The sequence below is a fragment of the Mytilus californianus genome, unplaced genomic scaffold (genome assembly GCF_021869535.1).
Source record: "Mytilus californianus isolate M0D057914Y unplaced genomic scaffold, xbMytCali1.0.p SCAF_1, whole genome shotgun sequence".
Lineage (NCBI taxonomy): Eukaryota > Metazoa > Mollusca > Bivalvia > Mytilida > Mytilidae > Mytilus > Mytilus californianus.
In genome coordinates this window covers 103728672-103872850 of record NW_026262581.1, presented here as the reverse complement: position 1 = coordinate 103872850, position 144179 = coordinate 103728672, and the positions used below count along the sequence as shown (strand labels likewise).

Sequence of the window (144179 nt, the reverse complement as noted above, 5' to 3'; positions counted from 1 at the left end):
TAAAAAAATTTGGGTGCTGAATCTTTATGTTAAGTAGTGATTTGGTCCAGTTAAAAAAGGTCAAAAATTAGAATGTCTGAAGCTGTCAAACTGAATTTTAGCCCCCCTTAACACAGAATTGTCAATATTTTGAGTTAGAGCTGGTAGAAGTTTCTATAATTTTGATATTATTTGTATCAATAGTAGTACACTACACTGTAAAAATCTTTTTGAGATAGAGCAGGTGCGATTTTTTTAATTTGAATTTATTGTCTAAAAGAAATGCACTACGAAATAACTGTGTTCTCGGGCCTAAGAGATGAATTCCGTAAATGTAGATTCTGTGCTTTGGCAACTTTCCTGAATGGTTTGCTGGTTTCAATTTGTCAAACTCAATAAAATTAAAGGATTTACATCTTTGTTTGACAGAAATTCTGTTAAAATGTCCCATTTTGGCATTATAGGCTAAAATAAGCATTTTAAAGCAGTTTCCATTTTATGCCTAAGAGCCATGCTGACTTTCTATCTGACAGCTTTTTATGTTCCTGATATTTGTGTTTCTATGCTTAAATCAAATTTAATTAACCATTTGTGAACTCGGAATCTAGAGAAAAGTAGATTATCACAGAAAAAATGTGCAGAATATTTGTATTTATGTCCCTGGTTAAACGGCCTGTTTGATGTATGTGAAATGTGAAGAGCTTTGTACATAAAATCTGTAGTCCATCACAAATATTTCACTAAATCTGTAAAAAAAAACACTTTACAATGATCAGTACACCCTATTCATTTCATATGCTACCATAATTTTCTTCTTTAGGATAGTAAGTGGTTCAAATATATGCCAAATGAGACTAAAACTACATGCAAGTTTTCCATTGAAAAGTGAAAAACTGGTCATCAGACCATACTGTCTGCAAAAAAAAGTTGAATTCAAGAGTCCTTTTGCAATTAGACTTCTTGTATCATGACATTTTAGCATAGAAATGAGCAAAAAGTAACAAATTTCAATTTCTTATAGCCTCTGTGTGCATTTTTATATGTAAATATGGGCTACGGCCTAAATCGACTCTAAATAATTCTCAGTCTTACATGGCCTAAGACCATTTTATACTCATGTGGTATGCTTTTTGTAACTTTTCTTTATATTCAAAGTACATTTAATATATATGGAAGAATAATGCATGGTTAAAAAACTTCAAAAACTTCAAATTGGTTGAAAAAAATGCATGTTTATGTAAGGCTTCCCTTAATTCGAAAATCTCTATTTTCAGGCACAGGCTCATATAAATTTGACTTTTGAATAACTGTAATAAATCTGATAAATCAAATGAGTGTTCCGTTGCTTTTAATACTTATTTTATTAAATTCAAGAGTATATAAAAAGCAAATTTTTGCAATATTTAAATTTTTTAGGCCAAAATCTTGACAGCTGAAAATATTTGATTTAAACGTCAAAAATAAACATCCAAATTTCAATATTAAAATGGCCCTAGTTTCTATGATATATATCCTATGGCCATGAAACCTGGCCAACTATCTTATAATTGCCTAAGCTTAGGTCATGCTAAGTTTTATTAAAATTGGTCAAGTCTTTCTATCCTATTAGGTCCAAGGACACAGTTATCGTCCTTTGGTTTTCGTTGTCTACAAATATAGTCCCTAGTGTGAACAGTGTATAACTTGCATTTTTTTTTGATACACTTTCCCAATTTATTTCTTGATATTTTATGCATGAAATATTGAGTAAGGGGATGAAATTACATGTTAAAAAAATTTGGGTGCTGAATCTTTATGTTAAGTAGTGATTTGGTCCAGTTAAAAAAGGTCAAAAATTAGAATGTCTGAAGCTGTCAAACTGAATTTTAGCCCCCCTTAACACAGAATTGTCAATATTTTGAGTTAGAGCTGGTAGAAGTTTCTATAATTTTGATATTATTTGTATCAATAGTAGTACACTACACTGTAAAAATCTTTTTGAGATAGAGCAGGTGCGATTTTTTTAATTTGAATTTATTGTCTAAAAGAAATGCACTACGAAATAACTGTGTTCTCGGGCCTAAGAGATGAATTCCGTAAATGTAGATTCTGTGCTTTGGCAACTTTCCTGAATGGTTTGCTGGTTTCAATTTGTCAAACTCAATAAAATTAAAGGATTTACATCTTTGTTTGACAGAAATTCTGTTAAAATGTCCCATTTTGGCATTATAGGCTAAAATAAGCATTTTAAAGCAGTTTCCATTTTATGCCTAAGAGCCATGCTGACTTTCTATCTGACAGCTTTTTATGTTCCTGATATTTGTGTTTCTATGCTTAAATCAAATTTAATTAACCATTTGTGAACTCGGAATCTAGAGAAAAGTAGATTATCACAGAAAAAATGTGCAGAATATTTGTATTTATGTCCCTGGTTAAACGGCCTGTTTGATGTATGTGAAATGTGAAGAGCTTTGTACATAAAATCTGTAGTCCATCACAAATATTTCACTAAATCTGTAAAAAAAAACACTTTACAATGATCAGTACACCCTATTCATTTCATATGCTACCATAATTTTCTTCTTTAGGATAGTAAGTGGTTCAAATATATGCCAAATGAGACTAAAACTACATGCAAGTTTTCCATTGAAAAGTGAAAAACTGGTCATCAGACCATACTGTCTGCAAAAAAAAGTTGAATTCAAGAGTCCTTTTGCAATTAGACTTCTTGTATCATGACATTTTAGCATAGAAATGAGCAAAAAGTAACAAATTTCAATTTCTTATAGCCTCTGTGTGCATTTTTATATGTAAATATGGGCTACGGCCTAAATCGACTCTAAATAATTCTCAGTCTTACATGGCCTAAGACCATTTTATACTCATGTGGTATGCTTTTTGTAACTTTTCTTTATATTCAAAGTACATTTAATATATATGGAAGAATAATGCATGGTTAAAAAACTTCAAAAACTTCAAATTGGTTGAAAAAAATGCATGTTTATGTAAGGCTTCCCTTAATTCGAAAATCTCTATTTTCAGGCACAGGCTCATATAAATTTGACTTTTGAATAACTGTAATAAATCTGATAAATCAAATGAGTGTTCCGTTGCTTTTAATACTTATTTTATTAAATTCAAGAGTATATAAAAAGCAAATTTTTGCAATATTTAAATTTTTTAGGCCAAAATCTTGACAGCTGAAAATATTTGATTTAAACGTCAAAAATAAACATCCAAATTTCAATATTAAAATGGCCCTAGTTTCTATGATATATATCCTATGGCCATGAAACTTGGCCAACTATCTTATAATTGCCTAAGCTTAGGTCATGCTAAGTTTTATTAAAATTGGTCAAGTCTTTCTATCCTATTAGGTCCAAGGACACAGTTATCGTCCTTTGGTTTTCGTTGTCTACAAATATAGTCCCTAGTGTGAACAGTGTATAACTTGCATTTTTTTTTGATACACTTTCCCAATTTATTTCTTGATATTTTATGCATGAAATATTGAGTAAGGGGATGAAATTACATGTTAAAAAAATTTGGGTGCTGAATCTTTATGTTAAGTAGTGATTTGGTCCAGTTAAAAAAGGTCAAAAATTAGAATGTCTGAAGCTGTCAAACTGAATTTTAGCCCCCCTTAACACAGAATTGTCAATATTTTGAGTTAGAGCTGGTAGAAGTTTCTATAATTTTGATATTATTTGTATCAATAGTAGTACACTACACTGTAAAAATCTTTTTGAGATAGAGCAGGTGCGATTTTTTTAATTTGAATTTATTGTCTAAAAGAAATGCACTACGAAATAACTGTGTTCTCGGGCCTAAGAGATGAATTCCGTAAATGTAGATTCTGTGCTTTGGCAACTTTCCTGAATGGTTTGCTGGTTTCAATTTGTCAAACTCAATAAAATTAAAGGATTTACATCTTTGTTTGACAGAAATTCTGTTAAAATGTCCCATTTTGGCATTATAGGCTAAAATAAGCATTTTAAAGCAGTTTCCATTTTATGCCTAAGAGCCATGCTGACTTTCTATCTGACAGCTTTTTATGTTCCTGATATTTGTGTTTCTATGCTTAAATCAAATTTAATTAACCATTTGTGAACTCGGAATCTAGAGAAAAGTAGATTATCACAGAAAAAATGTGCAGAATATTTGTATTTATGTCCCTGGTTAAACGGCCTGTTTGATGTATGTGAAATGTGAAGAGCTTTGTACATAAAATCTGTAGTCCATCACAAATATTTCACTAAATCTGTAAAAAAAAACACTTTACAATGATCAGTACACCCTATTCATTTCATATGCTACCATAATTTTCTTCTTTAGGATAGTAAGTGGTTCAAATATATGCCAAATGAGACTAAAACTACATGCAAGTTTTCCATTGAAAAGTGAAAAACTGGTCATCAGACCATACTGTCTGCAAAAAAAAGTTGAATTCAAGAGTCCTTTTGCAATTAGACTTCTTGTATCATGACATTTTAGCATAGAAATGAGCAAAAAGTAACAAATTTCAATTTCTTATAGCCTCTGTGTGCATTTTTATATGTAAATATGGGCTACGGCCTAAATCGACTCTAAATAATTCTCAGTCTTACATGGCCTAAGACCATTTTATACTCATGTGGTATGCTTTTTGTAACTTTTCTTTATATTCAAAGTACATTTAATATATATGGAAGAATAATGCATGGTTAAAAAACTTCAAAAACTTCAAATTGGTTGAAAAAAATGCATGTTTATGTAAGGCTTCCCTTAATTCGAAAATCTCTATTTTCAGGCACAGGCTCATATAAATTTGACTTTTGAATAACTGTAATAAATCTGATAAATCAAATGAGTGTTCCGTTGCTTTTAATACTTATTTTATTAAATTCAAGAGTATATAAAAAGCAAATTTTTGCAATATTTAAATTTTTTAGGCCAAAATCTTGACAGCTGAAAATATTTGATTTAAACGTCAAAAATAAACATCCAAATTTCAATATTAAAATGGCCCTAGTTTCTATGATATATATCCTATGGCCATGAAACTTGGCCAACTATCTTATAATTGCCTAAGCTTAGGTCATGCTAAGTTTTATTAAAATTGGTCAAGTCTTTCTATCCTAAGAGATGAATTCCGTAAATGTAGATTCTGTGCTTTGGCAACTTTCCTGAATGGTTTGCTGGTTTCAATTTGTCAAACTCAATAAAATTAAAGGATTTACATCTTTGTTTGACAGAAATTCTGTTAAAATGTCCCATTTTGGCATTATAGGCTAAAATAAGCATTTTAAAGCAGTTTCCATTTTATGCCTAAGAGCCATGCTGACTTTCTATCTGACAGCTTTTTATGTTCCTGATATTTGTGTTTCTATGCTTAAATCAAATTTAATTAACCATTTGTGAACTCGGAATCTAGAGAAAAGTAGATTATCACAGAAAAAATGTGCAGAATATTTGTATTTATGTCCCTGGTTAAACGGCCTGTTTGATGTATGTGAAATGTGAAGAGCTTTGTACATAAAATCTGTAGTCCATCACAAATATTTCACTAAATCTGTAAAAAAAAACACTTTACAATGATCAGTACACCCTATTCATTTCATATGCTACCATAATTTTCTTCTTTAGGATAGTAAGTGGTTCAAATATATGCCAAATGAGACTAAAACTACATGCAAGTTTTCCATTGAAAAGTGAAAAACTGGTCATCAGACCATACTGTCTGCAAAAAAAAGTTGAATTCAAGAGTCCTTTTGCAATTAGACTTCTTGTATCATGACATTTTAGCATAGAAATGAGCAAAAAGTAACAAATTTCAATTTCTTATAGCCTCTGTGTGCATTTTTATATGTAAATATGGGCTACGGCCTAAATCGACTCTAAATAATTCTCAGTCTTACATGGCCTAAGACCATTTTATACTCATGTGGTATGCTTTTTGTAACTTTTCTTTATATTCAAAGTACATTTAATATATATGGAAGAATAATGCATGGTTAAAAAACTTCAAAAACTTCAAATTGGTTGAAAAAAATGCATGTTTATGTAAGGCTTCCCTTAATTCGAAAATCTCTATTTTCAGGCACAGGCTCATATAAATTTGACTTTTGAATAACTGTAATAAATCTGATAAATCAAATGAGTGTTCCGTTGCTTTTAATACTTATTTTATTAAATTCAAGAGTATATAAAAAGCAAATTTTTGCAATATTTAAATTTTTTAGGCCAAAATCTTGACAGCTGAAAATATTTGATTTAAACGTCAAAAATAAACATCCAAATTTCAATATTAAAATGGCCCTAGTTTCTATGATATATATCCTATGGCCATGAAACTTGGCCAACTATCTTATAATTGCCTAAGCTTAGGTCATGCTAAGTTTTATTAAAATTGGTCAAGTCTTTCTATCCTATTAGGTCCAAGGACACAGTTATCGTCCTTTGGTTTTCGTTGTCTACAAATATAGTCCCTAGTGTGAACAGTGTATAACTTGCATTTTTTTTTGATACACTTTCCCAATTTATTTCTTGATATTTTATGCATGAAATATTGAGTAAGGGGATGAAATTACATGTTAAAAAAATTTGGGTGCTGAATCTTTATGTTAAGTAGTGATTTGGTCCAGTTAAAAAAGGTCAAAAATTAGAATGTCTGAAGCTGTCAAACTGAATTTTAGCCCCCCTTAACACAGAATTGTCAATATTTTGAGTTAGAGCTGGTAGAAGTTTCTATAATTTTGATATTATTTGTATCAATAGTAGTACACTACACTGTAAAAATCTTTTTGAGATAGAGCAGGTGCGATTTTTTTAATTTGAATTTATTGTCTAAAAGAAATGCACTACGAAATAACTGTGTTCTCGGGCCTAAGAGATGAATTCCGTAAATGTAGATTCTGTGCTTTGGCAACTTTCCTGAATGGTTTGCTGGTTTCAATTTGTCAAACTCAATAAAATTAAAGGATTTACATCTTTGTTTGACAGAAATTCTGTTAAAATGTCCCATTTTGGCATTATAGGCTAAAATAAGCATTTTAAAGCAGTTTCCATTTTATGCCTAAGAGCCATGCTGACTTTCTATCTGACAGCTTTTTATGTTCCTGATATTTGTGTTTCTATGCTTAAATCAAATTTAATTAACCATTTGTGAACTCGGAATCTAGAGAAAAGTAGATTATCACAGAAAAAATGTGCAGAATATTTGTATTTATGTCCCTGGTTAAACGGCCTGTTTGATGTATGTGAAATGTGAAGAGCTTTGTACATAAAATCTGTAGTCCATCACAAATATTTCACTAAATCTGTAAAAAAAAACACTTTACAATGATCAGTACACCCTATTCATTTCATATGCTACCATAATTTTCTTCTTTAGGATAGTAAGTGGTTCAAATATATGCCAAATGAGACTAAAACTACATGCAAGTTTTCCATTGAAAAGTGAAAAACTGGTCATCAGACCATACTGTCTGCAAAAAAAAGTTGAATTCAAGAGTCCTTTTGCAATTAGACTTCTTGTATCATGACATTTTAGCATAGAAATGAGCAAAAAGTAACAAATTTCAATTTCTTATAGCCTCTGTGTGCATTTTTATATGTAAATATGGGCTACGGCCTAAATCGACTCTAAATAATTCTCAGTCTTACATGGCCTAAGACCATTTTATACTCATGTGGTATGCTTTTTGTAACTTTTCTTTATATTCAAAGTACATTTAATATATATGGAAGAATAATGCATGGTTAAAAAACTTCAAAAACTTCAAATTGGTTGAAAAAAATGCATGTTTATGTAAGGCTTCCCTTAATTCGAAAATCTCTATTTTCAGGCACAGGCTCATATAAATTTGACTTTTGAATAACTGTAATAAATCTGATAAATCAAATGAGTGTTCCGTTGCTTTTAATACTTATTTTATTAAATTCAAGAGTATATAAAAAGCAAATTTTTGCAATATTTAAATTTTTTAGGCCAAAATCTTGACAGCTGAAAATATTTGATTTAAACGTCAAAAATAAACATCCAAATTTCAATATTAAAATGGCCCTAGTTTCTATGATATATATCCTATGGCCATGAAACTTGGCCAACTATCTTATAATTGCCTAAGCTTAGGTCATGCTAAGTTTTATTAAAATTGGTCAAGTCTTTCTATCCTATTAGGTCCAAGGACACAGTTATCGTCCTTTGGTTTTCGTTGTCTACAAATATAGTCCCTAGTGTGAACAGTGTATAACTTGCATTTTTTTTTGATACACTTTCCCAATTTATTTCTTGATATTTTATGCATGAAATATTGAGTAAGGGGATGAAATTACATGTTAAAAAAATTTGGGTGCTGAATCTTTATGTTAAGTAGTGATTTGGTCCAGTTAAAAAAGGTCAAAAATTAGAATGTCTGAAGCTGTCAAACTGAATTTTAGCCCCCCTTAACACAGAATTGTCAATATTTTGAGTTAGAGCTGGTAGAAGTTTCTATAATTTTGATATTATTTGTATCAATAGTAGTACACTACACTGTAAAAATCTTTTTGAGATAGAGCAGGTGCGATTTTTTTAATTTGAATTTATTGTCTAAAAGAAATGCACTACGAAATAACTGTGTTCTCGGGCCTAAGAGATGAATTCCGTAAATGTAGATTCTGTGCTTTGGCAACTTTCCTGAATGGTTTGCTGGTTTCAATTTGTCAAACTCAATAAAATTAAAGGATTTACATCTTTGTTTGACAGAAATTCTGTTAAAATGTCCCATTTTGGCATTATAGGCTAAAATAAGCATTTTAAAGCAGTTTCCATTTTATGCCTAAGAGCCATGCTGACTTTCTATCTGACAGCTTTTTATGTTCCTGATATTTGTGTTTCTATGCTTAAATCAAATTTAATTAACCATTTGTGAACTCGGAATCTAGAGAAAAGTAGATTATCACAGAAAAAATGTGCAGAATATTTGTATTTATGTCCCTGGTTAAACGGCCTGTTTGATGTATGTGAAATGTGAAGAGCTTTGTACATAAAATCTGTAGTCCATCACAAATATTTCACTAAATCTGTAAAAAAAAACACTTTACAATGATCAGTACACCCTATTCATTTCATATGCTACCATAATTTTCTTCTTTAGGATAGTAAGTGGTTCAAATATATGCCAAATGAGACTAAAACTACATGCAAGTTTTCCATTGAAAAGTGAAAAACTGGTCATCAGACCATACTGTCTGCAAAAAAAAGTTGAATTCAAGAGTCCTTTTGCAATTAGACTTCTTGTATCATGACATTTTAGCATAGAAATGAGCAAAAAGTAACAAATTTCAATTTCTTATAGCCTCTGTGTGCATTTTTATATGTAAATATGGGCTACGGCCTAAATCGACTCTAAATAATTCTCAGTCTTACATGGCCTAAGACCATTTTATACTCATGTGGTATGCTTTTTGTAACTTTTCTTTATATTCAAAGTACATTTAATATATATGGAAGAATAATGCATGGTTAAAAAACTTCAAAAACTTCAAATTGGTTGAAAAAAATGCATGTTTATGTAAGGCTTCCCTTAATTCGAAAATCTCTATTTTCAGGCACAGGCTCATATAAATTTGACTTTTGAATAACTGTAATAAATCTGATAAATCAAATGAGTGTTCCGTTGCTTTTAATACTTATTTTATTAAATTCAAGAGTATATAAAAAGCAAATTTTTGCAATATTTAAATTTTTTAGGCCAAAATCTTGACAGCTGAAAATATTTGATTTAAACGTCAAAAATAAACATCCAAATTTCAATATTAAATGGCCCTAGTTTCTATGATATATATCCTATGGCCATGAAACTTGGCCAACTATCTTATAATTGCCTAAGCTTAGGTCATGCTAAGTTTTATTAAAATTGGTCAAGTCTTTCTATCCTATTAGGTCCAAGGACACAGTTATCGTCCTTTGGTTTTCGTTGTCTACAAATATAGTCCCTAGTGTGAACAGTGTATAACTTGCATTTTTTTTTTATACACTTTCCCAATTTATTTCTTGATATTTTATGCATGAAATATTGAGTAAGGGGATGAAATTACATGTTAAAAAAATTTGGGTGCTGAATCTTTATGTTAAGTAGTGATTTGGTCCAGTTAAAAAAGGTCAAAAATTAGAATGTCTGAAGCTGTCAAACTGAATTTTAGCCCCCCTTAACACAGAATTGTCAATATTTTGAGTTAGAGCTGGTAGAAGTTTCTATAATTTTGATATTATTTGTATCAATAGTAGTACACTACACTGTAAAAATCTTTTTGAGATAGAGCAGGTGCGATTTTTTTAATTTGAATTTATTGTCTAAAAGAAATGCACTACGAAATAACTGTGTTCTCGGGCCTAAGAGATGAATTCCGTAAATGTAGATTCTGTGCTTTGGCAACTTTCCTGAATGGTTTGCTGGTTTCAATTTGTCAAACTCAATAAAATTAAAGGATTTACATCTTTGTTTGACAGAAATTCTGTTAAAATGTCCCATTTTGGCATTATAGGCTAAAATAAGCATTTTAAAGCAGTTTCCATTTTATGCCTAAGAGCCATGCTGACTTTCTATCTGACAGCTTTTTATGTTCCTGATATTTGTGTTTCTATGCTTAAATCAAATTTAATTAACCATTTGTGAACTCGGAATCTAGAGAAAAGTAGATTATCACAGAAAAAATGTGCAGAATATTTGTATTTATGTCCCTGGTTAAACGGCCTGTTTGATGTATGTGAAATGTGAAGAGCTTTGTACATAAAATCTGTAGTCCATCACAAATATTTCACTAAATCTGTAAAAAAAAACACTTTACAATGATCAGTACACCCTATTCATTTCATATGCTACCATAATTTTCTTCTTTAGGATAGTAAGTGGTTCAAATATATGCCAAATGAGACTAAAACTACATGCAAGTTTTCCATTGAAAAGTGAAAAACTGGTCATCAGACCATACTGTCTGCAAAAAAAAGTTGAATTCAAGAGTCCTTTTGCAATTAGACTTCTTGTATCATGACATTTTAGCATAGAAATGAGCAAAAAGTAACAAATTTCAATTTCTTATAGCCTCTGTGTGCATTTTTATATGTAAATATGGGCTACGGCCTAAATCGACTCTAAATAATTCTCAGTCTTACATGGCCTAAGACCATTTTATACTCATGTGGTATGCTTTTTGTAACTTTTCTTTATATTCAAAGTACATTTAATATATATGGAAGAATAATGCATGGTTAAAAAACTTCAAAAACTTCAAATTGGTTGAAAAAAATGCATGTTTATGTAAGGCTTCCCTTAATTCGAAAATCTCTATTTTCAGGCACAGGCTCATATAAATTTGACTTTTGAATAACTGTAATAAATCTGATAAATCAAATGAGTGTTCCGTTGCTTTTAATACTTATTTTATTAAATTCAAGAGTATATAAAAAGCAAATTTTTGCAATATTTAAATTTTTTAGGCCAAAATCTTGACAGCTGAAAATATTTGATTTAAACGTCAAAAATAAACATCCAAATTTCAATATTAAAATGGCCCTAGTTTCTATGATATATATCCTATGGCCATGAAACTTGGCCAACTATCTTATAATTGCCTAAGCTTAGGTCATGCTAAGTTTTATTAAAATTGGTCAAGTCTTTCTATCCTATTAGGTCCAAGGACACAGTTATCGTCCTTTGGTTTTCGTTGTCTACAAATATAGTCCCTAGTGTGAACAGTGTATAACTTGCATTTTTTTTTGATACACTTTCCCAATTTATTTCTTGATATTTTATGCATGAAATATTGAGTAAGGGGATGAAATTACATGTTAAAAAAATTTGGGTGCTGAATCTTTATGTTAAGTAGTGATTTGGTCCAGTTAAAAAAGGTCAAAAATTAGAATGTCTGAAGCTGTCAAACTGAATTTTAGCCCCCCTTAACACAGAATTGTCAATATTTTGAGTTAGAGCTGGTAGAAGTTTCTATAATTTTGATATTATTTGTATCAATAGTAGTACACTACACTGTAAAAATCTTTTTGAGATAGAGCAGGTGCGATTTTTTTAATTTGAATTTATTGTCTAAAAGAAATGCACTACGAAATAACTGTGTTCTCGGGCCTAAGAGATGAATTCCGTAAATGTAGATTCTGTGCTTTGGCAACTTTCCTGAATGGTTTGCTGGTTTCAATTTGTCAAACTCAATAAAATTAAAGGATTTACATCTTTGTTTGACAGAAATTCTGTTAAAATGTCCCATTTTGGCATTATAGGCTAAAATAAGCATTTTAAAGCAGTTTCCATTTTATGCCTAAGAGCCATGCTGACTTTCTATCTGACAGCTTTTTATGTTCCTGATATTTGTGTTTCTATGCTTAAATCAAATTTAATTAACCATTTGTGAACTCGGAATCTAGAGAAAAGTAGATTATCACAGAAAAAATGTGCAGAATATTTGTATTTATGTCCCTGGTTAAACGGCCTGTTTGATGTATGTGAAATGTGAAGAGCTTTGTACATAAAATCTGTAGTCCATCACAAATATTTCACTAAATCTGTAAAAAAAAACACTTTACAATGATCAGTACACCCTATTCATTTCATATGCTACCATAATTTTCTTCTTTAGGATAGTAAGTGGTTCAAATATATGCCAAATGAGACTAAAACTACATGCAAGTTTTCCATTGAAAAGTGAAAAACTGGTCATCAGACCATACTGTCTGCAAAAAAAAGTTGAATTCAAGAGTCCTTTTGCAATTAGACTTCTTGTATCATGACATTTTAGCATAGAAATGAGCAAAAAGTAACAAATTTCAATTTCTTATAGCCTCTGTGTGCATTTTTATATGTAAATATGGGCTACGGCCTAAATCGACTCTAAATAATTCTCAGTCTTACATGGCCTAAGACCATTTTATACTCATGTGGTATGCTTTTTGTAACTTTTCTTTATATTCAAAGTACATTTAATATATATGGAAGAATAATGCATGGTTAAAAAACTTCAAAAACTTCAAATTGGTTGAAAAAAATGCATGTTTATGTAAGGCTTCCCTTAATTCGAAAATCTCTATTTTCAGGCACAGGCTCATATAAATTTGACTTTTGAATAACTGTAATAAATCTGATAAATCAAATGAGTGTTCCGTTGCTTTTAATACTTATTTTATTAAATTCAAGAGTATATAAAAAGCAAATTTTTGCAATATTTAAATTTTTTAGGCCAAAATCTTGACAGCTGAAAATATTTGATTTAAACGTCAAAAATAAACATCCAAATTTCAATATTAAAATGGCCCTAGTTTCTATGATATATATCCTATGGCCATGAAACTTGGCCAACTATCTTATAATTGCCTAAGCTTAGGTCATGCTAAGTTTTATTAAAATTGGTCAAGTCTTTCTATCCTATTAGGTCCAAGGACACAGTTATCGTCCTTTGGTTTTCGTTGTCTACAAATATAGTCCCTAGTGTGAACAGTGTATAACTTGCATTTTTTTTTGATACACTTTCCCAATTTATTTCTTGATATTTTATGCATGAAATATTGAGTAAGGGGATGAAATTACATGTTAAAAAAATTTGGGTGCTGAATCTTTATGTTAAGTAGTGATTTGGTCCAGTTAAAAAAGGTCAAAAATTAGAATGTCTGAAGCTGTCAAACTGAATTTTAGCCCCCCTTAACACAGAATTGTCAATATTTTGAGTTAGAGCTGGTAGAAGTTTCTATAATTTTGATATTATTTGTATCAATAGTAGTACACTACACTGTAAAAATCTTTTTGAGATAGAGCAGGTGCGATTTTTTTAATTTGAATTTATTGTCTAAAAGAAATGCACTACGAAATAACTGTGTTCTCGGGCCTAAGAGATGAATTCCGTAAATGTAGATTCTGTGCTTTGGCAACTTTCCTGAATGGTTTGCTGGTTTCAATTTGTCAAACTCAATAAAATTAAAGGATTTACATCTTTGTTTGACAGAAATTCTGTTAAAATGTCCCATTTTGGCATTATAGGCTAAAATAAGCATTTTAAAGCAGTTTCCATTTTATGCCTAAGAGCCATGCTGACTTTCTATCTGACAGCTTTTTATGTTCCTGATATTTGTGTTTCTATGCTTAAATCAAATTTAATTAACCATTTGTGAACTCGGAATCTAGAGAAAAGTAGATTATCACAGAAAAAATGTGCAGAATATTTGTATTTATGTCCCTGGTTAAACGGCCTGTTTGATGTATGTGAAATGTGAAGAGCTTTGTACATAAAATCTGTAGTCCATCACAAATATTTCACTAAATCTGTAAAAAAAAACACTTTACAATGATCAGTACACCCTATTCATTTCATATGCTACCATAATTTTCTTCTTTAGGATAGTAAGTGGTTCAAATATATGCCAAATGAGACTAAAACTACATGCAAGTTTTCCATTGAAAAGTGAAAAACTGGTCATCAGACCATACTGTCTGCAAAAAAAAGTTGAATTCAAGAGTCCTTTTGCAATTAGACTTCTTGTATCATGACATTTTAGCATAGAAATGAGCAAAAAGTAACAAATTTCAATTTCTTATAGCCTCTGTGTGCATTTTTATATGTAAATATGGGCTACGGCCTAAATCGACTCTAAATAATTCTCAGTCTTACATGGCCTAAGACCATTTTATACTCATGTGGTATGCTTTTTGTAACTTTTCTTTATATTCAAAGTACATTTAATATATATGGAAGAATAATGCATGGTTAAAAAACTTCAAAAACTTCAAATTGGTTGAAAAAAATGCATGTTTATGTAAGGCTTCCCTTAATTCGAAAATCTCTATTTTCAGGCACAGGCTCATATAAATTTGACTTTTGAATAACTGTAATAAATCTGATAAATCAAATGAGTGTTCCGTTGCTTTTAATACTTATTTTATTAAATTCAAGAGTATATAAAAAGCAAATTTTTGCAATATTTAAATTTTTTAGGCCAAAATCTTGACAGCTGAAAATATTTGATTTAAACGTCAAAAATAAACATCCAAATTTCAATATTAAAATGGCCCTAGTTTCTATGATATATATCCTATGGCCATGAAACTTGGCCAACTATCTTATAATTGCCTAAGCTTAGGTCATGCTAAGTTTTATTAAAATTGGTCAAGTCTTTCTATCCTATTAGGTCCAAGGACACAGTTATCGTCCTTTGGTTTTCGTTGTCTACAAATATAGTCCCTAGTGTGAACAGTGTATAACTTGCATTTTTTTTTGATACACTTTCCCAATTTATTTCTTGATATTTTATGCATGAAATATTGAGTAAGGGGATGAAATTACATGTTAAAAAAATTTGGGTGCTGAATCTTTATGTTAAGTAGTGATTTGGTCCAGTTAAAAAAGGTCAAAAATTAGAATGTCTGAAGCTGTCAAACTGAATTTTAGCCCCCCTTAACACAGAATTGTCAATATTTTGAGTTAGAGCTGGTAGAAGTTTCTATAATTTTGATATTATTTGTATCAATAGTAGTACACTACACTGTAAAAATCTTTTTGAGATAGAGCAGGTGCGATTTTTTTAATTTGAATTTATTGTCTAAAAGAAATGCACTACGAAATAACTGTGTTCTCGGGCCTAAGAGATGAATTCCGTAAATGTAGATTCTGTGCTTTGGCAACTTTCCTGAATGGTTTGCTGGTTTCAATTTGTCAAACTCAATAAAATTAAAGGATTTACATCTTTGTTTGACAGAAATTCTGTTAAAATGTCCCATTTTGGCATTATAGGCTAAAATAAGCATTTTAAAGCAGTTTCCATTTTATGCCTAAGAGCCATGCTGACTTTCTATCTGACAGCTTTTTATGTTCCTGATATTTGTGTTTCTATGCTTAAATCAAATTTAATTAACCATTTGTGAACTCGGAATCTAGAGAAAAGTAGATTATCACAGAAAAAATGTGCAGAATATTTGTATTTATGTCCCTGGTTAAACGGCCTGTTTGATGTATGTGAAATGTGAAGAGCTTTGTACATAAAATCTGTAGTCCATCACAAATATTTCACTAAATCTGTAAAAAAAAACACTTTACAATGATCAGTACACCCTATTCATTTCATATGCTACCATAATTTTCTTCTTTAGGATAGTAAGTGGTTCAAATATATGCCAAATGAGACTAAAACTACATGCAAGTTTTCCATTGAAAAGTGAAAAACTGGTCATCAGACCATACTGTCTGCAAAAAAAAGTTGAATTCAAGAGTCCTTTTGCAATTAGACTTCTTGTATCATGACATTTTAGCATAGAAATGAGCAAAAAGTAACAAATTTCAATTTCTTATAGCCTCTGTGTGCATTTTTATATGTAAATATGGGCTACGGCCTAAATCGACTCTAAATAATTCTCAGTCTTACATGGCCTAAGACCATTTTATACTCATGTGGTATGCTTTTTGTAACTTTTCTTTATATTCAAAGTACATTTAATATATATGGAAGAATAATGCATGGTTAAAAAACTTCAAAAACTTCAAATTGGTTGAAAAAAATGCATGTTTATGTAAGGCTTCCCTTAATTCGAAAATCTCTATTTTCAGGCACAGGCTCATATAAATTTGACTTTTGAATAACTGTAATAAATCTGATAAATCAAATGAGTGTTCCGTTGCTTTTAATACTTATTTTATTAAATTCAAGAGTATATAAAAAGCAAATTTTTGCAATATTTAAATTTTTTAGGCCAAAATCTTGACAGCTGAAAATATTTGATTTAAACGTCAAAAATAAACATCCAAATTTCAATATTAAAATGGCCCTAGTTTCTATGATATATATCCTATGGCCATGAAACTTGGCCAACTATCTTATAATTGCCTAAGCTTAGGTCATGCTAAGTTTTATTAAAATTGGTCAAGTCTTTCTATCCTATTAGGTCCAAGGACACAGTTATCGTCCTTTGGTTTTCGTTGTCTACAAATATAGTCCCTAGTGTGAACAGTGTATAACTTGCATTTTTTTTTGATACACTTTCCCAATTTATTTCTTGATATTTTATGCATGAAATATTGAGTAAGGGGATGAAATTACATGTTAAAAAAATTTGGGTGCTGAATCTTTATGTTAAGTAGTGATTTGGTCCAGTTAAAAAAGGTCAAAAATTAGAATGTCTGAAGCTGTCAAACTGAATTTTAGCCCCCCTTAACACAGAATTGTCAATATTTTGAGTTAGAGCTGGTAGAAGTTTCTATAATTTTGATATTATTTGTATCAATAGTAGTACACTACACTGTAAAAATCTTTTTGAGATAGAGCAGGTGCGATTTTTTTAATTTGAATTTATTGTCTAAAAGAAATGCACTACGAAATAACTGTGTTCTCGGGCCTAAGAGATGAATTCCGTAAATGTAGATTCTGTGCTTTGGCAACTTTCCTGAATGGTTTGCTGGTTTCAATTTGTCAAACTCAATAAAATTAAAGGATTTACATCTTTGTTTGACAGAAATTCTGTTAAAATGTCCCATTTTGGCATTATAGGCTAAAATAAGCATTTTAAAGCAGTTTCCATTTTATGCCTAAGAGCCATGCTGACTTTCTATCTGACAGCATTTTATGTTCCTGATATTTGTGTTTCTATGCTTAAATCAAATTTAATTAACCATTTGTGAACTCGGAATCTAGAGAAAAGTAGATTATCACAGAAAAAATGTGCAGAATATTTGTATTTATGTCCCTGGTTAAACGGCCTGTTTGATGTATGTGAAATGTGAAGAGCTTTGTACATAAAATCTGTAGTCCATCACAAATATTTCACTAAATCTGTAAAAAAAAACACTTTACAATGATCAGTACACCCTATTCATTTCATATGCTACCATAATTTTCTTCTTTAGGATAGTAAGTGGTTCAAATATATGCCAAATGAGACTAAAACTACATGCAAGTTTTCCATTGAAAAGTGAAAAACTGGTCATCAGACCATACTGTCTGCAAAAAAAAGTTGAATTCAAGAGTCCTTTTGCAATTAGACTTCTTGTATCATGACATTTTAGCATAGAAATGAGCAAAAAGTAACAAATTTCAATTTCTTATAGCCTCTGTGTGCATTTTTATATGTAAATATGGGCTACGGCCTAAATCGACTCTAAATAATTCTCAGTCTTACATGGCCTAAGACCATTTTATACTCATGTGGTATGCTTTTTGTAACTTTTCTTTATATTCAAAGTACATTTAATATATATGGAAGAATAATGCATGGTTAAAAAACTTCAAAAACTTCAAATTGGTTGAAAAAAATGCATGTTTATGTAAGGCTTCCCTTAATTCGAAAATCTCTATTTTCAGGCACAGGCTCATATAAATTTGACTTTTGAATAACTGTAATAAATCTGATAAATCAAATGAGTGTTCCGTTGCTTTTAATACTTATTTTATTAAATTCAAGAGTATATAAAAAGCAAATTTTTGCAATATTTAAATTTTTTAGGCCAAAATCTTGACAGCTGAAAATATTTGATTTAAACGTCAAAAATAAACATCCAAATTTCAATATTAAAATGGCCCTAGTTTCTATGATATATATCCTATGGCCATGAAACTTGGCCAACTATCTTATAATTGCCTAAGCTTAGGTCATGCTAAGTTTTATTAAAATTGGTCAAGTCTTTCTATCCTATTAGGTCCAAGGACACAGTTATCGTCCTTTGGTTTTCGTTGTCTACAAATATAGTCCCTAGTGTGAACAGTGTATAACTTGCATTTTTTTTTGATACACTTTCCCAATTTATTTCTTGATATTTTATGCATGAAATATTGAGTAAGGGGATGAAATTACATGTTAAAAAAATTTGGGTGCTGAATCTTTATGTTAAGTAGTGATTTGGTCCAGTTAAAAAAGGTCAAAAATTAGAATGTCTGAAGCTGTCAAACTGAATTTTAGCCCCCCTTAACACAGAATTGTCAATATTTTGAGTTAGAGCTGGTAGAAGTTTCTATAATTTTGATATTATTTGTATCAATAGTAGTACACTACACTGTAAAAATCTTTTTGAGATAGAGCAGGTGCGATTTTTTTAATTTGAATTTATTGTCTAAAAGAAATGCACTACGAAATAACTGTGTTCTCGGGCCATATGACGTGTCTCTGTGTTTTAAACATCCCGCCATTGTGTTATTGTTCTATTATAATTTTTGCATACTTCGAACGACAAAATTATTTTATATCTCTACCTGTGTGACGTTTACATTCTAACTTCAAACACGCGATTCTACGCCAGAGTTAATGTTAAAATTACGATTCGCTCCCAGTGCTTGAAATCCCTCGATCCTTTATGGGTTGATTTGGCATACATAAATAAAATACAAAAATAAGTAAGCAATGAACGAGGTTGTTAAATGTGACATATGCTTTTATGTGCTTCTTTGTTAAATATTTGTTTGTTTTTGTTGTGATTAAGATTGTGACACGGTGTTGACTGCTGTACCCCTATTTTAACATTTTTACCTATTATGTCTGTTTGTTTTATTCACGCATCGTTGTCAATATAATGGAATTTGATGCGACTGTCATACAAGTGAGAGGTTTAGCGCTATAAAACCAGGTTCAATCCACCATTTTCTACATAAGAAAATGCCTGTACCAAGTCAGGAATATGACAGTTGTTGTCCATTCGTTTGATGTGTTTGTGCTTTTGATTTTGCCATTTGATATGGGGCTTTCCGTTTTGAATTTTCCTCGGAGTTCAGTATTTTTGTGATTTAACTTTTTTTTTTCAAAGAACGTCTTGTCCTTTTTCTAAAAAAAATGTGCTCACAACATTATACGCAGTGGTCCAAACATTATATGCAGTTGTCGGGACATTATATGCAGTGTTCACAACATTATGTGCAGTGGTCACAACATTATATGCAGTGGTCACAACATTATACGTTTTTTGTTGATGAAGGTGATGATCAGTGATGGTAATGATGATGTTTGATGTATGTGAGTGATGGTGGTGGTTCAGATTCGGTAAACTTCGGGATTTTTTAGCGGAAATTACCGAATCCATAATTATTAATGCCGAGCAAACAAAATTAAAACAGTTATTAAAGTCATGTTATCAGTAAGGCAGTATACAATATTTAAAACTGATTGAAATAAGGAAATTAAGGAGTATGATCAATTTACCACACATTTATTCCACACCAGGGCATTTTTAACTTATTTTGATGATCAGTTTCATCATATTCACAACTTAATATGTATATACTTTAAGTATTTAATAAATTGCTTCGCCGAGCGCAGCTGGATACGACCGCAGAGGTCCAACCCTGAACCGTTGGGACAAAAATGGACACAATATTCACGCTTGATACAGGTCTGAATTTGGATTGTAATTAAATATTTGACACATAATAGGTTTCTGACACAGAATAACTGTAGTCGAAGAACTTAGAATTGGTTATATAATTTGAATTTATACTTAATTTTTTGCGTTTGCACTACGCTGTTGCGAATTGCCCCACCCCCCTCCCAAAAATTAAAAAAAATACCCTCCCTTTTTTTTTATTTTGTGCAATACACTATGCTGTTGCATATTGATCCCAACCCGAGAAAGAAAAGAAAAATGTATCCCCCACTTTTTTTTCCAAAAAATAAATATATGAAGAAATTTTCTTTTTAATATCTGAAATCTGATATGAGAAATATAGATTCTACCACTGCATCGAGTGTGATACGATATTTATCCACTCGAGACAGTTAAATTTTCAAATTTAAAACGCGAGGCTCGCCGAGCGTTTTAAATATTTAAAATTTAACTGTCGAGAGTGGATAAATATCGTATTACACGAGATTTGGTGGTGGAATCTGTTTCTCTAATGATTTTCTAACAATATGCAGGCAAAGTTATTCCTTCTTTTCGAATGATCTGCAAAAAGATGTGTTCTTTCTATGTGACGTCATCAGACATGGTCGCCTTTTTTCATGCCGTCACAATAGGAACTTCAGAGGAAAGCAAGAAAATTCGACGTCATAATCGGATTTTAACCAATGATGAACTGAGATCAAACGAACCACACGTTGATTAATTTTTTTTTATACAATGGGTGCAGAAAGGGATAAATTGACGAAGAATTAGAAAAATATAGATTCTCACACTGGTCAGGAAATGTGAAAATAGCACAAAAATTAGAGAAAAAAAATTCTTTACACATAATTTTAAAGTAGTGTAAGGAAGGTAATCAAACATTATGTTTGGATTACCTCAATATATTTGGATTACCTTCCTTACACTGGTTTCAAATTGTCTTAATTGGCCATTAACCAAGAAACCCTTGTTTTCCCTCTTTTTTGCCTCTAATTCCTAAACGGTTTGAGTCATAACCCCTCCCCCCAAGCCAATCCTAACCATCCCGTTGTGGTATGGAAACTTGTGGTATAATTTCAGAGAGATCCATACACTTAAACACAAGTTAATGTCTGGAAACTACAAAAATGTTTATTTTGGCCCTCCTTTTTTTGGCCCCTAATTCCTAAACAGTTGAGACCATAACCCCCAAAATCACTCCCAACCTTTCTTTAGTGGTTATGAACCTTGTGTTAAAATTTTATTGATTTACTTATACAAAAGTTATTATCCGGAAACCATCTGTCTTCGGATGACGTTGACGACGACGACGACGACGACGACAACGTGATAGCAATATACGACCATTTTTTTTTTTAATTTTTGCGGTCGTATTAAAACATATATATTTATACAAATATATAATTGTGCATTTCTGATCATTTAACTCTTAATAAATATCTTCAGATTACTCGGGACTGCAATTTAGATATGTTATGACCCAGTATTTTTCAAGGAGAACCAAATATCTGTCAGAAGTATACTGTTCATTGTATTTTTTTTTTTTTTCTTTTTTATTAATTTTGGTCAGCGATGTTATTCGAAATAGATTTTTACTTAAACATATGCGATTTTCAATCTTATTTTAAAAGGCATGGCACAGCAATTTATTGTACAGAATAACTATTGTGAATTTTAATCCTTTAAAGTATATAATTCGGACTATGCTATACATAATAACATAAAAGTCAAATAAGTTTCGAAAATTTTCCAATTTTACCCCGTGAGTGATCCATATACAGGAGAAAGAAGCCCCACAGAAACAATCAAGATCCATCGTCAAAAGTAACTTTCCAGATAACGAAAAATATTCAGATATGAAATTTTCAACCTCTTACATTGATCCTAACATGGGATATGGAAAAAAAATTGTTAGCAAAAATAACAGAAATCCCCAGACTATAGACAAGCTTTTATGTGAGAAGAATTAGAACGCCAATAACAACAACGAGAAGAATTCACAGTAAAACAAAACTAGTAGTTCTCCATTAATATAATTGTATTACAATTATATATTGACATAATAACGAGTGTCGTTTTTTTTTTGTGCTTCTGATATGGTTACAAAAATTTTGTGCGGACCTTCAATAAAATCAAAGAAGTGCTCAGTAACAAATAGCATTCCTCTTTTATGTGTTGTTGCTATCATCTGGACCTTAACACAAATTGTAATCAGAATTAACCAATCGTGCGTAAAATATAGGTCGAGGCGACCAACTTTTTTCAAGGTCCATTGTTATCAAAGAAGTGCGATCTAAAAGATATCATTCTTCTATGACTTAATGTATCTTAACCAGAATTAATTAGGTCAAGATTACTCTTTTTTCATGGACAATCGTTACTATCCAATAATAGTAAATCATTCTTTTTTAATCACAGTTTGTTTCAATCTTTACCTAAATGCAAAACTTAGATGCATGATATTTTTTATTAGTTGTTAGTGGCTTTGAACTAGCTGTCAGTAACTGCGAGTACTCTCAGATCAGTACTTAGTGTCTTTTTGTTGTTGGGATATACAAGTACCCGGCCACGTCACAATTTTTGTTAGATGTATTTATATTTGTATCCATCTGATGAGTTAAGTCTTTTTCAACTGATTTTCATAGTTCGTTCTTATGTTGTTCTGTTACACCACTGTCCCAGGTTAGAGGGAGGGTTGGGATCCCGCTAACATGTTAAAACCCGCCACATTCTGTATGTATATGTCTGTCCCAAGTCAGGAGCCTGTATTTCAGTGGTTGTCGTTTGTTGATGTGTTACATGTTTGTTTTTCGTTCGTTTGTTTGCACATAAATAAGGCCGTTAGTTTTCTCGTTTGGAATGTTTTACGTTTATCATTTCAGGGCCTTCTATAGCTGACTATGCGGTATGGGCTTTGCTCATTGAAGGCCGTACTGTGACCTATAGTTGTTGATTTCTGTGTCATTTGGTCTCTTGTGGAAAGTTGTTTCATTGGCAAGCATACCACTTTTTTCATATATTAACCGTGGAGACTGACGAACAAACGTAGTAAACGTTTTATTCACCCCCACAAACTCAGTTTTCATAAGAGATGATAACTATAAATGAAAATGTTAAACTGGGTCTTGAAAGGGTAAATTTTTTTTATGAAAGTTTATATTTCTATATAAGGCTGCAGCTTATATTTAGAAGACAAACTGCTTGACGTGCTAAAAAGCTTGTAAAAAAATTGGAATAATTGATGTAAAGTTTTGTTAAACACCTACAATGAAATGCTTTAAACTGCATTTTCCATATCTGTTAGATACTTATTCATGTAAAAATGCCAAATTCTGAAAATCGATGCCAAATAATGACTCTATCAAGACATATATAAGCTAGCGTAATATGGCACGTAGGTCTTATAGAAAGCTGACTATTTTGTTTAAAATGTAATTAAGCTTTTTAAAACTGAGTACTGACTATAAAAAATTGAAAACAACACGTTTAATAATTTCAATGCGTCCGCACTGTAAAGTGGCACCTTGCTAAAGTTCTTCAGTAAGAAATGAACTCGAGGCATTTATCATACAAATTTTCCTTCGAATATTTCATTAACTAAAATTTTCATTATTTAACTTACATTATGCCATGCGTATTTCTTACGACGAATAGAACTAGTTCATTCGTTCACCTCTTAGTTTCATTTTTTCCTCAGAATGAAGTTCCAATAAATTAATAAAATTATGTCTGTCCAATTGCAGACAATAGCAGGCGTTATTTTTTTTTCTGATATAGTTTTCAGTCGAATTGCCTTGATAACATGACTTCAACAACTGTTTCAATTTGTTTGCGGGGCACTATCAATTATGACTGTATTCGGTAATTTCCGATAAAAAATTCCGAAGTTTACCGAATGAACCACCACCATCACATACATCAATCATCATCATCACCATCACTGATCATCACCTTCATCAACGAAAAACGTATAATGTTGTGACCACTTCACATAATGTTGTGACCACTGCATATAATGTCCCGACACCTGCATATAATGTTTGGACCACTGCGTATAATGTTGTGACCACTTCATATAATGTTGTGAGCACTGCATATAATGTTGTGAGCACTGCATATAATGTTGTGAGCACTGCATATAATGGTGTGACAACTGCATATAATGGTGTGAGCACTGCATATAATGTTGTGACCACTGCATATAATGCTGATCATCAACATAAGGCAGTCATGGCGTTCCATGATTTTCTACATAAGAAAATGCCTGTACCAAGTCAGGAATATGACAGTTGTTGTCCATTCGTTTGATGTGTTTGTGCTTTTGATTTTGCCATTTGATTAGGGACTTTCTGCTTTGAATTTTCCTCGGAGTTCAGTATTTTTGTGATTTAACTTTTTTTCAGTACAAATCAAACATCGAATGGATTTAGTGTAAAGACGTCATTAACAGTCAGAGAAAAAAATGACCTTGTGCAATGCCAAAATATAGGTATCGACAACTTGTAGTACCGTGAAATTGCATATTTGTATAACAATAATATTTAGTATGGTTCTAACTTACTGATAACAAAATCAATATGTATACTAATAAAAATAATATTCAAAGACCTAATTACAGTGTTGAATTGGTAACCTTTTAGAATAAGTTTATTTAAAGGATTGATAATAATTTGAAGTTCTATTTTGACCGTTATTACATATCAACCATTTTGATCGAAACAAATCAAATGTTAGCGAGATCATTTCAGTTTTTTTTTTAATTAGAATTTACTGGCCAAAACATGAAAATAATTAATATATTAACTGAGTCGAGTGAATATCTCCAGAAACACATGCAATTCGCAGGATAATGTGTTGGATTAAATTAGATTTTATCAAGGTAAACCTCCTAATTTTTGTTATAGGTAAACGGCAAATTAGACAGTCACAATTATTTTCTTCATTTAAATTTCAGAGAAAAGAGTGCTTTTACCATTAACATCGACTGCTAGTAGTGTTGCGTTCAGCGCTTCTTTGATAAATCACCAAGAAAATCTAAGCGTTTATCAGAAAATTCGCTTCGATTACGTTATTACGAACGTCGGGTCTGGATACGACCCTGCTGCTGGAGTTTTCAAAGCAACAGTTCCTGGCCTTTATTTTTTCACTGTGGTTATAATGAGTCATGCTACCGAAGATATAGAAACCCAAATCGTGAAAAATGGTATTCAGATTGTAAACACTTACTCTGGTGATTCGACTACATGGAACCAAGGTTCCCAGTCTGTCGTACTTCAACTAAATGCAGGAGATACCGTGTACATACAAATTCAAGACAACAAAGGCGTTAATGATGGAAACATTAGAATTTTCGGACAAAGTTGGTCTTCATTCTCGGGTTTTCTTATCGCAAAAACGCAATAAAAATTTCTATGCAAAAGCATGCATTTTTCAAACTCATAGACGACAGGTTTTGTGATAGATGTACATGATACTACATAACATGAAAATTATCCCCATCTTTTGGTTTGATTTTTTTTTATAAAGATCATTATTTTACATTTGCTAATATATGTAGTTAAAAGTAAATTTTCAAGAAATATTTACTGAATCGGTACTGACATGATTTTTAACAAACATATCTAAATTTCATCTTGATAATAAAAGAAATTATTTTAAAACTTAGGTTCCAACTCCCTCAGGCAAAGTTGTCCATAGTTGAATTTCGCTAATCTCTTTATGTCTCTTTTGACGTGTCTACGTATTTTAACATCTCTTGCTTTCAAAGGTTCTGGTTTTAGCGTCCTGGTGAAGGTAAATCCGGAAAGGTGTTAAATTTCCATTCACAAGTTATAATATTCTTAAAAAACGATGGAATGATTACAGGTGCATTATATTGCACGATACAAAACACAAACTAGCTATCTCAGACTGACAAAATCATGACGAAACCCACAGAAGGCAAACACCAGTCTACAAAACACTTCAGAAAAAAACCAAAAAAAAACCACATTTTTTTAATAATACCCAAAGTTTTGAGACGTCCCTTTCTATGTAAAAAAAGCAGACTTTTCCTATGAAAAAAAAATTACGGTGTATTAGGCCATTACAAAAAAATATCTACACGCATTCGGAAAACCAAAAGTCAGCTATAATTGATGTTCTTCATCTTAAAGTGGAAATGTGATATTCAACATGGAGCAAATCTCACATTCCACTGTAAACTCAAGATGCCTCATATCATCAGTTAAGAGCAAAATCCTTCTTTCCTAAATGTCAATAACTCTACACGTATGCATTGAATACTTATACTAATGCAGGATGTTATCAACACATTGTAAAATATAACGGGTAAACACTGTAATAATTCCGAAATATTGTGCCAAATAATGCTAAGGCAAATTGTGCCTGGTGGTAGAAAAACGGTAAATTTGAAGACAATTAACATATCAATGATGTTTTATGTCGGCACAAAAGTGCTGACTACTGGACTTGTTGTACTCTCGGGAACGATGCGTCCACCAGCAGTGGCATCGATCCAGTTGATGTAAAAACGCATCAAAGATATCAGGTTTATAATTTGGTACGCCAGACGCACGTGTCGTCTACATAAGACTCATAAGAAAACTGGGTTATATGTTTGAAAATAAAAGTATGGTTTTACATTGTAGTGTTTATTCTGTTTAGTATTGTCAGGTTTTTTTAAAATGAATACAACAAATCAAGAAAGAGAACATAAATCATCACAATATTTTATTAAATAGTTTACCAAAACATTGTCCCTAGAGAAAAACATTTCAAAATTTAAGACTATTTAATTTTTGTTCATAGTGTTCATTTTTAAAAAGACTGAAATAGTTAGATATCATGATATACGTATAACAGAGAAATTCTTGTAATGAATACAAATTCTTGTATTTTTTTACCAGTCAAACTTCTGGCAAATGCAAAAGTCATTGGTTTTTGTTTTTGTTTTGGGGAATTTTCAATACATTAAGTTTTAAGAGTCGGAACAAATAGAAATAAATGTGATTTTTTAAAAGTATGTTTTAACTTTTATGCGAACAATCCATGGTTCTGGAAGACGCAATAGAGTGCATGTAAGTTTCCTTCATGTTTACATACTCTGAACGTTATCATGTTTTTGTATTTGTTTATAAATAGATTATCATACATTTCTTCTCGAGTTTTTAACAGTTGAACATTTGCCTGTTCACTACGTCTTTTTGGGGTTTATACAATTTCAGAAAATGGCAATGTTCTTCTCGGTTTTTTATCTTTCTATCTAATTTTTAACGTTATGTTGTAAAAAAAGAATTACCAACAAGTAGCTACAAAACCAATAAAACCTATAAAAATTTCAATATGGTTGACTTGCTATGGTTCAAGTACTAGTTATTAGTTAACCTAGGTACGGGGTATCCCTTGCTTTATTATAAGAAAATAATACACCATTTTTTTTGAAAAAACAGACACAAGATCTGAAACTGCATATTGAAGTACATACTAAAACCAGTTTTTTTCTATATCAACTTTTGTCGGTCCTTTTTTGTAACGGATGCCATTTTCGTTGATTGGATATTGTTTTGACGTTATATTATATTATATTGGTGACATTTTTCTCGTGTAACTTCGCCATCTATACTCTATTTTTAAAAATCTAAATGATGGAGGAAAGCTTTAAGTAGCTGGACATCTACTTTGAAAAATAATAGCAGATTCAATAGTTTATTAAAGTCTCACCACATACATACAAGTATAATTTATAATTTAGCGAATTCATAGTTAAAACTTCGTGTAATAGATAGAGATAAAATGCAACATAACTTATAGTTTATTCAAAGATCTGATTTTTCTTAGGGGACGACCTTTTGATATTGTGGAAGAGGGGAATTTTAAGCGATTGACTATTTATTTTCATCTGTACATTTGTACACAATTGTGTCCTGCCTTTTGTGTTGCAAAATTTTCAGCACCTACCAGGCCAGGCTATTCATTTACAAAATCCTCCTGCCCCACCCCCTCCCACCCCCTAGAAAATCAATTGGTCGCCCCCTTACATATATGTACTGCATTTAGAAAGTTTTTACATTTCATTGCGATTTCCCCAACCCCCACCCCAAGCATAAGAAACTTTGTTTTTTTTTTTGTGATTTTCGAAAGATTTCATTTAGATCTATAACATCTTTCAAAATCATAACAATGACAATAGAATGGAAAACTGTATTGACTCCTATCAATTTAGAACTACGTGACCGTAAGTTCTTCATACTTTGATAGTGGGGAAATATGTATCTTCCTTGTAAATCTGGTCAAAAGTTATCGACTTTAACACTCATTGTTATCAATACATCCTAAAGGGCTTGAATGAAGATTAAATTATCTGTTGTTTCATCTTGTACTTTATACTTTGTATAATGGCGGTCAATCCTAACTGTGATGTATGTATATCTTTCAACTTAAATATTGTCGATATTGGTGAATCTAAGGAATTTTTTATTTTAATTTCAATCTTAAAAAAAAGGTTGTTTTTTCATTACTGATAATAAAATCTGTTTACGGAAATAATGAAAACCGTTTTATAAAAATTACTTAATCGCTGATAAAAAGGACATGCTTTCCACTAAAAGGTAGGTTGTTGTTTACAGCTATCTTATAAGTTTCAATACGAGTGATTTATTTTTCTGACAGATTAGGCTGCATATGGGAAATTCCAGCATATTCTTTACTTATTTGATAGGTTTGACTCGAATGAAAGGGTTATTTAAAATATCTAATTATTTTGTTCTTTCGGAATGTTTTTTTCTTAATTTAGAACAATGCATATATAGCACACGTAAAATGGTATTTCATACATTTTCATACACATGTTTTCGATATATTATAATATTTTCAGTTGGGAGAAACACCATGCTGATACTTTCATTTGCCTTTGCTTTTATCTATGACGTAAACTGAATGTACTTACCTGTACTTACATGGCAAAAGTCCAGTTGATTTGGTGGGCTTGCTTTATCGTTCTTATCCGACATGAAGTATTAGGAGACCGAGAATCAAGCAAAAACCTTGGTATGTGTAAAAATATGCAGATTACGGAAAATTCCCAATTTTTTATATTTAACAAACTAATTGTTCTTACGATTAAAAAATTAGAAGACCGTGATTACAGTTCTGTACATTTTCTTGTTATATTAAAGGAATGAATGTAATATTTTTTCTGTCTATAAAGTCTTAGAAATAACATCAAAAACGTGGTGCACACTGAATAACACGCGTACTGAGCAGGTTATCTAAAAGTGTGCACCACATTTTTGAGGTTATCTCGAATAGACAGAAAAAATATTAGCCATTCCTTATAAACTAATTCTAAATTCTATTTTTAAGGAGTAAATCATGAAAAGAACGTTGATGACGTCATGGTCACATGACAAAATTAAGTCTATGAGCTGATAGACAAAAAACTTTCAGCCAATCAGAAGACATGTTACATCCAAAATTAAATTATAAAGAAATAATCTTCGGTTCTTGGTATATGTATCAAATATTAATAGTGTAAGGAAAGTGCCACGCTCCTAGCACGAGAAAGAGCCCTCCAGAATCAATGGTTAACAGTTGGGTTCATTTTAGGGGCTAAATTTCCAACATTTTCAAACTCTTCGAGATGTGTTTTTTTTTTTTTCAATGTATCCTTTGACAGTCAAATTCGTTCCCTTTTTTTCTTGTCCTTTTTCATTTCGTGTTCATTTTTATATCACCATTTTCATGGCCATTTAATATCACCATTTCCATGTCCATCTCCTAAATATATATCCCCAATTGTGCTTGTGCGTAAAGGTGTCTTCCTGGAATGCTACATTTTTTTTCAAAATCTCTTCCTCGAATGCCTATCTACAAAACTATTAGAATATATGTTGTTTTAGTATAAATATGTGTTGTTTTAGAACAAAGGTTAACCTAACATGATTAGGAAAAAGAGAAGTTTAAAGGTAAAAATTATTTTTCACCTTAAGAATTTCATTTTTTTTCAATAAAAATTACATCTTAATTAAATGGAATGACAATATTAAAAAATCTTATGTAAAAATAGTATTAAAATTCAAAGTAAAAATTCAAAATTAAAACAAATAAATGAAAAAAACGACTGTTTAAAGTACATTTATAAATAAAAAATCATTTAAACTTTAAAATATTATTCATAGAAATATTTAATGTATGAGCAAACCCATTATTGGTACGACGTGCTGCTGTATTGAAATTGGTGCCAGTAGAAGAAGTCAAAGAGGTCTGGTTTAATTGTTTACAAGATCTTTAAAGGCCCTTTCAAGAAGCCAACAACTACAGTATGCAGCAGGTGGAAAGCGTGTTGTTTTACGAAAGAGAAAATACAGGGAAATTGAAGATAGACTCTCAATCCTAAAGATCAGAAACCAGAACGGAGTGATTTCGACAGTTCAGTTTGCAGATGCTGCTTCATACCTCCTTCACTTGAACTAAATTTACAATATAGTGTATAATTGTGATGATACTATGTGACTATTCATGTTGTAAATTTCAAAAACATGACATTGTACGCTTAATTTATTTGTGATTGTTACAAGTGCTTTGATATTTATGTTGACCGTTATCCATATGCTTGTTTACATGATCAATTGAACATGAATAAATATATATTCCTTATTTTAGTTATATTTCGTTTACATTCACAGAGCTGTCCAAGAAGATTTTAATATCATTCCTTAAAAAGGTCTTTTTAAACATACAGAAAAAAATACAAAATATTAATTCATTGCAAACAAACAGGACAATAAAAATATTAACTGGAATTTTAATTAGGAAACTCAGCTTACCTGCACAGATTATATTTACTGTTTTTTTTTTTTTACTACACTTAATTGTAATAAGACACTATTTCTTGAACGGCGTGGGACGTTTGCGCTTTTTCATAGGACATTTGCGCTTTTTTTTATGGACATTAGCACTTTTTCATAGGACTTTGCGTCTTATGACTTGCCCTCCTATTTTGACCCGGCAGAGTTAAAGTCAAAGTTTCTTTATGGTTCAAAGTTTAATAGTCATTTCATAGCACGTTCTTTTCATAGCACATTCATTTCATAGCACATTCGTGTTTAAAAGTCATTTCATAGCACTTTGATATATAGTTATATACAGCTAAAAGTAAGCATTCTAAAGACTTAGAAGACACGTATAGTCATCACAGGTCAGCTTGATATCTGAATCCCAAGGAATGAACAAATTTTGCTCTTTTAATCTGTCCTGACTGGTATTTCGCCCACATTTCAAATTACAGGTTGACGACTTTAGGTAAAAAGCGCAAATGTCCGGTCAATTCAAGACAGGTGTATCAAAATTTAAGGCGCAAATGTCCATAGTGTTTAGAGCTCAAATGTCCTATCGTGTCACTGGTAAAAAAGCGCAAACGTCCTGTTCCCTCCTTGAATAAAATTGAGAATGGAAATGGGGAATATGTTAAAGAGACAACAACCCGACCAAAGAGCAGATAACAGCCGAAGGCCACCAATGGGTCTTCAACGCAGCGAGAAACTCCCGCACCTACATTTTTTTAACCTGTACTTTTGTCGGCTGATCAAATGGTGTAGACATTCAAGGAATAAACCGTGCGTAAAACACCAACGCAATTAATCTATCAATCAATTAATGTGTCAACTCCACATAAAAAAGTTACATTTTTTTATCTAATTCCCAATCTTGAGCCATAGTATAAACAATATTTTGCCTCTCTACCTTTTGCACAAGCATGCCTCTTTTTAACTTAAAGGCAGATTGGGAAAAAGTCGATTTTTTAAAAATAAAAAACAAATCTTATCTTATTTAAATAAAGTTCTCTGAAAATGACATTATCAAGATGCTTGATATTTTTGTTGAAAAGATATTTATTACTTTTGGTGTACGTATCATTCAACAGACAATCGACATTCCTGTGGGAACCAACTGAGCTCCTCGTCTTGTAGACTTGTACCTGTATTCGTATAAGGCTGGCTCTATACAGCAGCTTCTCATGAAGAAGGAAAAAAAGTTAGCATTAACCTTTTACTACACACTCTGCTTTATATAGGATGTCCTAACACTGAATAATTCAAGATTAGGGGTCTCTGTTGGGTGCAACTAGACTGTTGAACTTGAGATACAGGTTACCACAGATACAGATAAGTCTGCTGTATATCTTAACTTACATTAAGCAATTGACAATCATGGTCGATAAACAAATTTTACGAAAAATGGGATGATAAACTTTTCACATTGTGAACATTCCCTTTCTCCTTTTCTATCTAAATCTGCAAGTTGATTCGATACTCATGGCTTGTTTTCTTATGATTTCCTTGACAGCGTGTTGCTTGCTGTTTACGTGGCTTCTATATTATCTCATAGTAAAGTTGAAGTCCATCCCTTCGAAATTTTTTTACGGATATCATCATGAATTGGTTGACTGTTATGGGATATCTGTGTCGCAGATGACCCCGATATGTTTCACTTATCGAAGCTACAATCCTGTCCTTTTTCTCGATAGTAACATTACCGAATGCGACTTTTTGCGTGTCAAAAGCATCACAACGGATGCCACTAAAAAGACTGCTTACTGTTCCGGGGTACCAGAGTTCAGCTTCGGTGTTTGTGGGTTTTGTGAGACTTTTGCTTTCGTTTTTGTCGAGTCTGCGACTTTTGTCGCAGAAAGCTCGACATAGGGATAGTGATCCGGCGGCGGCGGCGTTAGCTAACTTCTTAAAAGCTTTATATTTTAGAAGGTGGAAGACCTGGATGCTTCATACTTTGTATATGGATGCCTCATGTTACGAAGTTTCAGTCAGTCACATGTCCAATGTCCTTGACCTCATTTTCATGGTTCAGTGACTACTTGAAAAAAAAAATTAACGTTTTTTGTAATGTTAAATTCTCTCTTATTATAAGTAGTAGGATAACTATATTTGGTATGTGCGTACCTTGCAAGGTCCTCATGCCCGTCAGACAGTTTTCACTTGACCTCAACTTCATTTCATGGATCAGTGAACAAGGTTAAGTTTTCGTGGTCAAGTCCATATCTCAGATACTATAAGCAATAGGTCAAGTATATTCGATGTATGGAAGGACTGTAAGGTGTACATGTCCAACTGGCAGGTGTCATCTGACCTTGACCTCATTTTCATGGTTCAGTGGTTATAGTTAAGTTTTTGTGTTTTGGTCTGTTTTTCTTATACTGTATGCAATAGGTCTACTATATTTGGTGTATGGAATGATTGTAAGGTGTACATGTCTAGCTGGCAGGTGTCATTTGACCTTGACCTCATTTTCATGGTTCAGTGGTCAAAGTTAAGATTTTGAGTTTTGGTCTTTTTTTCTAATACTATATGCAATAGGTCAACTATATTTGGTGTATGGAAATATTTTTTGATCTATATGTGAGTCGCACAGGTTTCATTTGACCTTGACCTCATTTTCACAGTTCATTGCTCAGTGTTAAGTTTTTGTGTTTTGGTCTGTTTTTCTTAAACTATAAGCAATAGGTCAACTATATTTGTTGTATGGAAGAATTGTTAGCTGAACATGCCTGCCTGGCATGGTTCATCTGACCTTGACCCCATTTTCGTGGTTCATATGTCAATGTTTAGTTTTCTTGGTTAATGTTAAGTTTATGTGACAGTTGTAATAAAGCTTTATATTTAGGACTATCAACATAATATCAGTGATTAGTAAAGAAGGCGACACATTTCAGCGTGTGCACTCTTGTTTAGTGTAGCCATTAGGACACTTGTTTGTCTTTTACTGTTGAGCTATTGCCATAAGTTTGGGTCTGTCGTCCGTTAGCTCTTATTCAAAATTCTTCTCTGAAAGCGCTCAATGGATTGAAACCAAATTTTGCGTTTCAACTGTACATTTGTAGAATGTCTACTATGAAGTTTGTGATATTCGTCCAGGTCTACCAACCATCATGTCCATCGTGGTTTAAATAGAACATATGGCTTACTGTTGATTTTTGTTCGTGGTAATATCTCAAAAACTGTAGCAATAGGAGGAAAAACTGTAAGATCAAGATTGATCTACACAGGAAGATTTATTTACGCCAAAAAAGTACACAAAAATATGTCTGTCCGTTCTGTTATTGTCCTTGAAATGTTGATTTTATCATCTTTTTTTGGCAATTCTTTGCTATTGTCTCAAAAACTACAGAAGCTATTTCCATAGTGCAAATTGCCAAAACGATCAGAAAGGGATGTTCTAATACCCGAAATGTTTCAAATGATTATAACGACCTTATTGGGAGTTATTACACCTAGAAGGTGAGATTTTACCAATTTACGTTGTTTTTTTTTTCTCAATGGTATCTTTATAGGAGCTATGTCAAAATTTGAATTGAAAAAAATATCATCATATCAAGATTTATCAAACCTGAAAATTTCAGAAAAAGTTAACGACGTGTTTCGGAGTTGTTGCCCCTGAAATATTAATTCTTACCGATTTTTTACGTGTTTTTGCCTCTTCTTCTTCTTTCGTAGATCCCTTCAATATGCTCGAAAATGAAGTATCTAAAGTAAAAGTGTAAAATGTAATAGTTATCAGCATAACAAGATCTATCTACCAACAAGATTTCAGAAAAATCCAGCTACCTCTTTTGGCGTAGTTGCTCCTGACATATTCATTTTTACCGATTTGGTAAATTGTAATAAAAAATAAATATCTAAAGGTCCTTACAAGCAGATTTGTATTTGATACAGGTGAACCTCTTGTTTTGTTCGGCCTTGGGTTTTACTTCGACTTAGAATGTTTGGGATACCCGATAACTTCTCTCTTTTTTTTTTTTAAATATATCACAGATAAATAGGAGTTGAATACGAATCTTAAATTGACGTTCTTTCAAAAAACATTTGAGGGAAATAATAGATACAATATAAAACTTAAAATTATTTAATAGACAAATGAAAATCTAACAAATTAATTGAATATGAAAATTTTCAATGTAATGAAACTTTATATGTTGTTTTTTTTTTATTTTCTAATTACTAGATTCTTTCCATTGTGTTTACCTTTACCGTGAGAAGATTGCTTGTGGATGGCAGGCCAGTTCGACATGTTCCAGTTGGACATTTACTTACAATCTAGAGTATGTTGTTCAATATTTCATTAAGTAATTGCATGATGTTTTTTACGCAAATGACGAAATATGTTTAAACATTTATATTTTAATTTCAAGGATTTGCTGTTCAACATAAAAAACAACACTAAAGTGTTTTAACAACATTGTCAACTAAGGCGAAGCCAAAGTTGACAATGTCTTTTCGAGGGGTAACAATCTGCTCTATCACCCTCTCAGATATGTGTTGTTTAATTTATTATACTAAATGCTCTGTTATTACTGTCTATTAAATTTCAAATTCAAATTACAAAACTATGACGTCTTGTACATAACAACCATTCGTATTTAATAAAGCGCACACTTGATCAAGCGTCTCCGTGAAGGGTAATAGAGTATTTACCATAGGATAGAGTAAATTGTCTCCCTCGTATTAACCAATCAAAATCTGGCATTTTGACATGAAGTATAATAAAGTATAATGTAAAAGGCTTGGTATGTGATCCAAGTCGTTTCGATTGCTGTATGCTGTTGCGTTTCTCCAAATCTGTAATTTCCATAAGGAAATTGTGTTAAATTGTACAGTGACTTCAATGGTTTAGAGAAATTTAGAATATAGCAAAGTGCTCTCGACCAATGAAATTGTAGGATTTGATGTCTCTTAATTGTGAAGAATGAATGTAAATCATGTTCTTAGTAAAAGAGGGACGAAAGATACCAGAGGGACAGTCAAACTCATAGATCGAAAACAAACTGACAACGCCATGGCCAAAAATAAAAAGACAAACAGACAAATAATAGTACAGATGACAGAACATAGAAAACTAAAGACTAAGCAACACGAACCCCACCAAAAACTGGGGGTGATCTCAGGTGTTCCGGAAGGGTGAGCAGATCCTGCTCCACATGTGGCACCCGTCGTGTTGCTTATGTTATTAAAAATCCGGTAAATAGTCTTATTCGGTAGGTCACATTTGTGAAAAGGGAAGGGTCTTGTAGTTACGACATAAGGAACATATCCGATATCATCTGTGAAACGGTTATTCCATAACGGTCAACCAACTCGTGATGGCGTCCGTAAAATTTACGAAGGGATGATTTCAACTTCACCATTTGGAACTCTTGGTTTAATAGCTTCCTTGTGAGCAGCAATCCTCTATCAAGGAAATCATGATAGGAAATACAAGCCCGGGAATATCGTATCAATTGGGGAATATATACTCCGTATGCAGGCGCTGCTGGAATGTTGCTACATAGAAATGGAAAGTTCACAATTGGGAAGCTGAACTCATTTCTTTTGTCGTAAAGTTTTGTTTTCAACCGACCCTCATTGTCAATTTCTAGATGTAAGTCAAGAAAGGGATACTCCTATCATCCGGGTCTGTTTACAGTTCAAAACAAAGAGTTTCTATAAATGAGTTACAACTGCCACGAAGCACATTTATCAGATTGAAAGGAGTTATCACACAGTGATTGAAACTGACTAAAAGTTGAATTGTGAAACAAACAACAACTCAAAATAAGTTGAAGTTTACTGTGCAGTAAAATAGCTACCGTGAATGTTATTATGAAAATATTAATAACTTCAAATTACTACATAATTAAACAATATCAAAGCATTTGCAAAAAAAGAAGAAAAAAAATACCTTAATCTTTAGCTTTCCAAAACTTTGATCACTGGATCAGCGGTTGGGAAGAATAGTTATTTCCAATATTCCGATAAAATAAAAAAAAAACAGGAATTTAATTTAAGTCTTGAACATATTAAAAACTTTTAAAGGCATTTTATTTGAACATTTCCCTGACATAATGAAATAGTATTTGATGTAAAAAGCCGGACCAAATTATTGGCTGTTAAATATAATTTAGTTGTAACTCAAATGTATCAATTGATTTAAACTGTAAATTAAAAAAAGGATAATTCCTCACTAAAATATTACATGATTTACATTCATACTCACAATCAGGAAACCTATACAATTCCTACATTTTCTTTGTTCTGTTGTGTCAGCTAATATGTATAACGCATTTTTTTTTAAATATTTCCCAAATCAAAAGAAAGTCCTTACATCACTAAAACTAATCCATAAATGAAATGCCTAAAAAATAAGTCATGCATAAATTATAAACATTGCACTGACAATAAAACTAATTCTTAAATACATCCAATTTAGAGATCATTTGAGCCTTGAGCACTTTACAATATTCTAAGTTTGTAAGAGAATGATAATCCTTTACTTCATAATAAGTACTCGCTAACGCTCGTACTTAATCATGAAGACAGGGATTGTCATTCTCTTACATATACTAACTCTTCTCATATTGTACAGTGACTTCGATGGTTTAGAGAAATTTAGGGTCCTCATATTCATTGCCTATAATGATCAGAAATAATGTTTATTACGTGAGGTTTGCGATAAGGTTTAAAGGCATCAATAAGTTGGAGAACATGATTTATATATTAGATGTAATTATTGGCTATGAACTTGATTTCAGTAACTGCGAGTTCTTTTAGATCGGTAATTTGTGTCTTTTGTGTTACTGATGGAGGTTGAGCGCTCACAAACATGTTAAATCCAGCCAATTCTTTATGTGCCTGGACAAAGGCAAGAGCCTGAAATCCAATGGTTGTCATTGGTTGCTGTCTTTAATGTTAGTTTTTCGTTTATATTGTTTTGTCAAAAATTAGGCCGTTGGTTTTCTTGTTTGAATTGTTTCAAATTTTATCTTGTAGCTGACTTACAATATAGTTTTGTTCATTGACGATGGCCGTACGGTGACCAATAGTTAGTTAAATCTATTTCATTTGGACTCTGTTGGATAGTTATCTCATAATGACTTTGGCAATCATATCACGTCTTATGTTTATTCACGGTACTAAAATCTGTCGCTACCTATAATTTGGCATTGCACAAGGTCATGTTTTTCTCTGACTGTTTATGACGTCTTTACACTAAATCAATTGGATGTTGGATGTGTACGGATTCATATTTTAGTCTTAGATACATGATTTTTTTATTAGTTGTTATTTGTTATGAACTAGCTGTCAGTAACTGCGAGTACTCTCATATCTTTACTTAGTGTCTTTTTTGTTGTGGAATATATATACGCTACTACGTCCGGTCTGTGTTTTCGTTAGATGTTTTTTGCTTTGTATCGATCTGATACATCTGATTGTTATAGCTTGTTCTTATGTTATACTGTTACACCACTGTCCTAGGCTAGGGGGAGGGTTTGGCGCCAGCAAATTAGTTTAACCCCGCCACATTCTATATGTGCCTATCCCAAGTCAGGAGCCTGTAATTTAGTGGTCATCTGTAATATTTGTTTTTCGTAAATTGTTTTGTTATAAATTAGGCCGTTAGTTTTCTCAATTGAATTGTTTCATATTTTTCATGTCGGGGCCTTTTATAGCCGACTACACGAAATGGGTTTTTTTCTCATTGTTGATGGTCGTACGGTTCCCTAAAAATTGCTTACATCCACTTCATTTGAACTTTGGTGAATAGTTGTCTCATTGGCATGCAATCATACCACATCTCCTTGTTTCTATACGCATACACAATTACCGTGTTAATTATGTGGCATGGATTTCATTATGGCTTTTTAGTTGAAAATTAACTGCAAGTTATGTATATATTTCATACACGCTTACACACGAATATTACAAACTGAAAAAGATGTAGAAAAGCATCCCAGTACGCTTCTCATCTTCTCTTAATTAAAGGACGGGATTCAAACAGCTTTCAACGATGCGGGTTTTTTTTTTGTTTTTTTTTTTGTTATTTTGTTTTGTTTTGTTTGTTTTGTTTGTTAGGTTTGGTTTTTTTTTTTTTTTTTTGTGGTTCCAAATTTGAGTATCAAATAGGCAAAGTAACTAAAAAGGTGTTAGATTGCACAGACATTTTATTAATTAAAATTCTACTTTATTTTTTTATTTTTCATCAGTCACTAAAACATTCTAAATAACAATTGTGAGTACTTTAGTTAATTTCATAACAGAGAGAAACAATTTTCTGTTACAGGAATTCCGTAGGTCACAATACTTCAAGACCTATCCACAATTACAACTGTAAAGAATTGATACCATTAGCTTACTGTACACAGATAGTAGACACTACAAACTGTTTGAATGGTGGTGATCTTTGTCTAGATGATTACAAATCTTATGAATTCAGATTGTTGGGGAAGTGCGAGAATAACACATGGGCTACAGGAAAGTTTGTTGTTCCTCTCAACGATACCTACGGTAAGAATATCATATGCTATACGTATTGGCGTAATAAATCATTTTTGGCGTGGCTTCATTTTTGCTTACTATGTACTTTGTCTATAGAGTGTCTATATGCCATTGTGTTTTTCTTTGTTGAAATAGTCATTTGTTTTTATAGTGATTAAGATTATAACACAATGATGACTGCTGTACCCCAATTGTTAACATGTTTACCTATTATGTCTGTTTGTTTTGCTCACATAGTGTTGTCAATATAATGGAATTCTATATGACTGTCATACAAATGAGCTATAAAACAAGGTTTAATCCAACATTTTCCACATAAGGAAATACGTGTACCAAGTCAAGAAAATGACAGTTGTTTTCCGTTCGTTTGATGTGTATGAGCTTTTGATTTTGTCATTTGATAAAGGACTTTCCGTTTTGAATTTTCCTGGGAGTTCGGTATTTTTGTTATTCTACTTTTTACTTAATTTTCTTATGTATAAAAAAAATAGTTCAAGTATATAAATAAGGAGATGATTGACAATGAGACAACTATTCATCAGAGTCCAAATGATGTGGATATAAGAAACTATAGGACATCGAGATAATGACAAAACAATGAGCAAAACTAAAAAAAATGCCGTTTAGTCAGCTTTAAATTTTATTAGTAATTTCATTACCATATTATATTGCATAGAAGATCTCAAATTCAAAAATGCCATTAATTACTTGTATTACAATCACTTTTTTGTAAACACATTTTATGCCTATGGTACAAAAGAGGGGCGAAAGATACAAGAGGGACATTCAAACTCATAAATCGAAAATAAACTGAAAACGCCATGGCTAAAAAAGAAAAAGACAAACAGACACACAATAGTACACAAAACACAACATAGAAAACTAAAGACTAAGCAACACGAACCCCACCAAAAACTGGGGGTGATCTCAGGTCCTCCGGAAGGGTAAGCAGATCCTGCTTCACATGTGGCACCCGTCGTGTTGTTCATGTTAGTACAAACCCGGTAAATAGTCTAATTCGGTAGGTCACATTCGTGAAAAGGGAACGAGATTGTAGTCACGATACTAGGAACATATCCGCAATCATCTGTGAAACGGATATTCCATAACGGTCAACCAACTCGTGATGGCGTCCGTAAAATTTATAAACGTGTCTTATATGATACAAAGTGTTAGAATCTTTTCTGTATTGCTACTACGGGACAAAGAAAATATCCTCTTAAAAAGTGTTTTCATACAATCATGTATGTCGTGTTTATCAAATGTGTTAGTATTTACGCAACTATATCGATATAGACTATTAATTGTTTCATCAATTTTCTTATTTCTTACAAATTTAATGAAGTAACACTTTATGTGAACTGATTGGGCACATCGTTCTGTTTTCAGCCAAAATGGAACCGGTTGAAGACATCATCGTTTCTCCAACATCGAACACATTTGGGATTAGATGGAAGTTCAACAAACCACTCTTTATGTACGACAGTCCTGAATACATTTGTCAGTTGGCTGTAGAGTCTCAAGCTCAGGCCTATAACGTAAGTTTTTGTGTGTATTTTATTTCCATATTTCTGCTGCTTTTTATTGAAAATTACCTTTTGAAAGATACAAGTCGAATGAATCTTGTCCAAAGTTCGCAAGGCGTGTAATACATGCATAACAGGAGACTCTTACCTGGTCGACGTACCTGGTCGATGGTCGACGTACCTGGTCGACTTACCTGGTCGACGTACCTGGTCTCACAGTATTCCCTCAGTGTTTGATTTGTATCTTCTTCATGATATTTTGAGATTTGAACGTCGGTAAACTAGTATTGCCTATCTACCTATCAAATGATGAATTATGAAATTATTTCAAAACAGCTTAATTCTATTTGACCAATTTATGACAACCTTTGTATCTTAAGTGTTTTTCATTTGTTTTTTTACTACACACGTTATGAGGTTGGTTTTTGATTGTTTCATATTTTGTCATGTTGGGGCTTTTTATAGCTTGCTATTATGAGGCGCCGTTTTACTATTTATTCCTTATTTTCTGATATCAAAAAATATTTCTTGATATCAAAAAATGTAATTCCTGATATCAAAAAATGAATATATGATATCAGGAAATATTTCTTGATATCAAAAAATATTTCTTGATATCAGGAATTCAATTTTTTGATATCAAAAATTGCCTTTTTTGATATCAAGAATTCGATTTCTTGATATCAGAAAATAATCTTTATTTCTTGATATCAGAAATTCGATTTTTTTATATCAAAAAATCATTTTTTGATGTCAAGAAATACATTTTCTGATATCAAAAAATGATTTTTTGATATCAAAAATTCGAATTCCTGATATCAAAAAATGATTTTTTGATATCAGAAAATAAGAAAAATATCAACGATTGCTCCCTGTGTGTCAATAAAAGCATCAACGTTCAGCAATGAGCCCTTACATTAAGTCTGGTGTTTCGGTCGTGTAATATACACGAAAGCATATATCAGAGTTCGGCTTCATCAGTCTCAATATAAGAAGTTTTGTGTTTTTTGTGTTTCACATATTTATTATTTTAAGGTTTATAGTCAACAATTGTAAGTTCTCACTTCTTTTATAAGCAGTTATTGGTTTCCTCTGAAACAGATTTGTGCAGTCAGGTTTTTGCAAATATCAAGCCCCAGTGTTTTGTTCATCTTGTTTTTATATTTTTTTCCCGTTGTTTATGTTGAGGATTTAGTAAGTAAGTTAGTTCTGTTAAGTTTAAAAATAAGGAGATGTGGTATGATAGCCCATGAGACAACTAGCCACCAAAGTTCAAATGAAGTTGATGTAAGCAATTATAAGCAACCGTACGGCCTTCAACAATGAGAAAACCCCATACCATATAGTCTCCTATAAAAGGCCCCAATATGAAAAAGAAATAAACAACTCAATTTAGAAAGCTAAAGGCCTATATGATTTATAAAAAAACAATTTACGTAAAACATATACGGCAGACATCATTCGTAAATATAAATCAACATTCAGACTTCTTATACGTTCAGGTATTTCACATCCAATATTTTATGGAAATATTCTTTACAAAGAACAAAAATGTCGGCATTCACCTCAAAGTTTAACCAAACCTTTAAAAAGACTTATTCGGAAAGGATATACCGGTAGTTACGATACTGTTGTCAATTAGTCATTAATGATTGAATATTTTGGTATTAATATTGATTCACTCATAGGGTCTTTGCATCGGAAATAAACACATTTATTCTAAAACCATTTGTTGGCATGATACGGTTTATGTTCTTCTCATGTATTCTATGATGGTATGATACTAAACTCCTAACGGGAGGGATTGTACTTGATTTTCTTATGATGAAGACATAATCTTTCAATCAGTTTAATTGAGGTCTGGAGCTGGCATGTCAGTAACTGCTAGTAGTCCTTTGTTCATTTATGCTTAGTTTATTTTATTACCTATTCTGACATCGGACTCGTACTTCTTTTAAACTGAGTTTTACTGTGCGTATTGCTATGTTTTTCTTTATTCTACATTGGGTAGAGGTATAGGGGGAGGGTTGAGATTTCACAAAAAATGTCTAACCCCGCCGCATTTTTCCGCCTGTCCCAAGTCAGGAGCCTCTGGCCTTTGTTGGTCTTGTATGTTTTTTAATTTTACTTCATTGATATGTTTTGGAGTTTAGTGTGACGTCCATTTTCACTGAACTAGTACACAATTTTATTTAGGGGCCAGCTGAGGACCACCTCCGGGTGCGGGATTTTCTCGCTGCGTTGAAGACCCATTGGTGGCCTTCGGCTGTTGTCTGCTCTTTGATCGGGTTGTTTTCTCTTTGACATATCCCCCCCACCATTTCCATTCTCAATTCTATGAACCAAGACAATGCACTAAACTGCAGGCTCCGGACTTGGAACAGACACATAAAGAATGTGGCGGGATGAAACATGTTTGAGCGCTCAACTCTCCCCCTAACCTGGGACACTGGTGTTACATTACAACATAGTGTAAGAACAAACGTGGCAGGGTAACAACAACAAAAAGACACAAATTACAGATGCGATAGTGACAACTAGTTCAAAGCCAACAACAACATAAAAAAAATGCATGTCTTGTATTTTCGAAAGATTTGTCTATTTCGTCTTTTTACGAGACTGCTAGTATTTCTTATGAACCGCGTCGTCCATAAACATTTTAGATACATATGAGCTTTTTCTGTGAAGTAATGAAACGTTTCAGTAGGTTGGATGTACGTTTTCATCTCTAAAATACCTTCATTTTGGAAAAGTTTGTCTTTATATTGAAAGGATTGTCAAGAAATTTTCACTTCATTTTGAGAAAAGTGGTATAAGTACAATTTAGTAGGGTATATATTTCGACTCTTCAAAATTCAAGAGTCTATCCTAAACTGAGGTAAACTATATGGTCTTCCAAATACCGTTTCGATTCCTAACATCACTGAAGAGATATTAATTGTCGAAATCCGGATATGGTGTACAAATTTTTGCACCTCATGTTTGCGGTATACCATCTTTTCCGCAAGTTTATTGTTTTCTGTTTGGTATTAAATTAATAATATAGATCAATTTTGTTACATCTTGTGATCCGTTTATTTGGCAATCGCCAATGGCAGTCAGCAGGGTTTAAGAACATCAGTTGTTCGACCTGTTAGCCAAATGCGTTTTGTTAAAATATTCTTTTTCACTTTTTTGATCTTTTGGAAAATGTTGTTTGTGCTGTATTTAGACCCCTCTCTACCAAGAAATTTGTTTTGCTTGCACACGTATAAAAATTTTATCCAACGCAATCATAGGTTAGAACGTTGTTTTCAATTTAGACTTGTTTATGCATTGTATTAGATATATAAGGCGAAAAGATCGTGTATATCGCCAGTTGAACCTGAATATATTATCGAGCCATCGTATCTAAATCTTGAAAACATTTTCCAGTATGTAATAAATTCTTAGGTCGACATATCCCGCCCATTCGGATTGTATGACACAAGAGTAAATATGTTTTATTTAGGAATAATTTTAAAAAATCTTCCATATATTGTCTTGTAGTGCATGGGTCTTAAATTTCGTAATAAGTTTGATCAAACTGGAGATTAGTGTAAATATTTTTTTTACTTCAAATATTGTTATTAAATAGCAGTTTTCCGGAGACTTTGAAGTCTTATTCATGTTTATAAAACTTGAAGTGTATAAGCATTTTGTTTTTGTAACAAGGGACACAATGTCATCAATATAATGACCAATACCGTGTATAGTGGTACTCCACACTATAAAACAATTGGTCTACCGGGAACATTATTTCAGATAATTCCTGATGTTTGGCCTCATTGGTGAGCCTGAATGTTTTAAATGACACACAGGGAGCCATCATTCATTTATTTCTTATTTTCTGATATCAAAAAATCATTTTTTGATATCAGGAATTCGAATTCTTGATATCACAAAATCATTTTTTGATATCACAAAATCTATTTCTTGATATCAAAAAATCAAAAATATTTTCTGATATCAAAAATTCGAATTTCTGATATCAAAAAATCTATTTCCTGATATCAAAAAATGAATTTTTGATATCAGGAATTCGAATTTTTGATATCAGAAAATATTCTTTATTTCTTGATATCAAGAAATCGATTTTCTGATATCAAAAAATAGAATTTTTGATATCAGAAAATCATTTTTTGATATCAGAAAATAGGTAATAAATAGTAAAACGGCGCCTCATATGCTATACGGTATGTGTTTTACTCATTATTGAAAGCCGTACGGTGACCCATAGTTGCTAACATCTACGTCATTTTGGTTTATGGAAGAAAGGAGTCTCATACATCTCCTTATTTTCAACTAATAAGTGCTACAACAGAATATTATTCTTATTAGATAACACTTAACACATCACAAACAACAGTGGCTACTAATATATCTGGTGTGATGCCTGGAACATCTTATACATTTAGAATTAAATGTCGCCCAGAGAAGTCTATTATTTGGAGCGAGGAATCTGAAATTCAAGCTACCACTGAATATACAGGTATTCACAATCAAGGAAATTAACATAATATATTATTTCAAGTTTATTCAATATTTACACATCAAAAGCATATACAAAATGAAAATAATTGATTCAGTAATTCAACTGGACTGAAATACACTGTTTATTTAACTAACATACTGATTGTGTTCACTCACTCATTATCTTTGGGAATACACTGTGTTTGTTGTCTCTCTTTTCCTGTATAGTTTTAGTTTTATTGTAATTTTTCAATAAAAAAAAGTCATCACAATTATTTGTACACTTTAATTTAAACTGTAAATGTTCTGCTCCTCGGGGCGTCTTGACTGGCAAATAAAATTGTTATTGTTGTTGTTGTTGTTGTTATTATGAGACTTCAGACCAGTATTATTCAAACACCACATTAATGTTGCACTTTATGGAATATGTAATAATGAATTAACAATACGTATTCATGAGTTGTATATCGTTTATAGTTCCCCTAACTGGGCCATCGCTAATTTCCGGTGGATTTGTCACGAAGAAAGGAAATTTATACATTTATTTCAAGGTAAAGTAATTAACAGATAAATTTTTATTTTTTAATATTATTTTACTCCATTCTTCTTAAAATAAAATAAAATCGTACAAATGAAATATTTTTGCATCATTCTATTTTTGTGATTATATTGAAATGTTATTTCGTATTAATATCAAGTCTGATATATCCTAGGAACCAGACAACTATAATGCACAGGGAAATATTTCAAATGTACAATTGACCTTACAAAGTTTAAACTCGAATGATACCATGACAACAACTGTCCATGATACAAACACAGCGGATATAAAGACTTGTTGGGCATCTGGAAATGCTGGATTTAGACTAAATGCAGCTGTAAAGAATCAAATAGGATGGTCTCACACTGTTACAGAAATCATATTCTATCCAGATAATGGTAACTAAAATATTCTAATTAAAAAATAATGCATTTTACTAATTGGTGAAGTATACTTGCTGACATATTTTCCTCTTTTTATTTTTATTTTCAAGGGAATTACGTGTTACCCTTGACCTCCGTCCTTCCGTCTGTCCCATTTCCGTTTCCGCACTCTAACTTTAGTGTTACTCATCCAAATCTTATCAAACTCATACACAATGCTAAAAACTAAAACTGGCAGACATAGTTCGAATTTGGTCAGTGAGTCACTTACCGTTCTAAAGTTATGCCCCTTTTTAACTTAGAAAGTTGCCATTTTTTTTTTTCGTTTCCGCACTCTAACTTAAGTTTTCCTCATCCAAATTTTATGAAACTCATGCACAATGCTAAGAACATATTTGAAAACTCGAAAGTTCGAATTTGGGTAGTGAGTCACTTACCGTAAATTAATTTTTCTTCATCCACATTTTATGAAACTAATACACAATGCTAAGAACCACACCACGCAGACAGAGTTCGAATTTGGACAGTGAGTCATTTAGAGTTATACCCCTTCTTAACTTGGATAATTGCAAAGCTTTAGCGAATGCAATGTGTCCTCAGACACATTTTCTTTTATTTTTCATTTTATTTGTCAAAACATATAATATTATATGGAAACTGTTAAAGTCTTTATTGCGCCACCTTAGTTGCAAATATTGTTGCAAGCTAGAATAATGTGTTTACGACTATTTTTAAATGTTTTTTTTTCTGTATTACAATTCTATAGATGTAAACAGACCATCGTATGTCATTGTGGAGGTCAGCAAAACAATAAACTCTTTCACCATTAGTTATGAGGGGGATATCAGTCCTTCAAATATAACATATATTTGGTGCCGTGGACGTATGGAACAGGAGTCTGGAATTGTTTTATGTGAGGTAAGAACAAATTCAAATGGATGACGAAATACAAGAACATAATCAAATGCATAATACAATAAATCATTTTTTTCATCCCTAAATAAAAAAACAAAACCAAAACAGAACAAAAAAAAATGAAATAAAAATATAAAAACGTACGCCTCATAGTTCTTCTTAACTTATTTGCACAGATTGATGCCAAAATACATGAAAGAGTGTATACGGATTTTAGTTAATGTATCACATCGAGGTTCATAAGCACGGGAGTATTCCTTGGAATTTGTATGAATTTTAGATAGGGTGACATATTTTTTTTAATCAAAACTGTGATGAGCTCAGGTGTCCAAAAAGAAAACGAACAGTCCATGTCAGTCGACTGCCTATGGTCAATTTCATATCCTTAAAATTTTGGATATATCAAAGAAACAACACTTCCACAAAATAGATTTGTTGTTTTGTATGTGACAATTTTTATTAACTATCTTTTAGAATTCGTTAATGCAATGTAGCGGAAAATGTCAGCAAAAAGAAATAAATACCAGCTTCTCAAATATGTGTCCACGGTGTGGATTTGGTGGCTACAGTGCTGAAGGTCCTGGGTTCGATTCTGACTCGGGGTGCTGGAAATTTCAGCACACCAGGAGGTTGATTTTCACCCTACAACACACCTAGCACTCTCTTTGTGTTGGGTTGGGGATTGTCCTTGTAAATATTGTTAGTGACACATCTCCATTAATCCCGATAGGTAGTGTCCATGCATTCCACTGTACCCTCGCATCTTTCGAGGGATGCTCCGAATAACGGAAGAATCTACCAGTACATTCATACATACATACATACGAAGCCTTTGAATAAGGAACATTCACATTTTAAAGAAATAAGTAATTAGAAGTTAACCGATTTCTGAGGTATTGAAAGTTTATTTGCTAATTGTATTTTAGGAAGATGTTGACTGGAAATATTCTACAAATGTAACGTTTACTGGAATACTCGATAGTCAGTTCAGTGAAAGTTGGCATTTTGGAATGTCTGTTTCAATGGGTAAAAATGATTCTGGCATCGTATGGGAAGATTGTATATTTCATCAGACAGAAAGGGGTATGTCTTTATTTGTTGCATGAATTTATATTATCTTTATTCTAAATAATTTTCCATGTACCTTGTTAAAATCAGCTTTACCCGTCACTGCATTTTTATTTCTCAATGAATCACGGGGGCCAATTTCAGAATAAATTTTACGTTTCAAGGAAAAAGTTTTGATGCCAATAAATCACTTCTTGTCCATCAATTCCGATATCTATGAGTTTTTCCAATGTTACTAGCTTTAGTTGGGTCTGAGGGTTATCAAACTGTTTGATACCTAAACATACAATGAGGACTAAAACTGAGTATACGTTTCACCCAATCTAGTTTTTTTAACACGTTCAGAAGGAAAATTAATTTGTCATAATGTCTTTTTTTTTTCAAGACTGCAGATTGAATTTTTATTTCAAATTCAATGTTTTATTGATTATCCAAAACTATTCCAAATTAAATTAAGAAGTATAACCAACCCAGTAAAATGCAGAGCTTATGGACTTTATTAAAATACGATATCACCGTAGATTTATAGTTTATAACTATGACAAAAATTGGTGAGAGAGAAAAAGAACATGACAATAGAGAGTGTATGACTAAAAAGTAAAATAACAAAAATATTGAACTCCAAGGGAAATTCAAAACGGAAAGTCCTTTATAAAATGGCAAAATCAAAATCCCAAACACATCAAACGAATGGAAAACAACTATCATATTCCTGACTTGGTATAGGCATTTCCAGATGTAGAAAATGGTGGATTAAACATGGTTTTATAGCTAGCTAAACCTCTCACTTGTAAGGGAGGAAAATGACATAAACATTTTTTTATGGTGAACAATCTGGTAAATTTGAGAATAGTTAAAAAAACAATTAATGCAGCAGGAATAAATGCCAATCAATTAATCATTTTGGAATAGAAATAAGGAAGAAATAATAAGTAGAAATTACCGAAGTACTGCCTGGCTACTGGGATGGTGATATCCTCGGAGAATAACAGTTCACCAGCAGAAGTATCGACCCAGTGGTAGTAATAACATTAACGGTACTAATGTTTCTTCTCCAGATCCGTATTTTGACAATTAATGTCTATTCAGCAACTAACATTTCTACGTACTTATACATCCCTGGCTTTCAAATATTTGGAAAAGCGCTTCGGACGCACAAAATCTATTTATGTATTATTTAAATTTTTAGCACTGGGTCGATACTACTACTGGTGGACTGTTTGTTCTCGAGGGTATCGCCAGCTCAGTAATTAGTGCTGCGGTATTAACATGGTTTCTAAAAATTGATAAATAAAGAAAATGCTAAAAAAAATTAAGGTTCCAATTACCTCAGGCAAAGTTTACCTTAGATGAATTTGAATGTGTAGATCAATTTTGGTCATACGGCTCTTACGTTTCTACGCATTTATACATCACTGGCTTTCAAATGTTTGGGGTTGAGTGTCCATGATGAAGGCAATCTGATTAACATACAGATCATGTGTCCAATCTTTGCTTACAAGGATCTGACAACACTCTGTTATACCTACTTATCTGATAAATAATGATCAGCCAATGAACTTGCAGCCTTCAAATATTTGAAAGTGTGTATTAATCCGACCAATCCATAGGATTCCGAAGCAAAGTCTAAATTTCTTTAGGGAAACCCTAAAAAAAATTAATTCTAACAAAAATTATTAACACTTGCATTATATGATTAAGATTCTGAGAAAGTTTTAATAAATTCCATTTAGTGGTTTAAGAATTACGGACACAGAATGAGTATCCCGTAGATTTAACAATGGCATAGTCCATGATTTGCTAGGAAACCTAAAAAAAATAAGAAAAATATGAGATGCACATTGACATCACATGAAGACAACGTTTCATTAGATGGTTTAGATACAAATGTGACTCTAGTTTGCATATCTGACAGTCTACTAGTATGCCATGCAAAAGTCTTTTGGCTGAAGAATTAAAGTAGATGATAAAATTCATTATGTGAGTAAGATGTAATGTAAATTCTGCAAAATTCTGTCTAACGGTTTAGGGGTAGTAGCGTATATCAACAGACGGACGAGGAAAGAAATGACGGACACTATATACCTCCTAATTAAAAAAAATGGGTATAACTAATGTTTTCTGTGCAATTAACTATGTTTACTTGTAATAAAACCCTGAATGAGTTTGAATATTGAAAGTACTATTTTAAGTGTTGTAACTTTAGAAAAAAAATGATTTAAGTTCCAACGTCATGATAAGATTTACATAAGAAATTGGCATTAATAGTTAACACCGATGGATTATATAAATATCTTTGGTCTATGAAATTTACAGTCCTATTTATGCCCCACCTAGGGGGATTATGTTTTTCGGTCTGTGCGTCCATCCGTTCGTCCTTCTGTCCTCGCTTCAGGTTAAAGTTTTTGTCAAGATAGTTTTTGATGAAGTTGAAATCCTATCAACTTGAAACTTAGTACACATGTTCCCTATGATATGATTTTTCTAATTTGAATGCCAAATTAGAGTTTGACCCCAATTTTACGGTCCACTGAACATAGAAAATGATAGTGCGAGTGAGGCATTCGTGTACTATGGACACATTCTTGGTATCATGAGTAATGATTGTGCGTCTGTATTTAACTAATATCGCTTTAACTGAGTTCGTTGCAAGCGGTACTTATTTTTTTTTAAGAAAAGAGAGAGACAGGAGATACCAAAGGGATATTCAAACTCAGAAGTTGATAACAAATTTACAACGCCAAGGATGAAAACGAAAAAAGACCTAAACACAACCAACAATATACAAAACACAACAAAGAAAACTAAAGACTGAGCAAAATAAACCCCACCAAAACAAATAAACAATTGTCTATACGAGGAAAATAGTTTTCAACCACGAGTTATTGTGATAAACTATTGATCAATGTTTGAATATACAAAACAAACAAAAAGCATTGTTACAACAAATTGTGTTTTTGAGCAATTTTATTATTGAGGATTTAACACATTTGAAGTAGAAAAACTGAACTTTTTTTGTTTGTTTATTTTTTGCTTTTTTTTTTTTTGCTTTTTTGTTTTTGTTTTTTATTATCGTTTACAAATATTGTCTTATATTCATTTTATTGTTTGTTTAAATCTAAGGCAAGACTTCCTTTTGACCCCCCCCCCCCTTTTCATGTATATCTACTCTAATTCCGTAAATAAGAGGGGTTCAAATGGAGTCTTTCCAAATCATTATTTATAATTTCAGATAATGAAAAGGTAATGCCGGCAATTAACAAAATTGGTACCACCTTTATCGTGTTAATAATTCCAAGAAGCTTCTGTCAGCCAAATGGATACAGACCATTACAGCACTTTGTTCAATACGGACCTTTAAATGGTTAGTATTTCATATTCATTAACCCTCCTTAAACGAAGGAAAGACATTGATTATACATCAGTGGATAATTATATTTTTATGGAATTCTATCAAGTACTTTTGCTTACAAGGGAAGTGCCAGGAATGCCTAAATTTAGAATGGGAAATTTGAAAATCTAGACTTCGAAAATTTTATAGTCGTCGTCACTATATACTTAATGCATCTGTCTTATATGTAACCAGAACGTCTTCTGTTACAGGACCATAGTTCTCATTCGTGAATGAAAAACTTATATGAGTAACCCGATAAGTCACATGCTTTCAAATTTGCTTCTAGAGTGACTGGGAAGTCACGCCATAAAAGATGTTTAAGAACTGTTTCATGTAATATTCTTGAGAAATACATTTTCGTGAGCTTGAATAATTAAAATAGCATATGTAATGTTAATTTCATTAACCGGAACAAACATTAACGATTACTACTAACATTAACGATACCAATTTATCTGTACCAGATGCGCATTTCGACAATAAATGTCTCTTCGTTGATGCTCGAGGCCAACATATTTGAAAATCCAGAACTTATTAAAAAATGTAAAGCTTTCAGACCAAAAAGGAAAAACAGTTTAGCCAAAGCCGGGCAAGGAATCAGAGCTTTGCATGAGGAAGATATATTCCTTTATTTAAGATAATTTCCAAAATGAACAGCAAATTTTAATATTATATTATCCATATTGTCATGCCAGAACCGGAGTACTGGCTACTGGGCTACTAAATTTGCTAATATTATTTTAGTATAAAAAATGATATATATATGTTTTTGTAGAATAATTGTTTATATACCGAAAATATACCTCTGATCATTATTTTGGTTTCTTCCTATCAAGTTTTCACAAAACTATTAGTTGTCTAAATTGGTCAACTTTGATGCAACTTTTTAAATAGCATACATGGTGAGTGAATCTTAATTCTCGAACAATTTTCAATTTTGAACAATATAATTTTGTAGAACAGTACAGCAAAGATGTTCATATGGGTAAATGTTTTATTGTTCAACAGTTTTCCATATTTATCTCATACAAGGGCATTGCATGCATCTTACAGAATAATTGTGTCGTCTAACAAAATCTCTCGTATATCTTAAAAGTATCTGTTTTTCGGGGAAAGGGAGTATTCATCAGTCTAAGTATATGATATAATTTAAAACCAAGCATGGAATCGTCAGAGGGCAAGTCAATCTCTAATTCTGGTTATCAAATGAAGACTTTTCCATCAAATTAAGAGAGAGGCGAAAGATACCAAAGGGGCATTCAAACTTCTAAGTCGAAAATATACTGACAATGTAGGACAGCGGGAATTGCTACTGCGGGAACTATCATGTGGACAGTTAGGAATATGTCAGCGATCGATCAATGACAAGATATGCAAGATTTTGATTAAATCAATTATATATGAAATCTAGTACAAAGAGTATAAACAAGTAGTTTTTTTCAAATTTTGCCAATTTAATTTATTTGATATACTACTAAACTTACCTTTTCCTTTCTAGACCATGTGACAAATAAAACAACATGGAAAGCTTCCAGTACAAGAAACAAGATAACAATTGATGGACTGACGTCAAATACTGTCTATAAACTAGTCTACACTACACAATATACCTACGGAACAAATCTTCCAGTTTCTTTCAAAGTGACAACATTAACAGGTACATAAATACAAATAACATAATTCATTACTTGCCTGCTGTTTACGCTGGAATGGAAACATGCTGAATAGTATATATAAATATATCATAGGGTCAGCTGTTTTGAAAAATCAAATAAGTACATCTACCGAATTTGAAATAAGGAAATTGAATAAATTGCATTATATACGTATAACACTACATACTGAAAGAACGAGAAGTATGGATGGATGGGTGGATGGATTGGGGAATCGATCGATCGATAAATTGATAGATGAAGAGATACAAACAGATAAGATTTATATATAAATGAGAGAGAATGAGATTGGAGTTGAAATATAAAAAAAAATATTTACGTGTTACATTCTACAAGTAAAATTATTGTAAATAATTCAGATAATTATATTTTATTTTATATTTTGTTTGTATAGAACCAAAGGACTCTGTAGTATCGAATAGCGTTGTTATCTTGGTGACCTGTTTAGCTGTCGGGTTAGTGGGATGTGTACTTTTAGCGATCAGGTATAATGATCTACTCTAATTGTTATAAATGTATAGAAATATGAAGTTTTATTAAGGCATTAACACACTGTTTTGCAAATTTGTTGAAAGAAAAGAGACTTCTCAGTATAATTTAAAGTTGACATGTAAAGAAATGGTTGAACATCAATGAGATAGCCACTGAACAACACGTGTTAACCAAAAACAAAGACCATTTTGAGTTTTAAATTATGTGAAATTGTTTAAACCATACGAGAAACATATATCAGCACAAGTCTAAACAAGTCAAAAATGAAAATTTTATAAGCAACGAACACGAAATTTTGTGTTGTTTGTAAAAAGAAATTGCATAAAAATCTATGAAAGTTGCTTCCGATATTTTGAATAACTACTTTAATTATATAATAACATATGAAAGGAAATACTTATAATATATATGACAAAAACAAGAAGATAACATCGGGAAAACCCAAACGCCATAGAACGACGGAAATTATCATGGCCAACAGGTTAGTAAGATTGAAAGAGATTCAATCAAACGATAAGCAGAATATAATTTGTAGATATTGGAGCCTTTTGCCTTAAGGTTGTGGATGATAGCCTTTTCAATACATATTTCTTAGTTTTATTTCAAAATAAGTTAGTTTATCATTATTTAGTAATGAAATGCTCCTATTTTAGATTTAAAGATAAATTAAAAGACATCTGCAAATGTTTGTGTTATAAACCAGACATAGAAGCGCCAATCATACCCATCAATACTATCTCCAGACAGGTGAGATTTACTGCTGGTGAACTGTTAGTCCCCAAGGGTATCACCAGACTAGTAGCAGGTTATGGATACTGTGTTTTTAAAATTTGCAGTTACTTGATTTTGGAAATTACTTTAAGGAATATAAATCACAGTCTGATTCCTTACTCGGCTTTTGTTATACTGTTTGTTCTTTTTGATTTTATCAGCCATTCAATTTTTTAATAAAGTTTGGATTTTCAAATATTTTGACCTCGAGCATCATTGAAGAGACGTTTATTGTGGAAATGGAAATCTGGTGCAGAAAATTGTTACTGTAATTACTGAACAGGAACGTCCAGGCCTTCTTTAGATAGTCGAAAATCTCTACATGATAAGTACATATATCAATTGATAATTAGTTTATAGTAGTACTCATGATAGTATAAAATTTTTGAAGGTAAACACAATTAATTGAAGCGAAAATAGTTTACGGATGTCCAAATCTCGTACATCGATTAAAGAGAGACAAGTCAAGTTAGCAAACAAGAATTGAAGAAATAGAGAGCGAGATCCGGTACATAAGCGTCTCCTACTATACTGCTATGAATGCATCACCACCCATGGGAATCTACTCTTAGTCAAAATGTCACAATCGGTAAAATTACAGATAATATCATCATGGAACCCAACAACAAACAACAAATATGGTTATATGTATATATTTTCAAAAGACCCAGAAAATGTGTTTTCAACAGCGATTACTAGTATACAAAATTGAAGCTTTGGTTGATATGTATAGATTATTTGGTATTCTCCATACTAATATCGTAAAATATCTGCCGCGAGCCATCATGTGAACCTTATTTGGCGAGTGAGCGTAGCGAACGGGTAAAAAAGCTTCACATTGTGTTGAATAGCTGATATTTAATGATATCTATGTGTAGAACATTGGATAATCTGTTTGTTGTGCAATTTCTGGCCTTTTCTTCTCCCTTAGACAGTTTTACGCTTGACAAAAGTAAGCTTAATATTATCTCTTATGGGTGTTCCCTCTGTTTGTTTCACTCTGCTCAGCTCTTCATAAAATTGCATATCACTGCTTTGTGACGTTAAATACGTTAACCCAACCTTAATAACTTTGACTCGGACATATCACCGACGTCATAATGAATGAGCCAACGTTAAAAGTTTGACCTGAACTTATCAAGTCATCTTCCGGTTGAAAAAAACACTTATTTCTACCATGCAAAATACACAAATACAATCCTATAAATCGATTATCAAATTTTCATCATATTTATATTGTAAAATATTAGCTGCTCGACACAAAATGAAGCCTTTTTGAATTCGTTCGCTGCGCTTACTCGTCAATAAGCTTCATATTGTGACTCATAGCTGATAGTTTACAATATTGATATGCAGAAAATCTGATAATCGATACCTCACTTATTGTGACGTCACTAATAACTTCTCCTCAGACATTGTGACGTAGCTGATAAGTTCTGTTCACGTCTAAAGCCGTGATACGAGAATTACGGAGCAACTGAGTAGGGTGGTTTAGGAAAAGGGAAGCACGATAAGAATTAACATTAAAACCGGAATTGTTACCAGGTGTTCTAGGAAAGGCATGCTTATTCTGCGTTTCCATACGACAAATTTCAGTTTGTCCATTTGATAAAGTGGATATAACTCTATGACTATGGTCACATTTTGACAATTTTGGCTTTTATAGCCTTTTTTGTTTTAATAACCTTTAATTAAATTTAATAGCTTTCCAGACTACGGTCTCGAACGAATCTGGTAAAAGGTAATCCTCAAACACGTGTTGTGTGCATGTAAGTTGGTATCTTATGTTATTATGTGTAAAACGTTCACCGGATGATGACGAATCAAATTCAGTATCTGAATTTTAATTACAATTGACTATGAATAAACCATTTAAAATTTGAAGGGATATTTTTAAATGTAAGACGAATAAACTGTAAATTCAGAAATTCTTACGTGCATTAAGTATTGTGATTGTTGAACAACAACCAAAATTGCTTGATTAATTATTGCAATTTGAAGAAATGCTTCATACAACTAATGCTATCAAAATCTAAATTCGAGTTGTTTATTCGTGCAAAACATATCCCGTTATAATTTTCAAAATAATAAAAACATCGCAAAAGTTTCAGAATTTATAGGAAATAACAATACTTCAGCAATATTTTGGATCACGATATCTAGTTTCATTGATATTGTATAGTTCACATTACATTCCGTCAAATAAAAGCTTTGATGTGTAAATATGTAGGAACTAGATGAAAGAAATCAAGGAAACATCCCAGAACACAATAACAATATGGCTGACGAGGAAAATGACAATAGGCCTGACAATGCCGCACTGGAAAAAAATAACGGTTATGTTAAAGTTTTTGGTACAACGAATAGTAATCATTCTGATAGTTCAGATCTGTCTGATGATGCTGCAAATTCAGCAAGTCCTTTGCTTGAAACAGCAATCGGAAATTGTTTGCATTCTAAAAAAAACTCGGAGAACAAATCCTTTCCTATAAATGAGTGTGAATCGGATCGGGTAGTGGAAGAAGATCAGACTCGAGATAGGAATGAATGTCTTGTACATTCTCTTCATTCATATGTTCAGAGCGACTTCTTTGTAGTGCCAAGTGTAAAGCAGGAAATAACAGATGGAGGTAAATCTTCAATATCTAATTTGGAAGCAAATAACATTAATGAAGCCATCAATGATCAAGTTCACCAGGAAATATTTCCAGTACGTATGATAATTATAGGAAATATCTTATTTTACCTCAATCACCCGAGGCCCGATGTTACCGCTAGTCATTTTATCAATCCGAAACACAAAGAGGGTAGTAACTAGTTGGTGTCATGTGGTATATACAGCTCCAACGGTTTTCTTTTAACATCATTGGAATTGTGCACAATGGCTGCACACAGAATGAAGATGTTTACCTCCTTTTATGGACAGCTTTCAATTGGTTTTTTCCAGATTTCGAATGTGTTTTCATTTTTTTTTCATTGTGTTCATGAAAAATAATGGGGATTAGCTAGTTTTCTAATTGAATCACTTATTTGCGTAAGGCAGAGTTATTTGTCTGTGTATTGCAGGTCACCTAAATGTTATTTGTAAGATAAAAAGCTACATCTGGCTTCAGTGTTATACGGAAAAAAACATCTTAAGACTTAGCATTTTCTGAACTACAGTGGGAACTCGATTTTTATGCATTTTGATTAGTTTCAAATATGACAATATTGACGAAAATCTTAAAATTTTCGAATTTTTATAGCACTGAAGTTTTGTTCTTTAAAACCTCAATGACTTACCGGCCCATTTTTCTTGTAATTGTAAGTCCTTGAATTTTTTTTTTTCTTTCATTGCTCGGTATCAAAAAGCAAAGTTAAGTGATCAAAACCCAGCTAAACGTCACCACATGTTCATATGTCTGCTTTAATTCAGGAACCTAATCAGTGTTTAGCTTCAGTTGTATATCTCAATGTTGTCTTTTTGGAGGATTAGGTGTTGTTGGATTATAGATCTTAGATAATACGCCTTTTATAACTTTTCTAGACTCGGGGCGATGTATAGCTAACTATAAATTCTTCTTCAAAACTAATATTTCAGTTTTAAAATAAAAACGTTATGAATGTCATTGTTTTTTTTTCTGAAATAAATTCCTTTCTATATAAGACTGTTATCATTTGCATAAACTACCATGGCTTTAAATACAACTCTATGTTTGTTTCAGACTAGGTGTGGTGTTCACGCAAGATCGTGTCAGCAGATACATGATGATATTATGGATGAAGAAGTAATTCCCTATTGCAAAGATCATGAACATTCATTTTATCCGAAAGACAGTATAAAACTTACTTCAGCATATGAATGCACGGGGAATTTAGCAAAACACATAGCAAATGATGAGCATCATATAAAGAAAAGATCTAACCAAAATGATAAAGTTAATGTATTGTCAAATCATACAGAAGATATTTCTAGTCAGCAAGATCTGGATAATGTTACCTCATATGTGCGTACAGAGGACTTGCATATTGCAAATTTTCAAAACCAGCAAGATGTTAAAAATGCCTCCTCGTACGCCCGTTCAGATGACTTGCAAAATTTAGACTTGCGCTTTGCTCCCTCACACAAAGGCACAGAAAACTTGCCAAAAATACCATTCTGTCAAAACATGCTTTTTTTCTCTACGTGTGTCCACACAGAAGACTTGCAGAAGTACCCTTTTCAACAAAATTTGGATTATGTCTTATACTCCCGTACAGAATTACAATCGAACAATCCACACATTCAGGATTTACCTCCTATACAGAATATAAATGCGGATGAATCCAATAACGTTTCATCGGAATCGCTTAATCAACCCTCTCAACCAATAAGCGACAGTAGCTCTTTACACGATCAAGGTGATTCAGAGGGTCAGTCAAATTCCGGGTACATTTCACACGAGAAATTTATCAACCTCAGCTAACATGTTTTTCATTTAGGTGAGCACATTAGATAGGTTAGATCTCCCAGAATATTTTTGCACTAAGTGAATCGTTAAATGGCTCCTTGAAATTCTTGCTTTAAGTAATTTGTTTAATGTGAATAAAGGGAGATGTGAAGTATACGTTAATGCTGCAGAAACTACAGAAAAAGACAAACGAAATCGATAGGTGAACTACTGATCTTCAAAAATAAAAAACAGATATTTACAATTTGTCAACCCCTTAATCGCGCTGAGTCTCGAAAAGATGTACATAAGTTTATCAAAGACTATCAAAGATCTACTATCAAATATCTGCCGTCAAACCTTGATTTCTCAATAAACTAAAGAATAAGTCATACTAGTAACAATCACTGACGATGTTTTAGCATGAGACTAGCATGAACATTTGAATTGAGGTTTAACTAGTTTTGAGAACTCAAGCCTGTCCCATTTAATCGCGATCCGTGGAATAACTTCACGAAAATAGAAGAACGTATCACAATTTACTCAGAAACAGCATGGAACTCAATATCGTAATAATCGAAAACAAAAACACAGATTAAAAAACTCAAAACCAAAACACAAGAGAGTTTTAATTTTATTCAAGTTAAACAATATTAGATAATACCATATTAACGAATGCATGCAACTTCAGAATGCAAGGTACGTATAATACAGAAACAATTAGGCAATACGTTCAAATGTAGATTTAAAAAACAAGATATAACCATAAGATAACATCATTAAAAAATCTCTATTTATCCGAAATGACTTTAAAAAAAACAAATTGCAATAGTGCATCAAAAATTGCTCTATCAGTCATTTGTAGTATCTTAACAATTGATTTAGTAATAGTAAGATCGCATGAATTCACAGAATTGATACATAGAATACAGAATGGAAACGGGGCATGTGTCAAGGAGACATGCGTTTGAAATGTCTTGCAATGGTAAGCAAGAATATATATGGAAATATGTAGTTTTAACGGTCATATAAAAATGTGTACCTTGAATGTCAAGGTCAGATATCATCTTCCATGGTATTCGACACAAGTCTTGAAGTGTTGCACCCGTGTGCCCTATACATTTTGTACTTTTACTAAAAGCCTATGTCAAAGTATTAAGTTTTTTTTTATCTTGAGGTCAATGGTCAAGGTAACATTATGAATTGCGACTAACCGTTTTATTGTAATATACTTGCATGTCTAATGTCATAAGCCAGTGTCAAAAGAAATGAAAAGTTATGACCCAGACAGATTTCATAAGAAGCAGAGGAATCAGATGAAAAAAGAAGAAGAAACAGTACTTGTTTCACATACCGAAAACAAAAGAATCCACTTTGATATTTATAACCATATGTTTTGGGAGGGAAGTCGACACACGTGCCCTTTGGAAAACTCGCACATTTTTCTAAACATAGCGTCTCTGTTGGTCGAATGGGATACATAAAAAGTTGTTTCTGCAAATAAGGTTAACCGGCATGAATGATTACAACATTTTATGTAGACTGTCGCAGTAAAGACCCGAAATGTTGGATAGGGTCAGAAATTTTTCAATTCAACAGATTGAATGTCCATACAAACCTTCAAAAAGTTGTTGCAAGTGTGTTTTAAAATGCGTAGAGGGAGATAGCACAAATTGTTTTAACAACGTACAAATTGTAAGTCTTTTTTTCTTGATGTAATCGCATGACTGGTGATGCATTCACATGCCTACACTATCGTCGCACCTGATCTCGCTCCTTTTTGGTTTCGTTTTTGGTTTCATGATAAGATCTCAGAAAACCATGTGTCCTTCATGGCCTCATTGGATATTTCAATGAGCAATAAATCTGAGGACTTTGTTTATATTGGATACCTAAAACTTCACAAAGATCCGTACATACCGGTATAACGGTACATTGACGGCACATCTACGTGTTCTACCAAGGAATTTTCCTTTAGATTAATCAAAATTCTGTTCTCAGTTAAAGAGGGATTACAGAAATGCTGTATAGTGCCAATAACCGTATGTGGATTCTTAAGAACTCAAAGGAACTTCAAGGAATTTTTAAATGTTGGTCATTTTATCAAAATTTCGATTTTTCTACCCTTTACACCATCATACCACATGAAAAATTGAAAACCAGTTTAAAAGAAATAATCTACAATAGTAGTATACGCTACAAACATATTGTTTTAGGATATAATTCGTCATATTTTGTAAAAAAAAATGAGCCTGAAAATAAAACATGATACACCGAAGTGCAAGTGACCAGCATGCTGGAGTTTCTCATTGATAACATATTTGTTGAATTTGGAGATAGAATTTTCCAGCAGGTTGTCGGCATTCCCATGGGAACCATCTGGGTAACTCTCTTAGTCGAACTTTTCTTAATTTTCATATGAGTTCTTTCAGACAGGCGTAAAAACAAGAAGATAAAAGAAGCTAATTCATTTAATTTTTACAATTAGGTATATTTATGATGTTCTTTTCATTAAAAATCCAAACTTTTAATTGGGTCTCATTTATGTATCTTCCTGGACAAGAGATTAAATAAACCAAACATACAGCTTCCTCCACCACATTTCTAGACATATAACTCGAATTTGACTACAACGGTCATCTCAGTACCAGAATCAATGACAAACGAGACGATTTCAATTTTTCTCACCTTAGCAGCTATATACCAACTTCACCAGGTTATGGAGTCAACATTTCTCAACTCATACGATATTCAAGAGCTTGCAGTTGCTACTCAGACTTTGTAAAACGTCATCGATGCCTGAGCAAATATTTGATTATCCAGGGTTTTGTCAAAGAATGTCTCGTCCTTTTTGTAACAAAAAAGGTTCATCGGAAAGAACTAAAACCTAACAGATAAAGATTCAGTGTCTTCTTCACAATTGATATATGGTGATCTTTAGTTATAGATTCTAGGTGCTGACGTGTATTTTTTTTTTTTATTATTTGCTTAACAGATTCTCTTTTATTTGTCTTTGTGCTACTATGTTCATTTTGGGCGTATGACTATTGACGTGACTCGGTATTTGTGCATCCAGCTATCGGGAATTTGGCTTTTGGTGTTCCTGTTGCATATTTGCATTTGGGTTCAAATGTGCTATTCGGACGCAAGAGGTTTTTACAGTTGTTTTCATTTTGTTTACCCTTTTATTTATAGTCTACTTGATTAATACCTTATCAACTATCAACTACAACTATTTGTATGTTTGTTTGATTTTTTTAGTCAGTTTTGTTGTATGTCTACTACATTTGGTTTAGTGCTTGCAATTTAAAACATGTAGTAAACCAGTGACATTTATTTCAGATCACGACAGGTTGGTTCCATGGCAAAAGAAGACATTCAGACGCTAGAGTGTGTACTGTCCTTATATTTATTTGCAATGTCATTTAGAATCTTTGTGAAATACTTTAGGAATTTCCTATGCAATTTCTCAGCCAGATTTGTGTACTGTGTAATTGTAATACATCATTTCCTTTTAATAAATTTATGACATATTTGTTGATTTTGTTTAAATGATGTTGTGAAACAAATGCCAATGACAAAAAAAGTCAAATACACACATATCAGAACTAAAAGAGTAAACTAGAAGTCAACGTCGATGTTTCAGCTATAAGAATTAGTTATATCATGTGTTAAATCAGCTTTAGTTTGGTCATGATGTAACTGAATCAACCTTTATTACCAAGCCAAAGGAGCAATGTTTCGATCTTCAAAATGAAAAAAAAAAACTGAGCAGACAATTTTTCGAACTTTAGATTGAAAAAAATATAAGAATGCTATAATTTTTAAGTGTTAAACTATTTTTCTGTACCAGTTGAATAACAATATGCCAAAAAACGAGCATAAGAATCCGCCCAGAAAAATGATTCATTTCAATGATATTGGTTAAACAGATGGTAGATTAAAATTAAAATAATCTTATACATGGTATCCTATAAAAGAATGCTTACAGTTAATTATATGCATCCAGTTCAGATTACGTTGTTTGATGGGTTCGAATCCCTGCCAGTTTACCCTTTTCATATAAAAACAAGGAGAAATGTTTCGATTGCTGATGAAATGCAGCTATACATAAAGGCTACAGTATAGGCGGAAACAATAACAAGTCACCGTACAGACTTCATCAATGAGAAAAATTCATACCGTAGAGTAAGATATATAAAGTCTAAGTAATTTAAGTGAATGTCACACAGCAAGGTAATGAACAGTGAAAAACCACCTCCCTAATGCAATTCCCAAAGTTGACCCTTTAAAGAAAGAACAATATAAACGTACTTTGCCAGGGCGTTGTCAGTTTATTGCCGACTTATGAGTTTGAATGTCCCTTTTGGTATCTTTGCCTCTCCTTTAAAGTGTTATTAGATGTAAATAACGATAGATGAATGGTTTTTAGAAATACAAGAGACAAGACTTCAACAACAATTGTATGTTTTAGCCTATACCAGTAACTTTTCATAGCCAAAAAGACACTATTCATGACAACCGAAATAAACTGTAAAATGTGTATCTCGTTTCAAACTTTGTCTATTTTTTAATGATAATGCAAAGCGAATATCTTGCAATTATAACCCAAAAATTGTCTTTAATCGGCAGACCTGTTTTCCGTCATTTGAGAGCTGTCTTTTTATGGAAAAGATGTCTTTGGGATTGATTTTAAATTGTTCTACCTGTCCAATCAGTTGATTAAAGACTATACGGAGGCGCTGAGCATGAAATGAATAATGCTAAAATGGACATGAAATTGGACAGTCCCAGCGTGAAATGAAGAGAACGAACTTTCGGCTATATAATATATGTTGGGCTAGTGGGAGTAATGTTCTCGTCATTGAAAGATTATCATGCAAATGATTATGGGGTTTTTATAGAATCTCTTGAAAGTCTTGGCCGATCTTTAATGCATTTGTTTTGGTTTAATTCGTAATTTATTGGTTGAGTTTAAAAAAAAAAGTAAAATAACAAAAAATACCGAACTCCAAGGAAAATTAAAAATGGAAAATATCCTTTATCAAATGGCAAAATCAAAAGCACATCAAACGAATGGAAAACAACTGTCATATTCCTGACTTGGTGCAGGCATTTCCTTATGTAGAAAAAGGTGGATTAAACCTGTTTTGTAGCTAGCTAAATCTCTCATTTGTATGACAGTAGTATTACATTTAAATTACCCTGAAAAATGTCTAGTACAAATCTTTTCTTGAAAATGTTTACAAAGTCTTTCTGGTGACTGTTAGTTATGTAAAACGAGAAACATAATGAATGAGATGTTTTGTTCATTTCTCTCCGACGAAGGTCAAATACACATCTCTCTTATGAATGCCAAATGCACGTTTAGTACATCAACTTGATACAAACTTGCTATGTAATCAATTTTCCTACTACTTCAGCTGCATAATATTATGATATAATGTCATAAATATCATATTTTCCCATTGGGATAACTTCGTAATCGTCATTCAGTTGATCGACACTAGGTTCGATGAAATTAATTTTTATACAGGGAAAAATATTTTGCCCCATATCACAAACTTTTCTTTTCATAGAAGACTTCAATAGCACATAAAAGGTAATTACCAAAATTTAAGCAGATTCTAGATTTCTTTTCTTACGATTTGAAACACAAATAATGTCAATGCTAAATATAAGGTAAAAGTCAGAGTCAGCTTTTTCCCACCATTTTTAAAAAAATCAAATATCTCGAAAAGGAGTTCCATAACTTTTCAATATTTTTTGCTTATTTTGTTCCTTAACTAATGCTCTTCTGATTTATAGTATCAATTCTAAATTTCAGATTTTTTTTATTTTCACCTGACTACATCTTTTACGGGCTAAAATCAGGACTTATTTGAAATCATTGAAATATGTGTCTAGCAAAAATCATCATAATTATAAAAAACTACAGCATCCTAGAAATTAGAAGTTTTACTATTGCTAATGTTTTGGCAATGAAAACGGCAGTTTGAAATGCAAGTTTACTAATCTAGAGATTGATCGTAAGGCATCGAATATCAAAATGAATGTATGCCAATCTGATTAAAAACAATCATAACAAATCTAACGGATCAGAGTGAAAGACCTAATTTTAATCAGATTGTACGTATGTTTTAATAAACATGCTAACAAAGTTACTCTCCTCAAAACGGAATTTTCTACTTTGTTGTCTTTTTTTTCAAAATAGGACATTGAGCTCAGTAATCGAAAAAGCGTATGAAGTACTAGTATATAAAACATTGAATAGAAAACCGGTTAAACTTAACGCCGAAGATAAATCATAACTGTGTTTCCAGAAAGTAAATCCTGATACAAAAATTTCATAATTTAGACATTCAATCACTATTTATTTGGCTTATATCCAGTAAAGAAAGTCACATTATCAAATCAAATGTGTAACTTGATAAATAATTTGAGTATTGTTAGAAAACAATTTCTTAATTGTATTTATTTCAAGACACATTTATCGTAGGTACATTCATGACATTCATTTTAGTGATTTATTTATTTACGATTGTCATCTTGTGAATATAACTGTATGTTTATGCCAGCCTTGGCCAAACAGAATGTTTTATTCTTTTTATTTTGTCAATGTCAAAACAAAGATTTAAATAAACATTAGTATGTTTTTCCGCTTTCTTCGTTAAATTCATTTATTAGTAACTAAATCATTGTAATCACTCGTAAATAATAAAATGTTAATTGATTAGTCTACCTGTAATGGGCGTTTCTGATTGACAATAACAAGTTGAACTTGAACTTGGAATTGGACTTAATAGCTGCTGCATGCTTACTGGGTTTATTGTATCGTCTTTCATTGGCTGTTTAAACAATGTAATTTAAAAATTGTTTGAGATGTTTGTATAGTAAATAGGCTCCACTAACAGGATATTATTTCCAAGTTCAAGTAAAAATATGGTAGTGGATTTACCGATCGTTTTGTTTTTAAGGGGTTCGTGTTGCATGTGCTATAGTTTGCTGTTTGTCTTTAACTTGAATTTTGATTGTCCTCTTAAAAAATGTATATGACCGATGGTTCACGAATTTGGTGACGTCTTATGGTTAGATAAGAGTCAATTGCCAATCCGCTAAGTTGTGATACCTACTCACTTGATACAACTTAACAAAATATTTTATAGGAGTAACACGGCGGGTGTCATATGTGTAGCAGGATCACCTAACCCTTCCGGAGCTCCTGAGATCACCCCCGTTTTCTTTTGTTTTTTTTTTGTTGGCGTTTGTAGTGCTCAGTCTTTAGTTTTCTATGTTGTATTGGTAGACTGTTGTTTGTATTTTGGTAGGTTTTCGTTTTGTTTTCGAATTATGAGTGTGACTATCCCTTTAGTTTCTTCCACCTCTCTTTTGTATCTTTTGTCTCTTATTTTAAATCATAGCGATGAGAACCATAAAGCAATTCTTGCATTCTGTAGCAAAATTGTGAATCAAAGGTTATTTGTAGTTTTTGCATTTTTGTTTTCAGACAGAAGTAGCAGAACATCAAATATAGCCATTCCTTTAAGACCAAATCTACACCTAGAACGGAGAATTATAATACCCCACTTTTGTAATAAGTTTTCTATGACTGTGATTTGTTTTGATGGTGAACAACTAAATATAGAATATCTCTTTTGTAAACTATGTACTAAATGACGAGGATGACGAATTCAAAGCTCGCTCAGACCTTTAGAAAATGTTAGCAAGTGAATACAATTATGGGGCAAAATTACAAAAGCAACAAGAAGAGAAGAATGATTGATTCACCGTTGTGTCATTGTTCATCAGTCAACTGTTTGTCGTGTTTGCAGTAACAATGAATATTAAAAACAAATGCAAAAAGTATTTCATCCGTCATGTCATCTTCTGTTCTTCAAATCATACTTCATTGTATCGTATTTCTGTTTTCATTTTTATTTTCTATTGAAAAATATAGGACAATGAAAGAAATTCTGAAGGAAAAGTATAAACAGTTTAATACTCACTCATATTATGAGAACTATGAGGTATAAAATACGTACATTTCGTACATTTTGCATTGATAATGTTTATTTGCATTGATAATGTTTATTTGCATTGATAAAGTGCATTTACATTGAAAAGCTTAATTTACATTCACAAAATTCATCCGCATGGATAAAATACAACATTTGCATTGATCCTGTTGATAATATAAACATTTGCAATGACAATATACATTTAATGAGTTTATACATTTGCATTAATTGATAAATTTATCAGCAATGAGAATGTTCATTTACATTGATTTTTAGATCATTTGCTTTCATATTAAGATCATTTACATTGATATCTAACTATCATTTGCATTGGTATTTAGATCATTTGCATTGATATTTAGATCATTTGCATTGATATTTAGATCATTTGTATTGATATTTAGATCAGTTGTATTAATATTTAGATCATTTGCATTGATAAAGTTCATCTTTACATTTGTATTTATAAAGATCATTTGCATTGATACTGTTTATTGATATTTATTTAAGTAGCAATGGTGTACTTTAATTTTCAAGACTAAAACGACAATATTCGAAGTGTTCAAAGTTTGAGTACTTGAAACACAACTAAACATTTTGTTTTAAATGTGTAAGGTTAATTTGCTTAGTCATGTAGGCTTAAAGAAAAGTGTATACATAGCAAATATAACAATGACCTTTATGAACTAGTGTAAATAAAGTGAAGGCTAAGTTATTAATCGGTTACGACTGGATCGACTCGGTTATTATTTTGAATGCAAAATCGTTAATGGTTCTTTTATGTTGAATTATTTACAGAGATTTATGACGCAAATTACTTTTAAATGCGAAGTACTTTTGTACGTGAAATACCCTTTACTATACACCCTTAACTGATATCTTCTATTAATAAAATAACCCCAAATGATAACTTTTCTCTATTGTTAAGCGATATGTACTGAGAAGATTCTAAAATGTTTTTATTTTTAAATGAAACCCATATTAAATGTATAGAGAGAAAACAAAACTAGGGTTATCAAACAGTCATTTCGAGTATCTGATTACCCGCTTCAACGTTTAATAACACTAAAGCTACACACAGCCACATGCTGTAACGGCTATATTTGGTATTCGTGTTTCTTGAACTTTGTCGCCATCAAAATACAATATTGACTGTGGCCTATATGAAATTGGTGCACAACATGGCGTCAGCGCATCCATTTGCTTCTCTGTTGCTTTTGTCCAACGGTATTCTTGTATTAAACTAGTATGGTTTGTTGTCATGGCATAACGGGCTAAAATAATAAAAAATAAATTATAATTGCCTCAAAATGTATTTTTATAGTAGGAATGATTGTTTTCAGAAGTAGACAATACTCTTTGCAAAGTGGCGCGTTTTTTTTTTTTTTTTTTTGGTTGTGCGGAATGTATAAGTACGCAGCCACGTCTGGTCAGAATGGGACGTTAAATCTGATGCCTCGTGTAGAGAGAGTGCCACGCTCACTGCACGTAAAACCTTGTAACAACTCTGAGAGGAGCCCGAAGGTGGCCTGTTGCAAGGCAATATTTCTGTTCCTATCCAAACTACCCTCATTTTCAAGTGTCAGTCATGAACATGCATGAACTATTTGCCACTGAACGTGTAGGAAACATCAATCAATCAATCAACCTTGTCATTAAATAAAGCTTAAGAAAATGACAATGGTTCATAACAAAATATTAAACAAATAAACAATGATGTATGTGACAATTCTCTTTTTAGTGGATCCAAGTTGACTAAAATCCAGAAAATGTCAGAAATGACACCACAATATATTTATTTTTAAATGTGGTTTTATACGAAATATGAAGCGATAAATCGCAAATGACGAGTACTTAGTACATGACAACTTTACGATGGATGTTTTCCGTCTAATAACCTAGGGTTGTGCAAGGCTAACAACACAACTTATATATATATCGTCTTAAATTTACTGAGCCCAACAATGTTAAATTGATCTGCAAATTTGTAATAGAAAGTCGTCAAGTAATCTTACCATGACAGCTTCCTGTACAATAATTAGCCTGTATGGACTGAGGGTGTGCAATGGAATCCCAGCCTATATCTCTAAAATTGATTGTAAATGGCATTAGACAACATTCTGTTGATGTATCTGTACATTCATTGTTAAAGCTTCTTTTTCCTCGGGCGTGTGATTTACGTGTTGTCACCACTAAAAATGGAAGGGAATCCGTTTTTGTACTGTAAATAGTTCTATAGTTTTTCCGCTGACAATCTTTACATATTACTGCCATCCCATGATTCAACCTTGGTTTTAACAACCATTTCATTGCAGTCTTTGTGACATCAATTTTCAGCCATCCATACTTTTGGGTTGTTTCAAACCTTTCAGCAAGATTTTTTATTCGTAAATTACTTTTCCGTCTTTTGACTTCTTCTAATTCGGAAACAACGTATGTCGTCATGTAAGGATCGTTATGGTTGAACAGTTTATATATCCACAGCTGAACTGACTGTACTTCTGATGGATCAACCCGTCCCCGAAGGTCAAAGTAATAACATCCGGTAGACCTCTTCTTGAAGCACCTTTGTGTTACTGAAATCATAGAGAGATCTGTATGATGATCAAAATCAAATAATTAGACAAAAAGGTCAAACCCTTCGCAAGATTGATAACCAGAGAAGAATAAAGTTTCTAGATGTGATTGATATGTATAAACTACGGCGATTAACTCACAATCTGAAAAAAAAATGTTTTTGACTTTTATGTAAAGTTTGGGAGTCAGCAGACCAGTTTACACACCAATAAACTCTATAAATTTTCAGTTTCAACTTTTTTGAAACCTCAGAAATCCATTCATGTGTATCGCTGATGAACTTATCACAGTGAAATCAACATAGTGTTACATAGTAACGAAAGTAACATTGACTACCGAAGTTTAAACCAAGGAGAAGAATCTCACGGACCAATCACGTTCACGTATTTTTAGATCTGCAAATCATATAACTATTGTCAATAGGCAAGTTGTTAACCCTTCTTTTGGTTGCACGTGGCGTTAGATTGCTCTTGACGTTTTTTAAAAGTGGTGAATATATTAATTTTAAATAAAAGAGTTGTTGAATACCCTGTTTTATTCAAAATCAAATCCATATAGAAACACACAAGTTAAAATAATATGGAATTACAGTATACATTTCAAAAGGTCACTATGAGAGAACTTTTTTAACAATATTTCATTCATTTCATTTACATAACTTTAAAATAATTGACAATTATTTGCATTTGAGTTCTGTGATCTAGATGTAATAACAGTAGCCGTGATAGAAAGACGACACGAGCTGCTAAGATGAGCTAAAATCGGAGTTAATTCGATCATCATCAAGGACATCGGGTTTTTAAATAACTTAACACGGAAATCTCCATGATCTAACCTCGAACTTTATTTGCACTTGAAACTATTAAATTTGATTTAAAAATTTATACAAAGTTCGCCTAGTTTCCTAATCTTCGTGGCTATTACAATACTGTAAAAAAATTCTGAAACCAAATGAAATAAAACATAAGACACCAACCATTCATCTTTTTGTGGGGCATAGGCTTTTTTAAAATAAATTGTTTGATTCTAAATTTCTTGAAAAAAATATCTGTTTCAGAAATGAAGTGAAGAAAAACGTAAAGTTCCATTGATTATAAGGGGGAAACATAAATTGAGCTTCATGAATAATTCTTGTTCCTGTATGTCATTGAAAAAAATTGTTAGTGTGTGATTAAAGTCGAGAAAATTGTTTGTTTTGAGAGAAAAAAAACCATGCCCCCTAAATTTAAGTGGTTAAATTTTGTGTAAAGTTATCAGACTCGTACAAATATATCCATTGGTCGAGTTAGATTGTTGCTAATTATAGTAGTTTTGAAATCTTATCTCAGAAATCCTGAACATTTATCCATAATCAGCGAAGCTATGTTGTTAAGTTGGCCAGAAGTTGTAAGAATCTCCTAGATGCACATCAAAGCCAAGTTGCATGACATAAACGTAAAACAAAGTCAATGAAGCATCAAATGTAAGTAAGAATGACATACATATTTGGCGATAAGCAATCAACTTATTCTACTAAGTTCTTTAATATCTGAAAAGTGAACATTTAAGGTAACCTCTGGACATTGAAATGTGAAATGGACGTTAGTTTACCGCATTTGATAAAAGTCTCTACTACGATGTATCTACGATGTATCTATTGTCATACCAAGTGATATGGCTGTAGGGCATTAAGTGACAAAACGAACAGATTTCCTGAGAGAATAATGGAAGTAGAATGCGGCCAATTTCGAGTTTTTGCATTATTGCAATGTTCTCGTATTTGCAATGGCGAAAACGCGAAATTTCTAAAACGCGAGTATGATCCAGTCAGATTAAAGATTAAAGATACGAGATGATTGACAATAGTGGGCAGTAATTGACAAACGCGAAAGCGAAAAATGAATTTGATTTTGCGTTTTCGCTTTCACGCTTTTGTGCTTTCGATTTCGCGTCTTCTCTTTCGTGATTTCGCGTTTTCGCCTTTAAAAAACAATGTCGATAAGGCGAAATTGGTCGCATTAACGATCATGTGACCTGTTTTTCATGCACCGTCATCCTAGTTGTTGGTTTGAATACGGACATGCTCATTGATGGTGTTTTTGTTTAACACGTCCTGGTTTTGTCCTATTGTGAAAATAGGAAAACTGATGATATCCAAGCACACATATCTTCTAAAAAGAAATATTCCAACAACTTCTCTATATTAAGCAAACAATTAGAGGGGGGATTGTAAACTTCTGTTTGCGAGATCGATCAAATATACAGGAATAGTCGGAGACATCACTAGAAACTGTGCTTTCTACTGATAATGTATGGGTTTTGAAAGTCTGCAAAACATTAACGAACCCAAAAGAGGCATATGCAAATATCGATGAGTAACTTCTTTAACTCAAAAACATTCTTCAGAAATGTCACCAGGACATATCTGCTCCCTAATGAACATAAGTTTACTATTACTGACCTTTGAAAATATGCGTTTGGGATAGCAAAAATTCAGGACCTTTGTTGTACTATAATTTAGTCGAAAAGACGATGAAACTTGCTATACATTTTTCAAACTTTATTTACGACTTTGGTGTAGAAATTTTGTCATCCTTTGACTTTTAATTTCTCTTACCATGCTTAAGTATGGTATCTGTTTGGCTGTGTGGATGTATAAATACGCAGCCACGTAGTGTCGGAATGGGGACGTTTAATCTGATGCATCATGTTGGGTGGATGCCGTGCTTTCTGTACGTTTAAGAACCCTGGCAACAACTCTGTAAGGGGCCTATTGCTACATCGTAATTTTTCAGGGGCGGTCCAATTTTCCGCCCTTCATCATGGATGATCTACTAATGAAAAATTTACTTATTGTATTCGTTGTAAATAAGTTCTCGTCCTAAATATGCTTGACATATTTGCCACTGGACGGTAAGCAACTACAATCAATCGTTTCAATGAACGGAGAATACCGTTTGATGAGTTATCGAGTACTTATATATAAACGGGTCAATGGAAACTATATTTATATTGGGTTTCCTGCGTAATAAACAATTAAGTGTTTATTTATATTGCAAAAAAAAAAACAATATAATTAATGAGTAAATAAAAGTAAAATAACTGAGAAAGTGATTATTTACTTACCGTCTGTTCCGACGATAAATTTACGAACAGTTTTAGCATAATAATGTGATGTTCTTCTGTAACTTTCATCATTACTGGTGGCAAAGTAAACCTTTTGTATTTCATCCATAGGGAGTTGTGGCATAGGTTCGCGTAGTATAGGTGGAAACGACAATCGAAGCTTTGCCAGAAGTTGTTCCTTTATCTCTTCTAAATGTCTGCTTTTGACCAAATCCTGAATTTGCTTTGGTTTCACAAACGGTTTCATCGTTGCACTTTCCGTATCGTTTATGTGTTTTGTTTCTGATTCTGTGATCGAAGGAAAATTTTCAGGAACAGTAAAATTTTCGGGAGGAAGTCCACCTCCAGTGTCATTTATGTTATTTTCCTGGACTTTTCTACCGATTTTCTTTTCTGAATCAATCTCTTGGACATACCCAGTTGTTTTTACTACATGTTCGACTTCCTTGTGAGAATTTTGCTCTGTAGTATCATCTTGTTGATTTTCTCCTGATGTCAGTCTTGGGGAAGAAAATGCACATCCAACAATGGCAGTAAAATACACTGTACAAACGCACATTACTGTGTGTCCCATTTTTACGTTTGCGGTTAGATTTAAAATAAAACTGAATTAAACCGCAAGTTTCAAAATTATATCTACTATTAGTTTTTAAAGAAGGTTAAGCAGTGTCAATAGCGATTTGCTTGAATACACATGTGGGGGACTGGAGGTGTGTCAACCTAAACCAATCAATTTACGCATTCTCCAAAACCCGCTAAATATATTTATAACTGTAAACTTAATGAATTGCATCATATGTTTAGAGTGACGCTTATTTGCCGAACTCAGGAAAATTGCTGATGATGCAATTACACGCTACGATCAGCAGTGTACCCTTAGCGATCGCAAGTAGTAAACAATCTGGAAAATCCGAGATTAACTTTATTCTTTGTTAATAATTCTTTTCAATTATAAAACCTTGACCTAATCTAAGATAATCGAATAACAAAGTAATTCACAGTTATTCCTTTGTCATCATTTTATAACATAATAAATGGTTAAAACTTAACCGAAAGAAGCGACGATTTTGTATCAGCATGTTATCTTTCTGGTTTTAAGGGGGTTGGGGAAGGGGGGGGGGGGGGGTTATAATACATTAATTCTTAATATAACTAAATATAAAGGACCCGTCGTGTGCGCTCCCATTATCATAAATGGCTGATTCAACCCATGAAATTAATCTAGTTTTAATAAGTTACTTTTAATTGTTAAAATATGTATATTTAATATCTTGTAGTCGTTCCTTCTTACACTGGAATGAAGGTTTTGCTTGATAAATCGTTTTTGCAATAGCCAGTATGATATAACGGTATTCACTAAAGAATTAATTAGATCATTATATTTAATTTTTGTCAAATCATTAACCGATCACACCAACCGAGCAGGGATGGTACAAAGTCCAACGGCATACTTGTTTAAACGACATTGACCTTTAGATCAAATGAATTTAAAGAAAAAAACCATGCATTGTTGTGTAAGGGCATTAAGCACAGCTGTACCAGTCGCTACGTAAACATCATGCAACGATTGTTCCCGTATTCATGAAAATGTGTATTGCATAACAGTTTGAAAGAACATTATAATTTCGTTTTTGTCAAATATATATAAAGACATCAGTGATAAAAAAAAATAGAGGCTCTAAAGAGCCTGTGTCGCTCACCTTTGTCTATGTGCATATTTAACAAAGGACATTCTCCAACATTGTAGACGAGAATAGAATTCATGACAAAAATCTCTGTTTTGTTGATCTTATATTACTGATCATTTAGTCTTTTTAGTTTCTCTCTATCTTCTTTAGAATTTACTCAAAACACAAAAGAGAGTAATTTTTGTGATCTAAAGTGTCTATTTATCTATTATAATTTTTATCATATAAGGCAAAACGCAAAAAAGAATTTGTAAAAATCGTCATTAAAGGGCAATAACTCCAATAAGGAGTCGTCGGACGATTTCCTCCAAATTTTCTTAATTGTAGATCTTGTCTTGCTGATCGTTTTCGCTTATTATAATTTTTAAGATATAAGGCAAAAACGCAAAAAAATGGTAAAAATCGTCATCAAAAGGCAATAACGCTAATAAGGAGTTGACTGACGATTTCGACAATCATACTTATTTATAGAACTTGTTTTGCTGATCATTTTTGCAATTTAAAGTTTTTCTCTATCTATCATTTTTTTCAAGATAATAGGCAAAAATGAAAAAAAATGTAAAATTTGTTATTTAAGGGCAATAACTCCTATAAGAAGTTGTCTGACAGTTTTGACGTATATAAACAATTAGAAGAGCTCAACATTCTGAACATTTTAGCTCTGTCAGATTTTCTCTATTTATAACGTTTTTCAAAATAATAGACAAAACTTGCATTTTACTCTATGTTCTATTTTTAGCCATGTCGGCCATCTTGGTTGGCAGGCGGGGTCATCGGACACAATGTTTAAACTAGATACCCAAATGATGATTGTGGCCAAGTTTGGTTAAATTTGGCCCAGTAGTTTCAGAGGAGAATTTTTTGGTAAAAGTTGACGACGACGACGGATGACGACGAATGACAGATGCTAAGTGACAAGAAAAACTCACTTGGCCCTACGGGCCAGGTGAACTAAAAAGGAAAAAACATGCCTAAATTGTGTTCGCTATGTTCTTATCCTGATTTTCTGGGTTGAGATTCTGAAAGTGAGCTAACTTTATCTTCAAACTACAGTCCTTCTAAACCTGTACATCCCTGTAACTGTTTTTTGTAAAAAAAATATTGTATATTGTAACAAATAGGCCGGCATAACATGTATGAACAAAGTTTTATACAAATGGCATATTCACAGCAAGGTAATTTAAAATCATAACAGCAATGGAATATACAATGTTATAACATAGGATTAATTTCATAAATAATATAATGGTTATATATTTGTGGTGGTTAAATCAAACTTTTAAAAAAACAACAACAAAAAACGTTGATTATTAAGTCTATGTAACAAATACTGGAGTCGATTTCACAAAGAAACTTACGACTACGATTAGTCGTAAGTATACTGAAATGTTCATGACTTACAATTAATCTTCGACGTAAGTTTTTTGTGAAACAGACTGCAGGGACTCCAGTATTTGTTATATTCATCTTCACCAGTATTTGTTATATTCATCTTCAGAGAAGTTTTTAAGTGAAATGTATTTTTCTAAGTTCAAGTTTTCCTTTCAATATTTTTTTTAGGATTTAAATTTGTCAATACTTCTTGTAATTTTTTCGGTAAATATAGTATTTTGTAAGCAAAATATTTTTATTTTTTTACAAAATTCAATTCAATATTTTCGAAGTTACCAAAAAAAATAATTTTGATACTCCAAGGAAGTACAATAATTGTCAATTCAAAAATCCAATAGTTTAGTGCATGTCAGAAGCTAGAGACCAAAATAGATGTTCTATGGTCTCTGTTTCTTCTTTGCAGAATTTACATAAATATTACTATTGTTTATCTTCGTCTTAAAAAAGCAGTGTATTAGTTCCCATAATTCTATATTAAACCAGCAGGGCTTTGTGGTTCTATTATATTTTCTACATGAAGTCGGTTTTTAGTCAAATTAAGAAGATGGTTTTCCCATTTTTCCTTTGCAGCTAAAGTAACATTTTTCTCATTCAATGCCTTGTACATTTAATCTATTGGATGTTGGATGTGTACTGATTGAAAATTTAGTCTTAGATGCATGATTTTTTTATTAGTTGTTATTGGCTTTGAACTAGCCGTCAGTAACTGCGAGTACTCTCAAATCTGTACTAAGTTTCTTTTTGTTGTTGGGATGTACAAGTACCCGTCCCCGTCCGCTTTGTGTTTTTGTTAAATGTATTCCTATTTATCCATCTGATGAGTTAATATAAATAAGAAGATGTGGTATGAGTGCCAATGAGACAACTATCCATCCAAGTCACAATGTGTAAAAAGTAAACAATTATAGGTCAAAGTACGGCCTTCAACACGGAGCCTTGGCTCACACCGAACAGCAAGCTATAAAGGGCCCCAAAAAGACTAGTGTAAAAGATTCAAACAGGAAAACCAACGGTCTAATCTATATGAGAAACGAGAAACACTTATGAACCACACCAACAAACGACAACCACTGAACAACAGGTTCCTGACTTAGGACAGGTATATAAAAATGCAGCAGGTTTAAACGTTTTAACAGGCGCCAACCTTCACCCTAACATGAAACAGTGGTATAAAATTACAACATAAAAATACACATAATAAAATATCAATTAAATGGCATAACTCGATCAAAAAGACAATAACAAAAACAAGTGAATATACACTGAACGAATAAGTTTGAACTATGACACAATATAAATAAAAAACGATGTTTCAATGTCAAAAAGACCTTTTTTATAGTTTGTTCTTATGTTGTACTGTTACACCACTGTCCCAGGTTAGTTTAACCCCGCCACATTCTGTATGTGCCTGTCCCAAGTCGGAACTTAAAATTCAGTGGTTGTCGTTTGTTGCTGTGTTACATATTTGTTTTTCGTTCATTATTTTGTATATAAATTAGGCCGTTAGTTTTCTCGTTTGAATTGTTTTACATTTGTCATTTCGGGGCCTTTTATAGCCGACTATGCGGTATGGGCTTTGCTCATGGTTAAAGGCCGTACGGTGACCTATAGTTGTTACTTTCTGTGTCATTTGGGCTATTGTGGAGAGTTGTCTCATTGGCAATCATACCACATCTTCTTTTTACATTCGAACCTTTCTTTGATTTAAAGAAAATTCTTATATTGAACTGTTGCATTGCTTGAGATCTTTTCTCTTTTACATCGATATTGATACATTCCTGTTATTACCGTTACACTCTAAATCATTATTTCGGGATAATCAAATTATGAAAATAGATTTGTCAACATGTCTGTTGTCCCGGTCTGTTATAAAAATAAGGAGATGTGGTAAAGATCAAAAGACAAGCTTATATTGGTCACACTTCGTGGTAGCGTTCTATTCTCAAGTGCATCTGTTGTTATAACCGCAACCAGCTATAGAAACTAATGACTTAAAATATATAGGCAGCTACTCTATCAAACATACTAAGGAGTAAGAACAACGAACAACGGATCGAAAATCAGGGTAATATGTCCGATGATGGAATGCCCTACTAACATATATACGTCCTTGTAAGCATGTAGCATTTGCATCTTGCATTCGTCCGGGTCAATCAAAGCTATTTTCAGAATCTGTGTTCATTTCAACCAAAATTGCCCCTTTAACTTTCTTCAATAAAACCACTGAACTAATTTCAACCAAACTTGGGTTGAATTATCTTTAGGGTATATCGTATAAAGTTTGTGGTTTCTTTGCGGTCAGTCAACAAACATAGCTGCCACGACTGAAAACAAGAACACAAGGGTAAAATGCAGTAATTGTGTTAAAACTTGAAAACTGTAATAGAGAAAATCTTACTATTCAAAAATGCTCACAATGTCATTGATATCTACCTACTTCATTCTTTCACTAAAATGTTCAGATGACTTAAGGAGTTATTGCCCGTTAAAAATGATTTTTTGCTTATTTTACAGCTGTTGTCTATTATCTCGAAAACTATAAGGATAAGTAGCAACTGTAAAAAGGAAACATAATCAGAAGTACAAAATCTCCAAAAATGCTATTGCAACCAGGAGTATACGACTTGTTGACTAATTTTCGTATCCGTCGTATACTTTTTCAAAGATCTCTTCTGAAACTACAGAACAGATTTCAACCAAAGTTTGTGTGAGTGATCTTTAGGGTGTCCAGAATTGAAGTTGTGAATTTCATTTCTGCCCACCAATCAACATGGTCGACATGGCGGCTTACAATGTAAAACAGAGCATAGGGGTAAAATGGAAAGTTTGTCTATAATCTTGAAAACTAGAGAGAAACTTGTTAATGTAATAATAATCAACAAAACAAGATCTACAAAAATGTATACCGACCGATCCTAATTTTGTGTCCGTCGTAAACTTTTCAATGAGATTCTCCTTTGAAATAAATGAACCCATTTCAACCAAAATAGGGGTGAATGATCCTTAGGATATCTTGTATAAAATTTATGTTGTTTTTTTTTTTGGGTCAATCAATAAACATGGCTGCCATAAGAAAAATAGGATTTATTTGACAAATTATCTTATATCTGGAGAACTATAATAGATAGGTAGAAATCCTTAATGAACGAAACTTTCAGAAATTATTGCCATTAAATCACATTTTTGTGTTTTGTCAATTATCTTATCAATGATCAGTCAGACAAGATCTACAGAAATGCCAAGTGACTGAAACCATTTAATGACTCCTCAAGGAGCTATTGCCATTAAATTACGATTATTTTTTAAATAAAGTTTTGGAAAATTATCTGGAATTTACAATTTTTAAAAGTATGATAGATAGGCTAACACTGTAAAAAGCAAAAATTATCAGCAATTGAAGATCTGCAAAAATGCAAATATGACCAAACCACTGGATGTCCTCATAAACAAAGAATATGTTCCTATTAGAAATGAATATATGATGGATGATAATCATCAGGCTAAACAAACAGTTTATAAAACTAGAATAAGGTGATATCTTAGTGATCACAGATACCCCCACAAAAAAACTAGAGGCTCTCAAGAGCCTGTGTCGCTCACCTGATTCTACTTTGGTTTTGGAAATCTTGTAAAAATAGATTAAAATCATAACAGATACCCTAATAATGATTGAGGCCAAATTTGGTTTAACATTGGCCCCGTAATTTTATCAAAAGCAGAAGACTTTTGTAAAGTTAACAGAAATTACCAATAAATTCATATAAACAACAATTACGAAGTACACATGGTTCTCTAAAAGAAAATGACTTCATAAGGACAAAGACAAATCAGCTACAAAGTAACAACACTTGGTCAGCACCTCAAAAGAAACATTCATACAATGTTTGGTTTCAATCCATTAAGTGGTTTTCTAGAAGAAAACATTTGTATATATTTCCCATAGGGTCCTTTGTTAAACTAAGTCCCCCATTGGCAGCTATCTTGGTTGATGGATTTGCTACAAAGTAACAACACTTGGTCAGCACCTCATAAGGAACATTCCTACCATGTTTGGTTTCATCCCATTCAGTGGTTCTTCAAAAGAAGACTTTTGTATGTATTTCACATAGGGTCATTTGTTAAACTAAGTTCCCTGCTGGCAGCCATCTTGGATGATTGATTGGCTACAAAGTAACAACACTTGGTCAGCACCTCAGTAGGAACATTCATGCGATGTTTGGTTTCATTCCATTCAGTGGTTCTCTAAAAGAAAACATTTGTATGTATTTCCCATAGGGTCCTATGTTAAACTAAGTCCCCACTGGCGGCCATCTTGAATGATTGATCGCCTACAAAGTTGGTCAGCACCACATAAGGAACATTCATGCCATGTTTTATTTCATTCCATTTAGTGGTTTTCTAAAAGAAGACATTTGTATGTATTTACCATAGGGTCCTATGTTAAACTAAGTCCCTCTCTGGCGGCCATCTTGGATGATGGATCGGCTTCGAAGTAACAACACTTGGTCAACACCTCATAAGGAACATTCATGCCATGTTTGGTTTCATTCCATTCAGTGGTTTCTCTAAACAAGACATTTGTATGTATTGTCCATAGGGTCCTATGTTAAAAGAAGTCCCCAGCTGGCGGCCATCTTGGATGATGGATCAGCTACATAGTAACAACACTTGGTCAGCACCTCATAAGGAATATTCATGCAATGTTTGGTTTCATTCAAATCAGTGGCTCTCTAAAAGAAGACATTTGTATGTATTTCACATAGGGTCCTTTGTTGAACTAAGTTCCATGCTGGCAGCCATCTTGCTTGATATATAGCCTACAAAGTTACAACACTTGGTCAGCACCTCATAAGGAACATTCATGCCATGTTTTATTTCATTCCATTTAGTGGTTCTCTAAAAGAAGACATTTATATGTATTTCGCGTAGGGTCGTATGTTAAACTAAGTCCCCTGCTGGCAACCATCTTGAATGATGGATCGGCTTCAAAGTAACACCACTTGGTCAGCACCTCATAAGGAACATTCATGCTATGTTTGGTTTCATTCCATTTAGTGGTTCTCTAAATGAAGTCATTTGTATGTATTTCCCATAGGGTAATATGTTAAACGAAGTCCCCCGCTGGCGGCCATCTTGGATGATGGATCGGCTTCAAAGTAACAACACTTGGTCAGCACCTCATAAGGAACATTCATGCCATGTTTGGTTTCATTTCATTCAGTGGTTCTCTAAAAGAAGACATTTGTATGTATTGTCCATAGGGTCCTATGTTAAATGAAGTCCCTCGCTGGCGGCCATCTTGGATGATGGATCGGCTACAAAGTAACAACACTTGGTCAGTACCTCATAAGGAACATTCATGTCATTTTTTGGTTTCATTCCATTCAGTGATTCTCTAGAAGAAGTTCAAAATGTAAAAAGTTAACGACGACAACGACGGACGACGGACACCAAGTGATGAGAAAAGCCTTCGGGCCAGGTGAGCTAAAAATGAATGGTAAATGCCATTATCAAAATTCAAATTGACAAACATGAACCATATCTTATGTTTCAAGCATTGTGAAAATGTTAAAAGATTTTGTCAATCAGTCCTTTCATTATAAACTGGAAATAAAAAAAAGAAGGTAACTATGGGGAATAACTCTTGAACAGTAAATGCCAAAACCATAAAAAAAAAAGACCTATATTTTATGATCCATTGCAGTGTGTTCGAATTTCAAAATATTTGGTATTGGTACTATAATTATCCTTCAGTAATCAAGAAATACCAAAATTTAAGGTAACTAAGGGGCATAACTTTTGAATAGTTAAGGTCAAAACCTTCAAACTAAATCTGTATTTTATGGTCTATGACATTGTGTTAAAATTTCAAAAGAATTTTGTATAGTGGTAACTTTAGTAATCATTCTGAACTTGTGACACACAGACAGCATATAGCTTTAACGCAAATGTCAAGACCATTAAAATTGAACTTGTATTTTATGGTCCATGACATTATTTTCAAGTGTCCAAAGATTCAGTCTAGCAGCACTGTATTTTAATTATCACCCTGAAACTGATGAAAACTGCAACTTTTAAGGTAACTAAGGGCAGAATTCTTCAGCCATAATGGCAAAACCATCAAAATTAAACTTAACCTGTATTTCATGGTCCATGGCATTGCCTTAAAATGTCAAAATAATTGGTCAAATGGTATTTTCATTCGATCTTGAAACCAAAAAACCCAAATTTTAAAGTAACTAAGGGGAATTACTCTTTCAAATTTAACTTGACCTTGTATTATGTTAAATGATTTTTGTCAAAATTTCGTAACAAAAGGCCTTGCTCAAGTTGAAAAAACATGTGAAATAGTTTGCAATTTTCCAAGTTATAGAGGGGCATACCTCTAGAACAGTAAGTGACTCACTGCCCAAATTCGATCTCTGTCTGCGAATTTTGGTTCTAAGCATTTTGTATGAGTTTCATAAAATTTGAATGAGTAAAACTTAAGTGGAAACAAAAACGGGACAGACTGAGGGAAGGTTGGTCAAGGGTACCACTTAATGCCCCCTTTGCCTTGCTGCGGGGTCATAAAACACAGAACTAATAAAAACACATTATAATGTAACATTTTTATTAAAATATAAACTATGCATTGAATAAATGCTGTATGGGCCAGCCCAGAAAATGTATAAACAATACAATTGTTTACTGTCAACAGTAAAGTTATTTTTGCAAAATTTAATAAATGAATGATACAAGAGTACTAATAGGACTATATAAAGTATGCAAGATCAAGGAACAGTAAACAGACAACTTTTTTGTACATGGAACTATGGACATGTCTAATATAAAAAGGCATTTTTTTACTTTTACTTACGTGTACTATACACGATTTATTACGGTAGTTTATTAAATGATTCAGAAATGTTCGAAAAAGTTGTTTTTAGCTTCATACTCATAGACTTTTAGCGACATTTCAGCTTCAAACTTACCTAACCTCACCTATCCTCTTCATGCCTGTCAGCATTTAAGGCTAAACATAACCTTGGGATATTGCATATGTCAAGAACTTCAAATGTAGCTTTTCACTGATAGTTTGGTTTAAAATAATTGTATTTGCTGAATAGGAAAGTAGAAACAAGAGAGAAATTTTTTTGTAAAAACAAACTTAATTCTAATAATTGCATATTATTCAACTAAATCTGAAGAGTGATATGCAATGATTGCAAATTGTCTCTACCAAAAGTGTATAAAGTGGTAAGGCCATTTTTTTAAATTTTATCTTACTATCTTATCGTAGTAACAGAACACATCTGATATAATTTTAAAAAGTATTTATTACAGGGACAATTCGTCTAAATAATAGTGGGGGCCTCGGTGGCTGAGTGGTCTAAGTACCGGTAGTTACTACTGTAATCACTAGCCAGTCAACACTGAGGTTGTGAGTTCGAACCCCGCTCGTGCACGGTGCACTCGACTCCAATCTTAATTCACTAGGATTGTCAGTTTTCCTATCGAAGGTCTTGGTTTTCTCTGGACACTCCGGCTTCCTCCACCAATAAAAACTGGCCGCCACGAAATAGCCCAAAAGCGGTGCTTAAAAGTGGCCTTAAAACACCAAAAATCAAAAATCAAATCTAAATAATAGTGTGTCTAAATTGCATTGCAAATTCAGATATGGTACTGTAATGAGACACAATTTGAGTATCAAATCTGAGAAGAGTGATCACAATTTGTATGCTTGTTTTATAAATAGAAGACTCAACTATTACTAAGACAATGGACACAAGTCACACAACATGATAGAAATAGCTCAAATAGTCTCCACAGATAGAGAAATAGCTCAAATGGTCTCTACAGATAGAGAAATATCTCAAATGGTCTCCACAGATAGAACATTAGCTCAAATGGTCTCCACAGATAGAACATTAGCTCAAATGGTCTCCACAGATAGAGAAAAAGCTCAAATGGTCTCCACAGATATAGAAATAGCTCAAATGGTCTCAAAAGATAGAGCAATAGTTCAAATGGTCTACTCAGATAGAGCAATATCTCAAATGGTCTCCACAGAGAGAAGACCTCAAATATTATACTGTAAACAAACTTACTTTCTTGACTTTCGAGAGTAGCAAAATAACTCAAATATATATAGTCAATATATCAAACTTGGATCTTCTATTATATAGGTACACTAACAAACTTTGAAAATTCCAAAAAAAAATAAGACGTAAAAAAAAACATATAAAAAACCTAATAATTATATTTAAAATTAAAATGTTAGTAAAACATAGTAAAGGGACGGATTGAGATAACAATGAGAAATAAATTAGCCTTCTTTCTATATAAATTAAATTATAACACAAGTTATTTATTAATTAACAAAAATTTCAAAACATTTATGTTTAACTAAAATATTTAATCTACTCTTGTGATTTGCATATATATTCAAAATTAATTTTGTTTTCACTTTACAAATTTATAATGTTCATCTTAGAAAAAAAGAATTTTCTTTCCCCTATACATTAATCACCATTTATCCTTATTTATTTATAAACTCTTTCCATAAACATCAGAAATGTGACCATTTCAGATAAACTTTCCCTGCTTCCTTGGTCATCATCATACCAAGAAATCCCACTACTGTTTTTGATTTAACCCTAATAACTAAAATTACATATTTCCTTAAATTAGTATCACTTATAAAACTAAATGTTTGAAAATATGCATTTCATCTTGTAAAGATGCCAAATGATTTAAATTCTAGAGACCCTAACAAGGAGCTGAAATACTACGCATCAATTAAAATAGTAATATATGTCCACAAACAATATGTCAAATAGGTTACAATTCTATCATGGATATTTTTATTATGTTGATGATCTATGTTTCTTCTGTTTGTTTGGCTGCTGCTGCCTCCTCTTTTCTGGCTATGATATCCATTAACTCTTCTATCATTGTGATGGACTAAAAAAAGGAACAATACAATTACTAATGACTTTTATAATCAATATGCAATTATTCAATGCTGTTGTTTGAAAATATATACCAATTCTTTTTCAATTGCTTTCATATTGTATAAATTTAGAATTTAAATTAACACATCATTCGATTTATATTTACAGATCTTTGAACTTATAAAAAAATCTATATATATAACATTTTGAATCTGAAAGTAAAATTTTAAACACAAAACTTTGGCAGAAAGTGTCTAATGAGATGAAATCAGCATCAATCCATGTGAAATCAATTATCATATGTCATATAGCTTAATTTTCATAAAATGTGATTACTAAATTATAGATAGTTCGTAAATATTTATCAAATTTCAATAATAATTAAAAATGTTTATCATTTGAAAATAATTTCTTTTTACATATTTCTATCAATCAATTATAATATATATAATGTCAATAACTTTTTCAAATTTATAAAATTTGGAATTTTTTAACAATCCTTTGCATGTACATGAATAACGAGTAAAAATAGTGCTGATTTATTATGTAGGTAGAGCTAATCCTTCTAGAATCTTGGGTTGTTTATATAGTTAGATTGTTTTCATACAGATAAGTTTGTTTTCTTACAATTTGGTAACATATATATAACGAAATCAAATGATTTGTCTTTTTTAGAACCATTATGAGATCATCATTTGTATGAATTGGACAACTACTGTAAATTTAAAACTTAAACAGATAAACTGGCTCAAACTCTACACATAGGTTCACAAATTTTTCATGCAAATTTAAAATGATAAAAGAGTTTTAAAAATTTTAATGTTAAAAGTTGATTCCAAATTGCTTACACAGAACCTATGTTGATCAAAGGCAAAGTTATATGAAATAAGCGGTCACATCTCACCAAATTTCCAACAGCAAACAATTTAAATAAACAATCTATTATATATATTCAAAAAGGAATATGTAATTCCTGGTTAAAAACTGATTAACAAATGAAAGGTTTATGCTGTATTTTTTATGCAACTAATTCAGAATTAGTGAACATATTGATAAGATATTCAGTTTCTTTTAAATACATTGTGAACTACATTCTAGTCCAACAGTACTTGTATCATCCATCATTCTGTCCCACAATTTTGTCCACATATGTAATTGTCTCCAAGTTGGCTAGATAAATATTATATAATGGTGAACACAGATATGCCAGGGACCAACAGATTAATGAACCCTTTAAAACTACCCTAGACACATCTATCACCATATTATATCATTTTATGTCATATGACCTTTATTTCATAGAACTAGGTCATTCTATTCAGATGTAGTTCCATACAAAATTATAAAGCTGTATGTTTACCATTATCTGGATATAGGCATGGACACAGACATGGACACTGAGGGTACTATCATCTACCTCAACTTCATTGAGGCATACAAAAAATCATGGAAACTTGACTTATGACTAACTAAATCTTACCCAAACATAAAATGTTGCTGCACCAGCAGACACATCCCTAATTTCATCCAGTTCATACTTCTCCAGTAATGTTTGAGCTCGTTTAGCATCAGTAACATTAATTTTATCAGGTTTACATTCAATACACCTCCTCTTCAATCCCTCTTTACCAGTCTTACCAACCAATGCCTGAACTGTCTTCCATATCTTCAAGAAGAGTTTTAAACATTGAATAAAGTGCTTGATCTGAATTTGGATCGTGATTAAATATTTGACACAGCATAGGTTTCTGACACAGAATGAATGTAGTCTAAGAACTTCAAAATTTTAAATTGGACATTTATCTATTATGGTCCAATATCCAAAATCTAAATACATGGTTAGATTCAGCATATCAAAGAACCCCAAGAATTCAATTTTTCAACCCTTTGAACGGCATAAAGGGACAACCCGTGGTAAAATCAGGATATATTCAAGCCCCCATGAATTATTTCGATTCTAATAGGACAAATACGGCAATTCTTTTGGATCGAAGCGCTCTAGGTGAAGGCATTATTTGCCGTTCCCATAAATAAACGCACTATTTAATTGATGTAAAAGAACGGAGAAAACTGAATAAATGGCATGCTTAAACTATTTACAATGACATATTTAGATAGGTTTGGATGAATCTAAATGATAATTGTATTTATATGTCATATAAGTAAACAAAAAATGGCTTATATAACACATTTTAGCATCGTTTGTTTACGTTTCCTTGTTGTGATGATTTTCGGTTTCACAAGCTTGTATTTTCCTGTAAAATGCTTATATTCTTACGTCATCATTCTATGACGTCGGGTAGCTCATTCATAAAAAAGCATATGACGCGGAAGTACGATTGGAACAGCCCAAACAATATATTCATATTTTACCACGGGTGTGTACTCAAAGCGTTTGAAGAACGTCATGTTAGAGTACACGGTTAGATTTGGTATATATCAAAGAACCCAAATAATTCAGCTTTTGATGAAATCAAACAAAGTTTAATTTTGGACCCTTTGGACCTCAATGAGGACCCTGTCAATTTAAAACGGGGCCCAAAATCCAAAATCTAAATACACATTAGATTCAGTATATTGAAGAACACCAAGAATTCAAGACTTTCAATTAAATCCCATTGAAATTGGTCAAGTAATAAGCAATTTGTACAATGTATTTGTATTTTTGGCCCCTTTTTCCTAAAAACCATAACCCCCAAAATCAATCCCAACATTTCTTTTTTGGTATGGAACCTTGTGGTACAATTTCAAAGAGATCCATAGACTTATTCTTAAGTTATTATCCGGAAACCAGAAAATCCTTGTTTTTTGGCCCCTTTTTTCTAAACAGTTTGGGACATAACCCCCAATAATCAATCCCAACCTTCCTTTTGAGGTATGGAACCTTGATGTACAATTTTAAAGAGATCCATACATATATACATTATACACAAGTTATTATCCTGTTTGTTTGTGGCCCCTTTTTGGCCCCTAAATCTGGAAACCAAATATCTTCAAACAACGACGACAATGTCATACCATTAAACAGGCGCAAAAATTTTGCAGTCATATAAAAACTTGCTACACAAAAAAGATTTTTACTTTTTCATGTGGACAGTAGAAGCATATAACTTAATACACATGCGAATCAGTTATTAATAATCATACAAGAAATTCTCCGAAAACTACAAACAAAACCATAAAATGCCATTTGAAAGTCAGAAGAAAACTTGAATTGTAAATCCAATTTCATTGTAATTTATAATCAACTTAAAAAACTTAAGGTTACTCAAAAAATGAAAGTAGTGTAATCAATTCCTAAAGAATTTGCAGTTTTAAGTCATTAAAATCTTTGCAGTATTAAACTGTAGCATTCTACAAATTATTTTTCAATGGTTTTACAATAACAAGAACAAAATTTCATTAAGTCATTGAACCGTGAAAATGAAACCATGAAAAACTCACATATGCAAACAAAATCCCCACAAATCATAAAACATCTTTACAACAAGAGTGCACACGCTGAAATGTCTCGCCTGTTTTACTCACCATTGATTTTATGTTGAAAGTCTTAAAGATAAAGGTTTTACTACAAGTATCACATAAACTTAACATTTTTAAAGATCCATGACAATGAGGTCAAGGTCAAATAAAAACTCTCACACAGACATGTACACCTTACAATTATTCCATATACCAAATATAGTTGACCCATTGCTTATGGTAATTGAAAAACAGACCAAAACACAAAAACTTAATGTTAATCAATGAACCATGGAAATGAGATCAAGGTCAAATGATACTGGCTTGACAGACATGTACACCTTACAATCATTCCATATGCCAATTATAGTTGACCTATTGCTATAAGTATTTGAAAAACAGACCAAAACACAAAAACTTAACATTGACCAAATGAACCATGAAAATGAGGTCAAGGTCAGATGACACCAGCTAGACAGACATGTACACCTTACAATCATTCCATACACCAAATATAGTAGACCTATTGCTTACAGAACTTGAAAAACAGACCAAAACACAAAAAATTAACAATGACCAATGAACCATGAAAATGAGGTCAAGGTCAGATGACAGACATGTACCCCGTACAATCATTCCATACACCACATATAGTTGACCTGCTGCTTGTAGTATCTGAGAAAAGGACCTAATCACGTAACTTTAACCTTGTTCATTGATCCATGAATTGAGGTCAAGGTCAGGTTAACCCTGTCTGACAGACATGTAGACGTTGCAAGGAACCCATATACCAAATATAGTTATCCTATTACTCATAATAAGTGAGAAATTTACATGATAAAAAAAACTGTTAATTTTATTTCAAGCAGTCACTGAATTATGAAAATGAGGTCAAGGACAATGGGCATATGACAGCTGGAAACTTCGTAACATAAGGTATCTGCATACAAGGTATGAAGCATCCAGATCTTCTACTTTCTAAAATATAAAGCTTTATACAAATAGTTTACACCGCCGCCAAAGCCGGATAGTAATACCTTTGTCTCGCACACTGCGACTTTTGTTGCAGGGGAGACAAAAATCATGAATTATATTGCTCTTCTACTTTTAAAATATGTAGATTTTTACAGTTAGCTTACATCATTTTTGCCCCTCAATATAGCATATTCTACACTTTTGCTTAATTAGCCAAAAGAAAGAAAATCCATAAATTTGAAGAAAAAAATCTTATTTTACTTGGTTTTCAGACAAAATATTCCTTAATCTATGTACATAGTTTGGACATATATCTTCAAAATGTACACTTGCTTCATAATTCCCATATTTTGATTGATTGCTCAAATTTATCTCACACATTATTAGGCAAATATCTATTAAATATAGTACCTTCGTTTCCTTTTCTTTGTGACCTAGTAACAGGAATGTAGACGTCATGACAGTATGTACAACTTGAGGTGGACTTTGATAACTTCTAATTTCTGCTACTGTGGATTGTTTCAATTGCAAAATTTCATGTCTAATACGTTCTAATCTTCTTAGTCTGGTTAGTAATTGATTAGCTTCCAGGAGCTCCTTAGACAACTCCACTTCAAATCCATGTTTTTTCACAGTTTCTATTGCTCTGGAAAGTTCTTCAAGTTCACGGTGTGTCATTGCTCTCTTCAAATCTGTAAATAGACAATAAAGTGACTAAATTTACATTCCTGATTTTGATATAAACCCTTTCACAGTAAAAATTCCAATAGAATTGAGAATGGAAATTGGGAATGTGTCAAAGAGACAACAACCTGAGAACAAAAAACAGCCCAAGGCCACCAATGAGTCTTCAACTCAGGAAGAAAATCCCGCACCCAAGGGGTTCCTAAACAATAATGTATACTAGTTTAGCGAAATGGACGCAACACTAAACTCCAAAACATATAAATGACATGATGTCGTTTAATTAGGTAAATAAACTTAATATTGTTTTGACAAATGAAATAGAACACAATATAAAACATTAAGAACCTTTTATGAAATTTGAAAGAATTTATCTAAAATTCATAATGTATTAATTGAAATAATTTAACATAAAACTGATGGCAGATCAATTGAAGCTACATTTTATTAATCTAAGTGTTGTTACAATTGTTAATCCAGAAAAAGGGATAATTAAATTGTTACAACTTTTGATGTGTTGACCTTAGGACTGTTCAAGATTTTAAGGCATGGAGGGATGGAAGGCACTTTTTTTAGACCTCAACCACTTGTAATATAAATTTTCATTTTATTTATAATTCTTACAAAATTCTAAGAAAAAATGCAAACACCCACAATTTATTATTTTGAGTACCTCCCATACCCCATGCGTTTAAATCTGGAACAGCCCTTACTTATTTTATAATATTATATAATTAATGTAATTGTTTTCTTTTTTTTCTCTTTCAATATATTACATTATGCATGTATATGAGCAATTTTTATTTTTTGATCATTATCAATACTAATAATGTTGTACTTTTCATTATTGAAAATCTTGCATTGATCATTTGATGTTTTATTTTGGTGTGTTTAATTTTGGCCCTTTCATCTAAGACAACAAGTAACCAAAAACTTATGCAAATATTATGTCTGTAATCCTAGTGTTTTACATACCATCTCTACAAGATATCTCCTTCAGTAGTTTTTCAGCTTTTATAAGATCCATGTCTTTATCTTCAACTTTTTCAGTCTTAAACTCATTTATGGTATACTTAAGTTTGTATGTGTCTCGAGTTTTCATAGCTACTTTCAAGTCATACCGTAGTCTCTTGTGACGTAAACCTGGATTAAAAGATAAGGTACAAAGTGCATTTATGGCTTATGATATTTTGAAAAAAATGTATGCAGTTTTCATCAACCAATTATTTTTCAGAATAAACATCTTTTAAATATTAATTTGAAAATTTCAGATCTTCATTTCATTTCCAGTTATAAATTTGTTTTAATTTTAGCCAAATACCAATTAAAAAAAGATAATTACTCAATGCACAAGAGTGCACACGCTGAAATGTCTCGCCTTCTTTACTAATCATTGATATTATGTTGATAGTCCTAAATATAAAGCTTTATTACAACTGTCACATAAACTTAACATTAACCAAGTAAACTAAACATTGACCAATGAACCATGAAAATGAGGTCAAGGTCAGATGAACCATGCTAGGCAGGCATGTACAGCTAACAATTCTTCCATACAACAAATATAGTTGACCTATTGCTTATAGTTTAAGAAAAACAGACGAAACACAAAAACTTTAACACTGAGCAATGAACCTTGAAAATGAGGTCAAGGTCAAATAAAACCTGCGTGACTGACATATAGATCATAAAATATTTCCATACACCAAATATAGTTGAACTATTGCATATAGTATTAGAAAAAAAGACCAAAACTCAAAAACTTAACTTTGACCACTGAACCATGAAAATGAGGTCAAGGTAAGATGACACCTGCCAGCTAGACATGTACACCTTACAATCATTCCATACACCAAATATAGCTGACCTATTTCATGCAGTATTAGAAAAAAAGACCAAAACTCAAAAACTTAACTTTGACCACTGAACCATGAAAATGAGGTCAAGGTCAGATGACACCTGCCAGCTAGACATGTACACCTTACAATCATTCCATACACCAAAAAAAGTAGACCTATTGCATACAGTATAAGAAAAACAGACCAAAACACAAAAACTTAACTATAACCACTGAACCATGAAAATGAGGTCAAGGTCAGATGACACCTGCCAGTTGGACATGTACACCTTACAGTCCTTCCATACACCGAATATACTAGACCTATTGCTTATAGTATCTGAGATATGGACTTGACCACGAAAACTTAACCTTGTTCACTGATCCATGAAATGAGGTCGAGGTCAAGTGAAAACTGTCTGACGGGCATGAGGACCTTGCAAGGTACGCACATACCAAATATAGTTATCCTATTACTTATAATAAGAGAGAATTTAACATTACAAAAAATCTGAACTTTTTTTTCAAGTAGTCACTGAACCATGAAAATGAGGTCAAGGACATTGGACATGTGACTGACGGAAACTTCGTAACATGAGGCATCCATATACAAAGTATGAAGCATCCAGGTCTTCCATCTTCCGCCGCCGGATCGCTATCCCTATGTCAAGCTTTCTGCGACAAAAGTCGCAGGCTCGACAATAAATAATACAATTGAGATACATCCTTTCCTCACCTTACTTTGGGGCTGCCATATTTTTGCCCTTAATTTAAGCAGAATCCAAGGACAACAATTTAATTTAGTGTGCCCATATTTTTATTAAATTTTATCAAGCAATATTTTCTACAAAAAAAAACCTGCAAGGTTTAGGGAATTTTTCAACAATGTTTTCATCACATTGCAAAAATTTGGTCATTCATTAAATTTCGTCTCCCATTGCAGGGAATCTAAGTCATAATGTGAGTTAATGTGAATTAATACTGTCTGACTTAATCTATAATTGTATGTTTGAATGAAAGGAGATTTGTCCACTAGTCAACTAGAAAAGCATCTCTCTGCCAGTTCTATTGGTTCTTCTAATGAATAAAACATATACCGGTTAAATGATTTAAAAAAATTTTGAAGTGTTTTATCTTTTTCAAAAGACCATTGCTCCACTGAAGACTATAGTCTCATTTGTCAACATTGAATATACATTTGATTATATATAAGTCTAAATTGAAAACAACGTTCAAACCTATGATTGCGTTGGATAAAAACCGCAATTTTTATACGTGTGCATGCAAATAAAATTTCTTCGAAGAGGGGTCTAAATACAGCACAAACAACATTTTCCAAAAGACCAAAAAAGTGAAAAAGTATATTTAAACAAAAAGCATTCGACTAACAGGTTGAACAACGGATGTTCTTAAACCCTGCTGACTGCCATTGGCGATTACCAAATAAAAGGATCACAAGATGTAACAAAATGGTTCTTTAATATTAATTTAATACCAAACAGAAAACAATAAACTTGCGGAAAAGATGGTATACCACAATCATGAGGTGCAAAAAATTTTGTACACCATATCCGGATTTCGACAGTTAATGTCTCTTCAGTGATGTTAGGAATCGAAACAGTATTTGGAAGGCCATATAATTTACCTCAATTAAGGATAGACTCTTGAATTTTGAAGAGTCGAAATAGGATGAATGGATCATATAAACCCGCAGGCAAATATAATACAAGCCCAAACGAAAAATACAAATAAGTCTAAATTGAAAACAACGTTCAAATTATTTATATATACTATTGCCAAGCCCCATCAGGACACCTTGACTACCAAGAAGGTATATCTTACATTTAAAAAGACAGATTTAATATATTTATCAATATCTATCCGAATGATAGAGTGAAAAGTCTCCAATATAAACAAGAGATTTTTAAGATATTAGACAATTAATACATTTTAACCTTTTGTTCTATTTTTAGCATTGATTGATGGCAGAAACAGAAAACATTTTTTTTTAATAAATATCCTAAGGATCATTCAGTTTAACTGTGACGTTAATAGCTCACAAGGCCCATAGGGCCAGCTGAGCTAAAAATCAGGAATAAAAATTCAACCTGGTACTACTATTACTCATAAGACAATTTAACAATTAGAAAATAATTATCATAACTTCAATTGCATAAATACACTAAAACATTGTACAATAAAATTTTTCAGCTGCTTTTTTTTAAGAGAAGAAGTGATCACATTGACAACTTATGGGCAAAAATTGGTGAAAATGTTGGAAATTTTGTGATATAAAACAGCCAAGTAGAAAACTTTTTGGTCAGTTCTAAATAGTGCTCTAGAATTTCTGAGAGCAACAGGCTTCCATGCAATCCCTTATTTCAAAGCCTGATGAATTCTTACGTCTCTGATCCTCTTCATTCTTAGCATTCTTCTCCTCTTCCTTTGCATCCTAAATAATTGAATAGTACATCTATCATAAAAGCTCTTATAAAAAGTCAAAACATTATGCTATAATTTTTAGATTCTTTAGCATTCCTTTTCAAAATGTATTGCAATTGTTCTTAAGAATAGTAACTCTTACAGAAGTAATCCGACATTTTTATATTAGAAAAACCATAAAGGTAAAGCAATTTACAATGCCATCAACAGTTTTCATAAAGATTTCAAGAAAAAATAAAGAAGATTTTTTTTTAGGATGACCCCAATTTAACCCTTCATAACTGGCCTTCATATCCCAATCAAAGTGCTTGTGAGCACTGAAGGGTAAAGATTGCTTGGAGTTGTCTTCCTTTCTTCATAATAGTGCATTTGTAGTTAAACTTATTTTTATAACAGATTCATACACCATGTATTACTTTTTTAATTTTTAATAAAAAATGTTTTCTTGACAAGTATGGTAATTCAAATACACATCATATTCTAACTTAAATATCAAGTATCATCAATAAATTGCATGTCATTGACTTGATAGGATCTAAATAATGATCACTTCACTGCACTATTTTGTTTGAACTATCAAAGGTAGTGATAAACCTTGGAAGATATAGATATCAAGTCAGTGCCATAGGGTTTGATTACATTTCATGCAGTCTTTACCCAAAACTGTACAGTTATGTCAAATCTAGAAACAACTTTAAGATAGAGACTTTTATAAAGAATGCTAACAACGCATCAAAATCTGATGAAAAATAAATGCTCATGGACATCAAAAATTCAGTATTGAATAAACTGAAAAAGTGGTGCCACAATTCCCATGATCAAAATCAGCCCTCGTTTAAACTTTAAAAAACATTGTCTTTAAACTTCATAATAATCTGTCAACTATATCTGAAGTGAAGTTGTTGGATAGAAGTTTTGTGTTTGAAAAAATACAATGCCAGGGGAGATGAAATATAGATATTTTTATACAAAGTACACAAGTTTTAATTCATCAGATAAATAAGTAAAACTGTGCAGAAATCATTCACAGAAGCATTGCTCAGAGACTGATTTAACAGTTTTAAACATGAAACTACACAGTATCAATAAACCATTTGTATTTTGTTTAGGTACTATTGCAGTTTTTAACTGTTTTATCTTTTATAATGATACATGAAATCTATGATTGTAAATAAGCTGTGTAAATATCTGTTTTTGATTGTATTGCGTGTGAGGGCCTCATTGAAGATTATTTTGTTGTAACTAACTGTGTTTACCATCTCTAAATAAAGAATTTATTATATGTTATTATTATTATAAAAATTGTCACCAAAAAATAATAAAGATGGTAGAGTATGCAACACAAGAAGTAAATTGTATGAAACTGTCCACTTACTCTTGCAAGTTTTTCCACATCTTTATATAATTCTTCTTCTTCCTTCTGTCTTCTCTCCCTCTCTAACCTTTGCTTCTCTTCCAACTCTTTCAATCGTCTCAGTTCCTGGTGAGTATAAAAGTCTTATGCATTACTAAATGCAGCATTCAAAATAAATTTGAAGAGATATGTGCCTTATTACAAATCTTAACCAAAGTCCATTGAACATAAATTGTAAGTCACAGTATTCCATAGAATTATTGTAGTAATAAAATATCTGTGGTTTTATGAATAATAAAACAATGAAGCACTTTCTTGCACAATACTGATGCTGCAATATGAAAGTAAATTGACACACAATGGATGACATATAAGAGTGTAAACAAATTATTTCCAAAAATAATTTGAGTTTGCTCTCAGTAGCTGTGAGCATTCTATTGAATAGTATTGTTGTCGAGCCTGCGACTTTTGTCGCAGAAAGCTCGACATAGGGATAGCGATCCGGCGGCGGCGGCGGCGTTAGCTAACTTCTTAAAAGCTTTATATTTTAGAAGATGGAAGACCTGGATGCTTAATACTTCGTATATGGATGTCTCATGTTACGAAGTTTCCGTCAGTCACATGTCCAACGTCCTTGACCTCATTTTCATGGTTCAGTGACTACTTGAAAAAAAAGTTCAGATTTTTTGTAATGTTAAATTCTCTCTTATTATAAGTAATAGGATAACTATATTTGGTATGTGCCTACCTTGCAAGGTCCTCATGCCCGTCAGACAGTTTTCACTTGACCTCGACCTCATTTCATGGATCAGTGAACAAGGTTAAGTTTTCGTGGTCAAGTCCATATCTCAGATACTATAAGCAATAGGTCTAGTATATTCGGTGTATGGAAGGACTGTAAGGTGTACATGTCCAACTGGCAGGTGTCATCTGACCTTGACCTCATTTTCATGGTTCAGTGGTTATAGTTAAGTTTTTGTGTTTTGGTCTGTTTTTCTTATACTGTATGCAATAGGTCTACTATATTTGGTGTATGGAATGATTGTAAGGTGTACATGTCTAGCTGGCAGGTGTCATCTGACCTTGACCTCATTTTCATGGTTCAGTGGTCAAAGTTAAGTTTTTGAGTTTTGGTCTTTTTTTCTAATACTGCATGCAATAGGTCAGCTATATTTGGTGTATGGAATGATTGTAAGGTGTACATGTCTAGCTGGCAGGTGTCATCTTACCTTGACCTCATTTTCATGGTTCAGTGGTCAAAGTTAAGTTTTTGAGTTTTGGTCTTTTTTTCTAATACTATATGCAATAGTTCAACTATATTTGGTGTATGGAAATATTTTATGATCTATATGTCAATCACGCAGGTTTTATTTGACCTTGACCTCATTTTCAAGGTTCATTGCTCAGTGTTAAGTTTTTGTGTTTTCGTCTGTTTTTCTTAAACTATAAGCAATAGGTCAACTATATTTGTTGTATGGAAGAATTGTTAGCTGTACATGCCTGCCTAGCATGGTTCATCTGACCTTGACCTCATTTTCATGGTTCATTGGTCAATGTTTAGTTTACTTGGTTAATGTTAAGTTTATGTGACAGTTGTAATAAAGCTTTATATTTAGGACTATCAACATAATATCAATGATTAGTAAAGAAGGCGAGACATTTCAGCGTGTGCACTCTTGTTTTTATTTAGATGTGATATTTAAATCAATGCTGATTTTATTCAACTTTGATTACTTTTTGTTTTACCATTGGCTGAGCTAATAGGCAGTAGGGCATACTTAATACTGGTAACATAAGTTCCCTCACATGTTAGTGCCTATCCCAAGTCAGGAATTTTTCATGTGCTTTTTCCTTTTGAGAATGTAGTGATCATGTCAGATATTGGTCATTTCTGTTCAATTTATAACAGTCTTGTATAAACTGGGGTCTATTTAGGGCTTGTAATATGGTATGTGCAATCAATGAAACTCCTTCAAAGTATCTTTCTTTTTAACTTGTGTTGTTTATTTGTTGGCCATTAACATGTTTCTATATTTATTAATTCATAAAACTTGACAAGTTACTCTTTGTGCTTCAAATTTTGTATTGTATATAAGACACAGGAATAATGAAATATCCTTTATGTATCATCACAGCTTCTCAAGAAATGAACTTTTACAAATTCAAAATTTAAGCAAACCTGTGTACTGCACATACAAATAAAGGACAATGGAAAATCTATATTCTATCAAAGTTTGTTCATGTATGTTCAGCAGTTCTGTTTCATGTACTTTCATGCATTTATCAAGGTTTTCTTTACAGGAGTACATAAACATCTATTTTGTAATCTTTAAAAGTGAAGCACAAGCATAAAAAAAATCAGATTTAAGAACTGAAGGTGAAACAGAAGATTATAAAATCAAAAAACTGAAGGGGGACAACAAATAGCAAATGATTCAACTTATGATTTTGTTTAAACATGTGGTGAAAAAATCATGGACAATTCAAAATGGGTTCACATAACATAATTTTCTGACTGAACACAATCAAAGGGCAAAAAAGAAATGGCATTCATTTGTTCCTATGTTTATCAAAACATTTACCTCCTCTTCTCTTATTCTTTCTTCTTCCTTTCTTCTTTCTACAAAAAGATTTAAAAAAGTACCTCTCAGATAAATTACATCCTTTCTAAAGAAAAACTTAAATGTAAATAATTTTTCACATAAATACTGTTTTAACAATAATATATCAAGATATAACTAATAAAAAAAATTTATTATACCATTTTATTTCATTTTCGAAATTGATCTCAAATTCAAAATTTTTAAACTTAAGGTAATGTTAATACATGTGTAGTTTACTTATAAAATTGCACCTTTTAACAGCTTTATCAGATTCTTCAATTCTTTACTATGACTGTTTAGTATTGTGAAAATAAGAAAATAGCATGCACACAGAAAAGTAATTGATACTGGAATCATGCAAGGTTGACTTGCTTCTATTGGACTTTACCTGCTTATAACCTGAAAATATGGCTATTGTGAGAAAGCTTAGCATCAAGAAATACCTTATGGTAAGATTAAGAAATCTTTTTTTTTCTATTGTATTGTTGTGTTTCCTATGCCTTGGTGTTCAAATGTTTATATTTTGGAGGAATACACCAACAAATTGTTTTTATTTTTTTCTGTTTTCTAACTGAGAGAAGTAAGAACATGAAAACAATTTAAAAATATTAGTTAAGAATTGTTCCAAGTGAAAGCCACAAATAAAATGTTTAATGAAATAAACACATTCAAAATAGTTGTTCAGGTTAATACTAGTAATTCAGTATCAGCACAACAAACAAAAATTTTGAATCATAGCAATCAAAGATTTAATGTAATACCTAATTTGCTGACTGATAAATATAATTTTAAACATTACTTTACATAAAATTAGTGCCAACAATTACAAACACCAGTACATTAATAAACTGTACACACATGATGCAAAGACATGCATGTGAAATCACTGCATTGGTACTGAACCTATATCATTTTGTATTACTATTCCTTCTTCCAACTGTACTTCATGCTTGTCTATGGAATAATAAGTAGTACATATCATCTGTATAAATAAGAACCATAAATATGCTAGGAATTGCAGAAAAAAGAATAGATAGACATGAAATTAGAAAACTGAAAACTGAAAGAAAACTTGTACTGTAAAAATGTTTGTTTGATGATTTACCAATAAAACAGTGAAGCCTATTCATACTTGATCATACCTAAAAACTGTGTAAATCAAAAATATGTCTAAACTGAACTATTGTTTACAAATGCACATCAAATATTCTTCAGTAAGTTAACCTGTGTAAAATGAACATCTGTGTTTTATCTGAACTAAATATTTAATTCTAAAGGGGTTTGGAATAGGCAGGTTTCACTCTTGTTCAAAGTTTTAAACATTGCACATGATAAGGAAAAGAATAGCAAAATGTAATAAGATTTTTAAGGAGTAGGACAGGAAGGCCTGTTTTTGGTCTTTAAATTATGACTTAAAATGTGCTACTAATATCTTATCTAAAAACCAATATTTATGATCTAAAATATGCAAAATAAACTAAACTAGACATATTTTTCAGTTTACTGTTTGTTTAAAACAAAACAATGTTTTCAGCTTCAAAAGTATAAAATTTAACCAGATTTTAGCCATATTTCCTGTTTAACTGCATTTCAAAGATTTACTTCCTTCTGGAAAACATTGGCCACATCCTTCACCCAAAATTAATTTGTCCTAAAAAGATGTATTTATGTATATGTGTGACAGACACACCATAAAAAAAAATTATGGTAGTGGATGCTTGTGGCCAACGTCAGCTGACATAACTACATGTATCATCATTTTGATAATAGTCAATCAAAATTATGATTTTCATCATTAGAGAGTACAATTGTGTTGTCATAATGAAATTATTACTGTTGAAATTTGTCAAAGCTGGTAGTTATTGTATTTGTCATATATTTTTACATATCTTTTTCTTCAAATCTTTTCTTATATTACTGAATTTAAATTTCATGAAATTCAAGGGCCAATATTGACCCTTCTTGAACCTACTGCATTGCTGTTCTGATTTACAATAAAATCCTTCAAAATTGATATCACTCATATGAAAGTACATTTGTTATTAAAAATAGTGCCTCTCTTTGTCTGTATATCCATTCTAACTTATGATTCAATTATTGCAAATCATTTTTATCCAAAATTTAAACTAAAATTTCTGTTTTAAATTGTTGGCAACTTAAAATAAAAACAAAAAATCTTCATAAAATTTGGGTAAATCTCTATCTATTACTTAGATAATAAAAAAATAATATCACATTTAAATTGTCAAGAAATTAATATTGAAAAACAAAATTAATAAATTAATAGAAATTGTGAAAAAAAAACATATACAACTTGAAAGACAGACATGAGACAATTGTATTAATAAATTCCCCAAGAATTCACTTAGAGATAAAGTCGGAGAACTGAAGAGTTTGAAGACCTTATATGCCATTTGTAAGAATAATATATTAGTTTTATAGATAGACAAGCAAACATCTAACTAAGATATACTCTGATTATATGTTCCACACCTTTTTCTATCTGTCTATTGTAATCTTGAAACAAAACATGCAATTTTTAGTATATTCAACACATATAAATTAATGTATTTTCATTTTAAAAACCTAAAATATAAAAAAACAGGCCCAACAATATGAACTTCACAATAAAACCTTTAACAAGTATAATAATATCTTTCCTTCGTTCTATTAATTGGAATTATTGTATCTAAGCAGGGAAACATAGAACTAAACTTTGTTTTTTTTACTTTAAACCAAGGGGGCCTCTGTGATATTGGTGATTCTCCAGCTTCCTCCACTTATAACATCTGTCCGCCATGATATAGCCAAGGGTTTGAAAGTGGTATTAAACATCATTAAACAATATTAACTATGGAATTAGTTTTGCTCATTGTTAAAGGACATACAGTGTCCTGTAGGGTTTTATTTCATTGTCTTTTGGTCTTTGGTGGATAGTTGTCTAATTTACAATCATACCACATCTTCTAATTCTTATATTAGCTAAACTGCTGATTCTTTCGAAAAATACTATATTCAAAATTATGTTGGATGATGCTAAAAAATTCTTAAGGGGTTCCGCAGAACCCTGTGTCTCGCCTACGATTGCTGCAGTCAGTGTAAAAGTGTAATGTTGACTTAAAAGGTGAGTCCATTTATTAGTAAAATACAGAATTTAAAAAAAAAATCAAACTTTTTCTTTAGATGCTATTTCTTGGTCTTGAAGATTAGCTTCTGTCCAAGTTTCATAACAATCCATGAAGGTTTACAAACTTATCATGTCAAAAAAATTCAATCCCAGGCTGTCTGTAAATGTTAACTGTAAAAACATAAGTCCATCTATCAGAAAAATACTGAAAATGAAAATATATTTTCAAAACTTTGCATCAGACATCAGCTCTTAATCATAAAAAAGCTTCTGCCAAAGTTTCATAAAATTCTATGAAGGTTTGACAAAGTATTTGATGTGTAACAAACTTTAACCCTAGACTGTATCTACTTGTTAACTGTAAAAAAAAAACTAAGTCCATTTATCATTAGAATATGGAAAAATGAGAATAAATATTTTCAAAATTTTGCTATGGATACTGTATTTTGATCATAAACAAGCTTCTGTCCAAATTTCATAAAATTCCATGAAGGTTTGACAAAGTTATTGATGACTGAAAAACTTTAACCTCAGACTGAATCTGAATGTTAACTGTAAAAAAATCTAAAAAATCTAAGTCCATTTATTAGTAAAATATGAAAAAATGAAAATAAATATTTTCGGAATTTTGCTCTGGATACTGTATTTTGGTCATAAACAAGCTTCTGTCCAAATTTCATAAAATTCCATGAAGGTTTGACAAAGTTACTGATGTCTAAAAAAACTTTAACCACAGACTGAACCTAAATGTTGACGCCGCACCTACCGGAATCTAGGATCGCTATGTCTCACTTTCGCGAAATAAAAAAAAGCAGAGTACTTATTATACATCAATTTTTATCTATCAAAATTCCTATGAGCTTGAAAAAGATGGGCAAGTAGAAAATATTGTTTTTCAATGGGAAAATTGTTTGGTAGTTGGGAATTAAAACATACATCTTTATTAAACACTAAACCATGCTGCATCTAGTTTTTAATAATGACTACATAATCATGCTGAGACAGAGTTAGTAAAAATGCTATCAATCTCTTTTTAGCGTATGTAACAAAGCATTTACTTTTAAAACTTTTGTTCTCAACCTAGTGCTTATAATCGCAAACTGTGATAACAGAACCCTAATACATGTGTCACCACATCCTCACATCTACCTACAAAACTTATATACAATCTGCGAAAATCCTGATAGTGAGATAAGCCTTTCCAACTGCCACTTACAAGCGTTTCAGCAACAGTGTTCTGTGATAACCTTATCACTATGTAAGAGTGAATAGCCTTAATCACAATCACAAACAATCATGCTTGGTGAGAATTCAATTCCTACATCTGAGTGTCACCAGCTTTTAATACAATCCCCTATAAGCCTATATGTCACAATCTCAATCCAAACCTCTTTCAGAAACCTCATCATCATCAGATTCATTGTTATCTTCAGGATTGAATTCGTTTTCATTGTAACCTTCAGGTTCATCAGCATTGACAAATATTTGAGCAACTTCATCATCAGCCTCAAGTTCTTCATCTAAATCAGCTACTGCAGACAGTGCCCTTGATTTTTCTACATTTATCCAAAACTTTCAGATATAAAATGACTAAAAAGTTTAAGCTGTATAACAATTTTGTTGATATTTCAATACTACAAAAAATACTAATGACTTCCCTCTGTTAGTCAAATGTTAAAATACATTGTATACTATATACACATACTAAATAATTATTTCTATTTTCTTACCTTCATCATCATTTAGTTTCCTGATACGTTCTCCCTCTAATCTTTTGTTCTCCTGCAAGGTAATGAAAAAATAATTTAAACCCAGCATACACCCCTTACCAATGACTTAACATTTTCTAAATATACATATGCTAAATATATGTACACAATTCCCTACAACAATACTCTTTAGTAATGGCAATCACTCATGTATTGATTGATCCTGAATATGCATTAATATTTGCACCTGGACATAAATAAATAACAATCAATGCATAAAAAGGAAATAAAAGAAGGCATACCTAAGTCAGGAATCTGATGTTCAGTAGTTGTCGTTTGTTGATGTGGTTCATAAGTGTTTCTCGTTTCTCGTTTTTTATATAGATAAGACCGTTGGTTTTTTCTGTTTGAATGGTTTTACACTAGTAATTTTTGGGGCCCATTATAGCTTACTGTTCGGTGTGAGCCAAGGCTCCATGTTGAAGACCGTACTTTGACCTATAATGGTTTACTTTTTTAAATTTTGACTTGGATGGAGAGTTGTCTCATTGGCACTCATACCACATCTTCTTATATCTATATAATTTAGAAAGCTGGGTCAACATGTGCTTGATACTATAGGAAGCTAGCTTTGATAGCTAAAACAAATGTAACAACTACCAGCTCAAAACTCAGGATTTGGTTGATTATAAATAACTTTTTTGGTTGTCCTTCTAAATTTGACACAGAAAGTACATATTTGCTTTACAGATAGTACATCCAATTTGTTAATGATAATAATATTACTCATAATGGTGTATCAAACCTCATCTTTTCTTCTTCTTTGTTCTTCTCTTTCTTTCCTTAGTCTCTCTTTCTCTCTTTCAATTTCTTCCTCTGCCAATCTTTGTCTCCTTAATTTAGCTTTTAAAAAATTAAATATCAATCATGTACATTTGTACTAAACTTTATTCTGAATGGTTCTTAGATGGTATACTATGATACTTGTGGTACTTTGGTGGATTGTTGTTATCTTTTGTCTTTTTTTCTGGTAATGGTGTTGTATGTCCTTCTTTTTGACTTTGAGATTTTTTTGCCCCCCAAACACACACACTTGGTATTTTCTTATATGTTTGTGATTTTAACAGTATATATATAATTCATGCGGAAAAAGAAACCTTGATAAAAAATTCCTTTGCTCACCTTCTCTCTCTTTATCAGCTTCATTCTGTTCATCTTGTACCTCCATACGATTTGGTATATCACATAACATAACTTCAATCTCTGCAAATGATACACCACTCCCTGGAGCTGGGCGATGGGTAACAAAATATTCCCACTTTCTTTTAGAGAAATATTTACCATGTACTGCTTGCACCATCCATCTACAACAATGTAATTTGTCTTATGGTCAACAAACAGTCATAACTTTAACATCTTTAGGACAAATAATTTAGGTTCCACAACAGTCTGGCCCATTTTTCAAGATTTTTCATTCTAGAGGTAGCAAGAAAAGTTTTAGAATATATTAACTAAAGATAATATAATCTTTGTCTATTTTTAACCTTTAATTTGTGTACAATCAATGTGCACAGTTTGAACAATGTTGAAAGGAAACTGTTGGAGATACAGATAACACAAACTAGATTCCCTCTAAAGCATTCGATTATAAAAAAAAGCCTTAGTTCCACACATGGTTCTGATGGAACGAGTAGAGCAGTCACTAGACCTGCTCTGGCCTCATGAAATGCAGGTAACAAATACCATCTGGATTCCTTATTGGAAACTGATAATTACATTTGGAAATTAATAAGATGCAAGTGTGACACTTGATACAAGGTTGAAAATAAATATGTAAGTACACATGGTACAAGTTACGTATAATTATCCTTTTATTCTTAAAAGAAGTTTTAAGGATGTATAAAACAAAAGGCAAAAACTTTATAACATTTTGGCATGTTTGATAAAAATTTACACATATCTATATTTATTCCAAAAGGAATAAATAACATGCTTTGTAAGGTGAACGTTAACTTTCATATCAATGTTTATCAAAAACTTAATATAAAAATAAGGAGATGAGATATGATTCCCAATGAGACAACTATCCACCAAAGTTCAAATAAAGTGGATGTAAGCAATTATAGGCAACCGTACAGTCTTCAACAATGAGAAAAACCCATACTGTATAGTTGGCTATAAAAGGCCCCAACATGAAAAATATAAAATAATTCAATTGAGAAAACTAACGGTGTTAGGTTTTCTCTTCTGAATTTATAACAAAACAATTTATGAAAAACAAATATGACAGGTATGAACCAACTACAATCACTGAACTAAGTCCAGTGAGGTTACAAACTTCAAAGGGTGTACTTTCAATATAAAAAGAATTATGTACAAAATCTTGCCCTGGATATTCCAGTCTTTTTTACAGGAATATGGAAAGTTGAAAGGAGATAACACAATTTTTGAAATATGTTTGCATTTGTACTATTGCTAAAAATAGGGTTTATGTAGTTCATACGTGTTTCTCGTTTCTCGTGTTTATATAGATTAGACCGTTGGTTTTTCTGTTTGAATGGTTTTACACTAGTAATTTTTTGGGGCCCTTTATAGCTTGCTGTTCGGTGTGAGCCAATGCTCTGTGTTGAAGGCCGTACCTTGACCTATAATGGTTTACTTTTATATTATAAATTGTAACTTGGATGGAGAGTTGTCTCATTGGCACTCATACCACATCTTCCTATATCTATCCATAAGAAAAAAATAAGGAGATGTGGTATGATTACCAATTTGATAAAATTACAATGAAGGGCTGCTTGTTCTCCTGGGAAGTATCATAATTTGAAAAATATTCTGATATTCAATAAACTTTATAAAACTTTACAAAATCAGAATCCATCTTTAATCAATCATGTTTATTGTTATCCCAAGGAGAAATGTTTGGCTTTGTCTAATCATTCATGTTTATTGTTATCCCAAGGAGTAATGTTTGGCTTTGTCTAATCATTCATGTTTATTGTTATCCCAAGGAGTAATGTTTGGCTTTGTCTAATCATTCATATTTATTGTTATCCCAAGGAGTAATGTTTGGCTTTGTCTAATCATTCATGTTTATTGTTATCCCAAGGAGTAATGTTTGGCTTTGTCTAATCATTCATATTTATTGTTATCCCAAGGAGTAATGTTTGGTTTTGTCTAGTCATTCATATTTATTGTTATCCCAAGGAGTAATGTTTGGTTTTGTCTAATCATTCATATTTATTGTTATCCCAAGGAGTAATGTTTGGTTTTGTCTAATCATTCATGTTTATTGTTATCCCAAGGAGTAATGTTTGGCTTTGTCTAATCATTCATGTTTATTGTTATCCCAAGGAGTAATGTTTGGTTTTGTCTAATCATTCATGTTTATTGTTATCCCAAGGAGTAATGTTTGGTTTTGTCTAATCATTCATGTTTATTGTTATCCCAAGGAGTAATGTTTGGTTTTGTCTAATCATTCATCATAAGTCATCACTTATACATCATACCTGGCCTTATCTTCTGATATACAATCTGTTTGATTTCTGTCTAACATGGAGAACTCCCATCTAAAGTCATTTAGTAGAAAGTAACGTCGATCCAGCTCTTGCAATAAGTTGTAAAGTTCTGACATAACACAGCTCCCAGTGACACACACATACTTCATTGCTGCAACTACCTGAAGACGGTTTATAAAATCAAGTATGAATTTACATACATTTCTTCAACACACTAATCATTTTTATTTAGATTCTGTTCTACACCTGAATGCTGAGTGTTTAGTCAGTGGTGAAAGTACATAAATACAAAGTTTAATGGAGTTTTCTTTTCCTTTGACATACTATAACCTTCTAAATTGTTTCCCCTTGGGATTTGCAGTCATCTCAGTGGGACATTTTTTAACATCAATAATTTGGAAAGGAACCTCTCTTTAGTTTTATTCATAAAATTTGTTCACCTTAATAAAACATAATTTTAGGTAACAGAATCCTTTTTCGGAAAAGAATCTCTTTCCTCAGATGATATTTGGACAAGTCATGTACTTCAGGCAGGTACATTATTTTTTAAAGCTGTTTATGAAAATCAATTGTTAAGAGCTTGCTTTAGTAACCATGAGCAATTAATAAAACAATATATAATTTAGTATTGTTTTACTTTCAACTGTATTTGGGCATATGACATTTGCGCCGATTTTTACATCGCGATGACCTTGAGGTCATCCCGATGTATTGCTATCGCCTAGATTTCCATTATGTAAATTAGTTTTGGGTTTGTAACCGATCTATAAACATGATAAATACGCGCACATAAACGAGTGCAAAATAACATTCCTTATCGTTTGATATAAATACATCTCTTCAATGAATACTGATAAAAATATTTTTGTTTACAACATAAATTAATAATATGAAAATGTTTTGTAGTTAGATATATATATATAAGTAAAAAATCATTGATAATATCAATGCACACGTACCGAAAAATTGTGTTAAAGCATGCGGAAGAATATCTCAAAAAACGTTTTGTGAAAATACCGTCAAGGACCGGTAACTCTGTAATTGATTTTGCGGGAAAATATGAATGCCTACTGGTATCCAATCTTAGAAAAATCGAATTTTTACAGAAACGTGTCCACCATGCACTTGCATTGCACTATTTTTAGAATAGTAGAATAGAATGATATACAAATGGATTCAAATCATATATATATGTAACTGTTATTTTAATATAATATAAACAACAACTCATGCAGTGTATACTGATTTGTATCACTACAATATAATAGTTATTACGGTGAAGTTGAATTTCCTGCCATTTATTCATTATCCACGCACGAACTTGTCTCAGAAAAAAATATATCTCTGTACATTAACCTCAGTTTTAGGTAAAGAGATATGTTTTTTTTTCTGAGACAAGTGCTTTTGACCATCCTCAAGAACTTGTGGTCATCCGATGTTCAGTACTTCAGTACTTTGATTTAAATTTTCCATCTTTCATTTGCGCCAATTTGATTTTTTCATTTGTGCCCATTTTGATTTTTTCATTTGTGCCGATTTTGTACAGGTAAACTAAAGGTGAATGTTATTTTTATTTATCATTATAAACCTCTTCCGTTCGCCAGTTGTACACATGTTATGAATGGTCAATTATAACATGTATATAACTGCTGTCCCCTGCAAGTAAATTTTTGTTGTTTTCATCTGGCTCAGAACTGGTGTTACACTAAGCACAGAGTATAAAGACAAATCAAGTGACACTGGTAAATGCCAATCGCAATTTTTCGGGCTACAATTCCTTCCCTCAGATGAAATCGAAGACTGCTTCATGTTTAACATAATGTCTAACGCTCCTTCTGATGACAAATGTCATGCATTGTTAGACTACGTACTAAGTACTTATATAATTATAATTATGCTCAACTTCACATTATGGACCTCATTTCTGGGTAGCTGCACCCATTGAAAACTAAAAGGATCGACAAATAACAGTCCAGAATCATTACAATGAACAAATTATAACATATATACAATTAGCTAACGGAAGAGGTTTACCATGATAAATAAAAAAATAACGTTCACCTGTATAAATTTACCTGTATACAAATCGCCGCAAATGAAAGAAAAAATGGGCGCAAGTGAAAGAAAAAATTAGCACAAATGCAAAACGCCGGTATATTTCTCTCATTCATTCATGTTAGTGATTTTTTCTGACTGAATTTTATTGTACATTATTTTGTGCCATTTACCTGATAATTATTCCATTTTTTTAAATTTAAACAGGAAGGATTGAGAGTTTTTAAAGTGTTAGTTTAATATGATTAAATGTATATATTCTGTAATTGTCATTCAGACAGCAACCCAACAACACAAAAAAATGCCATATGTTAAGATGCCTGTCACAATTTGTTGGTGGTTGCTTTTAACAATATTGAAATCTATTTGTACCTTTTTACCAGAAAATTCAACCAACAAAACTTGCTCTTATCTAGCTTTTCAGGAGCTTGTAGTTCAAATAAATGTATATCTATTTTTTGCTTGTAAAAGAGTTGTCTACTAACAGTTTTTATCATTCCATTTTTTTCTATTTCTTTTAATTTAAGTTTAGGTTATCATTACATCCACTTCATTTGAACTTTGTTGGATAGTTGTCTCATTGGCAATCATACCACATCTCCTTACTATTACATATCGTTTACATTATAAACCATTATACATGTAGTATAAATGTCTCATCTAATTTTTTTGAAACTGGTATAATTTTAAAACTTTATCAAGACTTTCAAAATATATAAAATGTTAGGTAATGAAATCAATTGTGTTCAGGTTAAACAGGTTGATTCATGTGACTTTACTGTTATGGAGATAAGTTAGAGTATAAATGGCCAGTTTTGGTTCGAACAACTTACATTTTTTAAAATAGCTCATGATAAAATAAAGATAGAATTGAGAACATGTTAGAAAATTGGTTACCACATTCATGTTTAATGCTGCAATGAAATCATAAATGGACAGTGTTAATATTTGTCTGATAAATTTGTCTGGCTCTCCATTTGAAGTTTTCCAATATTTTCATTGAGAATAATAAATGTATAGAATTCAATGCGTTGAGAGGTCATGCCTTAAAAGTGCGTTAGAAGATACATTAAAAAATTAATATTTTGATTGTTATTACTACCTGTGGTAAACTAACACTTCCCATTCGTAGATCACCATATAACATCTGTACTTGGATAGGTGTTAACTCATCTTTTGCATGATGGTCATATTGACTAAACACTGCCTTTAAAACATCACTCCTATTCGTCAGTAATTCACCCATGTCTATGAATTTTACCTGTTGTTTATATCTGAAAAAGTATTTTTTGTTAAAATAATTTTCAATGAAATGATTTGCATTGTTTTAAATAGAAAGCAACACAATTTTGTTCAAATTCATTTGTTCTATATGAATTCTAGTAATTAACTATTTGTGTGATAGTGAATGATTTGGGAAAGTTACCCTGCATTCAACCTTAAAGCTTTTTACTTTACATACATGTGTAAATAATAGATGCAATATACATATATGGTATCCTTGTATCCTGCTTCTGATTCTAACAAAAGGTTAAAGTCAAATTACTGTAAAAGTCTTTCCAGACCACCATTAATCTATCTTTATTTCATTAAAATACAAATTTAATGGCTTGGGCTTGAAGTAAAAAACTACAAATGAGCTATACACAAATGGTGTTTAAGAATAAATGTTAACTTTCAGGATTCAAACAATATTCATACATTGAGGGAAAATATACAATTTATTGGAACTCTCTGTAGAACAGGAGAAAAGCTTGGTGAACCCCAATTTTCATGGTTTTTCTTCCTGTTTCTAAAGCTCTTACAAATAAATTTTAAATTTTCCTACAATATACATATATATAATGATTTGGGAAATTTACCCTGCAATTAACCTTTTTACTTTACATATACAGGTGTACAGATAAATGGAAGCAATATACATATATGGTCTCCTTGTATCCTGCTTCTGATTCAAGCAAAAGGTTAAAATCAAATTACTGTTTGTAAAAGTCTTTGAAGGCCACCTTTAATCTATCTCTATTTCTAAGGGGCAAAGGAACATCACTGTCCAACACAGGAAATTTAGACAGCTTGTTTTAGGTGAAAAGCAAATAAGTAAGGAAGGTTTGAAACCATTACAGAGGATGAAGTCCTCATAACTGTAGGATTATCAATATAAAGAAAAACTATATACTTTGTACTACTTTTTCATACTAGTGAAAAAGATAACTTTTTTCACACATTTGATGGAGGCTGCCATGTTTTAAAGTATACTTTTTCCTGCAAAAGAGTTGGTTTACTAACTTCTAACTTTTGCCCTGAAAATTTGAAAATTTTTAACTGAGATAATGTTGTGAAAATTTGATGAATGCATTTGTTAAAATGTCTCATTGTTTCAGTTTGAGAAAAATTTCACTAATTGAGACATTAGTACTATAAAATTGAGAATGGAAATTGGGAATGTGTCAAACAACCCAACCAAAGAGCAGAAAACAGCCGAAGGCCACCAATGGGTCTTCAACACAGCGAGAAAATCCCTCACCCAGAGGCCTGTTTAAGCTGGCCCCTTAACAAAAATGTGTACTAGTTCAGTGATAATGGACGTCATACTAAACTCCAAAACATATAAATGAACTAAAACTAAAAATCATACAAGACTAATAATGGTACCTGACTTGGGACATGCCCAAAAATGCGGCTGGGTTATACATGTTTTGTGAGATCTCAAACCTCCCCTATACCTCTATATGTGTATTCGTCATAACAAAAATGTAAGTTAAGTTTTTGCATAATTTGGCAAAACTTATGACAGTTTTCTGAAAAATTAAGTGGTGCCAACCCTGGACCACAAATATTTTTGCTGAAATATTCTTTATTTACCATATTCTTCACATTTCAACCAGAATTCAATGGTTGAGTAGTGGCACCACATATCAAATCATGGAAAAAAGACAAAATGGTTTCAAATTTCTAGAAAAAATGGACTAAAATAAATATTTCTATTTCATTCTAATGTATTTATAATTTATAAAGCAAATATATGAATTTTCTTATTATGCTTTCAAAAATAATACATTTAGCAATAAATACACATTAGATTTACTCAAACAATTGAAGCTAAAAATAAGTACATTGACACCATTACAGACATTAAGGAAAGCATTGGGACCCTCAGCCTGGGACAAGGCATATCCATAACCCTATTTCGGATCCCAAGCCATGCTAATATAGCTAGGAACAAGATATTGTACCAGTTGGCAAAAGATGCAGCAAAGGAGGCCCCAACACTAAATGACCAATACCATGTCGGATGTAAGAATTGTAGTCAGGATGTCAACAAACTGAAATGGCAAAGTAGATGGACCATAAGCAAGACTGGGAGACAATTGAATGATCTTGTAACTATTGTTGGTAAAGTTGTCTGACTCGATTAACCAAACCCTGAAATAGGGAGAATTTTGTCTGAATTACTAACAGGCTATAGAGACTCAATAAGTACCGCCATCAAATAGGCCAATCCCTCAAGCCATATTACGAATGTGGTGAAGAAGAAACACTTCCTACTTACATTTGTAACTGAGGGTGATAAAGGGTAATTTTCGTGCAACATTTTCTGCCTTTTTATTTCACATGTTTTCGTGTTTTGACGTTTTATTTCTCGTTTCCTTGTATTTGATTTGATGTGCGTGCTTCGTGTTTCCCCTTATTTATTTTCCATGTTTTGTGTCGGTACTCTTAATTTCTCGTGCTTGTCCCGCATTTGATTAAAAAGTAAACTGGGACTAATTCAAAGTCAGCCCTGATATAATGCTAAATGTTATGATGTAAAATTATGTACATGTATTAATGAACTGATTCTTAGGATATTAATTGCTCTCTTCATTAATAGCCTATCTAAGTACTTAAATAACTACTTTTGCAATTCTATTGTATAGAAACTATTAAATAAAGTCCATCAATTTAATATGAATAATATTTTTTTTTTCATAATCTTATTTCACGTGTTTCCGTATACAGACCCCCCCCCTAATACCACCCTCTTAACTGTGCAAGATATCAACAAGAAATAACAGAAATGATATGACAGTTGAAGACATGGCAGCACTACTGGCACCAACAAGCAAAGAGACTTACGAAAGAATAGCACATATCATTGGAGAATATTTAGAGAGTACAGGGTGATTTCTTCAAAAAACTAATATGCCCTAAAATCTTATCCTGCACCTAAAAAGTACACTCAAGTACCGTGAGATACTACTTAAAGAAAAAGAGTACCAGATGAAACAATTAGCACAACCTGACAAGTTGTGTCAATATTATGACAATAGGATCAGAAAGTCCATTGAAATTAACCTAGATTGATATAAGCTTCACCTACTAGAAAATCTGGAAAAGGACCTCCTGTAGTTGTGATCACAATACTGGTTTACTTAAGCTAGGGTGTTTTAAAAGGAAAATGAAGGAATTATACTGGCAAAAAGGGTGGACAGGATTAAGAGAACATGGGTATGTGGGGCATGAAGTCAGGGGGTGGGAACTGGGGAAGAGAGGGAATAAAAATAGGGATATTCCTGGAAAATTTGTTTTGACTGATTTTCGTCTAGGAGTAAGGGAAGGGAAGGGAAGTGGGAAGTTCGAATTAAATCACCCCTCGTCCACCCCCTCCTGACAAGTGCTTCACAAGCCACATGCATTCCGTCAAAACTTACTTGAAGTTGATTCTTCACAAAAAAAAAAGTACAAAACATATTTGAAATACGATATAGTGCGTTTAAGGATTTAAAAGAACTAACATTTATGTCAGATCAACCTTCTATAACATATTCTCGTGATCTGTCAAACGGCAGCCATTTGTAAACAAATCGCTTTTTAAAGACCATTCTATAAAATCAAATTTGATTAGCTTAAAGGTTTTATATTGTCCAATTAAAAAGACGATATCATACAAAAATCTCTTCCGTCAATTCAACAACATGGCAGAAAAATAAGGGTGTCTATCAACTTCAGTCATTTAATGATTTATTATTTTACATGATGACTTGATTTTTGAACCATAAAGATGAATGCTGACATTGAAAATAATATTCGCCAAAATCATCCATGGACCAAATTGCCACCAAATCTGAAGCAGGTGTGCCTAATGACCACATTATGATATTTTAGTAATCCTTAGTAAAATATTCTAAACTACAAAAAAGATTTAAATATCTCCTTAAAATATGTATCCCACAATTAGGTTTAATGATGTTTTCACTTGGACCTCCTTTCATGCAAACAGAATTTTATCAGTATGTTCTCAGTGACCAAATTATATGGGTCCCTGTATTCTCATTCTGTATCTTTTATATATTATGGGTCCCATACTTGATGTTGCAACTGGTGCCTTTTTATGGAAGTTTTTGGCCTCACAAAGCAAATATCTTCATAACAGAAGGTTCCATGACAAGTTTTCTCCCTGTGACCCCAGGTCAATGTGGACAGTTTAATCATGTAATCGAAATTGGAAATTCATCTTTTCCCAATTAAAATTTTCACAGTACATTATTCAACAATCAATTGATTTCGACAACAGTTGAACTCCTGTTGTCTATTCAATCAATTCATCAAATCAACACAATTTGAAAGAATTCCCGATCATCATGAATGAAACGATCGATAATGATTGAACAACCTCTGTCACATAGATCAGTCCATCAAAATGATAAAGGAGACTTGATGGTTACCAGTGAATATTAGCTAACTATTCAATCAATTCATCTATTTGAAATGGATCAAAAAGACAGATCATAATTGATCATCGGTTGTTAATTCAATCAACTCTTTACTAATATGGAAGGCATGATCATTACAATCAACACAATCGAAAATAATTGAACACCAGCTGTCGATGCAATAAACTCTTAAATAAAATAGGAAAGGCTATTTCATTCATCCAATTCTTCAAATCTGTACAGAAACATTACAAAACAAATGCTCTATTTCATTCTATTTCATTTCAAACAAGAAAGTAAAAGAATTGATTGAGTTGATCAACAGTGGCACGATTTTATCGATTGAATACGATTTATACGATCATGCCCCTTGTTAATTGAAGTAATAGAATCGATTGAGTTGCAGAAAACTTTTTCTGAGTCATAATCATATAACTTGGATGTTTCAAAGCACCATACTTATTCATTTGGTGTTCCTTTAAAATATTTTGGTAATTTGAGGTGACTTGGTTACAATAGCTTGTAAAAAGAAGTAAAGGGATGATCATGAAAAGTTGATTTGATTACTTCAAGTGCAAGTTATTTTCTTATATGCAATGATATGTTGAGCGAAATTTTCACTTAAGTGCTGGACAACATGAAACCATATTCATACCAATTATTTCTTTATTAGAACATACTCACCCCTCCTCGTCCAATGAAAAATCAGTTTTTTCCTTCTAATTTTCATAGTACATGGCTTTCCATGCACTATAAAATGCTATACATGAATGACTTTTCACTGTAGATTAATTATGAAAGTGTACTCCTAATAACTACACTAATGAAGTTTACAATCCCCTGAGGCAATTTCCTTGGGAAAATAGCCTACTGATTAAAGATGAAAGAGAAAAGATTTATAAAAACATTTTGAATTTTGCAAATGTTTATCATGGTACCTATATATAACAAACAAAAAATGAAATGGGGACAAAGATGTAGGTAAAATAATCTTATATTCAATTTTCATACCAGACATTTGAGTCAGTTATTTTTCTTTCTTTTAAGAAAACAATGTCAGACTGCTGATATATAAAGCAAAGGATTTTTTTTTTAGAAAAAAAACCACAATACATGTACATTCATCAATAAAAAGTAAGCATCTGATGTTGAATGGTGGTATTTTAAAATATTTATAGAGTGAGTTTTATGATTATAAAAAAATATACAAATTTCAAAAAACTGATTTATATAACATTGTGTGCTTTTTAAAATCAAGAAATTTATGGTATATGTATTAAATTTTACTTGACGCAGAAGAAAAACCCAAAGTTTGAACAATTTATCCTTTTTGTCCTCACAAAACTATGTTGGTACTATTTCATTCCATCCATTGAAATGATCATTACCTATGTTATACGTTCGTTTTATTAACCTAGTTAACGCTTCATTACAAAAAGTGAATTCTTATTAAGGTTTTAATATTACAATGGGAAAGGATAATTTTGTAAGGTCACTCGAAAGTGTGAATATGTTCTAAATTGGTCAGACAATACTTGGTCATGTTTTATGAACATTTAAAACCCTTGGCTACGCCTTGCAGGCCATAATCTTGCCGGTGAAATGACGATTTAAGTCGCCAAAGAATTTTGAAAATTGCTAAATCTCGCCAGCCGACTGACTTCATGGTGAAGTCAAATCGCTATGAAAATCGGTAAAAGGGAGGCAACTTCTGAATTACAAGTCTCCCAGGTAAAAAAAATGGCGACTGACAAAGAAAATCTAGATTATCGAAACGACCCAAGACTGATACTATCGATGATCAAATTAAATAAATACAACGGCAACTTTGAACATCCTTGAATATAACATTCAATACTATTCAAACGGAAAACTGACCGTCTGTTAAAGTTATCATTTTACGATGTTAATTACCTGAGGATGTTGCGTAATCACTCAGCTGATTTGTTTTATTTTTATTTATTACGAGTCGATCAAATTGTACTATTTGGTGGGTTAAGGGTGGGAATTAACGGTAGATTTATTATGTTCATTGAATAAAAATTGAAATATAAAAGGTAGAAAGACAGCTGATGGATAATGTGATTGCAAACGTACGACACTCGACCAGCAGTGGATTTTTTTTTCACAACAATTTCGTTGATAGGGAAGATATCTTTAAAAAATAATAGAAATTAGCTCTGTATCGGTTAATTAATATGCGATTGACAGATATTTTCATTTATAGGCTTACAATCTTTAACGAGAATCTCAATTTACAACTACATGTAACATGATGTCCTGGACATTCAATAATGTTTTACGAAATAATGACAAGTGGTGATATAGATTATAAATTAAATTCCCAGTCATGTGAAATTCATCAGGTAAACTGAGAGTCATATTTTTCTGGACATTTAAAAATGAATTGAGGCAGATGGGTGAGATGCACACGAATTTAATGCATCATAATATTACTAGGCTACTCCCTCATGTCCCAAGCAACAAATTTTATTTAAACTTAAATTCAAGTTGACAGTACTAATGGTATCAATGAATAAATAACAAATATATTGTCTAAACCTTTCTTATTAAAAACTTTCTATATATACATTTTGTACAATAACATGAAAAAACTGCAAGTATATTTTTTATTGCATATAAAACAATTTCCTTAGTGATAAGCACGAGAACACTATGCAACCGAAACGGCAATGGAATCTCACTTCAAGAAATTGACCACTTCTCCCTCCTCTCTCATGGAAGGAGAAGTCACTTCTCCCTCTCCAAAATCCTAGATTAGGCCCTGACGCCTTGGGCTTTAAATCTTCATAAAACATGACCAGGTATTGTCTAACCTATATTTCAAAAATGTCATTTTATGTATAAACAATGGAGAACGAGCCACCAAAAGTTGATTAAACAAGAATGACCAAAAAAAGTGTGTAAAACTGATTTGCCGGACTGACAGAAGGACAGACAGACGGACAGACAGACGGACAGACTGACAGACAGACAGACGGAGTGCAAACCTAAAGTCCCCTTCGACTTCTTCTGTAGGGGACTAAAAAGACAACTTGTCATGAAAAATTTAAATGTTTCAGAAAAGCAGCAATTCCAATTACATTTACCTGCTAATTCCACAGGTTATGTTATTGTTCTACTTGAATTCTCCACCCAAGCAATGTAAAGTTATACGAGAAAAAAATCAAAAAGTGGAGTTTTACTATCATAAATTTATTGCAGGACAAAAACAAAATACCTACATTGTCAGAGAAGTCCTAATTATTAACACTACATGAATGACATTTTAGAAAAGTGCTTTTTGAGCTTTGCTGTTCTTGTATCTATAAATAAATTTTATGTTTGCTGCTTATGTATTTATTAGGTTACCAGAACACAAAATTTATTATTTCCAGCTAAAAGAACTGTGTGCCATTGAAATTAGATTTGTAGAAAGTACTGTTAAAATTTTTCAGGTGTTGGGAAATTCTCAGAGAGAGTATGACAAAGCCATTGTTTCCTTTAGTATAAAGAATCAGTTGAGATGGAAAGCAAATATTGGTATGTATTGTAAATAAAACCAATAACCCAAATTTGGTTTAACTAATCACTATCAACATTGAAAAACACTATCAGATGAGATATAAAACAGTTATAATTAGCTGTCAATATCCTTTACCTTGTATAAGAAGAATTACAATGGTAATAGTGAATGACAGTCATCGATATTCCTTATTATAAAATCATAAAACCAAGCACAGATATTTGATAACATACACAATATATAAAATCACAAAAATTAAGTAAAAGTTCTCAAACATACGCATCTATAATGATATATCAGTAATAATAATGAAATCATTAAAAAAAAAACATGTAATTTCTTTACTTGAATGAAAAATGTATAAGAAGATATTGAGAAAATAATTTTCCATTATTTTTTGCTTTTTATCATTTGTGATGAATATCTTGTTTAGGAACAAGCCTCTCAACACTGAGGTTGTGAGTTTGAACCACACATATGGCACTTGGATTCACTTTCAATCTCAATTGACTAGGATTGGCAGTTTTCCTGCCGAAGGTCGATTGTTATCTCAAGGCACTCTTGGCTTCCTCCACAAATAAGAATAGACCACCATGAAATAGCCTATAGTGCTGAAATTGGCGTTAAACACCAATCAATCTTGTTTAGGTTCAACTTTCAGGATAGGAATATGTTATAATTCCCTATACATTGACATTGTACTTACACATGTTTAATAAATGCATGCATATGTGTTTCATACAAGTGAGAGGTTTATTAAGCTATAAAACCAGGTTTAGTCCACCAATTTCTACATAAGGAAATGCCTGTACCAAGTCAGGAATATGACAGTTGTTTTCATTTCGTTTGATGTGTGTGAGCTTTCGAATTTGCCATTTGATAAAGGATTTTTATGTAACCATTTGTTTATTTTGACATGGATTAATGTGAATTAAAGAAATAGTAAATATGCCAAAATATGAAAACTGTCATTTTGGGGCCCTTTATAGCTTGCTGTTCAATGTGAGCCAAGGCTCTGTGTTTAAGGCCATACTTTGATTTATAATTGTTTACTTTTTACACATTGTGACTTGGATGGAGAGTTGTCTCATTGGCACTCATACCACATCTTCTTATTTCTATGGTATGTTATCTAAATTCTGAAATTATTTTTGATGAAAAAAATATTCATGTACATCTGAAAAATTCATCTGTTTGTACTTATAGCCATGTGCAGTCTTGTGCACATTGAAATTGCATATAATGCGTCAAATCTAGAGATAGTTTAAGACTTGATAAACTATCAGGGAACAATGCATTTTTCAAACAAAATCAATAAATTTAGGCTGTATTGCAAGCAAAAAAATTACTTAAAATTAAGCAGTAGCTGTAAACAGATAAAAAATATTATCAGTTGTTAAAAGTATTTATTATTTAAGGTGGATGGGGGGTCTTAATTAAGATCCATAGGATTTTTTAATAATTTGTCAAAATGTAGTTTTTACCATGCTATTTTCCATAATATAATAAAAAAAAGTATTGGTCACCGGACCTTTTTTCACGCTACAGGTTGTGCAAAATTGTCAGGTTTTGTATAGATTATGCATGGAAAATCCAATTTTGTGTGATAAAAAGAAAACTACACCATAGAATTTTAAGATAAAATGATAGCTCTTATAACATGCTTTTAGATAAGAAAAAGAAAAAAATGGGGTCACCGGACTTGTTTTCTTGCTACATATTAATTTAGGTAAATTCACAACACTTTCTATTATAAAAATTACTTTATCTGAGTTATCTCCCCTTCTATCTGAGTTAACTCCCCTTATGTGTCAAAGTTGGAAAAAAAATGAATCAAACAAAAAACTTGTGTTTTTTAGAAAATACAGCCGTAAATATGATAAAACACATAATTTTCTACATTAATATGAAGTCTTACACATGAATTACATACTACTCTCAAATTTGGATATTTCATTAAAGATCTAGACCAATTATCTGCTACTTCAAAATCCAAGATGAAGGAAGACACCCTAGCCACCTAAACTGACCGTGCAAGGGCTGTATAGCCAGTCAAGGTCGTTAAAAACTTCCATATAAATATAGTCACCTTAAAACTATTATATAGAATTTATTTTTTAGTAAAGACAATACGGAAAGATGAGAAGAGATATTACATGGATATGTTACAGTATAGCCAGGATCATCTGATGTTATACCCTTACCATCTGTCTGACATAGTAGTCAAAGGACTCAGAGTTACACCATTTGTATACTATACCAATATGATGACTGATATCATGTCACAAGAAAAAAGTTATGACTCGTTACCAAACTTTACTGCAGCTGATTGTAAGTTTCTTCATTTTCACTTTAATTAAAAATCATTTTTTACTTCAATTTACTCCAATTATCAGCTTAATAATCAAGATTTAATAGTCAGAAATATGCAAAAAAATAAAGAGACCCGAGTAGTTATTGAATTCATAAAAACAAAATGCAACATGAAAATTGACATGGAATTGCCACTTTCCCCATTGTTCCTTTTTTGAGCAAACCAATACTTAAGTGCAAACAAGATAATACAGATAATTAATCCCTGCTGGTGGTGTTTTTACACATTGAATGCTAATGAATTTGGATGATTCATCTGAAAATATTTATTGCATAATCTGTACTCATAGTAGGATTGTGAATTGGTTTGTTATCACATTCAGTCACCAGCACTTACCCTGTTTCATAATGATTCACTTAACATTTGCAAGAACTGAACTAAATTATATTGAGTTCTAAGAAGGAGAATAAGTTATATATGATATAGTTAAAAAGCCATTTATATACACCCATCGTAAATGGGATGAACTATGGTATACCATACTAGATCCTGTCTGTCTGTCAACACTTCATACAATAACTCAAATTTGCTTGAACAAATTCTCATAAAAATTTTAACACAGCTTTAGAATTGACCACAGAAAGCTCTTTTTCTACTTTGGCAATTTCCAATTTAGTCATTCCAGAGTTATGGGACTTTTTACATGAAAAATTGGGACATTTTCTTAAAAGTTGTACAAAAACTCAACTTCGCTGTAATCCTTTTTCCAGAAAATTTATCACAGGGCTAGCATTTTTAGGATTTTTTATTTGTCTTTCCAGAGATATGGGACTTTATTTATCTTGTACTATCTCCAGTATGCTTGGATATATTTTAAAACTTACACTATTGTAGAGATTGATTAAAAGAAGATCCTGTTTTGTTTTTTAAAATTTTTTGGTTTATTGTTCTAGAATTACAGAACTTTAAATGTCAGATTTTAGTAAATTTTCACATATTGTACCATAACTTGAGTATGTGTAGATCATTTTCTAGAAAGATTACACATTTGTTGGAATTGGTGAATGTAAGATACCTTTTGGTTTTTTTTTTTGGTTTTTTTTAATGTCATTCAAGAGTTATGGGACTTTAACTGTCAGAATTAAGGCAATTTTTTACATGTCAAGGCTCAAGCATTATTTCTTTTTAGGACTTTTCTGTGTCAGCTGAGCTTTGGTTATAATTGTAAGAATATGGATTCCAGCCACTGTAGGTCCATGGTTATTATAAATTACTAAATGGCAGCAAAAAAAAATTACCCAACAAATTTAAAAGATTATGAACAAACTAATGAAAAGAGCTAGTGGGAAGTTCTCACGTCGAAAGAGTTGTAAGATGAATTAAACCTATGACAGTTTTGGTGATAAAAGTGGAGTTTGTGAAAAAATTAATGTTTATTAAAAGATTTAATATTTGTTTTCAGGTTTAAGACTGCTAGGAATCGGTAGAAATCAGTATATAGACTTAATGAACCAGTGTCGGTCATCCAAAGTTAGTATCAATTATCATTAGGATGGAACGGCGAGTTTTCATTTTAATAAATTACTTTGTCAACACTAGAAAGTCAGTATATAGGGGGAATGAAACTTGACAGATATTCCAGGTTTTTAATTTTTTTCAGATGTCTTTGTCTTTAAATGTGTAAGACATCAATTCGAATAGGATATAAAATTATTTTGTTTATATAAAACATATTTTTAGATTCATTTGATAACAAGATATCCATTTATCAGATGTTTACAAAAAATAGGAGTTTAGGAAAAATGCATAATTCTCAAAATTAAATGAATGCAATACAGATAATGAATTTCTCATGCAGATAAAATTTATGAGTAAGAGATATGATGCCTTTCTTTACATTGTTTTTTTACAGAAATTTTTCCGAAAGAAGAATCCAAAAGAATTATTACCAATCCAACCAATAGATACATTACTGGTTGATCATTGGTGGACCATCTCTACAGGGTATATTACTGAAGAAGATATAAAGGTAAAAATATAAGGAATGGTCAGTTACAAGTATCTATTTTAATGCAAATGTATTGTTTCAATTTATTGATTTAAGTTGCCTATATTTGCTAAATTAATACATTTTAGATAATTTATTATGAGGAATATTAAATGAATATCATAAACACAATAGTGTTCCTCATTGAACTTTAATTAATTAGTGATCTTTTCTTTTTCTTTTTAATATTTTTCAACATATGCAACCGTGCTAGATGTTTAAGTTGGTAATTCCTGAAAATTGGAAAAATATAGTTGTAACTATAAACGACAATTTCAGACTTAAACTGAAACAACTGTTACTGTAGTGGTATTCTCAGTCATGAAATAAAATTGGATTTGAACAATACAAAAAAGAATTAAAAAAAATAGGATACAAATATGTCATTGTAAAAACCAAACATTATAGGGCAGTGAGCAAGCAAACACTTCTCTTTTAATTCTCAACACTTCTCCCTATCAGTTTCAAAAAGAGAAGTCACTTTTCGCTATGATTCTGAAATAGTGTGAGCCCTGCAAATGATTAACAGACAAATTGTATTATATTTATTTACTATATATTTTGTTTTATAGTTATGTTCACAGACAGAAAAAACTATAATTGACAGCATCATAGACAATGGTACTCAAACTGCTGGAGAAATTGACTATGAAGCCTTACATGGTAAGATCTTCTGATATATTTGCAATAAAGTTTTGTTATCAATCTAATCAAAATTAATTAGTGACCAAGCATTCAAAAAATGAGCAAGTGCAGTGATTTAATTTTAATTACATTGCTGAGTTATTTTAATCTCTGTAATGTCCATGAGAAGAAAAAAATGTAAAAACCTTCCATTCCTACTACATCAAAATCATTATTTTGGACCTCCATACCAAATTGTACAAATTAGGGATTCCTAGAAGTACAGTGGGTGCCACATTATTGCATACCTTTTAATAAGAATTAAAAACATAAAACCATTACCTTGTTATCTTTGCTACATTGTTTCTTTTATATGTTTAAAAAAATCATATTAATGCAAATTCTTAATAGCATGAAAATATCTTTTAAAATAACAAGAATGAATAGTAATCACTTTGTTTTACTTTGTATGCTAATTCAATAATGATTTTTGTTTTTGTTTCAGGTTTATATAGAAAAGGTTATGTATATGTAGATGTACCTATAGATGATGATGATTGTATCATAGGTAATAATATGTCATATAAATCATTAAGTTTTAACCTTGTCCGTCTGTACGTACGAACGTACATACGTACGTACGTACGTCCCAAAATTGGTTTCCGTTCTCTAACTAGTTTGCCTCAACCAAATGTTATGAAACTTATACACAATGCTTATTACCACAAAACACAGATCAAGTTTGAATTTTGGTGGCATCGCTTTTACTGTTCTAGAGTTATGCCCCTTTACAAATGGAAAACTGCTGAATTTATCGTTTCCATTCTCTTACTTTAGTTTGCCTCAACCAAATGTTATGAAACTTATACACAATGCTTATTATCACAAAACACAGATCAAGTTTGAATTTGGTGGCGTCGCTTTTTACCGTTCTAGAGTTATGCCCCTTTACAAATGGAATAATTGCCGATTTTTCGTTTCCGTTCTCTTATTTTAATTTGCCTCAAACAAATGTTATGAATCTTATACACAATGCTTATTACCACAAAACACAGATCAATTTTGAATTTTGGTGGTGTCACTTTTATCGTTCTAGAGTTATGCCCCTTTTCAAATGGAAAAATTGCTCAATTTTTCGTTTCCATTCCCTAACTTTAGTTTGCCTCAACCAAATGTTATGAAACTTATACACAATGCTTATTACCACAAAAAAAAGATCAAGTTTGAATTTTGGTGGTGTCACTTTAACTGTTCTAGAGTTATGCCTCTTTATAAATGGAAAAATTGCAAAATTTTTATTTTCTTCTAAATATCAAGTAATTTTTATTAAAATTGGAGTTATCTTCCTTTGTCCATGATTATAATTGAATCAACTACATTCAATGCTTTATACAATGCAATGTTTAATTTTGACTTCCACTGATAAAACACGGATCAAGTTGAATTTGGGTAGTGTCACTTTAACCATTATTGAGTTATGCCCCTTTATAACTCGAAAGATTGCAAAATTTTTAATTTCCATTCTGTAACTTAAGTTTGCCCCAACCAAACATTATGAAACCTATACACAATTTTCATTACCGCAAAACTAAGATCAAGTACAAATTTTTTGTTTCCGTTTTCTAACTTTAGTGCCTGAACCAAATGATATGAAACTTATACACAATGCTTATTACTACATAATACAGATTAAGTACGAAATTTGGTGGCAACACTTTTACCATTCTTGAGTTGTGTCCCTTTATAAACATAAAAATTGCTGAATTTTTCATTTCCGTTCTCTAACTTTAGTTTGTCTCAACCAAATGTTATAAAACTTATACACAACCGTTCTAGAGTTATGCGTGTTTACTAATAAAAAAATTGCTGAATTTTAAGTTTCTGTTCTCTACTTAAGTTAGCCTCAACCAAATGTTATGAGACTTACACACAATGCTTATTACCACAAAACTCAGATCAAGTTCAAATTTGGGTAGCGTCACTTTTACCGTTCTTCAGTTATGTCCCTTTATAACTATATGATAAGCAAGCGGGGGCATCATCTGTGTCCACATGTGGATACTATCCACATTTATTTTTATCTACTTTTGTAGTGTTCAATCATACATGTTATAATATTTTCATTTTTGATATTCGATCTTGGATATGTTACTTATTTTGTTACACCATGAAATGATTTAAAAATGTACAAACATGAAGAATAACTGAAAATGTAATATTATTTTACAAATTTTGAAATGCAATTTCTTTAAAGATTTTTTTCATGCTTAAAGATGACTGTTATAAATGTCCTTGAATTATATATTTATAAAGGTTGAAAATGTGTACAAGTGAGATAAGTTAACTAATGAAAAGGGGCTTAAACATGAGAAGATGATATAGTTTCTTCTGATTAACACAGATTTGTTTTTTTTTCAGTGCCTCCATTAGAAGGATTTGTGATGAATCGAGTTTTAGGAGATTATTTTGAGACATTATTGTACAAAATATTTGTATCTATTGATGAACATACAACTGTGTCCGAGGTAAATTTGACTTAAGAAATTATTTTTCAGAGGTATGATGATAAAATCTGATTAAAAAATATATTGGTTTCAAATTGTTTAAAAGACATTTATTTTATGCAGTGTATTGTAAGAAATCTAGAGCCAGTCTATTTGCATTTTTTCTTTGTGTCATATTCAACAAGACCAGAAATTTGTTTTTTTTAAATTGACCCAGGAATTACAGAGGCAGGAAAACAACCAGATCGGTTTTTAGTGACCAGAGATTTGTGGATTATTCAAAGTTTAATGTTAAATATCATGTTGCAAAAAAAATGATAAAAAAGAATTATAAAATAGAATTTCTGTACATTTTGGGAGGACCTTTTTTCATGGAACTAAAGTTGTATATATAAGGCCATTTTTTATACGACCGCAAAAAATGGTTTTCGCACTAACTTTAGTTTAAGTGAATCGATCTCTATGAAATTTTACCATAAGGTTCAATACCACAAAAGGAAGGTTGGGATTGATTTTGGGGGTTATGATACCAACAGTTAAGGAATCAGGGGCCAAAAAGGGGCCAAAAATAAGCATTTTTGTAACTTCCAGACATAACTTGTGTGTTAGTGTATGGATCTCTCTGACATTGTACCACTTGGTTCCATATCACAAAGGGAATGCTGGGATTGATTTTGGGGGTAATTGCCTCCAAATTTTAGGAATTAGGGGCAAAAAAGGGTAAAAAAACAAGCATTTTTCTAGTTTCATGACAATAACTTGTGTGTAAGTGTATGGATCTTTATGAAATTGTACTACAAGGTTCCATATCACAAAGGGAAAGCTGGAATTGAGTTTGGGGGTAATTGCCCAAAATGTTTAGGAATAAGGGGCCAAAAAGGGGCCAAAAATAAGCATTTTTCTAGTTTCCAGACAATAACCTGTGTTCAAGTGTATGAATCTCTCTGAAATTGTACTGCAAGGTACCATACCACAATGGGAAGGCTTGGATTGATTTTGGGGGTAATTGCCTCAAATTTCAGGAATTAGGGGCAAAAAAGGGGCAAAAAAACAAGCATTTTTCTAATTTCAGGACAATAACTTGTGTGTAAGTGTATGGATCTTTATGGAATTGTACTACAAGGTTCCATATCACAAAGGGAAAGCTGGGTTTGAGTTTGGGGATAATTGCTCTAAACGTTTAGGAATTTGGGGCCAAAAAACAAGCATTTTTCTAGTTTCCAGACAATAACTTGTGTTCAAGTGTATGGATCTCTCTGAAAATATACTGCAAGGTACCATACCACAAAGGGAAAGCTGGGATTGAGTTTGGGGGTGATGAATCATAAGGGGGTTCAAAAAATTTGGGGGGGGGGGGGGGTGGATTTTTTTTTCCTTTTTTTCTTTAGAATTTTCCATTTTAAATTGGTTATTTCTGATTTATATATAAAAGCAAATAATAATGATATGGTTTGAATAGGTAAATTAAATTTTTTAAAGTTTTTTAGACCACATTCATTCTGTGTCGGAAACCTATGCTGTGTCAAATATTTAATTACAATCCAAATTCAGTGCTGTATCAAGCTTGAATGTTGTGTCCATACTTGCCCCAACTGTTCAGGGTTCGACCTCTGCGGTCGTATCAAGCTGCGGCCAGCGGAGCATTTTATTATATTTTTTCATCAATCAAGTTTACTGCCATTTTTTTAAAGTTTGACTAATAATACCAATAATTTTTTCAGCTGGCTAATGTTCTCCAGATTGACCTTGAACTTGTAAAGGTAATTTATTTATTAACAACATTCAATCTATCTAGGCATGGATCAGTTTGAAAATAAACTGATGCAGTAACTGAATTAAATTACATAAATGCCTAATAATGTAACTTTAACACGCTAATGAGTGTTATAAAAATAGTTGTTATATTTTATCTATTCACGCAATATTTCGCTAAACAAATTAGCTTCATCAGGCGCATGCAGCCATCCAGGTAAAAAAACGGATGCTGTTAAGAATTTTTTGCAGCTTATATATATATATATATATATATATATATAAATATGTGTGTGTGTGTGTGTGTGTGTGTGTGTGAAGCATCTGCAAATGAAGTGAGAACAGATATTTGTGTGTTTTTTTATTCAAATATATTGTATTTCTGATGTGAGGAGAAAATCTTAAAGTTAGATATGAAATTAAAACAGTAGTATCACTTGATTGAAGTTACCATTTTAAAAGAAAGTAGAAAATGTTACAAGAAATGTAGAAAAGGGAGTATTGCCTTGTTACAAGAAAATAGAAAAAACATATGCCTGACTCATGAAATAAAATAAAAAAAGATATTATCCACATTATTAAAAGGAATAAAACTGAACAGAAAGAGAATTTTATTTTGAATAACCTTAAATTTGGGAGAGTTCTTTAAAAATTGAAATCATAATAGAAAATAGGGTTATATTTTAGTTGTGATCATAACATATTATTTTACAGAATGCAGTATCTATGTACTGTAGACTTGGCTTTGCTAAGAAGAAAGGAGCAGAATCAATCAATTCAGATGATGTACATCCATCATGGACTAGTGTAACACAAGCATCTAAAAAGTAAGTACTATTCCATTAAAATGAATGTGCCAGAGAAGAAAGGATAGTTTTGTTTTTGGACATGGGTTATAGTTGAATGTCCATATTATGTATGCAAAATTACCCTAAAAGAAAGTTGATTGGTTATGATAAGTTTTAAGAAGTCCTTTCCTTTCTTCTGACATCCATTTTAATTGGATATCTTTAATTGAAAAGTTTAAACTGTAATATGTGATGCTATGGTTATATAATTATTGTATGAATAACTTGATTGAAATAATTTCTTGACACTAAGGTGACCATTATTTTGTATACTGATTTTTAAAATGTTTGCTCAATTATTGCATTCAGTAGATTTTAGAATTAATCTTGTATGTCATAAAATAGTTGCTAATATGTCAGAATATATAGAATAACTTTATATTTCCTTGTGTTTACAGACCATCATCTGATCAGCTGATTGTCACATGGAAGGAAGAAAAAGTAGAACTGAAGGAGTTAGCAGACACAACAGTACAAGAGGAGAAAAGAGATGTTAGTGCTCTGGAAAAGGCAATGGGTTAGTGTGTTTAAGAGGACAGAGACATAATTTTGAGTTTTAAGGAATCTACTGTTCACAATATTTTGTACAAGGACAACATAATTGCTCAAAAGACAAAGATAGAAGTTCAAAAGAAATCGTTTGACCACTGAGCATCAACTCTATTCAGCAAAATTATTGAAAGAGTGTCTAATAAGTTTTTATATTGAAAATGTCTAATATATGAAAAGAATTTATCATAACAATGTTGATGTACAACAAGGATAATCCTAGTAATGAAGTTCATATACTATTCCATCCAAAATTAAGACAGGACATATAACTTATAACTTGTATACAGGAAAAAATTTGCAGACCATTTTATTCTTTAATAATCATATAATGTACTAGCCTTATAGAAGAGAAATAAACATTAAACTTCAATGCAACCATGGGTTCCTAAACGATCATATTTTCAGGCATGACCTTTAAAATTTATTTTTGTCTGACTGGTGTACTTCTAATAAAATCAAATGTACCTCTGTATCCACAAGGCTAAACATAGGGAAATGATTTAAGTCCCCCATAAACTGCGCACATTTCCATATGATTTGGTAGCAATTATGGTTGCAATAGTGCTACATAGGTTCCATTGAGCCACTTAGTGTTTAGTGCTACATAATTCCATTGAGCCACTTAGTGTTTAGTGCTACATAATTCCATTGAGCCACTTAGTGTTTAGTGCTACAAAGGTTCCATTGAGCCACTTAGTGTTTAGTGCTACATAATTCCATTGAGCCACTTAGTGTTTAGTGCTACATAGGTTCCATTGAGCAACTTAGTGTTTAGTGCTACATAATTCCATTGAGCCACTTAGTGTTTAGTGCTACAAAGGTTCCATTGAGCCACTTAGTGTTTAGTGCTACATAATTCCATTGAGCCACTTATTGTTTAGTGCTACATAGGTTCCATTGAGCCACTTAGTGTTTAGTGCTACATAATTCCATTGAGCCACTTAGTGTTTAGTGCTACATAATTCCATTGAGCAACTTAGTGTTTAGTGCTACATAATTCCATTGAGCCACTTAGTGTTTAGTGCTACATAGGTTCCATTGAGCCACTTAGTGTTTAGTGCTACATAGGTTCCATTGAGCCACTGAGTGTTTAGTGCTACATATGTTCCATTGAGCCACTTAGTGTTTAGTGCTACATAGGTTCCATTGAGCCACTTAGTGTTTAGTGCTATAAAGGTTCCATTGAGCCACTGAGTGTTTAGTGCTACATAATTCCATTGAGCCACTTAGTGTTTAGTGCTACATAATTCCATTGAGCCACTTAGTGTTTAGTGCTACATAGGTTCCATTGAGCCACTTAGTGTTTAGTGCTACATAGGTTCCATTGAGCCACTGAGTGTTTAGTGCTACATATGTTCCATTGAGCCACTTAGTGTTTAGTGCTACATAGGTTCCATTGAGCCACTTAGTGTTTAGTGCTACAAAGGTTCCATTGAGCCACTTAGTGTTTAGTGCTACATAGGTTCCATTGAGCCACTTAGTGTTTAGTGCTACATAGGTTCCATTGAGCCACTGAGCGTTAAGCTAGCAACAATCAATCTGCTGAACTCTATGTGAAATAACATATTCATCTTTTTCTCTTATACAAAATGGCCAATCTGAAACAAACATTGATTTTGGAGACCAAAAAATCTGATTCAATAATGGATTTTGAAATCTTTGTAGAATGATCTGATAATAGCTTTAGAAAGTTATTTTGTATATTATAGAAGAAGAAAGTGCAACCAGTGGGGGAAGTAAAAGAATAGCTTTTCTGTTTGACTCTACTTTAACTGCCTTCCTAATGATGGGTAATTTATCACCTGTAAGTATTAATGTATCGTAATACAATTTTTACACATAATACAGTTAAGAAAAGATACATGTTTATAACAAACTTCTGATCTAGAAACATAAATTGAAAATTAGAATAAGTTGTGCTTTAAGTAAAAAATGATTGACATTTGTTGTTTATAACTATAAGTTTGTTTACAGGGATTAAAGAGTCATGCTGTTACAATGTTTGAGGTTGGCAAGTTAAGTGATGAATCATTGGATAGCTTTTTAACAGAACTTGGAAAGGTAAACTTATAATCAATGGATTGAACAATTTATTTTGAAATGCAGAGGTGAAAAAAGAAGGAAAGAAAAATATGAGGAAAAAAAATGTTCTAGTTCTCAAAATTCCTTTCAATAGATCTTCAAAGAATTATTGTACCATCTTAATCTTTCAACAGCAAACAATTGAAAAAATGAGAGTTGAGCATATTTAGAATCTTTATGTGGTAGAGGAATGAAGGAAGGTAGTTTGAGAGAAAAATATTCCAAGGAAATGATTGATGGTTGTTTGCCTTATATTGTTTAGTGGTAAATATTTCATGCATATATAGGATGATCCAAGGACATATAATATTGTGAGAAACAGAATACTTTTCTTCAGTGTTCATATAAATTTTAAAAGTAAAATGAAATCAGATTTTGTCAGTTTTGAGTAATATAAATGTAGGGGAATAATTCACCTTTAATGTAGTGCAGAAGTTATTTATTTATTTATCCAGCAAACTTACAAACTTTTCATTCAAATTATATTGATATGCATGTATAAATATCCGCAACAATAATAAATTGATGTTACATAGGTTGGTTTTGAGGCTGAAGGTGAAGCAAGAAGATACTTCCAACATGCCTTGACCTTGAGAGATACATTGAAGTTCTTACGATACAACAAAGATTTAAATATAGACACAGACAATGGGAATGGACTAGCTGTTGATTTAATTAGATGTGAAAGTTTGTTAGGATTAGATCATGCTACTAGAGCTAGAGTATTAAACAGAAATTATAGGTAGACTTAATTCACTGTCAGCATTTTGGGGGGTAAAGCTTGAACTAAATGCAATAACAATCCTATTGGGACAGGCTTGATAGCTATATAAAGCTATATTTCAGGCCTCATCTCTATCTTGAGAGTACAAACAAACATAGTGCATTTAGGTGAACATTCTTCAGAGCCTGTTCATTTCCATGTCAAGCAATTTATTAACATTTTATCTTCAGATATTCAAAGTTACAAAATTATGTATATGTGAATAACCATTCTTTGTCAAGAAAATAATTTTGTTGAAAACAGCACAAGTTGCAGAAAGTAAATCATGTTGTATTATATATGTTCTTTTTACAATTATGGAGGCCTAGGTGGAAGAGTTGCTGTGTTCAGCATAGCTCTTTATTTTAATTCAAAACAAATATAAAATATGATATATTTTGTGAGTATGTATACCAAATATATATGTGTTAAGCATTTTTAATGTTTACATGTAGAAATATATGTTTGTAGCTTGCTAGTATCCATGGCTCCACTGAGTTATGAAATTAAACCTGTAACCAGTTGTTTACCACAACATATAGGCCCTGCTATAGCTGAGGTATATTTAAAAATACTGTTTCACCTATTTCTGGGGTTAATACATTGTTGATGTTTCATTAAAAATACAAACGTCAAAAGATTTTAAATGTTCAGATATATTGTATATGTTTTGAAAACTCTGAGAATTAAGAATAAGCCATTCCCAAGAAAATTTCCTTATTTTAACTTTGAAATGACCAAATGAACCACCAAGTAAAAGTCAAATAACAGAAGAGAAACCAGTTTGTAGCTAGTTGTTTTTTTTTTAATTTCAACTAAAATCTTAGTATTCAAATCAATTGATTAGAAAAAAGTGAAATAACAAAAATACTGAACTCCAAGAAAAATTTGAATCGGAAAGTGTTCCTTGTTATTTCTGCATTAGTTTAACAGTTGATTTTAGCTCACCTTTAAACTGAACATAACAGTTGGAGTTGAGATAGATGCAAATGCATATGTGTTTTTTTCATGATTAAATATAAAATTCATTTTTTGTTTCAGGTAAATTCTGTGTGGTTCAAGTTATTCATGTACAAGTTAACAGGAAATGGGCCACCTTCTATGTTACTGGTAAAGGGAACACGTCTTCAGAGATTACCCAGTATATTTCAGGTAAAATGTCTCTACTTTGTGAGACAATATACTTTTCATGTGTTAACTTTATCTCTTGCATGCTCTTGTCATTTTAAATAGATCATTAGATTCAACTCAATTTTATAATCATTTTCTTCACCTGATACTAGACTTGAAATATTGTCTTCATTCTTTAATAGTATAATTAATTTGTTCTCATTCTTAATATGCATGAAATATTTGCCACGAGACTTCAATCAGATGTGCTTAAAAATGCTTTTCCAGTTGATTTTTCTTTACATGTTAGTATTTGATATAAGTGTATTGTGTATCAACTCAGCATTAGCATTTCTACCAAATTTGCTTTGGGAATTTTGAATACAAAAATATGCATTTTATTGATTTTATCTGATTTCAATAAGTTATTTATATATATGTTTATTCTAAGCAATTGCTGATTTTAAATTTTATTGAACAGGAATATGAAAGATTACTAGTTACTACATGGGGTCATGACCCAGGTGTAATAGCAGCTTCAAACATATTGGTGACTTTGAATGATGCTCTTACTCACTCTGCTGTTCTAGTTCAGGTTTGTAATGAATTTATTTGAATAATAACATACTTGAGCAGAGTGTCATTTATTTCACATAAAGTGTTCACTGTATAATTTTATATATTTTATGCTAGATCATTTTATTTTAAAGTTTACATTTAAGTTCTTTCTTTGGAATGTAATTGTAGATGCTTATAGAACAGAAATACAAAGTTTATGCTGATTTTATTTTATTAAAATGTATTTGTTTTAGGCACATGGTTGGCAGTCCAAAGGAAAGGTTGTGAATATTTCATTTCCTTTTAAAAAGGAAGATGGTAAGTCATCTATATATAAAATAAGACCAAACTTAACCAACCATGACCAACAAAATAATTTAAATGGTTTTATATATTGTTGGAAGATTAGTAATAAAGAGCAGAAAACAGCCCAAGGCCACCAATAGGTCTTCAACCCAGTTAGAAAATTGTGCACCTGGAGGCAGGCTTCAGCTGGCCCCTCAACAATTATGTATACTAGTTCAGCAAAATGGACGCCACACTAAACTCCGAAAACATATAAATGTAACAAAATTAAAAAAACATGCAAGACAAACAAAGGCCACAGGTTCCTGACTTGGGACAAGTGCAAAAATGTGGTGGGGTTAAACATGTTTTATGAGATCTCAACCATCCCCTATACCTCTAGCCAATGTGAAATAAACACACAGCAATTCACACATTCAAACTCAGTTTAAGAGATGTCCAAGTCCGATATTAGAATAGGAAACAGAGGAAACTAAGCAAAATGACCATGATCAACATAAATTAACACAAGACTACTAGCAGCTACTAACATGCCAGCTCCAGACCATTTAAACTGATCAAAAAATTATGTCTTCATCATAAGAAAATCAAGCACAATCTCTCCAATTTGGGGTTTAGTATCATGCCATCATAAATTATACAAGAAGAACATAACCCGTATCCTGCCAACTACTGGTTTTAGAACAAATGTGTTGATTTCCGATGTAAAGACCCTATGAGTGAATTAATATTAATTCCAAAAAATGCCATCTTTAATGACTTGACAACAGTATCATACCTATATCCATTCTAAATAATGTATGTATTTGACATTACAAATTTGAAAATACCTTTTCAATAAAATGATTGAACAACTTGTCTAAATTTGAATCAATTTAGAGCATGACATATGTTATAGATCTATGACTTTACATGTCTGTTTTGGCTTTTTTATGTTCATAGTAACTTCATACAGTATATAAGGCTATGAATATATACTTACACTGTGAGTGTTTTTTAATGCAAAGAGTTAGTTAAGTTGCAGAAAATGCTAATAGAAAAAACAAAATACAACCATAATAATCTTAGTGTGGAAGAACTTTTCTGTGTTATCGTCAATTTTAATGGTTAGTGAAAACATTGTCATATTAGGTTTGTTGTTTTAAGATTAACTCATTCAGACTCCATGGAAGATATGTATTTTGTCTTCTAATAAATTTTGTGGTTGGAGGGAACCAAGAAATAGATGGGAAATGATACTCCCTTTACAATAATACTATGACAGTATGCCATTTTTGTTTTCAAATATGCTGCAATACTCATTTATTCCCATAAAAACCCTTTCTACAATGTAAATTAAATGATATTGATAGGAATAAATTCAGGAAATAAGATGTAGTGACTTGATAGCAAAGTTGATGAGTGTTTTTTTGTATTGTTTTCAAGAATTTAATTATGTGATTTAATTTTAAAATCCAATCTTGCAGGTGCTTTTTCTAAAGATATAATTCATAATCACCCAGCAGTGCAATGCCTTTGTGAGAAAATTGACTTACAACACTCATGTGGTTATGTTTCTCTACTCAATACTGGTCTTAATTCTAAAGCAGTATGGAAAGATGATTCAGATGATGATGAATTTTATGATGATGTTAGTTATGATTTTAGTGTCAAGGGAGACAATTCCAGTATTTCAAGTGCAGATAACTTTTCCAAAGTAGATGGTGAAAATTCTCCATCACATCCATGTAATGGTGTAAAAGACCAAGCTTTAGCAGACATGTTGGCTTCAGAACTGGATATGTTAGACTCAGATTCTTCACTTAAATCAAATGACTTAGATGTAAAAAATGTAAAACACACAATGTCATTAGATTTGAAATCTGACACCTGTTCAAATTCTAGGAAAAAGTCATGTGACTATTTTACAAAACCAGATGATTGGGTTTTGTTAGATTGTTTCTTTGGCATTCCATTGTTTGATCCTATTCTTAACAAGGAGACATGTGCCAAGATTGTCTCAAATGAAATTTTTAAAAATGAAAGGTATGTAAACTTGTTATTCTTACAGTACATAAAATTTATCACTATTTATTCATATTAAAAAGTAACAGTGGTGCACATATATATACATTATCACATATAAATATATGAAAATAATTTTAAGTTTTCTTGAAAAATTCCTCCCTAACATCACAGAAACCAATACGAGGGTATATAAAACATCAATCTTGGTAATTTGATTAATATCAATGAAAAAAGGAACTATATACTCACATTCTCCTGTCATTTTAAAACTGAATATGTGAGAAACAGATAATTTTATATAACCCTAATTTAAAATGTTTTTTTTCTTCTATTTTAGTCTAGAAGAATTACTACATTCCAATAGAAGGTTAACGTTGATGTTGTTAGATTTTATTACAAAATGTCAGGTAATTTTATAGGAAGCACAAGTCTTTTCTTTTCTTCTTGTAGCTTTTTTTGATGCATTAAGGGAGAATATGTGACAAATTCAATTGGACACTGTCACCTTTGTCAAGTAACAAATTACACTCAATATTGAAATACTTACATTACTTCATAAGTAAAGACCTTTTATTTTTATTTATTAAAACAATTTAAGAATTTGATTTTTAATGGGAGGTAACTCAGATGATTACCTTTAGTGATAAATTGTCCTGTAAATGTACCTATTCTGATATATATAGTACACAAACTAGTGCAATATCTGCTTTTTGTCTTTTTATTTCTTTAAAAATAATTCAAGAAAAGCAATTTCCTCAAACTATATTTTAAGAATAATATCATTTTCCTAATTATTTTGTTTTCTCAATTTTTAATCTTAAAAAATTGAGGGAACTTTACACAATTTGATAATGTTAATACACATTGTAAGTCAAGTTTATTCCATACATTTGGCAGTATTTCATAATAACAATGATTATTCAAAACAGTTATCTGTAAGATGTAATGTTAGGTTGTAAATTACATATTTGTAAGGATGTCACATTTGCTTAGCTTGGGTCATTTTTGTAAGGTTTTGCCCTTTTTTCCGTAATGGTTTTTATGCCCCACCTAGAGGCATGTTTTTCGGTCTGTGCGTCTGTTCGTCTGTCTATCTTTCCGTTCGTCTGTCCGTCCGTCCATCTTCTGTCCTGCTTCAGGTTAAAGATAGTTTTTGATGAAGTTGAAGTCCAATCAACTTGAAACTTGGTACACATGTTCCCTATGATATGATCTTTCTAATTTTTTAATGCCAAATTAGAGTTTTTACCCCAATTTCACGGTCCACTGAACATAGAAAATGATAGTGCGAGTGGGGCACTTTTGTTTTTTATTGTTTTGATCACTGGTGTTTGATAAACAGTTTCACAGTTCAAAAAAAGTTATCTTTGTAACCTTACATGTATAGTAAAATAATTGTTGGGGAAGGGGGAATTCAATGTTTTTTTCATGCACATAAACTGCAATCGTATCAGGATGAATTTATTTGAATATTCCTTACCGGTTAATACATGAGAATAGATACATTGTAAATAACAATATACAGTATTTTATCATGTTTACTTGAACTAGCATACTTTTTATACGCCCGTTTACGGGACGTATTATGGTATGCCGTCTGTCCATCCATCTGTCCATCCGTCGTCAACATGTCGGACATTAATTCAAAAACGCTTTAATCAATATGCATGAAACTTTGGTGAATTGTTTATATCTATTGACGTGAGCTCCCTTTCATTTTTTATAAATTTCAGATTAACCATTTCTGAGTTTTGGGGTTTTATTCATTAGAAAAGGGGGGATTTTCCAGTTTTCGGACAATAACTCAAAAACAATTTCACCAATTTGCATGAAACTTTTGTGAATTGTCCATATCTATTGACGTGAGCTCCCTTTTCGTTTCCGAGTTTTGGGGTTTTATTCATTAAAAAAGGGGGGATTTTCCAGTTTTCGGACAATAACTCAAAAAAAATTTTAACAATTTGCATGAAACTTTTGTGAATTGTTCATATATATTGACGTGAGCTCCCTTTCGTTATTTATAAATTTCAGATTTACCGTTTCCGAGTTTTGGGGTTTTATTCATTAAAAAAGGGGGATTTTCCAGTTTTCAGACAATAGCTCAAAAACAATTTCACCAATTTGCAAGAAACTTTGGTGAATTGTTTATTTCTATCGACATGAGCTCCCTTTTGATTTTTTTAAATTTTAGACTAAACGTGTCCGATTTATGGGGTTTTATTTATTGCAAAAAGGGGAATTTTCCAGTTTTCGTACAATAACTCAAAATTGCTTTCAGCTTTCAACATTTTTTATGAAACTTTGGTAAATTGTTTATATCTATTTTTGTAAGCTCCCTTTTGATTTTTATAAATTTTTGATTTAACGTTTCTGAGTTATAAGATTTTATTTGTTTATAGTCTGACAACAGATTTACTAAGTATTGCGCAACAGCACATTGTATTGCACAACAGCAAGAAATCTTTCATATAACCAATTTCAAGTTCTTTGACTACATTTATTCAGAAACCTATATTATATCAAATATTTAATTACAATCCAAATTCAGACCTGTATCAAGCTTGAATATTGTGTCCATTTTTGCCCCAACTGTTCAGGGTTGGACCTCTGCGGGCATATCCAGCTGCGCTCAGCGAAGCAGTTTATTAATATTTAGACTGGTAAAGTTTTGATACAGTTTTAGGTAATTCATTTTTCATACTTTTCTTTTCAGGCAGTTTCAGGTGAAGTAGCCCAAGAATCATCAACTCCCTCTGGTGGTGAACATAGTACGCCATACCCTACTAAAAGTTTGTTGTTTTATAATGGACAGTTGGACATTTGGGCAGAGAGATTAAACAGAAGATAACATAGACTGAAAACAATAGAAATCCTTTCTTGATTTTTGATTCAGAGCATGTGTATTGTAACAAGCTCATTTGGTTGTATAACATTTAAAAGTTTTGTAGCCTTGCCAAGTATAGGACTGAGAAAAGTTATGGAAATTGAAACCTTGAATCTATCTGTAGCATAAATTTTTCCAACGGTTTCACAAAAACAGATTCAATAGGACCAATTATTATAAAAAAAGAGTGATAAGGCAAGAACAAAATAAGGAAAATTCAAGTAACAACTTAATGTCAACTGACATTTTAAAAGATACAGATGTTTATTAAGATATAATTAACAAATGAGTATGAATACAGAAAATTTAGTGAGTGATGAGGTGCAATACTACAAAATGTTTTGTGGGCTTTTCCCAAGATAAAAATTTAGGATTTAAACCTTAAAATGTTTTACAATGGGTAGACAAAATAAACTTTTTATTTTAAAACTGATTTAAAAAAAAATAGGAAAGACATAACTGACAAGATATTCTTAGTGAAGAGGCAGGAGGATTGGGGATTAAGACATAGTTTGATTTTTAGCTTTTATAAACAAATGAAAATTTGAATTCACGATTATTGTCATTGCCTTTGTAGCCACCTTTCTGAAATACAATAAATCACTGGATACTGTAAAAAAAAAATATCCCTGCTGAAAGAAATCTCTATTTTATAGGGTACCTGCTCATGAAAGACTTGTATTCTCTTTTCTTTCCCTTTATGTACAGGTATCTTATCTTAATCTTGTTTGTACTTAGTGGACCAGTTTTGTTTTTATTTGCTTTGTTTTTTTATTGTGCCGGTAGTTTTAAAATATTCAGAGATGAATTTACAGAAAACTATTGATTTATGGAATATAAAGCTTTTTTAGAGCATAAGTCTTTAAGTCACTGTATGATGTGAACATTTTCATTTCATACTTCAAACTAATTGACTTGACTGTGTAGTTTTATCTAAAGTCTCCATAAGGTTTCTTTGCAGTTGTTACATAATAAAATATATCACATTATCTGTGTTCCTGCACTTTTGGTGGCAACAACATATTTATTCATAGGAAATGACTTATGAAAGCTATTACTTGTAATTATAACATAATATGTTATACAGGTATCTTATGCCACTCTGAAGTGCATGAAATGCAGATACATGATTGAGGTTATGATATGTAAGGCTTAATATCTTCTTGCTATGTTATTACAAGGTGCTGAATATACATGCACAAGTTAATAATCCTAGTCAGTCTTGTTCATTTCATCATACATTTACTTGCATAATTTCAATAGGAAATCCTTATTGTAAAGTTGATTGTGACAATATCTGTATAATTACATGGATAGTTTAGATTTCTATTTCATAATTTTGATGACTTGAAGTCCTATCATTACCTAACCTCGCTTACCGGTAAGTCAGAGAACTTGTTAAAAGTGAAATCTTGTATATGTTACAGGCATTTTCTAAATTTAGGCATTTTGTAAAATGCAAGATTCAGGCATTTTACATAATGACTATTTTTTCTAGGCATTTTATAAAATGCCTGGAAAAATTGAAAGGCATTTTACAAAATGCCTGAAATTATTTTATAGAATGAAATGTTAAAAAAAATAATTGAAAGCTTTGAACAACAGAGCAGTTTTATTTATGATAATTACTGAATGTTAAAGCTTGCAATTTAAGAGTTTTAATAATCAAAAATAAAGTTTTACTGAATTATTCCAAATTCACACAAGCAGAGAACTCGACAATTATTTGTTATTTCTTAAAAATGTTTGGATGACAGAACTGTTACACAAAATGTTTCCTATTTTTTTTTGCAAATACATTTCGGAGTAAATAAAATTGAGAATGGAAATGGTGAATATGTCAAAGAGACAACAACCCGACCAAAGAGCAGACAACAGCCGAAGGCCACCAATGGGTCTTCAACACAGCGAGAAAATCCCGCACCCAGAGGTGGTCCTCAGCTGGGCCCAAAATAAAATTGTGTACTAGTTCAGTGAAAATATGGACGTCACACTAAACTCCCAAACATATAAATGAACTAAAATTAAAAAACATACAAGACTAACAAAGGCCAGAGGCTCCTGACTTGGGACAGGCGCAAAAAATGCGACGGGGTTAAACATGTTTTGTGAGATCTCAACCCTCCCCCTATACCTCTAGCCAATGTAGAATAAAGAAACACATAGCAGTACACACAGTAAAACTCAGTTTAAAAGAATTTGGTTTTAGCATTTCATCCACATTTGGAGAAACTTGGATCATGAGACATTTAGCTCTTTCGTTACTTTTGCTGATAAAACACTTAACGTTTGACAACATTGGGTTTCGCAATAAGCACACACGTCACACATGAATATCTTCTTTTTCATATGTTCCCAAAAGATTCAAAGTACATTATCATGATTAGTTTGACTTGTATCTTTTGGCTTTTAGCTTTTAAAGGACTGAAGCAGATATGCCCATGAAGGGTGATGCAGCAATAACAGGCTTATTCTGTCAATGCAACCATATTTGTCATTTTTGGGTCAATTTTCGAGATTTTTACCACAAGTAACTTCTGTCTCAATAATTCTCAATAATGTCTCAATAATACATCAGATGGCAAAGACCCATGAATTTCTTTGAGGCGGTGAAGATGGAGATACTCATATCTTTGCATCACACCCAAACAATGCCTTGTATGGCAAAACCCATGCTATATAGGGGAATTTGTTTGGATGTGGATGTATAAATTCTCATTCTTTCTGAATGGGGACATTAAATATATTGCCACATGTTAGTAAAGTGCAACACTCTCTGTACGTTAAGAACTCTTTGACCGTTCTGCAGGTGGAATTTTCTGTCCCTTTCCAAAAAACACTCATTTCAAGCGGCAGTCGAAATTTCTGTCCTTTATCCAGGTTAATCCACTGCTGAAATAACTCATATGAATTATAACCAAATTGTTCTCGTCTTAAAATGCATGAAATATTTGCTACTGAAAGCAAGCAAATCAATCAGTCAATTAAAAACAAACTACTTTTTCTCATCTTTATATGTTTCACTTCACTGTTTTGATTCGATGTCCAAAAAAATTCGTTTGTAAATTTTGTTCTATTAAAAGAACAATTTGTCCTTCTGCCATTTTGACAAAATAATCATAAATTTACTATCTAAAAATACAGAGTGAGTACATACCTAACGTAGTTTCACTAAAAAAAACATATCACATGACATACAAACTTTCCCAGCTGGTTTTTGAAAAATAAATTAATTCTACCGAACCATTAGTTATTTTCTTTGCAAGATGTTGTGTTTTTGTCCACTTTTTGTCATATGCATCTCAATGATATCCTTTTTCTACAAATTGCCTGAAATTGAACAGGCAATTTGTTGAATTTTGATTCAAAATTTCAGCCAATTTACATAATGACTAGGTATTTTTAGTCATTTTATATAATGCCTGTCAAGGTTAGGCATTTTATAAATTGCCTGAAATTTCAGTCATTTTACAAAATGCCTAAATTTAGAAAATGCCTGTAACATATATAAAAAATGTCAAGAAAAGCATAAAAAATATTAAACTAAATCATGTCTTTAGTCACAAAATGTCTCAATTTAGACAAATATTGCAGTACATGTAAATGCTTTCTTTCCCTTTAGCTTGCTTGACATATATCACAAAGTATTTTCGTTGATCCATATTTTAACCTTTCATAGTGTGTAAGGAAGAAGTTGTGTATCAGTCTTTTGTATTTTCACAACAGAAGAATAATTATTGTATTGTATGCTCAATTGAGAATGCAATTACATGGGACCACAGATAAAGTGATTAAAATATCAAATAGAATTTTAGGTCTTAACCATTTCAATTTGGTATAAGAAAAAAAAAGGAGAAGAAAATGGTGTTGTGTTACAACTAGTTATCAAATTGCATTTTTTTCATGAAGAGTATTTTAGGCTATTGTAGGCAATTTAGCAGTGCAATTGAATCATAAAAAAAAAAATCATACCTCATATTAGATCGGCAATTTTGCTTGTTTATATTTCCATTTGAATGGTTGACACCATTCATTTATACTGTAAAGAACATTTACAAGAATGAATAACTGAAAGATTTTTGTTGTATTTCAAAGCCTCCCCCCCAAAAAAAAACTTGTATATTAAATGTTAATGTCTCTGTACCAAAGTCATTCTCTAGAAAGCAGTTTAGATACAAGCTAACTGCTTATATATACTCCTATTTTTACAGAAAAACATATATATGTCAATATTACAAAGTAATCTTTCTACATCTTGAAGCACAGTCGTTGATCATATAAGTTGGTACAAAACCTTTCTCAATGAGAATTATTGTATATTATATTGATTGTGCAATGACGTCCCAACAGCATTCACTTCAAAAGCAGACATTACAACATTTAAATTATATTGATTCACTGTTGCCAATCTTACATGGTATTTTATTCTTTGAAATTGTTAATTTATGGAATTTAATATTTTATGTTATTTATCAAATAAAATAATTATATTTGTTGACTTAACAACTTTCATTAGTGCATTAATAAATCTGTGGAAGAAAAATTCTGGTATATGCAACATAGTTTGTATGGATATTTGATAGCAATAAGAAATATCACTTGGTTCAGATGTCGGTGAAAAAATCATATATGGATATCTAATACATAGATATCTCTTGGTTCAGACATCATTTTTATACGCCCATTTACGGGACGTATTATGGTATACCGTTGTCCGTCCGTCGTCAACATGTCGGACATAACTCAAAAACGGTTCAACCAATTTGCATAAAACTATGGTGAATTGTTCATATCTATTGATTTGAGCTCCCTTTCGTTTTTTATAAAATTTAGATTTTACGTTTCTGAGTTATGGGGTTTTATTCATTAAAAAAGGGGGGATTTTCCAGTTTTCTGACAATAACTCAAAATGCTTTCACCAATTTGCAAGAAACTTTGGTCAATTGTTCATATCTATTGACATGAGCTCCCTTTCAATTTTTATAAATTTTAGATTTTACACTTCCGAGCTATTTATTCATAAAAAAGGGGTGATTTTCTGGTTTTCAGACAATACCTTTAAAGTGCTTTGAGCAGTTCTCATGAAACTTTGGTGACTGGTTTATATCAATTAAGATAACCTCCCTTTAGTTTTTCACAAATTTCTGATATGAACGATTGAAATAAATTCATAAAACACATTTAAAGCTGACAAGTTGTTATTGTTGGCATTTGTTTTTGTATAGACCAATGGAAGTAGGTTCTTAATACTAACGGTATTGAAGACTTGATCACTTTGATAGGCCACTAGTCTAAATACCACATGTTAAGATAGTCGGTAAGATAAATTTGTTACATAGTGTGCTAGTGACCTAATAAGATATATGGGGTCAGTAAATTCCATATTGGGATTCGAGCTTTGCTCTCATCCCATATGGAATTTACTGACCCCATATATATCATATTAGGTCCCAAGCACACTATGTAACTAATAATGTCTGAAACAATCTTTGGTATCCTACTATATTCTCATCCTCAGGAGGCAAAAGTATTTAAGATTACTTTTGATTCTTTGACATTTTGAAATCCTTATTTTGGGTGTATTACTTTTTTTGTGCTGTTTATATTTTTCACGAGAAATGTTTTGACTGGCTAGTTAAGAGCTGATCTGACTAAAAGTACCATATGAGCTATATTTTAGTCTTCATTCTGTATATAAATTGTGGTTTTTCATATTTTGTAATGAACCATTAGGACTGTCTGAATAAATTTTTGGTCTGGCTTTAGAATCCCTGCTAAGGCTATTTGACTGCAGAATATATAAATATGCAACCATGTCTGAATTGGGGTGTTAAATCTGATGTGTCGTGTATGGAGATGCCGTTTTTTGTT

The 144179-nt window shown here is 31.8% G+C and overlaps 4 protein-coding genes across 9 annotated transcripts; 2 read left to right on the top strand and 2 right to left on the bottom strand.

Moving 5' to 3' along the window:
* Positions 1-39381: 39381 nt before the first annotated feature.
* Positions 39382-62789, top strand: LOC127728531 (uncharacterized). Its single transcript, XM_052235966.1, has 12 exons — positions 39382-39602; positions 40983-41131; positions 45479-45629; positions 46088-46161; positions 46324-46549; positions 47301-47452; positions 48376-48532; positions 51750-51881; positions 53410-53568; positions 53979-54069; positions 54730-54823; positions 62599-62789. The coding sequence occupies exons 2-12, from the start codon at positions 40988-40990 to the stop codon at positions 62683-62685; spliced, it is 1467 nt and encodes a 488-aa protein (XP_052091926.1). The 5' UTR covers positions 39382-39602; positions 40983-40987; the 3' UTR covers positions 62686-62789.
* Positions 62790-67236: 4447 nt separating this feature from the next.
* LOC127728533 (growth/differentiation factor 8-like) lies at positions 67237-73681 on the bottom strand. Its single transcript, XM_052235981.1, has 3 exons — positions 72957-73681; positions 69290-69850; positions 67237-68548 (listed from the first exon to the last, which is right to left on the bottom strand). Exons 1-3 carry the CDS (start codon positions 73528-73530, stop codon positions 68346-68348), a joined length of 1338 nt encoding a protein of 445 aa, XP_052091941.1. The 5' UTR covers positions 73531-73681; the 3' UTR covers positions 67237-68345.
* Positions 73682-82628: 8947 nt separating this feature from the next.
* LOC127728511 (trichohyalin-like) lies at positions 82629-113595 on the bottom strand. 6 transcript variants are annotated; one of them, XM_052235915.1, is made up of 14 exons: positions 113514-113595; positions 109841-110012; positions 106675-106844; positions 104348-104529; positions 103971-104068; positions 103187-103238; positions 102845-103012; positions 98309-98346; positions 95748-95852; positions 94334-94382; positions 91069-91236; positions 89821-90101; positions 86453-86638; positions 82629-84982 (listed from the first exon to the last, which is right to left on the bottom strand). In XM_052235915.1, exons 2-14 carry the CDS (start codon positions 109982-109984, stop codon positions 84899-84901), a joined length of 1725 nt encoding a protein of 574 aa, XP_052091875.1. In that variant the 5' UTR covers positions 109985-110012; positions 113514-113595; the 3' UTR covers positions 82629-84898. The 6 variants fall into 6 exon arrangements, with proteins under 6 accessions (XP_052091875.1, XP_052091865.1, XP_052091903.1 ...); XM_052235905.1 differs by having other exon boundaries at positions 113430-113582; XM_052235943.1 differs by lacking the exon at positions 102845-103012 and adding an exon at positions 100823-100846 and having other exon boundaries at positions 113430-113582.
* Positions 113596-113685: 90 nt separating this feature from the next.
* Positions 113686-142806, top strand: LOC127728478 (protein FAM91A1-like). Its single transcript, XM_052235879.1, has 21 exons — positions 113686-113851; positions 117890-117974; positions 120079-120288; positions 121734-121801; positions 122184-122300; positions 122891-122981; positions 123448-123510; positions 125361-125467; positions 127168-127206; positions 127913-128025; positions 128445-128563; positions 130308-130402; positions 130573-130659; positions 131217-131422; positions 131915-132002; positions 132485-132595; positions 133035-133148; positions 133366-133429; positions 134884-135442; positions 135762-135831; positions 138138-142806. Exons 1-21 carry the CDS (start codon positions 113780-113782, stop codon positions 138270-138272), a joined length of 2613 nt encoding a protein of 870 aa, XP_052091839.1. The 5' UTR covers positions 113686-113779; the 3' UTR covers positions 138273-142806.
* The last annotated feature ends 1373 nt before the right edge of the window (positions 142807-144179 follow it).

Coding starts and splice junctions, on each gene's coding strand:
- LOC127728478 (XM_052235879.1), top strand. CDS start 113,780: ATGAATGCTGACATTGAAAATAATATTCGCCAAAATCATCCATGGACC. Junction 117,975..120,078: donor GAGATGGAAAGCAAATATTG/GTATGTATTGTA, acceptor TTTATTTTTTAG/TAAAGACAATACGGAAAGAT. Junction 125,468..127,167: donor AACATACAACTGTGTCCGAG/GTAAATTTGACT, acceptor TAATTTTTTCAG/CTGGCTAATGTTCTCCAGAT.
- LOC127728511 (XM_052235915.1), bottom strand. CDS start 109,984: ATGGGTGAATTACTGACGAATAGGAGTGATGTTTTAAAGGCAGTGTTT. Junction 103,013..103,186: donor GAAACTAAATGATGATGAAG/GTAAGAAAATAG, acceptor GGATAAATGTAG/AAAAATCAAGGGCACTGTCT. Junction 95,853..98,308: donor AAAGAATAAGAGAAGAGGAG/GTAAATGTTTTG, acceptor TATACTCACCAG/GAACTGAGACGATTGAAAGA.
- LOC127728533 (XM_052235981.1), bottom strand. CDS start 73,530: ATGGGACACACAGTAATGTGCGTTTGTACAGTGTATTTTACTGCCATT. Junction 69,851..72,956: donor ATTTATCGTCGGAACAGACG/GTAAGTAAATAA, acceptor CTATGATTTCAG/TAACACAAAGGTGCTTCAAG. Junction 68,549..69,289: donor TTGTACAGGAAGCTGTCATG/GTAAGATTACTT, acceptor TTATTATTTTAG/CCCGTTATGCCATGACAACA.
- LOC127728531 (XM_052235966.1), top strand. CDS start 40,988: ATGGAACCGGTTGAAGACATCATCGTTTCTCCAACATCGAACACATTT. Junction 46,550..47,300: donor CATATTCTATCCAGATAATG/GTAACTAAAATA, acceptor ACAATTCTATAG/ATGTAAACAGACCATCGTAT. Junction 47,453..48,375: donor CTGGAATTGTTTTATGTGAG/GTAAGAACAAAT, acceptor ATTGTATTTTAG/GAAGATGTTGACTGGAAATA.